This window comes from Misgurnus anguillicaudatus, chromosome 21 (assembly GCF_027580225.2).
Source record: "Misgurnus anguillicaudatus chromosome 21, ASM2758022v2, whole genome shotgun sequence".
In the NCBI taxonomy this organism is placed as follows: Eukaryota; Metazoa; Chordata; class Actinopteri; order Cypriniformes; family Cobitidae; genus Misgurnus; species Misgurnus anguillicaudatus.
The window spans coordinates 29,126,277-29,270,455 of NC_073357.2; the positions used below are offsets into that span (position 1 = coordinate 29,126,277).

The following is a 144,179-nucleotide window of genomic DNA, read 5'->3' on the forward strand; positions in this document are numbered from 1 at the left end:
ACCTCCATACTGTGGAGATGGTGAACTAGCTGGACCAGGCTGATACATGACCGGCTGATCTGGAACTGAATGATACCCGACTTGGAATCCAGGTGGTGGGGCAGCCTGCCCAGGTTCTCCATAGCCTCCCATGGGATAAGGGGGCATGTACTGTCCTCCTTGCTGGGGCATAGGATATGGAGGTTGGTTTGGTGATGGATAGCCTGATAAATAAAATGCAATAAGTGAGCAATCTTTCTATAGTCAAATAATAAGCAATGTCATTAGAAGAATAAACCATATTATACTACACTCTTAAGAAAGGATGTGTTAATTTTCTGACACTTTTTGTGTTATGCTGCTTGTGTTAAAAGTAACACAAAAAGTGTTGTTTTAATAATAACAGAGATGTGTGGATTCTGGGACAATGCATTTAGTGTGTTGTCCCTAAAATAACATTGATGTGTTGTTTTTAACACATCTGTTCTAAGAGTGTCGCTGATTTTGCATACATCATAATACAGTAGCTTAAGATTGTAGCTTTAAGTCAGAGCTTTAGATACTCTGTGGTTTATTTACATAGCTATTTGTCCATTTATTATGAGTTAGCCTTTTGAACTTCAAATCAGTGTCTGATGAAATTTGTTAATCAAATGCATCAAGCTCTTCCGCAAACTATCCCACGCCATTAAAATTCCTTCACCATGCTTCATCAGGGGGATGGGATGCAGTGTATTGTGAACTAATTGTAACTCATACATAATTTTGTATTACAAAAGCTTTTTATATACATTACTGATAGTGTTAACAGTAGTTATCTCTATAGAAAAACATGGAGTGCAATTCTGGTTAAATGTTTAACACTTTCTCTATTTCACAGGCACTAGCTTTCCGAAGACTTTTTTGGAGAGCTTTTCTGGGAAAAAGTAAATCAGCATCTGTGAGATGTCACAAATCCATTCCATCCCTGGAGACTCAACTCATCAGTGTAATAGTGTACACACACTCTTTAAATATAATACATTTCTTACATTTATAAAGCACTTTTTTGTGCACTCCATTCAAAGCACTTTACATATGAGGTGAATCCTCTTATTACCACGAACATGCGGTCTTGTTGCCTTGCTGAAACTGCAATGACAGCCAGCGTTTGCGCACAAAGGCATCCCCAGAGAAGAAATAAATACAGAGAGCTTTAGTGATAATAAATTAAATATTAAAAAGCGACTAATATATTGATAGAAATGCAATCAAATGTTGTTAAAAGCTAAAGCTAAAACTCTTTGGAAGACATTTTCAATCTGAGTGCCCGACCCTGCTTGATCAATTAGGTTTTTTCATAGACACAAACACACAGCACTGTGGGATATCAAAGACAGTGAATGATGCATCTATGCTGCTTAAAAAAAAAAATCTATCAAAGGATGGTATCTCAGGATATAAGAAGTGACGTCCCTCGCGGGAAAGCTGCAGTCTTGCTCAACTTTTAAATAAATAATGCTACAACCTGAACGGATGCTCGCGATTGTGTTAGGGGCGGGGCCATGCTCTGTGGCTCCAGTGCATCATCGCGTTTTAGCCCCACCCAAATAATCATGAATACAGAAATGGACAGTATAGAGACAGAGCGCAGCGCGTCATAACCTGAAAACCACGCCCACCGGGGGGAAAACAATCCAACCGTCTCCATTGACTTTGTATTGAGAGAGGCCGCCTCCTTGTCATTTCTGGCTTATAACAAAAAACAGAATAATGCCTTAAAGCTGCTGTGTGACAATATGTACAGCTAACAAGCCAAAGAACCCAGAAATAAGTTTTTATAAGCTGTCGAGCTCAAAAAACGAGCGTTTACAGACAGAAAAGTGCATGTGCACGTGCAGAGAGCTGCGCTCTGTCCGAACTCCGAAGGCAGATCTATGCATTTCAAGGAGTTGTAGCAATACATCCCTCGTGTTTAAAATATAAATCGCGTTCCGCTGGATGGATGTTTTTAAAGGCACTTCTGAGAGGTTTATTTTCCCCTGCTTGGCAAGCCGACCGGACGTGACATGGGACGTGGCATCATCGACAATCCCATTTTTTTATTCGAAGTTCAAGGTTGTAACTTAATTTCGATCGATTTCGATTTAAAATCGAAATCGTGACACCCTTAGTCTCTATATCCTCAACCATACTGGCACATTCAGCCATAATTATATTTCCAAGACGAGACAACCAGACACAAGGGAGACATGGTCTATTCAGTACTGATAGCCATTAGGCAAAGAGAATAGTGCTTTTCTTTGGGAGCAGGCTGAAGATATTTCTGTATATTAGCACAAAGGTCATTACAAGAGACTTCTGTTGTGGGAAGAGAGTCCCAGTGATAGGTAAATCTATCTATCAGCTTATATGAAAAATAAAACAAAATAATAAAAAATCTCCCTGTTATGCATTATCATTAACATACACTGTAAAAAATACTTTGCAGCCTTAAAATTTTTTGTCAAATCAACTCAGATTTACAAGTCATGTCAACAGAGATGAGTTGTTACAACTTATAAAATATAGTTGAGAAAAGTCAACTTAATTTTATAAGTTATAACAACTCACCTGTAGTTATAACAACTCATCTCTAGTCAAGATAAATAATAGTAAGTTGAAATGACTTGTAAATCCGAGTTGATTCAACAAAAAATTTTAAGGCAGCAAAGTATTTTTTACAGTGTATGAAATGACGGATAATAATTGATGGTAGAATGCTTACATTTGAAAAAGTCTAACGCAACCTCTGGTGTGTTTGTGTGCATGTGCAAAGCTGGGTAGTAATGGATTACATGTAATCTGGATCACGTAATCAGATTCCAAAAATCAAGTGCTTGTAATTAGATTCAACTACATTTTAAAATACTCGTAATCAGACTACTGTTACTTTTTTATGGATTACATGATTACATATTATTCACACTATGGCAGTATGATGTTCACAATTTTATAAATCTCCTATTTTTTACATTTTTCATAATAAAAGACCTACCGATTATATACGTCCGTGATTATTCTGTAAAAATAGCGCTACAGATGGTACACAAACGGTTAATAAATCTCGTTCTCTGCAACAAGTCCCGCCTCCGTAACTCAAGTCGCTAATAGGATTGGCTGCCTTTGCCTTTCTTGAGTCCCACCTCTTTAACCCATGTTGCTTTCTGATTGGCTTTGTCTTTACTCGCTGTCTGGTGTAGGCTGCATTTGGAATTATGAACAAGAAATGAACACAGCGACGGAGACAAGTGAAGTCAATTAGAAGCGTGCACTTCCTGGGGGTCGAGCGTACTGCGCAGACTCAAACTGAGCTTGATGACGTAGATGTCACGTGAGCAACTTGTCTGACAATTGAAAGTCTTCTAATAGCCATGCCAAAAGACATCTGAATCACCCACCGAATCTTGCAGGGACGGCGAGCGTGAACAGGAGCAAGTTTTGGTAAGCATTCGGATTAATAATATCCCTTGACTTTATGCCTCCACGTCCACCCGAATGCCTCATATACAGTAAAAGATTGCCTACAAGCTTCTCCTCCTGTCCATATGGTAATTTCTCTACTGTTATGACAGGTTATGACGCAGTCGTAAGCCTATTTTTAAAGGGGCCATGGCACAAGACTTTTTTAAGATGTCAAATAAATCTTTGGGGTCCCCAGAGTACATATGTGAAGTTTTAGCTCAAAATACCATATAAATAATTTATTATAACATGTTAAAATTGCCACTTTGTAGGTGTGTGCAAAAATGTGCCGTTTTGGGTGTGTCCTAAAAAATGGAAATGAGCTGTTGAAATTCAAACACTGATCACAATGATGGTGGTTTGTTGCAATTAAAACCCAATTGTACTTTTCTCTGCACTAAATGGCAGTGCTTTGGTTGGATAGTGCAGATTTAGGGGCGGTATTATTATAATAAGAGCTCCTTATGACATCATAAGGAGACCCAAATTTCAACGACCTATTTTTTCATGTGCTTGTAGAGAATGGTTTACCAAAACTAAGTTAATGGGTTGATCTTTTTTCACATTTTCTAGGTTGATAGAAGCATTGGGGACCCAATCATAGCACTTAAACGTGGAAAAAGTCAGATTTTCATACCATGGCCCCTTTAAAAAACTGCTTCTACAGGGCCATAACGTAAGATACATGGTAATGGAGCCTTTTATACATTTTCGTGTTTCTTTAGAAATAATGGAGTCTTTAAATGCCTCAGATGTAAAGTTATTCGTTGTCAAAGTGACGCCAAAATGAATGGAAGTCAATGGAATGCTAACAGCAGGTGGGGGTCCGCTAAACAATGACGACGGGGAGAGCTTAAAAGAAATATGAAACCCTGCCCCCCTGATTATGAAGGGCCTAAGCTTTTCGGGATTTTAGCTAAGCATTATGATATTCATCACCTGATAAATGGCTATTTATAGTCCTGCATTATCACAGTTTAAGTTTGTTTGCACCCCCCCCCCCCAATTTTTTTTTAGCACCAGCCGCCACTGCTGCTATCACCTCACTCAAAGGATTACAAGCCCTTTTGAAACTGACTGACAGAGTCATGCTTTGGAAAAATGACTTACAAGTAAACATAAACCAGAAGTTATTGTTGGTGTGTTTTACTCACTCCCTTTCTCATAAAAGGGCTGATAGGTTCAGTATGGGAGTATTTTAAAGTTAAATGTCATCTGAGTGATCTGAGTCCTAATACATCCCCTCCCATAGTTGTCATAGTTCTTTATCTAAGATCATTAAATATGAGGTGCATATGGTCAGCTCAGCTGTATTCATAGTTTTGGGTGGTAAAAGACAAAATCTTTAGTAAAGACAAGATGACAGATCTTTGACCAGATCTGTAGTAAAACATTGGCATAATGTAACACAAGACGCTATAATTGCACATCCTGTGGAAATCAATGAAAGTGAAACAATAACACCCTGTCTTTATTTCCTGTTGAACTATAGGGAAAGTTTATATTTCACCAAAAGACACACCATTAAAACCATTTTCCATTAAAACATACAATATATCATACTGTAAATTAAATCTAATTCATATATTAATAGACTATTACTGCAGGAAATGTAGAGCATGCAATTTGTGTGAATCGTACATCTTTGTATCTGTTGCAACACATCTAAAAACACAAACATCCAATGTTTTTGTTCAAGGAAATGTAAAGAATAGCGTTACCTGGTCCAGACATGTTGAAGCAAGAATGTGTTTTTATGGCCTCCTCTCAGTCCGGAGCGAGTCACTATGTGGGCGAAGAAAATGTTAAGAGATTTTGTAAGTAGAAACAGGTTAAACAGGACCGAAAGAGATAAAGTCCAGTTTTAAATAAAAATCAGTGTACATTAAAACGCTAACGAACACGCAAAACCAACTGGAAAACGGTTTAAAACAGATCTCAATGAAATCGGTGAACAATGTGCGTGCCAAGCCACCGTAACTTGTTTAGTATGAAAACATACTGAAACGATGAAGGCGTGACGTCACACAAGTGGGTGTGGCGACGGCTATATGGATTTTAGTGTTTCATACGATAGTCAAGGACAATGTCACATTACAACGTGCAAACGTGAGAATAAATAGACGAAGACAGAAAATAAGAAATGTACAGTTTTCAACATCGTGCAATTTCAACAAGCGTGCACAAAAATGATTAAATTAATACACACATAATACAATTTTGCGATATCAAAATACATCTAAATAATACTATTTTGATGGCTGCTATTACTGGAAGGTAGTTATCTTTTAGATAAAAGGATTATTGCATATTTAGTGATTCTGGACTCAGGCACTATACAGTTCTGTAACAAATTAATTGCCAACAGATATAACACTAAATGCTGCAAATAACCATTTGATTTGCATAGCCGTAACCTATAAAAGCAACGCAAATACATAAAGAAAACTCAATTTATCTCAGATCCTCAGGCTTGAACTGCAACACAAACAAGCCTCAAGGAAGAAAAAAACACAAAGCAATTCCTTGTTGTTGATCCAACTATTAGGATATTGAAAACGAGAAAGTTTTAGATAGGCCCACCGACCTTTATACTTTCGCTTTACACTTCCGATTGTAAAGTAAATGTTAAATGTTTGAGTATACGCCCAAGCAAGAAGCGATCGTTTACTTTATAAAAATCTCCTCCCATTTTCTCTGACGCATTTGCTGTAGCCACAAGACTCCTATTAAGCAACAATGGGTTAAAAAGGGAAATGTTGAATTGCAAAACTTTTTGTAATAAACAGGAATCTGAACAATTATTTTCCATCTGTATGTAGCCCCCTGCGTATACCCTGCACTACACCACTGATTGTATACGTATTTTTGCTTTAATCTTTGGCTTCTTGAGCTGGTTCATGAGGACTGTTCCATAAAACAAGATTATGAAATAAGCCAGGCTTATTTTGTAAAGTCAGACTTATTGTCAGTCGATTCGGTTCCATTAAGCAAACTTGAAACAGTTAGAACTTAGTCCCTATGGGAACTTATGCTTGGAAACTAGCCTGGTCTGGGGCAGGCTAACTGTCAAGTCTCAGTTGTTGCTTAAAGACTTCCACTAAAACTGAAATGTAAGTGCCATGGTATTAGACTCTCTGACATTTTATTTGACTTTATAAATCACTATCAATGAACTTGTATACTAAACTAAACACAATTTGATACAATAATAATTAATACAATATAGACATGTGTTTAATTATATGGTATGTGATAGGCTTCTCAAATAGTTAAACTTATGTTAAAAATAAATTACAATCTTACCCCATTTTATGATAGCCACAGCACTACTTCTAATTCTAACAATTATATTGTTAAAGGTGCAGTGTGTAATTTTTAGAAGGACCTCTTGACAGAAATGCAAAATAATATACAAAACTATATTATCAGGGGTGTATAAAGACCTTTTAATTATGAACCATTATGTTTTTATTACCTTAGAATGAGACGTTTTATCTACATACACAGAGGGTCCCCTTACGTGGAAGTCGCCATTTTGTGCCGCCATGTTTCTACAGAAGCCCTTAATGGACAAACTTTTTTACTAAGTCAATTACATGTTTTTCCGGTGGCGGCTACCGTAGCTACTTATGCGTTTCAAAAGCGAGGGGTGAGCGGTGGACTGAGTCGTTTGTTGCAATTCGCAACCTCACCACTGAATGCCGCTAAAATTTACAAACTGCAGCTTTAAAGAAGTGACAAAAGAAGTTATATCTAAATCCATATAATTGCAGTGTACTGACCTACAATTAAAAATAAATTCTGATTGTCTGTAAGTTTAAATATACAACACACACAAGTCAAGTACGGTCATTTGTTTTATTTTTATGCTTGTGGTGCAGTTAAGTATTGTCCCTTCAGTCAAGGCAAGTTATTTTAAAGATATATAGCCTTCTTGTATCTTTCTCCAGTTGTTAAATTTCCAGTTCCAACTTTTTCATATTTAAAATGCAGCATTTGTTCAACGTCTTTATGTTGTCTGCATTCTGTAGGAACAGAAAGTGTAATTATTTGATGTTACTTTTGCAGTAATTTAGCAGTAATTTTGGCATTTTGTATTTAGTATCAGTGTCCTGCAAACAATAATTGTTGGGAAATTCACACGATGAGCACTTCACCACACCAGTAGGGCTTTCGACATGTGCTTATACCTCAGTGCTCATACCTCTCTTCAACTGATCCCCACCTTGAAACCATTCATAAAAATGTATCTATCAACACTTTACCACAGAGAATAAACTAGTGGTTTAAAATCTCTCATACTCCAAGAGTTTAAGATGATGAATTGTGGCCCTATAACACAGACATAATTTGCCATCACTATAAAATAGAAATGTTTCGTATAACATGTCATGCCATAGTGATTGGTCAAGAACATGTTTAACATATCAACCTTTTACACAGTCATTCCTTGTACTACTGTAAATGACGTGAATTCAGATGCTGTCCACCCACCAGTCTTTCAGTGACCACTTGATTTTTTTAATAAGGCAAACAGTTGATGTGCAGAATTGAAGTTGTGGTGCTGATCTCTTCTCAGTGCCAGTCAACTTCAGTCTTCTTTGCCAACTAACATCATGAAATTAGACATTTCTAACAGATGATTCTGCTTAAATGCTTATGTAGACTACTTACAATTATGAACAATATCTTTATATTTATGTTTACTGTTACCTGTTACTTTTTTGTCCACTCAAGTTGCTGCTTTTTTAATGTGCCCCCAGATAAAAACTGTTAAATTGAAAGTACTTTTTTAAACCATTCCTCCATATAGGTATTGCATAAATGTTATTCTAATAACTTACAGGTTTTCTTTTTAAAATCTATGTTATGTTTAAAGAGTACAGTACATGGAGAATACAGGAAAGTAGCAAAAGGAGAGACAAAAAACATCACAAGACGGGAATCGAACTCAGGTCCCTGTGCTGTTGAACTATTTGAGAGCACTGACCACTAGACTATTAGTCTGGTAGGAAGGGGGGGGGGGGGGGGTCACCTGCACCCAAAAGGTATATTTTTAAACCTAGTTTTTTGTAATCCTAAGGTGTCTAGTAAAGGAATTTTTATGTTCCCCAAGCAAATTATTGCCCCATATGTTATTTTTTGTTGTACCATCTTTTGTGGCCATGTTTGATATTCGGCTGTGGAAAATTAAAATGTAAACCTACATAGAATCTGTACAATACAACCTACAGACACAATCCACCACATTTTCTCTTCGTCTTTGCATAAGGAATTGATAGATATGAGGATTGTCATGATTAGATGATGTATGATGCATTAAAACTCAAATAAACGCAAAAAACTCCTCCCCCTGCTAAAAAAAAAACAATAGACACCATCACATAAATGCTATTGGTTTTATTGGGAATTTTATTGGTTCTATTGGTATATGGCCCAAAACACACTACAGTGTATTGGTCTTTGTTGGTCTCTAATGGTATGTATTGGTTCTGGTTCTAATGGCATATGGCCCAAAACACACTACAGTGTAGTGGCTTTAATGGTAAAAGCTAGGTTCCTATTGGTATTTCAATGAAAACCATTAGAATTTTCTGTAATGGTTTTATGGTTTTTTCAGCAGGGCCCCTATGAACCTGTAACGGACTGCTCTGAGACTTGAAGGGTTGAGGATCCAAGTGCAGGTTTTATTAAGGGGTAAATCCACAAACATAAATCCACGAGACAGGCAAAAGGTCATACACATGTAGGCAGTCCAATGACAAGCAAACAAAACAGACAAGGGCAAAACAATAACAGGATAATCCAATGAACAGGCAGAGATCGAAACCAGAATGACCAGAGTAATCAGAGTGAAATATAAATTCTCGGAATTGCAGTAATCAGCTAACAAGACTTCGCAATGAGAGCGACAGTGAACAGGGATTAAGTAGTGCAGATAAAAATGAGAAACAGGTGAGGCAGAAATGAGTGATGAACAGAAGGTGTGATAGTAATGAGCTATAGCATATATTTGTGGGAAATGCAGTCTAGGACAAAGTAGTGTTCGGGGAATGGCTCCCTCTGGTGGCGATTAGGAAGCAGAGCAGGAGTCCATTCATGATAGGACTCTATTGATATATGTTTTCACGTTTGTATTTTTACAGTCTTTAGGATGTCTAAGATGCAAATGTTAATGATCCCTACTTGAAATATTGTCACATGTTGGTCCAAATGAACATCTTCCATAATGAGGAGTTACTATTCAAACCATTAACAGAAAACCACTCATATAGTCAAATATGTGTGTATATATAGGCTATAACAAATCTCCATTAGAATAAACTGAAATAGAAAAAGGTGATTCTAATCAAAGGTCAAAAGGTCAAGGGCAATGAAGTCTATTCATCATACAGCAGGTCTTCATAATCAATCTCTTGCTCCTCGTCTTCTTCACCATCTCCATCCATCTCCTCGACTGTTTCCTCCAGCAAGCCAGTGAGTGAAGTGGGGAGGATAGGTCCACAAGACCGCACTGGTTCCAGGGTACCCTCTTCAGTCTTTTCCCAGCTTTGGCCAGGATCATGGGGCTTGGGACACCAGAATATCTGTGGGGCTGCTCTCTTGTAGATGGCCAAACGGTGGTTGACACGGTTGATGTGTGGGACAGGGTTGTCTCTGGAGGAGCTGGGACAGATCCACCTTGGATCTGGTGGCAAGCGTCTCATCCTCTCCAATAATTTTTTCAACATGATGCTGCGCACATTGTTCACAGAATTTTTTGCGAGCCTGGCCATACATTAGACATGCTCGATGTCCTCCACCACATCTGGCTCCACAGACCACTGATCACCAAGTTTTCTGAGGACATAAATACTTATAGTATTACAAAGTCACAATGCATCAATACCTATGTTTTGCATTAATTGCCATTACATGCTACAGAGTATCTGACTTAAAAAAAACTCACTTGAAGGCTGCATGGTACTTTGGATAACTTTGGATAGCTTTTTCAGAGGCCCAACCTTGCCTCTAAAGGTACTTTTAACGTATTCCTCTGTGAAGACATATAGGCAGAGTATTGTTGTACAGTAATCTGCCCCCTTACATTCTGCCAGTTCGCCGACATTTAGGATCCGCCTGTGCTTTCCGATCCCAATGTCGACATAGATGGTCGGCGGGACGGATTGGGTGTGGTGTAGGAGGATGAAGAAAATGTATGTGTCTGGAGTCCTCACCACAGCCACCTTGTGCCCAAGTTGAGCGACATACTGCAGGTACAGAACAACCCGGGTGTCAGTCTCTTCCTGGGTTGACTCCAGCTGAGGTATCTCACATGGTCTTTTGATTTGACACTATCAACTCTCTTGGATTTCTTTGTAGCAGGATTAAACTTTCTTTTCCCCTAATGTCTAAAAGGCAGCTTCAAACTTGGTAGAGAAGTATATTTTCAGACTCACCATCAATATCACCCTTCTCTTTGATTAGCATGCATCAATTTTAATTTCCCAGATTATCATCAATCATTTTCCGTTTCCCAGATTGTCATCAACGTTGGCTGTTAGTAGAGAAGCTGGGAAGATGGGCCGGCACTGATACAGTGTGGCCCTGGATTTCTCCAAACAGCTTTTTTTGTATTTTGGGCTTGCTAATTCCAGACTTTCTGATGGCCTTTAGAGTTTATAGATGGCCTTCAACCACACCTATTGCTTTAAGTTTCAAATTGATTCAAATCTAAATAAAAAAAAACTTTTAAAGTGGAATATGTTTATCAGACACCTAAAGCATTATAAATATATACCAGTTTAAAAAAAGACATTTATCATTACATAATGTACAGTTAAGACATTATGTAAATGTTCTTTTTTGCTTTTTTGGAAATACAGACAGGCAACCAATTGTAACAGCAAATCAAGGAGAGGTAGCAAGTGCTAGTAAAAGGGAAATTATTAATCAAAGTCAGACACACGAGTCACACAAAAACAGGATAACAGATGAGTGAGGCAAAGTCTGATGGCGATCTGGGAAGTAACAATGTCCGATGGTGAGCCAGGAAGTGACGATGAGAAGAGCGGGACACAGAAACTGAGATGAGCATTCCGTGGGGTTGAGTGGAATAATCCATGGAGTGAAGAGTGGATGGGATTCCAGAGACATAAACGATCCAGCGACAAGAAAAGCACAGAGAACAGAAACAAGAGACCAGGCATACACAGGAGACTGCAAACAATGCTCTGACAAACACAAGACAAAAGACAGGGCAATAAATAGGGATCAGGTAATGAGTAGCAGCTGTTGTAGATGAACAATGAACAGAGATGCCCACATGAAAACAATCAATGCTGACTAGAGGTGAGACTAGTTGGCTGAAATTGCAAATAAAACGTCAAAAAAAAATTTGCCGAACCCCAGAAACCGCTGTAGGTCCTTACGGGAATCTGGACTTGGCCAATCTATCACAGCCTTAACCTTGTCAGGATCCATACTTATTCCCTCAGATGAGACGATGTACCCTAGGAAGGGAACAGACTGTGCATGAAATACACATTTCTCCGCCTTGACAAAAAGCCCATTCTCTAGTAATCTCTGGAGCACTCGTCTGACGTGTTGCACGTGTTCCTGGAGAGACGAAGAAAAAAATCTATATGTCATCCAGGTAAACATATATGAACTGATCTACCATGTCTCTCAACACGTCATTAACGAGTGCTTGGAAAACCCTTGGCGAGTTGGAGAGGCCGAACGGCATTACCAAGTATTCAAAGTGCCCTCTAGAGGTGTTAAAAGTGGTTTTCCACTCTTCCCCCTTCCTGATGCGAACCAAATGATAAGCGTTAAGTAAATCCAGTTTTGTGAAGAAGGATGCTTCCTGTAACCTTTCGAAGGTCGAAGACACCAACGGCAAAGGAAACGTATTCTTTACCGTGATGATGTTTAACTCTTGGTAATCAATACAAGGTCGCAGAGAACCATCCTTCTTACCAACAAAAAAGAATCCCACCCCCGCTGGTGATGATGAAGGGCGGAGGAACCTAGATGCTAGAGAGTAAAGAGAGTAAAGCTTGCCCTTAGGCGGGGACTTATAGGAAACTGACTCTATGGCACAGTCATAGGGACGATGTGGATGGAGAGAAGCAGCGTAGGACTTACTGAACACTTCCTTCAGGTCCAGGTACTCCGCGGGCACGTTTGACAAAACCGTTGTCTCCTCCTGAAAAACAGAAACAGACACAGCAGGACAAGCAGAAACCCGACAAGACTCATGAAAACATTCACCCCATGAGGTGATGTGTCGGAACCCCAATCCACTCGTGGGTTGTGTCTAACCAGCCAGGGGTGACCTAAGACGATGGGTGCCACAGGAGAGTCCATGAGGAGGAATGGAAGGGTTTTGGTGTGGTTGCCAGAGGTGAGGCGAGTAATAGGTCCTGTGGGGTGGGTAATGTAGGGCAGTCTCTGGCCATTGAGTGTGCTGACAGTGATCTGGTGTGAAAGGGGAGTAATAGAGAGTCTCAGGTGTTGTGCAAGGGTGGTGTCCATTAAGTTACCTTCGGCTCCTGAGTCCAGAAGGGCGTGACAGGTGTGAGTGTCGTTGGCCCACCTCAGTTTCACCGGAAGGACAGTTGATGATGTTTTGAGTCACAGTTTGCTTACAGGTGCGCACATTCTGCTGTCAAGTTTTTCTTTATAGATCACCAACATTTGCGTGGGAAGTGGCGTACGCACGTTTTTAGTCCCGTACGCACGCTTTATAAATGAGGCCCCTGATTTTTACCAGACATCTTACATATGTACCTGTGCTATCTGGGACAACTTCTTATCCCACTTATGCATATCTCAAAAGACACAAGGTCAATATCTATACGAGAGGCATTTAAACACCCAGCTGAAAATAGAGTGGTGTCTGTCACATGCTAAATTTGTCTATCTCCTATGTGCCCTAACATAGCTTAAAAAGAATTCAAGGTTCAAGTCACTGCACAGCTGTTTGCACCTCACTGTCTGATGGCTAAATCTTTAATGACGTTTAGATTTGGGCTACAACAACAAATTTACTTACTATATAACAGCATTACATCACATTTGTGCATTTTGCTTTTTACAATGCATTATGTGCATTCCCTGGAAAAAATCTAACGGATACTCTTGGTTTTAGAATACTTCAGTGTTTAATGATGCTGTTCTTGATGTCAGAATGGTAGTTGTGAGTAGTAAGTATTAAAGTATTAAAAAGTATTAAAACGCATAAAAATTAAGCTATAGCAATATTATACTCACCACATTTCACTGCACACATTTATAGTAATTTAAGAATAGAAAAAAATTCTTGTGACATGGCCTCTTTAAAGGGGTCATATATTATGAGATTTTTTTAAGATGTAAAATAAGTATTCAGTGTCCCCAGAGTGAGTATGTGAAGTTTAAGCTTAAAATACCATATAGATAATTTATTATAGCATGTTTAAATTGACACTTTGTAAAAATGTGCCGTTTTGGCTGTGTCCTTTAAAATGCAAATGAGCTGATGAACTGATTGCAATGATGGTGGTTTGTTTCAATTAAAACTCAGTTGTGCTGTAAATTATTTTCTCTCTCTCTCTTTTTCTCTGCACTAAATGGCTGTGCCGTGGTTGAATACTGCAGATTAAGGGGCGGTATTATTTTAATTGGCCTTGCAACCTACCAAAATCTGAACGACCTAATTTTTCACATGCTTGCAAAGAATGTCTTACCCAAACAAAGTTACTGGGTTGTTGTTTTTTCATATTTTCTAAGTTGATAGAAGCACTGGGGACCCAATTATACTTAAACATGGAAAAAGTCAGATTTTAACAATATGACCCCTTTAAGTACAGTAGGTAAACAGGTTGGACAAGTGCATCTAGATGACTGCCTCAGCATTTGTTGGATATCCTAAACAACAACATAAGTACTATACACTGTAAAAAATTATGTCAAATCAACATATTTTTATGTTACTTTAATAAACAATTTTAACTTCTTTTTATAAGTTATGTCAACTTATCGCAAGTCAAAACATAAAAAAGTAGGTTGAATTGAGTAGCAAGACCAAGTTGTTTTAACTTCATGATGGATTTTATTGTGTAATTTTGTGGAAAATGTGTGTGCAAGTTGTAGTCTCAAACCAATAGATGACTTCTTATGCAGATATAATGGGAAATGCGTTTTCCTGATTTTGTTTTAACAAAAAAAAACTAAGAATACAGATAATTGTTTAATCATTTATTTATTTTTCTTTTTTTTCTCTTTCTTTCTGAACAGTGTACATATTTTTATCTATTACTGAAAATTTTCACATGGCAATATAAGTAGTATAGGCTCTACACATGCATGCTATTGACTTTATTCTAGACACGGCTGTAATACATCCAATATAACAATAGAATGTCTGTATATTTATAACATTACACTGATATTATATACTATAAGAAAAAACACAAAAACAGACATACATAACATTTATAAAAATGGCTTAAGTGCGTAGATAAGGACATATTATATCCACTTCAAATCAAGATATTGAAGTAGTTGGAATATCTGTGTATTATTGCAATGCACGCCTGCACCAGTAAGATATAAACTTTATAGGCTGATGAAGAGTTGTCATTCATTCTTCAATTGACTTATTATGTTAATTAAGTGTAAAATCACCAGTTGAACGAGTTAAAAACTGCAATACTGTAACAGATCATTTATAATATGCCTGGCTACCCACTCCTAAAGATATAAGTTCTTAACTGGCTGTTTGTCAGTGTGGAAGATCCTATAACATCCATGAAACATCAGAAAGGTTCTTCATAGTGAAAAAAGGCTCTTAGGCAGTTAAGTAGAAACTGCTTTGGTGATACACTAAATGTACTTCATATTGTCTAAAAAACATCTGATATCGATTTCATCTTGGTAGAAACTAGCAAAACAGTAATACACTATATCAGTATATCATAACTTAAAAATATAAGAATAATGGTTCTTCTATGGCATCTCTGCAAAAATCGATTTTGGGATTATTTGGCAGTGTGTGTACTGTATAAAAAGGAAAACCTTGTATCTAAATAACTGCAGTGTTATGTGTTCAAGCCTATGAAGAAAATTACAGATTTGCTTCCATGACGTGTTAACTGACTTTAACGTTACTTCTGGATAGGTACTGTAAATAATTTTCAGCCTGTGATGTATAAACAAACTGATTTCTTTGCCTCATCCACACAAAACATTCACATTATTTTACAGGTAAACATGATCACTACATAACATAATCCTAAATACCTAGACACTTGTATAAGGTTGTATGTGACATTTATATAGCAAGAAAAAAATGAAGGAACAAAAACACTAGACAAACAAATGTCAGCTGCTTCTGTATCAGTGATTTGTATTTTTCTATGCCATGATTGTTTAAAAGGCACCCAGTCAACAGGCACTTATGGTACGATGTCTAGCATTGTAAATTTTGCAATACAAAATGACCATGAACATTCCTTTGACTGGAGCGCCAGCTGTATGTAGTTTTTAGTTTGATTTCCTTCCTAAGTTACTAATTGGAAACATGCTTAAGAAAACACAGTATTGCGCTGTTTGGAGTTTCCAACTTGTTCAAAGAACATGAAATCCTATGAGAGAAAAAAAACAAAGACTGATGAGTCAGTGCAGATACATAGTAGAAAAGACTGTTCTAGTGTATCTGATTTGTGGCACATTAAAGTAAACATTTAAAGGGCATGGAATGTGTTTGTGAAATTTCAGCTAAAAAATACCCCACATATCATTTGTTATAACATTTCCAAAATGCTTATTGGTAAAATTAACCAGTCACTACGTGTCCGTGGGCGGGGCTTTATCAGTGTGACATCACATTAACAAGAGTATCAAAACGGCAAGCATTTTCATCCATTTAAACAGCTCTAAATGGAGTTCCTTGAGTTTTCTAAACTACTTTACAAGCAACGTATTGTTACACAGTTGAAATCACACATAATAGTTTAAAAATTGTAAAAGAGTTGAAGTGTGCTATTAACTGAATACTTACAATAAGGAAAGCGGCACCCATAAGTACAGCCTTCATCTTCACATCCAAGTCTAAAGGAAACTTGATGCCAAAGTTATCAGCGTCAGTGAAGGCCTCCTTTAACAGTCCGCTCCACTGCTTACTGATTCGGCCAATAGACTGCCCACCGTCCTTGCCTTTTAGCTAAATAAAGCAATAAAACCTATAGCTTGTCCATTTTTGAGTGTATGCATAACTTGATACAATATAAATATTTAGAATATTTTTCTGTATGACACGTCTGAAAGTCGTGTGCTCTTAGTTAAAAAAAAGTTACCTCAAAGTTCACGTCACCACAGCAGTTACAGGCCAAGCAGGGCCCATCGAGCTTCATCAATGTCTCCTTGTTTGCTCCCTGAATTGAGAATTTTGGGTAGCACGGGTGCCAGTCCTGTTTTACATATCCTATGGTCGTTCCTGGAGGCGCCTGCACCTCGAGCTGAAGGTGAAATGTTTACATAAGTCTTAGTGACGGGAGAATAGACAGAGGCGTTTTTTTTAGTAAGGGCATCTTTAGCTCTTTTCTATTTATATGCTTAACAAATCTATAATGTCTAGTGATGCACACATTGCCTTCTGAGCCAACTGATGTATGTACATAAACAGCGTAATTGTAGCTATTAAGTAAAGACTATAAGACTCCATTACCTCCCTATACTATAAGACTTTATTTTCTTCTTTTATCTTTACATTAGCATTGATAATTGATATGACATGTCGTTATACCTCTTGCAGGCAGCAGGGGCACCAACAGGTGGCACAGCGATAAGGTCGGATGAGCCGTATGACCTCTCTGTCAGAATTATCTTTGATCTTCATGTCAAAGCTGCGCAGTGCACCACAGCAGTTACGCGTGCAGCAGTCATTTTTCTCTTTGGCAGAGTAGATCTTCTGGCCGAGGCTGTTCTTGACCTCATATTTGTTATTGGTCTCAAAGCTAATCAATGCTGTCGAGGAAAGAGAAATATGTAGAAAAGTTTGATTACATTTTCTAATGTAACTTGTTTAATATATAAGAAAGGTTCACTAACTGTGATCGTCAACAAAATACTTTTAGACGGTTTCAATGCTCCCATACATTTTTAGTGTTTATATACTTATAAATATCAACACAATACTCATACTGGGAGTCTCAAAGATTATGCCCTATAAACAAAGTCCTCAACTTAAGTAAATTTTGACAACTGTAATCCTTAAAAAATGGCTGAAATCTTCATTTCTGCTACACTGGTTACTGGTAATTTTGATCAGTGTTTTCCACAAAATAAATGTTTTTGTTAAAGTGCCTTGGTTATATTGTAAAACACACTAATAGAATATTGACATATTCTCTCATTTTGTAATCTCTACTATACAATATATTGTTGTCTTGCTTTATTTAAACCAGGTGTAATGAATAATCATCAATGATAAAACCATTTTGCAGGATAAACGTCTAGCAGACGTACCCAGCATTTTTAGAATGAAGGAGGCAAGTTGCACTATTTATTGAGATGATTGTTGTTTGTCATTTAATTCAAACATTGATATGTGCATTAATATTATACTTAGGTAAAGCTAAAGATTTGTCAAGCTGTATTTTGTTTTGAATAACTAGAACATTTCTACAATGTTTACATTTGGTTTTCTATCTAAATAATTTTAATACCTACTAAAACATAATTGTTTGTATTTACTTAATGTAAATACTTGCATATACCTATTTTCTTAATGTGTCACATTTCATTTAGAGCTCTAATAAACAATGTAAAGGTAAATCCTTTCTCTTTGTGTTGAACTTACACATTTACATTTCATTTACATTTGAAGAGTTTCGTTGCAAAACGAGATAACCACCGTTTTTTTAATTGTTCAGAAATCTAGTTTTTTTGGTTGTGCATTCCAATTAATTTCAATGAAACAGCAGTTGGTTTGTTTTGATTTAAACCTTCATAACTTAAAGAATACAGCTAAGTAGCACCATAAAACAAAATAATAACATGATAACATTATAATAAACATGTTTTGACAAAAATGTTAAAAACTGGATTTATCTCGTTTTGCAACGAAACTCTTCATTTATTCATTTAGCTGACGCTTTTATCCAAAGGGACTTACAATTGCTATATATGTCAGAGGTTGCACGCCTCTGGAGCAAGTTAGCAACTAGGGGTTAAGTGTCTTGCTCAGGGACACAATGGTGTGTCTCAGTGGTTTCGAACCCAGGTGTCTCACACCAAAGGCGTGTGTCTTATTCACTGTGCCATCACCATCCTAAACCTAAAAACGAATAAAGTCTGACCTTCTAATAACTCCACTTTCTGGTGAATAAGGATCTGATCAATCTGAAACACACAGAGAATATGAAGTAAATAAAAAAAAACGTATATACAAGTTCAGTAGCACAATAAGAGCGAGGGTGAGGTAAGCTCACCTGAGTGAGGTACTCCAGACCAGGTGGCACTCCAGCGGGCACTGACACAGGTGCAGGTGCAGGAGCTGAAGAAAGTCGCGAAAAAGATCATCAGTCAGCAATAAACATATTGCATTGCCTTTACAGTACAAAACTTTTTAAAAGTGCTATGAAATCCACAAATTAGCATACTAGTTTAAATGACTATCTGCCAATTTAATTTAAGCGGCACACATGAGCTAAAGTTAAAACTAATAATTATAGTGTTATCTGGAATACTCATTTCTAATTGGTCAGTTGCCATTTCAAGTCAATATTATATTTACATGTGGCAAGTAGTTGTGTAATATGTGGGCTAGTGAGATATAATTCAAATGATTCAAAGGCCCGTCGTTAATTATTGTTTAAATAAACCCAGGCAGTTTAAACAGGACATAGGCTATATTTTAAGAACACTATCCCTTAAAATATATATTTTTTAAATATTTTATTAAAGTTTAGTTTATTTATTTATTAAGCACATTTAAAAACAGTGCTTAAAACTAAAAAGCTGTTCAAATTATATAAAACAAACCATTAAATAAAGTGGTTCTTTATAGGATTTAAACAAAGTGATTAAGGAGGAAGAAGAAAGTGCAGGAAAATGAAGCCTAGGCACAGAAAATGAGAAAGTCTGGTCACCTTTGGCTTCAAAAAATGAACGAGAGACTAAAAGCAGTAATTGACGCAGCACATAGGCTAAGTGGACAAAAAGCTTTTAAAACTAATAGGAAAATGTTTAAGTCAATGGCAGCCAGAGAAGATGCAACCGAAGGAGTAATGTGCTCACGTTTACTGATACGATTCAGTAGTCTGTCTGCCACATTTGACATCATTTACAAATAATCTGGAGCAGTTTAATGCAATACCAGACAGAGGGAATAACAGTAGTAGTCCACCTTTGATGTTATAATGCATAAATAATCTTCTTTAAAAGACTCTTGATTTTAGTAATAGACCCAACACACGATCTAAAAAAAACACCAAGGTTTGTCATCCAGTTACACATATTGGTAAACATGGAACTTAAATGATTAACAATGCCAGTGATTAAATCTAGTGGAACAACGATTATTTTAGTTTTATCACTATTTAGCTGTAAGAAGAAATAAAGGAAACTCAAACAGATCTCACATTGAGCTGCTGTTGTTACAATACAATATTCATATATGCGCACACTAATAAAAAATCTATTTTTCTCTATATGTTTACCTCCATACTGTTGAGGTTGTGAACTAGCTGGACCAGGCTGATACATGACCGGCTGATCTGGAACTGAATGATACCCTACTTGAAATCCAGGTGGTGGGGCAGCCTGCCCAGGGTCTCCATAGCCTCCCATGGGATAAGGGGTCATGGAATATGAAGGTTGGTTTGGCGATGGATAGCCTGATAAGTAAAATGCAAAAAGTGAGAAATCTTTCTTTAATCAAATAATAAGAATGTCATAAGAAGTATAAACCATAATATACTACACTCTTACGAAAGGATGTGTTAATTTTCTGACACTTTTTTTGTGTGTTATGCTTGTAACACATTATGTGTCATTTTAACAAATTATGTGTCATTTTGTGTTAAAAGTAACACAAAAAGTGTTGTTTTAACAGAGATGTGTGGATTCTGGGACAATGCATTTAGTGTGTTGTCCTTAAAATAACATTGATGTGTTGTTTTTAACACATCTGTTCTAAGAGTGTCGCTGATTTTGCATACATCATAGTAGCTTTAGATTGTAAGTCAGAGCTTTAGATACTCTGTGGTTTATTTAAATAGGTATTTGTCTATTTATTATGAGTTAGCCTTTTGTACTTCAAATCAGAGTTGTCTGATGAAATTTGTTAATCAAATGCATCAAGCTCTTCCGCAAAGTAGTCCACGCCATTAAAATTCCTCCACCATGCCTCACCAGGGGGATGGCATGCAGTGTATTGTGAACTAATTGTAACTCATACATAATTTTGTATTACAAAAGCTTTTTATATGCATTACTGTTGGTGTTAACATTAGTTATCTCCATCCACACTATTCCTACGCCCCATGACGCTTTGCGCGAATTATGGGTGCGACTTCCGGCGCGTACTGTCACTGAACCAAAGCCGGCGTTTTCCATGATGATTACGGTCATAATTTTAAGCCAGTGTAAGGATGAAATTAAGAAGTGTCCTGATACATCATATGAAGATATATTTAATAGTTTCATGTTCTTCCCGGGGGTGACGGGTCTTCAATGTGCAAATATAAAAGCACAGAGTAATACCAGCATCACCAGTGGGACAGTCAGTCAAGTGTTTAATAAATGGAATATACAAAGACTTCTTATTTTTAACCTTTTCAGGTGATGGTTTAAAATGTCACAACTGTCCCTCTGGTGTAAGTTTTTTTAAACTGAAATTTTTAATGGACTTGTTTGAGTTTTTATGGCGACACATCAAGCTTCACGCGATCCGACAGCAGCAGTAACTTGCTTCTCATTCAACACATTGTAAGTTATTTAAACAACCCATAATAAACATATTAAACTACTATTACATGTTTTCAGTATTGTTTTCGTTTTATGGAAATATTATTATGCAGTTGATAAGACAAGAGCTTATGAAATTATTTGCTTAAAAAAATCATTTAAAACATAACACATCATGACTATTATAAAAAATAACTAATAAGCAGTTAATGTAATCTCATTTTTGTAATAATATATAGTAGCAGAATAAATAAATCAGCATATTTATCAGCATAATATGTTGTTTTTGAATACTTATTGTATTTATTGTTCACTGTCAGTTTCTATGAAAAGTTTAACTGGATGGATGTGTGGATAATAGATGCACGTGCGCCACATACACGTTCAGTTCTTGTGTGTGTATTGTAGTTAAAACAAATGTTTTGTAGGGATTTACTGCGTTTGTATCATCTATTATGGCAACCCCTATCTGCACAAATTATGCCGGTCTTCCTGGATTTCATAATAAGCATTAAAATGTCAGTCAAAACGGCAGACTCGTATCCCTCGCAATAGGACTACTATTAGCTGTAGTGGCTCACCGGAAGTTTTACCCATCTGAGCTCAAAGATGGCGTCGCCCGCATTTACGTCAGGAATAGTGTGGATAGAAAATCATGGAGTGCAATTCTGGTTAAATGTTTAAAACTAAATCAGCATCGAAGGCATCCCCAGAAAAGAAATAAATACGTTTAGGGCGTTTAGTGATAATAAACTAAATATAAAAAAGTGACTTATATCTTGATAGAAATGCAATCAAACGTTGTTAAAAGTTTAAACTAAAACTCTTTGGAAGACATTTTCCATTTGAGTGCGTGACACTGCTTGACCAATCACGTTTCCCATACACATGTTTCCTGGAAACGGTGTGCAACGATGTGCAACAGGTTTTAGATGCGTTTTCTCTTGTTTGGTGGGTGTGTCAGAAATGTCGGCCCAATCAGCGGCAAGATGTATATAAACCACGCGGTAGTAAAGAGACAGCTCGCTCAATGGGTTCAAGATGGAATGTTGTCTTTCATTCTGGATGCCAAGGTCAGTGACTGTAACATCGAGGGTATTTTACAGTATTAAACACACATTTATAACGATTTCATCAGGCTTCAGAAACATTTAAAAAATAACACAAAGAATGGCCTCTCAACTACCGTAGTTGTAACTCTTGCGTCATCACAACAGGGTGTTCAATGCATCACCGTTTCTGTGTAATAAACGTTGTGCAACGTTTTGTCGGGGCTGAACCTATTTTTTTACGGTCTATGGGCTGAACGCAGCCATGAACTTAAAATGCACAATGATGGGACTGACATGTTATGCAAAAACGTCAGTTTGGAGCCAGCCTAGGGGATGCGCAGAAGGAATCGTCCGTGGAGCCGCGGTATCAAACTTCCGCCCAAAACGCTCGTCTTGCGCCCAATTCAGTCACGCCCCTTGAACGTCTCTTTTGACTGGCTTGCTAAAATAAGGTAAGTTAAATACAACTCATTTGGTCAGTGTGAAATAACACAGAAATCGAAAATTAATAGTTAGTTGTATCTTCAATCCTCCTCAAAGCTCCGACAGTCAACTCAGAAAAGCACAAATGTTAATCATAAGACACACCCCCATTTCTATAGCGTAAAATTACTAGCTAAAAAGAAACTTATCACAAAAATTAATAATTGAACATATATCAGCGTGATGATAACTACCTTAAAAAACCAAAACCATTTTATTGGAAGTGAAATTATTTTCATTTCGGCCCGAGTGAGAGGGGGGGTTAATGACTTGTACTGCAGCCAGCCACCAGGGGGCGATCAAAGAGCCAGCAGCAGCTTCACTTTTCAGGATGTGTGAGGCACACCCGGTCACACAACAGAAAAACGTGTTATATTAACCACAAAGCCAAAAACACAAAAATGTGGAAAAACGGTTCAAAGCCTTTCAAACATTTATGATGAGTTTAGAAACAATTATCTGAAATGACGTATAAATATAGACAGTATATCCTCAACCATAATGGCACATTCAGTCATAATTATATTTTCAAGATGAGACAACCAGACACATGGGACACATGGTCTATTCAGCACTCATAGCCATTAGGCAAAGAGAATAGTGCTTTTCTTTGGGAGCATGCTGAAGACATTTATGTATATCAGCATAAAAGGTTATTACAACAGATTTGTGGATATTCTGTTGTGGGGAGAGAGTCTCAGTGCTAGGTAAATTTATCTATCAGCTTATTTGAAAAATAAAACAAAATCACAAAAACCTACAAAATAAATAAATGTCCCTGTTGTTAAGCATGAATGTGATCAATCAAAGAACCAAGTATCTGCGCTCTTTAGAAGAATTATTCAAGAGACACTCGACTCATACCACATGTAGGATTATTTTCACTAATGTGCTGTGGTTTATTCATGATACCTTCCTGCTGAAGTTATAAAGCTTACTAATGAACGATGCATGTATGCAATGTTTGAGGAAAGGGAAAAGCACATTCCAACATCCATCATCTTCTGTCCTTTCATTCACTGGGTGCTTTCACGTGATGTCTGAGTTGCGCAGCAAACCAGATGAACTCACATTGCATCTACATGCCGGATCGTTTCTAATTTGATTTTCAAGGCCTACCACATACAATTTAAAGCTGCTTCCATTATGCTAACTCAATGTTCTGGTTACATGCCTGTACTTTCATTAAAAAATGTCGCTTTTTATTTTGATAATTTTTCACCCATGCATGCAGACATTTATCACTAACACTACATCTGTATTCGACAATACTGACACCCGGTATCCACTGTTTTGTATCATCCACAAGAAGGGTTCCCAAAGTTTTAATTTCACGACTTACATGAATAGGTATAATCTATCCTGGCGGGACCCACCAACATATTTTAAAAGAAAATATGAGGGGTAAATACATTTATTTTCTTTTACAATTGATTAGTTTTTATTTTCCTTGGCATTTTATTAATGAAATGTATACATTTTCATTAGTTGGACTGTTTTTGTGTCATTCACTGCTATAGCCAAGCGACTTTGTGCAAACCACCTTATATAAACCAAAATACATTCTGTATAGATTATGCTTTCTCAGAAATATGAAATAATATGGTTTCAAAAGGCTTTTGAAATATAACAGACAAGTAGACATTAAAATATATGCCCCAGAAACATATAGAAGGGGAAAGCAAAACACCTCAGCCATAAGGACAGAGTATCTGTATGGTAGTGGCTTTTGCAGTTTAATAACCTTTAGTATACAAGATCGTCCTGCAATACCAGTTTTCTTTTCTATTTAAATAAACATTACTGGTATCACCTCACTCTGAAAGACAAAGGATTACAAATCCTTTTGAAACTGACTGACAGAGTCATGCTTCGGATACATGACTTACACGTGAACATAAATCAGAGGTTGGTGTTAGGTTATTTCACTCACTCCCTTTCCCTTTCTTAAAATGGCTGATAGGTTCAGTCAGTATGGGAGTATTTTAAAGTTAAAGGTCATCTGAGTCCTAATCAGAGGCGGACACTACTTGAGTATTTTAAGTAAAATTTCCAAGCATCTGTGAGTGTTTAACTTTACTTTACTAAAAAATGTTCACTACATTCTAAAGCATACTAATACTGTGTATTCCTTTTATATTGCATATTAAAATTGATTTAATATCTAATTACAAAAAAATTGTGTACTTAACTTTTCTTGAGTAAAAGTACAAAAGTAATTTTTACTTAAGTAAAAAAAATACTAGATGTTTATTGTACTTAAATATTAAATATAAACCAAAAACTTGAAATTATGAAATGTAGTGAACTAAAAATTATGATAATATGCTTTGGAATGTATGTGGAAAAACACTGATAAAATATGAATACTTAACAATTTACTTTTATGTAGAAAGTAAAAATACTCAAGTAGTGTCCGCCTCTGGTCCTAATACATCCCCTCCCAAAGTAGTCAGTTCTTTATCTATTATCATTAAGTGTGAGGCGTATAATAGTCCGCTGTATTTAAAGTTTTGGGCGGTAAAGAAAAAATCTTTAGTAAAGACAAGATGACAGATCTTTGACCAGATTTGTAGTAAAACATTGGCATAATGTAAAACAAGATGCTATAATTGAACATCCTGTGGAAATCAGTGAAAGTGAAACACTAACACCCTGTCTTTATTTCCTGCTTTCCTTTCCTGTTGTTCTCTAGGGAACGTTAATATATATTTCACCAAAAGACACACCATTAAAACCATTAAAAACCATTGGACATTAAAACAAACATTATATCATAATGTAAATTAAATCTAATTCAAACATTAATAGACTATTACTGCAGGAAATGTAGAGCATGCAATCTACATCTTTGTATATATCTGTTGCACCACATCTAACACACAAAATACACAAATATCCTATTTTTTTTGTTCAAGAAAATGTAAAGAATAGCGTTACCTGGTCCAGACATGTTGAAGCAAGAATGTGTTTTTATGGCCTCCTCTCAGTCCGGAGCGAGTCACTATTTGGGCGAAGAAAATATAGAGAGATTGTTTTTGTAAGTAGAAACAGGTTAAACAGGTCCGAAAGAGATAAAGTCCAGTTTTAAATAAAAATCAGTGTACATTTAAACGCGAATGAACACGCAAAACCAACTAGAAAACTGTTTAAAACAGATCTCAATGAAATCGGTGAACAATGTGCGTGCCAAGCCACGGTAACTTGTTTAGAATGAAAACATACAGAAACGATAAAGGCGCGACGTCACACAAGTGGGTGTGGCGACGGCTTTGCATGTGTTTCATACGATAGTCAAGGACAATGTCACATGACAACATGCAAACGTGAGAAAAAAATAGACGAAGAAAGATAACAAGAAATGTACAGTTTTCAACATCTTGCAATTTCAACAAGCGTGCACAAAAATGATTAAATAAACAAACTTGACTTTACAAAGGATTATTGCATATTTAGTGACCTTAGGCACGATAACAGTTCTGTAACAAATTATATTGCCTACAGATATACAGCGCTAACCATTTGTTTTGCATAGCCGTGACTTCTAAAAACAAAGCATTATAATAAATAAAGAAAACTCACATTTATTTCAGATCCTCAGGCTTGACTGCAACACAAACAAGCCTCAAGGAAAAAATCCACAAAGCAATTGTTGTTGATCTGACTATTAGGATATTGAAAACGAGAACGTTTAAGACCCACCTACCTTTTTTCCGATTGTAAAATAAATGTTAACTGTTTGTCATTGATAACGCCCAAGCAAGAAGCAATCGTTTACTTTATGAAATTAATCCCCTCCCCTTTTCTGACGCATTTGCTGTATCCACAAGACTTCTATTAAGCACAATGGGTTAAAAAAATGGAAATTTTGCATTACTATTTTTTGTAATAAACAGGAAACAGTTGTTTTCATCTGAATGTACCCCACACATAAAAAGGGCATATTCTATTGTACATTTATGTATTTAAGGGTGCAGTGTGAAATTTTTAGAAGGATCTCTTGACAGAAATGCAAAATAATATACAAAACTATATTATCAGGGGTGTATAAAGACCTTTTTATAATGAACCGTTATGCTTTTATTACCTTAGAATGAGACGTTTTTATCTACTTACACAGGCGACTTCCCTTACATGGAAGTCGCCATTTTGTGACGCCCATGTTTCTACAGAAGCCCTTAGCGGACAAACTTTTTTTACTAAGTTGTCTCCGTCAATTACATGTTTTTTCAGTTGCAGGTACCATAGCTTCTCTATGCGTTTTCAAAACGAGGGGTGAGCAGTGGAGTGAGCCATTGGTTGCAATTTGCAACCTCACCTCTGGATGCCGCAAAAATTTACACACTGCACCTTTAATATCTGGTTTCTTGAGCTGATTCATATATGAATGCTTGCATACCGAGAGCAAAGCGTGAAAACCATATAACGCCCAAAGCGCCAGAAATAGCATCAGCTACAACCTCAGAGTTAAATAGGCTGTGTAAAAGGTGTTTACCCAAAATAATTAATAGATGTATGTAGATTAATTAATGGGTTAAAGTAATAATGTAGCCCAGTAATTCAGTGGTTTTCAATTCCAGTCCTTGGGCCCCCCCTCCCAGAATGTTTTAGATGTATCCTTATATGAAACACCTGATTTCATTTATCAGGCTCCTTTATTAACACACTAACGAGCTGATAAACTGAATCAGGTGTTTTATATATGGAGACATCTTAATTGTTCTGGGAGGGGGGGCCGAGGACTGGAATTGAAAACCACTGCACTAAACCAACAACTGGTTTCACATCCCTATAACGTAGTGTAACTTGTGTTCATAAGATTTCGTAATGTTTTTAATGCTTAAAGAAATTTGTGGATTTATATCACATACGGCATGCATTTTGTTAACCCTACAGCAGTTGTTTTTCAACCAGGGGTCCACAGAGTTACCTCAACAAATTTCCAAGGGAGCCTCAATATGACTTTTCTTAACTATTAATTGGTTATTACTAACTTACATCTGTCATGCCAAGCTCTAGAAGATTCTTTTGGGTAGAAATAGTGTAAGTGGAGGGTCTTTTTAATATTGTTGTGGGCAATAATATGGAGGGGTGGAAGTGAACTGCCCTGCAGGTTGTTTATCTCTCGACAGGTGGCACCACTGAGCAGTATTGAGTAAAATAAATGTTTCGCTAGGTTGAGCTGTTTGTTTATCATCATTACTCTCATTATAAACCCAGTGTTTGGAAAATAAAGAGATGTGGTTTCTATATATATCTATCATAACAGGATAATAGGATATACCCCATAAAACTTGTCAGGAACATGTTCAGTATCTGGTAGGCTATACTGATGCACGTAGCTACAGTGCACTACATTAGTATTGGGACAATAAAGTTTGCAAAGTTGCTCTTTTTGCAAAAAATAGACAAAAGTACAAAATGTTACATTTTATTTTTCACCTGTTTTAACAAATAATTGACCAACTTAATAGTAGAACACGTTTGGATTTTAATACTTCTATCTAATGTGAGCATATTGAGACTATTATCTCACAACCGTATTAAGTGATGAACTGTCCTGATGCATTATTAGTTTACACACTAAAAAAGAATAATATACGTTTGATTTATTGCTTCTACAGTCTGAGTCTAGCATTTGGTTACAAAACACACAAGTCAGCATGTAAGGTTGTTGTTCTTTGTTTGATAAAGCATGTATGTATATTAGGGCTGGGCACAGATTAATCTAGAGATTAATCTCATACAAAATAAAAGGAAATTTTTGCACATATGAGTTTGTGCTGTATGTAATTAATGATTATGTATATATAAATACACACGCATTTATGTATGTATTGTATGTACATGTGCATTTATTTATATTTGTATAAATTCTATATTATATATAAATAAAAAAACTGTATATAAATAAAACATTTCTTAAATGTATATATATGTATGTGTGTGTTTAAATATACATAATATTTACACACAGCACAAACGCATGAAAAAAATACTTTTATTTTGATTAATCTAGATTAATCTAAGCCCAGCCCTAATACATATACATAATTAAATGTACTAAAATGCCTAATATTTTGCATCATATTTATTGTACAAATTTCTTATCTCCCCAGCAAACAGAGCAATTTTTTATTTACTTTTCCAGTACTTGAGGGCACTGTACTGTAGATATGTTATGTCCATCATTAGAATGAGTACAGTTAGTGCATCAAAACATTATAAAATTCTAAAAATTAAGACATTAAGACAGCAGTGTCAGTTTAGACAGTTATTCAATTAAATTTCATTTAAATAACACTTTTCACAATTGTTTAATTGTTCCAAAGCAACATGTACATTAATAAAAGCAAGAGAAAACTGAGGACAACAAGAGAGTAAACCAGTACTAATGTAATGTATAGAAGAAAGTTTAAGTTAATGTCAGCGGTTGAAGAAATTCCTAGGAAAAAACCTTTAGGGCAGTGGACTCCAACATCGTGCCCGTTCCTCGCACGGAGTCTGTGAATTGCCCGTCAAAGCACTTTCTATTAATAGCCTCAATTTTAATTTTATTTTATGATTTTTTTATATTAGCTTGGCTTCTTTTGTATGTTAACATTTTAAACAATGATAAAACATATCAACAAGTAAAGTAAAATAAAAGTAACAAGTTAAACAAATAAGTTGAGTAGACTATTTAATAGAAGTAGCTCCAGATTGTTTTATCCATTGTGGTAGCAGGTTGGAGACCGCTGCTTTATAGGGAAAAAAAGACCTTGGGAGAAAAACCATGGAGAGGGAGCCAGACATAGCTCATCCTAAGATATATTAAATAATATTTATTCAATTTTATGGGAATTAAACACTTTAAAAAATTTAGGAAAGGTTAAAGGAAGCAGTGGATAGGCTTAGATGATCCAGTAAACATACTATATATTAAGTACTAAAAAATACTATATATTAAATACTATATATTAGTTATGGAAGTCTGATACCACTCCACACAAAGCAAATATAAACAGTCATTCACAACAGTTTGAAATGAATAACTTTTAAATCTGTTTGATTGTTGGTAGCAATTGTTGTTAAATTAAACAACTTTGAATTGAATAAACTGCCTAAGACACATTTAATGTTAACATTAAATTTAACCTAAATGGTGGATTTTCCATGTGCAACATCTAATTCAACCGTAGAAAACTTGGGTTCCAATGACGTATAATATCTTGACTCGTGCTTTTAGTTTATGTATTACCAAAGTCACTAATGTTCTGGGTATTTTTATTGCCACATGCATTTTACCAGTAAAAACTACTTCATATTGCATGTTTGCCTACAGCATCCACCCTCAATACACACTGAAAAAAATAAAGAGCATAAATATAAAAAAAAAACATAAAATATTTTGCAATGCAAATATTGACTTAGGCTACATACAAAGAAGTTAAACCGCAGTGCAGAAACTAACTCATGCAGAGAGTGTTTGAGTGTTTTGTTTTATTGCAGTAAATATAAAGGTGTCATAACACACAGATTCACCAAGACCTTGGACAAAATGAAACAATACTTTCTACATGCTGTGCAGATGTTTAAGTCTTACGTAATTTTCTTGATCCCCATGCTTTTACTAAAACTATTAATTAGTACACTATAAAAAATGTAATCAGCTTGAAATTACAATTGATTTCAACACTGAAAAAAAATATATATAAAACTTTTGTTTAAATGTAGCTTAAATAAATTGATTGCAACCACTTACCTTAAAAAATTGATTAAATTCAACGAATAAATATAAAATATAAAAATATATTGCTATAAATATAAAAATAAAGTTGAAATAACTTTATAACTTATAGCAACTCCTCACTTGTCAAGAAAGTTGAAATCATTTGTAATGTTAACCATAAAAATGTAAGTGCGACAAGATTTTTTTGTTTTTACAGTTTTTCACACACAAATTGAATTAACAAATCATTTCAACTTACTTGACTAATAAGGAGTCCCTATAAATGGAAAAAAAAAGGAATGATTACAATGTACTGAACAACACTTATAACACAACCCACTATGACAGTTTAAAGGTTTATGAATATGAGAGTGAATATAGTTGCACAGAAAAGCATATACGGCATATGTGCTGGCACTGAACTCTTTGGCATTGTTCTAAATTTGGATCTTCGGTCCATTCAATGTACTTATAGGGAAGACAACAGAGGGTGGAGATTGAAAAGATGATCAAATACCCATTTTACACTAATTAGAGTAATCAGTGACTATTTGTTCACTGCCTGTGCTGACAGACATCTGGGCGGCCTCCGCCGGCCCCGTTTAGTAAGGGCAGTTTATTTTCACCATGGGTTGTCTATCAACAGCTCTAAGTCTGGTGGCCCCAGTTGCCTGAAATAGCAATAATTAGGATAGGGAGGGAAAAGAGGAAGAGAGAAAACGTGTCAAACCGCTGGTAGGCCATCCACAGAGGCCTCTCCTTTTCATTCTTACTTGTTTGTGTGTGTGTTTCCTCTGTTAATACTACAACCATCCCCAAGGTACAGAGAACTAGAGAAAGTAAGTTCTGGTGTACGTGGAAGGGAAAACCAGTGTTTTGAAACTGTGAAATTAAGCGAGACCTGTTTATACCTAAAAAGGCCACACAGGTTTGTCCCCAAAAGACTGAACATTCAGCATGTGTATAAAACACTGTAAACAAGCTGCATTAAAATCAGATCATCAGCAGAAATTTTAATAATTGGGTGTTTACACAACATTGTCCACTTATGAGTTAAAATACACTATACATATGAAGAGACTTACCATGGTAAGAGTTTCCATATTTTATACTAACAATGTTGAATAGTAAAAAATAAATGGAATAAAAAATTAAAATGGAAAATTACTTTTTAAATACAGTTTAATATTGTTTTAATTTGATTAAACTCAATTGCCACTGCAAAAAATGACTTGTTTTCAGTAAAAATATATAAAAATTAACGTATAATCTTGATGAGCAAAATGACCCCGTCTAGTTTTAGACAAAAAAATATAAACTTTAAGTAAATTAGTGCTTAAACAAGCAAAAAATCTGCCAATAGAAAAAGAAAAATTTTCTTAAAAAATAAGTTTACTTTTTCATAAACACTTAATTCAAGAATTTTTTTATTCTATTGGCAGATTTTTTTGCTTGTTTTAAGCACAAATTCCCTTAAATTTTATATTTTTTGTCCAAAAACTAGACTTATTTTCCTAGGTCATTTTGCTCATCAAAATACATCTTAATTTAAGAATTTTTATTGAAAACAAGACAAAAATACTAAGAAAGTTTTTTTTTTTGCAGTGTGGTAGAGTACGGTGCTTGCACCAGTGTTCATATACATCACAAATGTATAGCTTGAATGCACTGCAAGTCACTTTAAACATATAACTCTTACCAAATGCATACATGTATTTTCTTATCAGATATGACTCTAAGATGTAACCTTTCAAAGCAATCCATTGTAAAGCTGTTACCCTTTTGAACTAGAACATTTTATCAACAAAACAACACAACCAAAAGATGATACTTTAATCATGTTCCAATCTGTTAGGAGGGTGGGTGAAGTCATGTTAGACACACACACACACACACACACACACACACCCTTTATCCATGATCTCAGTTATCCTATATAAACCCACCCCAGGTCCAGGTCTACAAATACCCAAAACTGACATGCCCCTTGCCATAAGACGACAGCAAGGCAACATACACACTTGGGAAGGAAACTTAAACAACTGAAGAACATCTTAACTATTTGATTCACCGGGAAGGTTATTAAGGTAAACATTTGCTTTGTAACGTTTATTGAACAATTCTTTATTGAAACCAAAGGTTTTTAATATAAATATTACAGTAGAAATTTAAAAATGTAAGGAGTTGCATACAGCTGCATTAAATGTTATCTGATGCTGTACCCACAGATGATGTGCTCCAGGTGTTTGCTACTTGTTCTGGCTGTATATTTTTTGATGGATGAGCTGTATGCCTTCCTGATACCTGACAGACTAAGAGTGAAGAGGGTAAATTTTGTAATATTGATACGCTTCATTTTGTCTTTACATTTTGTTGATGTGATATTGCTTAATGTCACTCCTCAAACACTGTCACATATAAAAATCAAACTCATTGTTTTCTGCCATTTCTAATGTCCAGAGCCATCACAGGTCGGATCAGGAGATGTCACCGTACATTTATGAGCTCTCCGATCTGGTAGACTTGTTCCCGGGAAACGAGGGGGAAATGACTCGGGACTGGGATCCCAACCCGGCTCAGCCACCTGCTTTCTTTCCCCCTTTGGAACGAATGAACGTGCAACCACCAAACAGCAATCGACACCAAAACAAAAAAGATAAGCGGTAAGTACATTTACTTTCATGCAATTCATACAATAAAACTTTGTTTTAATAAAATGTTATATTTAACTTTTAAAATGTCTTTTCACATGTTATTAGTCTTTTATAATCATGTCATTGAGCCAAAATACATTCATGTAATCTCTACATTTCTACCTGACTATAGGAGGAGAATCACTGTTCCTCTGGACCCCATTGGCAGCACCCACTTATCTAGCAGGAACAGAAAGGTATAAAATGCAAGTTTTATTAACTGCTGACATTTACAGTGGATTGGATTTAATCAAACTGGTTGCAAAACATCTCAAAATCAACTTTCTTCCTCCAGGAGGAACCTGAAGAGCTAAAAGAATATGATGCGAAATGATCAAGTCCACCACCTACTTAATAATGACAATTTATTATAAAGATCTGCTCCTTTTTCACATTCTGTTTGTGTTTTATTAAGTCATTGTTTGTTTCTATCAACTCATTGTATGTCATTATAAACTGTGACTTATTTATTTGTATTTATATTTTGGAAATATAAGCTTAATAGCACCCTCTAGCAGGGTGAGATTTGACAAGACACTGTAGTTGTGTTGCTACAAAATAAAATGTACATGGAAAACTTGTGCAATCTTCAATTGATTTTAATAAAAAAAAAAAACTGTGATGCACCTCATCTAAAGTGACCAATCATTTAAAGAACATTTGAAGCCCAATAAAGAAAACTTTTATTTCTACAGGTAGTTAAAGAAAACAATATCAGATGCAAAAAAATATACCATTTGCTTTGCTTTTCTCTTCACTTTCACATATGTACACTTTTCGAAATCTGTGATATTTACAGAATGAAACATTTAGCAAGAGAGATCTGGCTTTTGGGGACTTCCAATCTCTGCTGCCGTACAAACAAACCACAAAGAAAAACTCAAACAATAGTTTCCAAACTAATTCAAATGAAAGAGATTGTAGCATGAGTTATCTTTCAGTTTCCAGAGTTTACAACACTTCTTGAAAGCAATAATTACAACCACTCCATTTGGGGACCAGGCACAGCTTATAAATCCAGCCTTCACTTGAGCATCTTACAACCGAAAGGAAAATCTGAAATCTTCTCAAGGTCAACTTAAAACATCCAAAAAATTTCAGAATATATAGTGCAAGTAATTTAAGACTGCTTCTCGGACAATGCGAATTAATATTCAGTACATTACCAGTAGATTCAGAAAAAAAATTCAACAGTTACAACTGAATAGATTCTCTGCTCAAATGCAACACGTAGTTGAGAGCCATAAAAGTTTTTATATTTTAATTGAGGATCTAATGTATATGATCGGTAGTGATTTTCCACATTACAAGTTAAAACCTCAATTATAACGGTGTATTAGACATATTGTCTTTCTATACTTGCATATAGTGAATAGCATTCAAACGTATGTTTACCTTCAGACAAAAACATGTGAAAATGAAAAATGGTTAACTAGACAGTCCACTAAGAAATAAAGCATTCTTTAATTTCTACTAGTAATGCAATGAGGTCAACAGTATTTTCCTCATTGCCAATCTAGCGATACAGCGAATGCCAAGCGACCCAAACTATTCGGCTGACTAAATAGCAAAAAAGTATTTTCTCAGACAACTTTAAAATGTTTTCACACTGCCAACATGTTTGCTGCATTTATAAAGCATGCATGCCTTTCACTCTATATGATCAAATAGCAACCAGCTTAATCATAAACGCTATTGTTTGTTAAACTTTATTCAGTCTTTTTACTTATTTGGCAAAACATCTTAAATGCTTTTTTATGCTATTTTCAGCCAAATGGTTTCAGTTGCCGAACATTCGGTGCATCCCTACACAATTTTTTTTTAAATATCCTTTTATAATTTTCAACATCTATTATAGCTGAAGACTTTTATTTGAAATAGAATTAAATAAACAATTAGTTTTAATCTCCATAAAATGGCTGTGTTACCTTGAATATTTTCCACAGTTGGAAAACAGTGTGATTTTTCAGCATCAGATCTAATTATAACATCACTGAAACTTGGATTTCTGACTAATGAATCATCAAATTTGAGCCAGAGAGAACAGAGACTTATCAACTCTGGAGTTACGTGACCAATTGAATTCACTTGAGATTTCTTAGTGGACTCTCCCTACATTGGTGATCACAAAACATTTAAGCAGTTGGTAATTCTAAGAGCAGGGAATCAAATAGTTGTAAAAGCTGCAAAAAAAAACATAAAAATGGAAACCAAAATTGCTCTGGAAACAAACAAAAAAACTAGAGAATCGGGAACATTCAAACCTTCCTCTAAGTGTCTTTTTTATGACCCGACCGTCGAGTGTCTCTGCATTTGTGGCAGTTAAATATGTCGGGCACATTGGATTTTTTAATTTTGGCGCAAGAGAGATGCACCCAGATACTGCACTGACTACATTCAATCATGGGCCGTCCTGCAAAAGGTTTACCGCAGTAACAGGTGATTAAGTCCCACGAATCATCACCTGTAAAAGAAGAGAGTTTGTGTTAAGACTAATTGGCATATTTGAACAATTAATGAAGACAAACAAATCAGGCTTTGTTTTATGTGGTACGGTAGATTGAATATGATCAGACCAACTCTATAAATAATCAGAAAAGAAGAGGTAGCTTTTAGGATTAATTTTAAATGAGAGTCTGGAGGTGTTGCATGCTTCACCTCACTAATCTAAATTTAAACTATAACATATTAAAGGGACACTCCATTTTTTTTTTGGGAAAATATGCTCATTTTTCAGCTCCCCTAGAGTTAAACATTTGATTTTTACCATATTGGAATCCATTCAGCTGATCTCCGTGTGTGCCGGCACTTTTAGCATAGCTTAGCATAATCCATTGAATCTGATTAGACCATTAGCATCGCGCCAAAAAAACAACCAAAGAGTTTCGATATTTTTTCTTTTTAAGACTTGACTCTTCTGTAGTTACATCGTGTACTAAGACCGACAAAAAATTAAAAGTTGTGATTTTCTTGGCAGATATGGCTAGGAACTATACTCTCAAACTGGTGTAATAATCAAGGACTACAAGAGGCGCAATGATATCACGCAGCGCTTGAAAATAGTCCCCTGCTATTGAAAGTAACCAAGGGGACTATTTTTGGGCAGTCCGCAATATCACTACGCCTGCTGCATCTATGTTACAGCAGCAAAGTCCTTGATTATTACGTCAGAATAAGAGTATAGTTGCTAGCCATATCTGCCTAGAAAATCGCAACGTTTAATTTTGTGTCGGTATAAGTACACAATGTAACTACAGAAGAGTCAAGCTCCAAACAGGAAAAATACCGAAACTCTTTGGTTATTTTTTAGCGCGATGCTAATGGTCTAATCCGATTCAATAAATTATGCTAAGCTATGCTAAAAGTGGTACCGCCAGACCAGGAGATCAGCTGAATGGATTCCCAAACGGTAAAAATCAAAATGTTTAACTCTAGGAGAGCTGGAAAATGAGCATATTTTCAAAAAAAAGGGATGGTCCTTTTAAATTATAACCATTTGTGCATTATAAATCCTGCACACTTAATCAAAATCTCATTTGTCTATGCCAAGACACTCACCTGACTCCACCATAATGTCTTCATCCGCTATCCAAGTCTCTCCTTCACTGGAGCTCATATCAGCCTCTCTGGTGGCCTCCTCCTCCTTCTCTACTTTCACCAGTGTCGTACCCGGGGCCTGTAGCCTGCGCTCTCCCCAGCCCAAGTGCTCGTCTCCGCGGCCGAGACCGGTCTCAGAGTCTGTCTCGCTGTGGGCCGAGCTCTTAAGCTTCTTATGGGCTTTGGACTGTTTGGGGTTTTTACTGCGTTTGATCCTTGCACGTTTCTCCCCACCGCTGCTGCTGCTGTCGCCAGTACCTGAACCTAAAGAATGGCGCTTGAGTTTTTTGTCCTTTTTGCGTTCTGCTTTGCTGGCCGCCTCGCCCTCATAGAAAGAGTCTTTTAAACACATCTTGTCAATCAGGTTACTGTCAGAAGATAATCGACGCATGCTCTTGTTGCTCTTATTGGCACGAGCCTTACGAACAAAAGTGTGAATGGTATGCATGTCTGAAGACCCGTGACTCCAGCTGGCGCCAACGGTAGAACTTGTGCCACCTAAAACGCTGTTTTCACCTGAAGCACCAGAGCTGTTTGGAGAATTGGAGGATCCTGGTGACCATGGTCTTTCCTGTGGACAGAGGCAGACACGTAAAATTACTATAGATAGATCTGACATCGAACAATAAAGCCACTACTGACATTAAAGGCGGGGTGCATGATTTTTTAAAAAAAATCTTTGGAAAAGAGAGTCGGGACGAGTACCAAAGCACACTTGTAGCCAATCAGCAGAAGGGGCGTGTCTATCAAAAGAAGGTCCAGATTCTATTGGAGTAGGAACGTGTTTGTTTAGGTGATTTCAAATATCAACATTGGCTTTCAGAGATCATGCACCCCGCCTTTAAGGAATATAAATCGATTAAAACCCACCCTGGTTTATTTAGTACTAGTTATAATCATATTTAAGAAAATATAGGAGCAAATTGATCATTCTTTCCTCCTTTGGTGATGGGATGTAACCTGCATATGCAAGGACAAAACTGCAAAATTTGTTGAAGTCCTCCACTGTCCTCTTTTTTCTCTCTGACGGCAGACATGAACATCCTGAATTAGTATTATGACAAACACTGCCATCTATAGGGTGAACATTTTATTTCCTTATTTGACTTACCAGAGCCTCGGCTTTACACTTCAGTAATGAATCTAAAAAGCAGAGGAAAAACAATAGTTGGTTAACAAATTATTTCATTACTAGTTTGAGAAAATGTGCACTTTGAATCTGTCGTACTGAAAGTGCGTTCTCCTGTCGAAGATAAGCTAACTCGCTAACTGTACTGTGCAACTCCTTTACGACGCGGACTACTGCGATAATAACGTTAATTCAAAGGGTTACAAAGGTACAATTTTACATTCAAATCACTCACACCAGACTAACTGTAAAATGTTTCCCAAACCGACTTTTTATGGGGATCATTTTTCAAATAATTAAATGACAAAAGCCGGTTGCTAAAGACGACAGGACACTGTAACACACAGCATGTGGCTTTAAGCTTTATTCACGGCGTCGAAACATACTGCTGACTTCAATTGCTTGAAAACTCGCACCAAACCTGTTTTGGGTCACTACGTTCACAAAATCGACGACCAACCGATTGAAGAAGCGTTACATATGCAGATATTCGACAGTTTTGTCAGCGTATTTGCGACGGCGTAATTAGCATGTAACAAAGAGTTACAGCCGTAGGCAAAACAAGGACCCGATTAAAAACAGCTGCTTTATATGCCATTAAACTACAGGACATTTAAACTATTAAAGGACAGTCGAACATTAAGTTACTTATTGTTGTGTAAAGGTGTAACGCAGGCTAAAGAGGTCAATAGCAGCAACTCAAATATACGCTTTGGGTAAAGACAAAATGCGCAACGCTGCGTAACTGGTATTTAATTAATTACAAACTATTAAATCACAGGAGCCGAAAGCATTTTGGGAAACATAAATGTATTTACGCAAATCGTTAGTTATTCCCAACAAAATTACTATTAATAAAGTCCATTTGCAGCACCTGGAATGATTTTCATCTATTGCACAAGATAGCAACTCTGCTAATCTATGCGCGTACTTCATCCATCTAACGTACTAAAGATAATCGGCAAACAACAGCTATCAATTTATGATCGCCGCCATTGCAGATTACAAAGTTAGTGGCTACAAATTAGATTTCCTAAAGATATGTGTCTGCTGACCCAAACATAATGTAACAGTTACTGTAGCATGAGAGCTGCTAGCAGGCTAGCTGACTGCTAAAACTGAACCGATGGTGGGTGTTGCCAATCACAAGTTAAAAGTTAAATATTTTACTTTAGTTTTTTTAGGGATTCCCTTACCTTGGTGTTCGGACATTATTCCAAGCATTGTCGAATAGTAAACTCGATCCACTTCACTTGGATGACACCGAGCAGCGTCAATCTTCGCCCGGCTTGGGCGCAGCAAGCTTCGGTTGGCTAGGCACAGTCTAGGTAACTGGCCATTACAATCATTGAAACGACGGTTTTACTACGTTTTCACTGCGTTTAAGTCATTTACGAACTGCCTCAAATGAAGTTCGCGAGATTTGACGCCTCTGGAAAGATTAATTAACTTAATTCTGCCCAGCGTATAGCGTTGTGAAAATAATCCAGCTGGTAGTTTCAATTACATGACGGAACACCGAGTAAAGAAGATCCAACGATGAAACCATAAATCTAGCATGTTTGCAACGAAATTTTGTTAGATAAACTGTATAGTTACATTATTATCCTTTGTCGACGTACGTGGAAAACGACCAAACGTATGCGTGTCGCCTCCGGCGGCGCGCCTCGCAAGTCGATGTCAACTGACTCCAGTAGCTCCCTTGTGGTCGGATTGCAGTACCGATGTGTAGTCTCATCGCTAAAGGTACATGGGATATGTAGTTCAACGAAAGATATTTGAGGACACAACGGCGTTGACGTCAATGACGAATATACACCATATCCCATAATTCCTTTCATTGAACGTTCGTCTGCTTTGTATGTGGGAAATTGAGTTTATCTGTTTTGAGTATTCGCTGTATCTCAAGCATGTTGAATGGGTTTAAATGAATAACGTTGCGTTTCTAAGCTTTCTTTTACATGTTTGCTTTCACAGTTTATTAAATAAATAAATACAACTGTTTTGCAGACTTCGCTTTTATTAGTTAAATTTTAATTGCCAGTGACCTCTTCATTGAAGAAGCAGATCGTCTTAGCAGCTCTATGCAATGAAGAAAATTAGCGTCCTATCGGGGGCGCTCTACTGCTCAGAAAGCCAGATGCTTTTTATTACAACACTTTTAATTATAATAACAATAATAATGATGCGCCTCAAACGCACGTGATTGAATGTTTTTATCTACGACGAAAAAAAAATTATAAGTGCACGTGTGAATCATACATAATAAAGTGTTTTAAAAAGCAACGCTGTATAAAACCAAGACGATTGATTGACATATATCTTTTGACTCCAGAATAAACCAACTCAATATACAGTAATTGAAAATATTGTGAAAATGTCTCATTGTAAGGTGTTATTCTGAGCCATTGAGCGCCCCCTTTAGGAAAAAGCGTGTCATATCTTAGAGTCAAACGTCACTCTATTGGTTTAAATTCTTTGACCAAACCCCCCTTAACAACGAAATCTGTTACTGCCTCGACGACAGTTTCCACCTTGAATGAATCACGGTGTACTGTGGACTGACTTGACAAAGCCTCTGGTAACGCAAACATAAAGATCACACAAAAGACAACAAAAAAATTCTAGAAGATATGTCCGAGAAGGACCCTAAATCATCTCAGGACCTGACTGTTGTGGTGAGTGCTTGATTTCCACCGTTGTACCATTCTAGAAAATGCAACCACTTTAAATCGCTCTTACTTTAGTTACCCTAAAGTAATAACCTGGAAAATAATGTACTTTTTTGAAGCAAGTGTGTAACTGCGAAGTGTTTGATGTGGTTGTAACTCGTTACGCTTTCTGTCTTGAATGTGTATTAAATGATCATACTTTTATGTATTGTCTTTCTTTGTAAAGCGATGGATGAATTACATGTATATGTAATGTAACACATGCATGCCAAAAAAAGATTTGCTGCATTTTAATAAGAGCTGGTGTGATTTCATGATGTTCAGAGGGTTCCCTTGTTACTATGGTTGCAGTTCCACGCGTGGGCAGGGAGCGTGCCCTCAAACTGCTGTTTGCACTTCCGCGTGGGAAGCCCACACAAAACCCACGCGCGATATTTCAGATATAGCTATGTTAAGTGATGCTCATTCATATTTTTCTTCACTAGTTTTAGTTAAATAATTGTATTCTGTTCATTTTAGGTACAGAGCTTACTGCAGCAGATGCAGGACAAGTTTCAGACCATGTCAGACCAGATTATTGGAAGAAATATCCTTCTGCATGTTTGCTTTTATTTTAAACACATTTGTGATATCAGTAATAATAAATGAGTGGAATAAGCTGTGTTTACTAGAATGCTCATGTGCTTATATATAGTTCAAATATTAATTGTACATAAATTGGAAATAAATTGTAGAGAAGTTTATTTTGAAACAGACAATTTCACTAGAGTTTCTTCTTAATCCACACACTTGATGAGATGAGCACACGAATCGATGACCTGGAAAAGAACATCTCCGACCTCATGACTCAGGCAGGTGTGGAGGATATTGACGAAGAGCTTAAAGTCACTGAGAACTCTGGTACAGCTTAAACCCAATGGTCAACACTATGGTAAATGTGGTAGTATTGCATCTTTGAAGATGTCTTTGTCCCAGAATACATTCTAGTTTCTAGGTGCATGTTTCTGCGGATAATTTTGTTGTTACACATTACTTAAAGTTAGCCTATATATCTTGGATAACTAAGTTTTATGGTTAAGAATAAAGTTGGATAGGTTAAGCATGACAATTAAGAGTTTTAGGATAACTAAACTTACACATTCATCCAAAAGAACAAAATTATGCATCATACCCTTACAGGGAAAAGTCACTGGGGCAGTACCTTTTCAAAAAGCACACATTTGTACCTAAAGAGTGAATATTGGTACATAAATGATTAGGACCTTTTAAAAGGGTACCATCCCAGTGACAGCTTTTGTACCTTTTCCTAAATGTCTAGCTAACTTTTATGTTACAAAATAGAGTTACATTTATGTTGTAAACTGCAAAATTCGTATTAAAACAGAAATACCATTTCTTAGGGTTAATTAATCTTGTCATTAACTGAAGGAACTCTTTAAATTGTACTTCTTAATAGCAGGTTAAATGGCTCAAAATGCTTTTCCCAAATATCCACTTATAAAGCAGTTAGCCACCTACTGTTAATGTTTCATGTTCATCTTCTAATTTTAACTGACTTTTCTTCTTCAGACTGCCAAGGAACACATTGATGACCTTCTACTGCAGTGTCAAGATTTACATTTCTTTTCTTAGGAAATTAAATTAAATAACAAGGTGCTTGCATATGTGGTCTATCCAAATAGACTTTTATGCATATTTAACAAATCCATTAACGGTCATGAGGTCAAGTATCTGTTCACACTGAGATATCACACTGTTCTTTTGTATTACTGCATGTAATTTGCTTATTATTAAAGCTCTTTTACAAATGTCTCTTTCTCTCTGTCTAATTTCAGTTAGAGACAACAGCAAAATTTGTAAAAAATACAGCCTTGTGTGATCCATAAGCAAATCTAAGTGATTCATAGATCTGTAAGTCTTTAGGCAATGTGCAATTAATTTAATCCTTATTCAGATTTATTTATCACGACTTCTGTTACTCATCATTGCATCTGGCTTTATTAAATATACCTGTACTAGATATAGGCACTATCTTTTAAATATACTGTTTTTCAGCATATAAAAGGGATATATCATGAAAATCAGACTTTTTTCATGTTCAACTCTCTCCTCGTCATTGACGAGTTATCTCATCAATTAAGAAAAAATAAACGTTTGCATAAAAAAGTGTTCATGTTCCTGATGAATTTTTTATGTTAATCTGCAATACTGCGATTATCCACTATGTACCCAATTTATGAAAAAAACTAAAGCCAAAACGTTATTTACTCTATGTTTTGATAATCGTTGTGAAAAAAGCAATTGTGAAAACCCAGCTAAAGTACTGTTTTCTACATAAGATCATCGTAAAGAACATTCTGTAAAAATATAACCTTGATATCTTTAATATTGACTGAGTAAGGCCATGTCAAAGATTGAAATAAATGTGAATCAAACTTTGATGCTCCTAATCTCATAATTTGATGAGACTTTTGTCTGAATTTCACAGACAGGGTCTCCAGCATGGAGACTACCTTTCACAGTTGTTCAGTTTAAGTGTGTGTGAGTTGAACATTAGATATCTTAGAAGTGTGAATGCACAATGGTTTTCCACTTATTGTTTAAAATGTTGAAATTTGAAATGTGGTTGTGACAACAATAAAGCATATTATTACTATTTGAAACCTATTCTTACCAGGGAGGCAACACACAGAGTTTTAGCTGTTGTCTATTCAGAATAAGGTCACTTTTCACTGATGTTCTCGTTTGTAGATTTTTTTGTTTGTGTTCCTTGGCCTGTTCTCAGTGGAAATATCGTTGGATGCCAGGACATGTAATGGAACTGGCCTTCTAGTATTATAAACTTAGGCCAGTATTAATTAAAGTTAAATTTTACCAAAAACACATGTTATAAATCACTGGATTAAATGCTTGACAAAAAAAAGCAAATAATCAAGTCAGATTAAAATAAGTGGAATTTATTATCCTCTACATATCTGCCAAGCTTTGGACTGACCATTTATAAAAATCATCTTCAATAGATTATTGGATATTAATATCTATTCTCAATACACAAAGTCATAAATAGACAAGTAATCATCCTCCCCCCAAAATATACGGTTTAATTTAGGGATAACACATGCCACACTACTATCTCTATATTATCACATTATCACTGCTGCTACTGAGTTGAAGGAAAGTTATTAGATTATAATTCATTTATGAGGACAATCAAGTTTGCAATGATACTTTATTCTATTCTATTACAATCTATATCTACTATATATTAATAATTATTTTTTTCTGTGGTTTATTTTCAAGTAAACATTCAATATATAACATTCAAAGATGACTTATTTTAATTTACCCTTGGTAGATTTTACATTTAACTTAACTTAGAAAAATTTAGGGAGAAGTAGGTGTATATTTAAAAAATGTTCAGAAATTGTCCCGTTTTCCAACACATCATATTTTTATTGTATTTTGAAATATAATAAAATTAATTTGTGAAAGTTACTTTTATGATTTATTCTATGTTGCTCTTATCAGATGTCATTAGGTAATTTGTACATTTTTCAATACTTTACTACTTCTTAAATTGTATTTTTGACTATGTTACACAAAGACACCTTAGATAGAAAATTACGGAATGTTAATCGTGGCAGAGATTATTAAATGCAAAATCATATCGATATTACAGAAAGACAAACCATCAGTCATATCCACTTGGTGGAGCTATTTTGTTATTAAACATTTTTGTTATCATACAGACTTTCTCTGTCATTCTGTTCACGATGAGTGATAATCACAGGCATAGTTATTTGAACTTTAATATAAAATCCAGAATGAAAAATGATTATTTTCTATTTTGTTCTATTTTTTGCTCTTCCAAACTTGGAAGGAATTATGTGAGGCATTGTGTGATGTCTGGTGTTTTTTCTGGAACAAACTCATTCCCAATAAATGTTGAAATGTGTTTATATGCATATGTGGAGCACATTTTACTTTGTGCAAGAATAAGGATAATATTTGTACTTTATAGAAGTTAGATTCTTTTCTCTGTCTCTATGCCCAAAGTATCAACACACTGTACCAGCCATAGAGGTAATTTTATCTCTCAACAGGGGGTAAACATTCCCTCTGGACTGTAACATGAGGTAGAACATTTTCTTACTTTCAGAGTAAAAAATTCAAGAAGGATATTGCCTTTACATTTATTATAACCACACAAAGAATAGACATTTTGCACTTGTACTTTATACTAACATTTATAACATTTGCATTGCTACAGTCATACTTTATACTTACATTTTTACTTTTAAGAAGACATCTCTATTATTGTTATGTCTGTTGTTTCAATGGTTTAACTTTTGAATTAAAGCCACCGTTTGAGTTAAATTATAAGATTTATTTTTTTAAGTAGCTGGAGAAATAAAAATAACATAAACATGAAGAGCGTGGAGGTTTTACATCAAATGCATTAAATTGTAATGGTTTGCATTGTTAAAAATGCTTTTCGATAGTACATTAGCTTATGTTTTGTTAACAAAGCTAAGAGATAAATATTTGTGTATTATGTTTATTATGTTTAGGTGTTTTTAACACACATATAAAAATGTATAGCTTGAATATAAGTCATCTTGGATAAAAGTGTCTGCCAAATGTGTAAATGTAAAACACTTTGATGATGTCTAAAAACGTAATAATTTGATTAGAAATAACAAAATAACAAGCAGGAACTGTATTTTTATTAGGTTTATAATGGCAGTAAATAAACAAATGTACCTTTGAATTTACTTGTTTGTTAATTTCATGTAAAGACTCCTAATGATGGTACTTTCAGTCTCCTGCTGATGAGGCAGACCTTTGTCCTCCCCTCTGCCCACAACTGCACAGCAAGAGTTGTTGTTACCATGGAGATTTTTTGGATTTCTTATTGCCATTAACCTAAAACACATTACTCATTAAATTGTTCACAAGTACAGGAAAGTTAAGGGGAATACACACAGTTGCAGGAAAAAGAAAGCTAGGCTACCATATTTCTTCTTTTTTTATTATTGGGTCTCCAGTGCTTCTTTCAACGTAGAAAAAGTGAAAATGCACATCCAGTAACTTAGTTTGGTAAAGCATTATCTGCAAACATGTGAAAAAATAAGTCATTAAAATTGGCTCCCCTGTGATGTCAGAAGGGGATAATACGGCACCTTAATCTGCACCATCCACTGCTATTTAGTGCAGAGATCAACCCATTTGCATTTAAAAGGACACACCCAAAACGACACAATTTTGCTCACACCTACAAAGTGGCAATTTTAATATGCTATTATAAATTATCTGGTATTTTGAGATATAACTTCACATATACCTACTATGGGGACGCCAGAGATTTATTTAACATAAAAATAAAATAGGAAAACAAATTTTAGTTAAAAATTTTCACTTCTGAAATGTCATAGTACTTCCTTTATTAATGTTATTATCTGTAAGATTGCATTAAAAATCTCTTTCTCTCCGGATATTCTTTGTTCTCTCATTTATGCTTTGCAATTTAGCTGTCTACTTTTATTAACTGTGGTTCACTTTCCTCTTCTGTGGCAGGATGGTTCTTCCCTTTTGACGACATTTACATGTCAGGCCATCATTATGATCCATTAGTAGTGTCATGGGAAGCATAGAATAACAGGGGAGTGTCTGAGCCTTATCCTCTTTGGGAATTCACAATTACTACCCTGGAGGTCATATCTTCAGCGTATATAGCAATATAATCAGTTGTATTACTTAGTATTTCATTTTTATTTTGTATCAGGTTAACCATTAACCATATTATTTGTGAGTTACCATTAATTAAAAGTACAAGGCGTAAAAGCAAAAATATATTTATTTTTTGACTCTGCTTGTTATACTTCTACCACTAAACACTAAAAAGGCAAACACAAACAAGCTAATTGAATTTTACATATATTATGCATTTGCTTTATTAATAAATGCAAATTAACTCATGAATGAAACTGCTTTAATAGACATCTATTTAGACTTGAGTGTTACATTCTTTTTTCCATTGCTTATCAAATGCATAAATCTAAATAAATGTCAACCGTGTGGTGTAATGCTGCATGTTTTAAGGACAAATGAAAATATTTACAGACTCTATTGTTGATCAATAACTTCTGAGGTTTTCAGTCAAATTCTTACATTTATTTTACAAATTAAAGCACGTTTGATTTGATTCTCAGAAATAAATTCAGTTTATGCTCTCACAATAAGATAGAAACTAACCATAAAATACAAAGCAGATGCTTCAGCAATCTTACCCAAAATAATTTGGGTGCTTTATTAGGGGAGCCTAAGCTATGTCACAAGGGGAATGGCATATTTCATAAACAATTCAACGTTTAAGCAAAGGGTCTGTTTTCGTTGGTTTAATTAAAAAAAAAAACATTATAAAAATGATCATAAATGATAATTATTACAAATCCTAGCATCATATTTTTGTAATAGGGTCAACACAATTAAACATCATTGGCTATTAAATGAAAATGAACAAATCTGCCCCCCATACTGAGTAAGAACCATATTTAAAACCCACTATTTCTTTTAACGAGAATCACAGCATATCATTCAACAAATGTATTTATTGAATACTTAAAACCGAGAAGTTTCAGGTAATCACCTACAATACTTACGGTATTCCCCCACCGCACGAGTATTAATCTATTTGAGTCTTTACGGTAAACGCAATAGCTCGTGTGGGCTTGAGCGCAAACTGTAAACGCGAGACATCAAAGCAACGGACAACGCATCGTGGTTCTACTCGTATAAGGTAACACTCATAACAATTTCTCTCCAAGTAATAATTATATTTTGTCAAGGCAAGCAATATAGTATATTGATCGTTAGTTTTAAACAAAGGATGTGATTTTATTTTGGTGTTAGGAAGAACCTTTAAAAGCCAAGGAATGTGCTGGATCAGTTTCTTGTTTACTGGTTCGTTGGTGAGATTATGAAAACTATGGGGAAGCATCTTTTACGGCAGTTATATACTTATTATTAGTATTATTATTAAGACATTATTATTATAAAGTGGTTTGCTGTAGTGCGATGTTTGTTGGCATTGAAAAGCGAGCGCGAAAACATCAACTCGTCTTTCAGTCTTCAAAACTCAGTATGGTCCGTGCCATCTGTCAAAATGGACGAGTACTGACTTTTGTCAGTTTTTTACTCTTGAGGACAAGCATTTTGCATTTTTAACAGACAACGGTGACTGCAAAACTGAGTAAAAGTGATGGATAAAATCCTGTCACCCAACTACGACATACGTCGGTCTCATTGAATGTGTGTGACGTTTAAATCATAATGTAGTCATCATCAGGCATTAAAGAGACACGGACATATTTACATTTTCCGTTTAAATGTTTTCTTTTTTTGCGTCAGTGACAGTGTAAGGTTGTTGTTTTTAGATTCCTAGGAAACACACAGACATCCTTATCTATACAAGAATGCACTTTGTAAGTGGCTTTGGATGAGACTTCTGCCAAATGCATACATGTAAATGAATGGTGACTAATATCTGCTTCTTTTATTCTTATTAATGGAATGGGCAGTTCATATTTTGAATGACAAATGTTATTTACTAGTAATAATGTAGTCCTTTCTGAGAAACGTATGCTTCAGGAAGTTACTTTTGATTGAGTTTCTCAATAAAGTGTTATCTGGTAGGCTACTACAAACAGACATTGTACAAAATGATTGGCAAAAAGTTAGGACTTAGTGGCTTTTAAAATAGTTGAAAGTAAGTGTGTGTTACATTCAAATTAATAAATCTGTCATGAATGCATTCATTTAAAAAAGGAAAACATCTGTGGACTTAAACAAATGTGCAGGGAGGAGATTGGAGGTTGACATGTTGTATTACTGTATAACTGTACATGGCTGGAGCGGGTATGTGTTTTTATTCTGGACGTTTTGTGTAAACACTTTGGTCAACTTTAGTCGTTTTAAATAGTGGTATATAAATATTCTTCTCAGAATAACAAACATTTTAACCAGTTTTTCTTATATTGTCATTTTAACCATATAGCAGTACATGCCACAGATGCTTTCTTTGCTACCTTAAAGCATTTGAAATTGAATGCCGAGTACATACATCCAAAAATGATAGTAGGCCTATTTCGGTAAGTAAGTATAGTCATTAAGGTATTGTGGTAAAAAAAAGAGTGGTGTTTTTTTAGTTGTTTAGTTGCCTACCACCCGTATGTCATTATTCAAAAGATTTAAAACTATCCATGCGTCAGCCAAAACTTTTAAATAAAGTTGAAATAACTAATTTGAATTCCCCTTTAATATCTTAATCAGTGGCTTACCTTGCTACCTGATACATTAACTTCTAAAATGTTACAGTAATGTCGCACCATATGGAGCATTAGATGAAATGCACTGAATTGGGTCAGTCCTATCAGCTACACCAGGCTTTCACGCCACTCTACGTTCCCAATCACCGGAGTGCTAATCAGGCACACCTGATTTCCATCACCTCATCATGCCGGCTCCGAGCATTAGCACTCTGGTCTCCCTAATGGATACAGTCTCACACACAAGATCTCCTTGTGTTACTTCAAGTGATCGCTGTCTCCATATTTGCATTCCGAGCCAGGCTTCTTACCCATTTAAAGTTTGAGAGTAGTTCGAAATCATTTCGGCTCCAAGTCCTCTAGTCATTTGCTTTATTGGATAAAACTGTGAATGAACGCCAACTTTCCTGAGGGAAACTTCAGAGGAAACCAGCTACCAGATGGTTCGATTAGTCTTTCGCTCCTATACCAAGGTTGGACACTTTGCTTGTCAGGATTGCTACGGACCTCCACCAGAGTTTCCTCTGGCTTCGCCCTGCTCAGGCATAATTCACCATCTTTGTGGTATCACATATTGGACTGTGCGAGACTCACCGGTGGTGCACCATCTCCATCTCACCTATGACTTATACCAGCTCTAAGAAATGTCTTTATAGCATCCTCTCTTTTCAGTACCTGGTAAAAGGAAACCAATATCATTACTCTCCTCCATGTCATTAACCCTCAAGCGTTATCATGGACATTTGTCTCTTCTCTTTTCTTGTTGGCTGTGTTAATTTTTGTTATTTTGTTTAAATGTTTTTCAAACTAGTTATACAAAATTGTTACACTTTGATGCGAAAAACATGCATGTCCCTGTTGAAACCTATTAAATTTTCAAGTTTTGAAAAGTCTGCCGCTTTAGTTTGTTGCCATTTTTCCCATGTACTACTGAAAATACTGCTTCTGCGGTATCATAGTGTACTGCAGGAAAACTGAATGCTGCTGAAATTGTGTGTTCTAGATGTGCTTGCATACATGTACTAAAAAATAAGTTGAGTGTGTGCACATTTTGAAAGCCATTATACTGTACCGCAAATTACAAATCCCCACAACTTTTTTCTTATATTTTATTATTTGCGTTTTTCATGAGAAAATGTGGTGTAATCTGGCATTGTGTAAATCTATTTAAGGGTTGAAAATGAGTTCTGATCAGGACTGGTTCTGGCTTAAAAACTGAACTTCTTGAAGGTGGGGAAAATACTTTTGACAGTTTGTTGACATGGACATTGTTGTCATGGTAAAAAAATCTGAAACTGCTCAAAAATGAATGTTATTATGTCCAATACTGTAATATAAAGATTTTTCATAAAGAAACAACAGTGGTATCCAAATGTAAACAAACTGCATTTAAAGGTGGGGTGCATGATCTCTGAAAACCAATGTTGGCATTTGAATTCATATAAACAAACTTCCCCCTACTCCGATAGAATCTGGACCTTCTTGTGATAGACCCGCCCCACACATACGCAACCCAGTCAACGATGTCGGTTAGTAGACATGCTCCTTACTGCTGATTGGCTACAAGTGTGTTTTGGTACTCGGCCCGACTCCCTTTTACAAAGTGTTTTTCAAAAAGCATTCACCTTGCCTTTAAAGGTAAACATTTGTTAGAATCTTTGGTAGATATCAGTACTCATTTTGGTTAAAAAAAGTCAATGAATGTGGGGAAATATGAATATATATATATTTTCCTAGCTGTTTTAGGGCATTAACATTTTTGTTCATTTTGAACCTAATTGTGAGTTTATTTTTTTATTTTGATTGATGCACAAGTTATGGTCGATCTCTCTACTTACCTGGGTTGTGCATCAATAAATACACATGGTTAATTGTTGTCCTTGTATCATTACAAATACTGTCTTTTTTAAAGTGCTTTACATTTACTCATATTTTCTCTGCTTCAGATCTCTGTTTGTGCAAGGTGGAATGTGTATGTGAGTTTTTCCTTGGAAGACATTGGACTATATGTTCTAAGAGCTGGATTTTGAATTCCGTGTCAATTTCATCTGACCACTAAGTAAGTAGTTTACAGGATGAACTATATTTGTTTCTATGTTTTCATTCAATAATTGATTGTACAGTGGGATGTTTATTGTTAGTAATGTGATGTAAAAACCTGTGATCTCAAAAATGCATTACCGGTACTCACATTTGTCATATTTGGAAGAATGATAATGACTGACAGCATCAGTCACCAATCACTTTTATTGTATTAAAAAAAACAGTGTTGACATTCTTCAAAATATGTTTTTTGTAAATACAGGTTTAAAATGAAACACGGTGGCACACAGGTTTCCATGTATAGTTTTGCTTCTTTAAAAAATAAAAGGACAAAAAACACATTGACATCTCAGTGGGTAGCACAGGCAGTTTCTTAATCAGAAGGCTGCAGCCTCTAAAGGTCGCATTTGTAGGCTGCATACATCATAAAGACATTATTATTTCAGAATAATAACAATTATAAAGTTGACAATTATTCTTAGTTAATCAAAATTTGTAACCAGGCTTGATAATGTATGTATCCTGCATACTGTATGTGACCTCCGGAGACTGCAACCTTCCGATTGAGAAAGAGTTTGCATGTTTTTTTTCCGATTGTGGAGTTTGCATGTTCTCGCTGTGTCAGGGTGGGTTTACTCACTCCGAGTACTCCTGTTTCCTCCCACAGGCCAAAACATGCAGGTTAGGTGATTGGAGATGCCAAATAGCCCCACAGTATGGATTAACTTGTGTTGATAAACTTCTGCATAGATTAAAGCTGCAGTCCGTAACCCTGGCCTCTCTATCGCCATCTCTGATAGAAATATGAAATTGCAGTTATTTGCAGAGTAATGCTCTGTGCTTGAGTTGTGCTTTGCCCCGCTGCTCTGCACAGATGAATGTGATGTCTGTGATCACAGCGTCAGAGCGGTTCTGTCATTATGCATCAACATGGCAAAACAACATGAGCATCTGCAAATGACCAAAGTATATCTGCTAAATGATAATGCAAGTGTTTCAACAGATGCCTTACTGGTTCAGAGGAAAAGCTCAGCTGATATTAACATTTGTTTTAGCACAAGCTCGCAGTTTAAGCTTTCACTGTTTTAACAGATGATTCCCTAGATGTATGAACGTAATAAACTGACATATTTACATGCTGTTCTCCAGATTATCAACTTTTGAAGCTTTACAGATGACATGTTTTAACTCTAAGCAACTGTTTTCTAAACTAGCTACACAATCCTATACGGAGCACATGCGATTAAGAGTCCGGTTCCTGTTTTCTCTTTACAAAAAAAAACAAATTACTTTTTCAGACTTTTTCAGACAACTCAAATTATAAATTATTATTATTGGAGGAATGGTAAGGAGACTGTTTTAAACACAGATTTTTTCCTTACATATTTAATAAATTATTTTTGTTTATTTTTAGCGGATGGCCACTTTAACCAGTTCTCCACATTAATATAGCAATAGATGCTGGAATGGCGTGAAGAATGAATGAATGAATGAATGATTAAGTAAAAACACCCTAAAAATACCTAAAAGTATTTTTTACTCTTACCGTGGGTTCACACCAGCCATGTTTGAGGCGTCAAATTCGCGTCTACCGCGTCTAGTTTGCAGCTTGAACATTTTGAGTTTACTCGCTTCATTCACGCGTGATAGCCGCGTGAGAAATTCTAGTCATCGAGACATTCACGCGGAAGTTCGCGTCATGGGAGGGGCTTCGGTGACTCCGCTCGCTTCCTGTAATCACGTCACTATTAGAGCAAGCTCCTGAATGGTTAACGCGGCACGTTTTTCCACCACAGTTAAAATTTTTCAACTCGCGCGTTTCCCGTGGCACCGCTCAATTTGCGCCATTTGCACGAACTAGATGCGCGAATGAGGCGGAATCGCGTCTACCACACCACACATTCGCGCCACGAGACCTCCAGACGCGCGTCTTTACATCGACTTAACATTGAAATCATTCGCACTTGACGCCTCTACCGCGGCTGGTTTGAACGCAGCAATACAGTATATTTTAATTTGTCTAAGGCCTAACAATAACTTTATTTTAGGAACAGATCAAAATTGATAATAATTATTTGCTAAAGGTCTTGCCGATAACCGATGAATTGATCGCTAGTTTTTAAAATGGATACTGGATAAAAACCAAACATAACACTCAAAGTGAAACAGTGCCGGAATTTATTATAAAACAACACTGAACCATGAAAATGTGCTAAATGAAATTAATGTTTAAATAAAAATGTAAAAATTGAAGTAAATACTTCTGTAAAATACTCACACTGGTAACATCGAAATTACAAAAGTGTATATAATATGTGCACTATTAAAACGGATGTGTTAAAAACAACACAATCAGTGTTAATTATGAGACAACACACTGAATGCAGTCCCAAAATACACACATCTCTGTGTTATTATTGGAATGACGCATTTTGTTTTCTCTTGTTATTAACTTAAAATATGCAGCTTAGCCAGCTAAATCATGGACTAAAGTAACCAGCTGGATAGATGGTAATAATCATGTTAAACATTTGGGTTGGATTTATCTGTGTGTATTTTTGTGTTACTGTTTGAGGTACTAATATCCGTATACTGCAATATCTGTACTAATTGCCTTCTGTCAGCCTTGACGACAAACTTGGGTTCCTGCTGTTGTTTCTATGCTAATACAGCATCTAGTCAGCAAATTAATTTTAAAGTAATGATATGAAGCAACAGACGCAATTCAGAACAACTATTTGTATGGATCAGTGCCGTTCGGCAAAACCGATTAATCAGTCTATGTCTAGTTTTTAATGTTGTTTCTAAATTAGTATAAAATTGTTCCCAGTTTTCATAAGCAAACATTGAGCTTGTGTTTTGTAGAAGGTTGTCATTTTTCCGACTCTCATAATAGCTTGAGGTGTATTTAGTGTATAATACACATGGTTTATGTATGGGAGCAGTGGTACTGGTATAATAAATATGATTCAGCTAGCACAGAGAAGTTCAGGCTTTCTAACAGTGTTTGTAACAGAGAATTTATTGTTATAATATTTGAAAAGGTTTTGTGCTACACTTCCCCGTAGTTCAGTTAAATCCAATTCAGTCCACGAGTAAACACATTTTGTCATTCATTCGGCTGTGCAGACAACGTCTGCTTAGGAGCAGTTTGGTTAGGTTGTGCCGGTTTGGTAATGCAAGCTTTTGTCATGCACAATAGTTTTTTTCTTACTTCAACAAGAAAAATGCTCGTACCCTTAAAGTCACAGTCTGGAGTCCTGGATACAATCATGACCTTTAAAAAAGTGTCAGATTGAGGGCTTTCATAAAGCCTCTTCAGTCTGTCTTTTTTTGCTGAAAAAATGAGCACTTATGTATGAGGCTCTAGAAATGAGTCATTAGGAAGATGCATGCTGCGTTCAATGATGTGAAACATTTAACACTTCTGATTGTGCTAATGGCTCCATGTCAGTCGAATGGCCGGAGCATAAGTACATCACAGCCAGAAAAGGGTCAGGGGCAAATTTTTAATGGGACAGGTTTTACATTAAGACTGACATTTAACATTATGTCATGTATTTAATAATGATTTGTAGAGCCTTTGGTGAATTTTGTCTTTTTCACCATAATACAACCCCAAAACAGAAAAGGTTGGGACACAGTGGAAATTGTGCGTGGAAAAGGAATGGACTAGTTTGCAGGTCTCATGGACTTGTATTTTATTCACAGTGGAATATAGATAACAAATCAAATGTTGAAAGTAGGATATTTTGGGATGTCATGCCAAATATTGGCTCATTTTGGATTTTATGAGAGCTACACATTCCAAAACAAGTTGGGACAGATAGAAGCTGGAAAAGTTAAATGCACATATAAGGAACAGCTGGAGGAGGACCAATGTTTAGGAATAGGAATGTCGTCCCATTCTTGTCTAATACAGGCTTCTAGTTGCTCAACGGTCTTAGGTATTCTTTGTCGCATCTTCCTCTTTATGATGCACCAAATCTTTTCTATGGGTGAAAGATCTGGACTGCAGGCTGGCCATTTCAGTACTCAGATCCTTCTTCTACGCAGTCTTGATGTTGTAATTGATGCAGTATGTGGTCTGGCATTGTCATGTTGGAAAATGCAAGGTCTTCCCTGAAAGAGACGACGTCTGAATGGGATCATATGTATCTAGAACTTGGATAAACCTTTCAGCATTGATGGTGCCTTTCCAGATGTGTAAGCTGCCCATGTCACACGTACTCATGCAACCCCATACCATCAGAGATGCAGGCTTCTGAAAAGAGCGCTAACAACTTGGGTTGTCATTGTCCTCTTTAGTCCAGATGAAATGGCATCCCAGTTTTTCAAAAAGAACTTCAAATTTTAATTCGTTGGACCACAAAACAGGTTTCCACTTTGCCAAAGTCCATTTTAAATGAGCCTTGCCCAGAGAAAACGCCTGTGCTTCTGGATCATGTTTAGATATGGCTTCTTTTTTGACCTATAGAGTTTTAGCTGGCAACGGCGAATGACACGGTGGATTGTGTTCACTGACAATGTTTTCTGGAAGTATTCCTGAGCCCATGTTGTGATTTCCATTACAATAGCATTCCTGTATGTGATGCAGTGCTGTCTACGGGCCCGAAGATCACGGGCATCCGGTATGGTTTTCCGGCCTTGACCCTTACGCACAGAGATTGTTCCAGATTCTCAGAATCTTTGGATGATATTATGCACTGTAGATGATGATAACTTCAATCTCATTGCAATTTTTCTCTGAGAAACTCAGAAAACTATTTTTCGCTGCAGCATTGGGGGAATTGGTGATTCTCTGCCCATCTTGACTTCTGACAGACACTGCCACTCTGAGAGGCTCTTTTTATACCCAATCATGTTGCCAATTGACCTAATAAGTTGCAAATTGGTCTTTTAACTGTTCCTTATATGTACATTTAAATTTTCTGGCCTCTTATTGCTACCTGTCCCAACTTTTTTTGGAATGTGTAGCTCTCATGAAATCCAAAATGAGCCAATATTTGGCATGACATTTCAAAATATCTTACTTTCAACATTTGATATGTTATCTATATTCTACTGTGAATAAAATATAAGTTTATGAGATTTGTAAATTATTCCATTTCTTTTTTTCTCACAATTTCTACAGTGTCCTAACTTTTTCTGTTTTGGGGTTGTAAAAAAGAACAGATTGTGGCTTTATTAGAGACTGAATTGTTGTTTTAGGGATACGTTTCAAAGTTGTTTCCTGTGTGTTAGTTTAGATGCATTTAATTCTCTGCATGTGTAAAATTAGAAATGGTTTCATAAACTTTTATGGTTTTAAAGATTCACACCTACCCTTAAAGGGGACAGAGAATGAAAAACCATTTTTACCTTGTCTTTGTTGAATAATGGTAGTCTACCCACATTCACAAACATACAAAAAGTGCTAAACATGCTAAACATCTCAGTCTCATAGAAATTCCTCTTTTAGAAATGTCAGCCAGAAAACAGCCCAATCTGAAAAACTGATGCTTATGACATCACAGGCATCTAACTGCCCATCCACTTTAAAATAATTGGCTACATTTTTTGAGTGGCAGCAAAGTCAGCCAATCAGTAATGAGATTACAAGTTAAGCCAGTAGGGGAAGCCAAATAGGTGCAAAACCACTTGTTTAAAATCCCCCACCCTAATAGAGCTATCTGAAAGAGGTTTTTAGGAAGCTTCTAAGGCATTACAGACCCAAACAAAAAATTTTTTGTCTACATGTCACATCACAGAACAAGGATAAATACTCCGTTCAACCATTCTATGTCACCTTTAACCTAACACCTTCTCAATCATATAAAACACAACACGCAAGTAAAAGTATAATCACTATTTACACAATTAATCCTGGCAGTTTAAATTAAAAAGTCAAATCCTATTACATGCTTTTATTGCAAAATTATACCCCAATATATTCAGTTGTTTTTTGAACCTAAAACACATTGCATTAAACCAAATAAGTTTTTTAAGGTAAATAGGGCTTTTTAAGGTAAACAATAACTGAAATGTTTTAAAATATGTTTCAGCTCTCACACAGACTTATGTTTACAAGCTTTTTTTAGTGCAGAAGGTAAATGATAAATATAAAGACTTGCTGTGAAAAATTGCATTACTAATTTTGTCTGTCTTTAGGGACTTTACATGCAGGTGTATTCTGGATGTCCTGCGGTACACATGGACAATCTATTCAATTCTTTTTACTTTGTGGCCGTTGCTTGTGGTTTCACAAATGTTACCTGCATTTTCTTAATGTCAGTGTCGGTTTATCTGTCTCGATAAACACAGTGTGGCCCAGAGGGGTTGATGAGCCAATGAGTGTCATTGAAAGGCTAATTGCAGTCAGCATAATACATTAGGCATTAAACACTGCAAACACTTGACATTATGTTGATTTTCTTCACAAACATTTTTCTTGAGATAAATAAAGTAGCCTATCTATCTTTTCATCAATAGCCAATTTCTATTGACATGGAATGTTGAGTACCACTTTACCAGGCGCAATGAGATAACAAAACAGTCCTTTGTGAAACGAGTGCACGATGTCTCTTGCCTTTAAAATATAAACCAAATTGATTTTTCCCCACGCATGGCCATGGTAAGAACATCTTCAACTCTTATAGTGTTCACCACAGATGACAGGACAGCAGTAAAAGGGTTTCTCATCCTCCAGCCTAATTATCTCTGGGCATCCTTGTTAGATAACACTTTGGCAAAGAGGAGATAAATATTTGGCTGTACTAAAGTATTTTAAATTCATAGGCTGGGAATACTGCCAACAATCTGTATTCTACATTTTAATTGAATCTTAAAATAATAAACAATGGCAATAAAATGGCAATAGAAACACATCAAACGTTAAATTGCAAAGTAAAATAGAAATTACTGTATTTTACACCTCAAGGAATAACAGTAAAATTTTACTTCATTAAAAAACACTACAAAAAGAGACGCATCGGATAATATACAGAAACCCGTTTGAAAGGTATTTGAAATGAAGTTTTTTCGCATAAATGTTTCTTGAAAAAGCTTACCAAGTGTTTTGAAGAATGAAAATCAATGTCTGTTTGGCCGAAGCAGATGACACGGGAATAATCAACGCCAAACATGTCGGTGCATACAGCTGCCAGATTTGTATGATTAAGGAAATCAATGATTTTAACTGGAGTTTTGCCTTCAAAATCAGTCTGTTTGACTCCATGTTAAGCTGGAAGATGCTGTATTTGGGAATTTTTCCCGGTATGTTTGGAACTGCTGAGGGTCGATCCAATCAAATGTTGTGGAAACGCTGACGTTATTGTAAGCCTTCTAAATGGCCCTGACGACGCCAACTTGAAATCTGATTGGTAATACAATGATTTCATTGCCATTAAGCAAAAGGGGCCCACACTGCTCGTTCTGAAGGCCTAGGCAGATTTCTTTGACCTGGCAACAAGTGATCTCAGCTGCTGGCTTAAATATGATTGGATAAATCGTAAATGTGGACTACTGAAAGCCTCGCAACCAACAGAAAAGCTATGAAATCAAGATAATAGACTATTATGGGATTCATTTAATACACATTCATGGAAAAATGCTTTAAAATGTAAATCAGTGATTCATATAGTATTGACAGCAGAGAAGGCTTTGCTGGTCCTGAAGCTTTGTTTATACTCGCACTTTTGTCCGCTTATGGCGCGGGCTTCTCAACAAATGGATTAGCCATTTATAGTTGACGCGCTCACTGTTGCACTATTCTTTGAAACAACAGGGGGCGACGCGAGCTATCGAGTCAAAAACAAACAAAGAAGAAAATAGAAGTCGTCGTTAGCTGGAACAACCCTGGTGCTAGTAACATCATAGCTTGATATATATGAGAACATGAATAAAACGTGAATCTCTTAAATATGTCTTTATTAAACATTTATAATTTCATTAAAGTTTGTATTTTTCCTCATCCAGTGGTACATTTACTACAAAAATAAGCCAATAGTTCTCAATCATATTTAAAGAATTAATGTTTTAAATGATAAGGTTGCCATACTTTACTTTAAGAGTTTCAGATAAATAGTATGCATTCTTGTGCATGGATTGATTCACGAGATACTTCACAGGCTTGCCTGTTCGACTAGAATCCCCTCGAGGTTGGTCATTTTCGGATGCGGAGCCGCGTGCAAAAGTTACAAAAATTGCCGTGTACACCCACTGCGCACGATCGCCAACTCCAAGTTGACTTTATTTTTGCCGTGCGCACCAACTTGCTCATGCAGACGCGTTGAGTATAATCAAAGCTTAATGGTCGTTTTGGTTTACTTGGAAAAGCTTATTTCAAATGGATTTTACATAAAGTACATATACTGAAAATAAAGACATTAACTGCTTCCACACAAAAAGTTTTTTGGTAAATTCCTGGTAAATTGTACGAACAGGACCATTTTTTAAAATAGTGGTAAATCGGTCCTGCCAATTTACCAGTAAGAGAAGTTGTAAGATTACCAGTAATTTACTGGTATGATGCTATGTGTGAACCAAAAATAGGATTACTGGTATAAGCTTATTACGCGTTTACCTCCCGTGCTGTTTACGGACGTTTCTCATCACATGCCACGCGTAAAGTGCTAAATTGTCCAAATCTCTTTACTAGAGTTGTTTAAAACGTACTATTTTACTATCCGTCTGCCAATTTGCCCACAACTGTTGCACACTTTCTGTAAAGCCTTATGTTTAGACATTAATATCTAATGTTTTCGATGCAAATTGGGACTGTTTTCCGTACAGTTTAGTTTGAAGTCATCTAATTCAACATTGTTTGGTCAGAAGCAACTGTGCATGATTGTCAGCGTTTGCCACTGAAGTGTTAACAACAAAAATATGGTCTGCCGGAATAAAGTCATAACCCACCATTGTTTACAATACAACAATGACCTTGCTGCATGGTGGTTTAGGAAACATCCGCTCTCTGACAAAGTGTACCGGTATTTTGGCACTGATGTGTTAATATCTTTTTACTGGTAAAAAGACGTAACATTGTTGTGTGTATACATAGCACATTTTTGTATTTACTGGTAAAGTAATTCTGGTACATTTATGGCAGTTTACCCAACTTATAGGCTGTTGTTAATCACTTAACAAGCTTATTTAAAGTCCTCCTGTAGTCAATAATTTTATTACTTAAAACTCATCTTTGAGCATCATATAGCATATGTAAATGTTTTTCCTGTGACAGTAATTACTTCATGCTTTAAAATGTCTAGACTAACTTTACACGTTAGCCTCATTTATGGCACTTTTCCATTGGATAGTATGGCCTGGTATGGTTTGGTACAGCTGACTTTTGGGGGGTTTTCCACTGTTTACAGTTCCTAGTAACTGATACTTTGTTTATTACTCCACTGCAATTGTTTCTATTCAGCATGCATATCTATGGCTCAAACTTCTGATCCACTCGTTGAAATGTGATGATGAAATTGGTTACATGTTTTGGAAACCGACGCAATCTTTGTAAAACTCCAATTTTATGATGAAAATAGTCAGCAATGATATTAAATGATGAATTTACACATTATTTTTCTTGAAGCTTATTACACGGCTCTCTGAAATGCTTGATTCTGATTGGTCAGTTGAGACATTTGCAGGTTTGTTCTTTTCAAATAATAACCGCTCCAAAGTAATAACGCATAGCCGGTACTACTTGTACGATTAAAATCGCTCCGCGCCAATAAAGATTACTGTTTGGCGCCATCTTGTGACAAACACTGGACAACCACAATTAAGAATGGAAAATTTAGACATTAATTTTAACATGTACGGAAAAAACAAAACATTTAAACAGTGGATAGAAGAACGAACAACGACAAGACACAGAGAGCTTACTGAGACTGAACTTGACAAAATAGAGCATGACAGCTACGAAGCCATCACACAAAAAATACAGAATGGGCATTAAAACTTCTCAAAGACTGGCTGAAAGAGAAAAAAATGGAGACAGACAAGTATGAAGCAGAGGATCTTAATAAGGTATTACGATCATTTTATGCATCTGTGCAAAGTTTCGCGGAAGGGTAAAAATATTAATTTAAAACAAATATGCCAATAAAATGTTTCAAATTCATATTCATGTCCAGTTTTTTTTCTTATGTGGCAAGTAGCCGTGTAATAAGCGGGATAATGTAGAGGCAGCCGGTAGTTATCGGGAAATAAGCCTCTTCAGTGTGATACAAGATCACACTGTCGGGGCTTATTTCCCGATAACTACCGGCTGCCTCTACATTATCCCTTACATATCAAACACCGGATTTTCTCAATATTGAACGATAAACCACAGGGGGACTTTAATACAAAATAAAGTTTGTAATATGTTTGAAAATAAACACATAAACACAGAAAATCACTTTTCTCTAACCTAATGATTATGTAACTATTTTTTTAGGAGTTACAGTAGTAACCTTTTGAGGGAAGAACAACACAAGACTAGCTAAAGAGTCAAGAGTAGTTATAAAAAATACTACTGATCATGAATACACTGTGGTACATGGTTAGCCTGGATCCTGTAAAAAAGCAGGTTTCTGAGCAGTTTACCTAATTTTGGTCTTTGGATACTCTAGGCAATGCAAGTAAATGGTTTAGTTTGTTATTGCACTGTGCTGTCAAAGAAGCAGTGTGTGGGAGGCAAATTTCCATTGGGAAAATTAAATTATTGCTGGGAGGTAGCTAAAAATTCTGCTTTGGTCTTTACAGCCTTTTATCCTCAAGCAGCATAAAACACGGCAGTTTGTCTGTAAATGATTTGCTTTTTGCTTAAAATGTGAGGGTATGCAGCTCTGTTTTACTTCACCGGGATTGTCCTGCTCATTCACATTATTTCCACTGAGGTGATTCAGAGCAGGTTTCAGACTGACACACAGCAGGCAGAGCTTTCATTTACATGCCACCTGTCAAAAATTGCTGTGATATTTCTGTGCGTGTTATTACGTTAAGCAGTTGATGTTTGATGTGAAGTTATAAATGAATACATGCTGGTGGGGTTGAGTAATAAGTCCAAAAGGAATTCAACACAAAGTGTTTTGTAAATAACGTAACCATGCTGTAGTAAAAAAAATATATATAAAATGAATGTTTCACATTATGTAATACATGAGTTACTTTGGTCTCAAAACATTAATAGCTTATTGCAAGCCACATTTAAAGGTCCGGTTCTTTCCGTGGTTTTGAAGCTTTGATTGTGTTTACAGTGCGCAATATAACGTGTTCATGTTTCACGTGTAAAAAACAGTGATATTTTTCACACAATTTACTTGTCTGTATAGCGCTGTTTTCACTGTCCTCAATACGGTCAGATGTCTTACTTGTTCTATGAAGTCCTTCCTTCAGAAATACGTGTCGAGTTCTGATTGTGTAGTTTGTTAAGTGTGTTGTGATTCGATAGCAGCTTAGCTTGCCATTAGCTTAGCTGGCGACTGACATATTCCTGTGGGTGGAGTTTAGTCAAAAAACTGTATACTGACGTCATTAAAGCAGGAAGTAGAAGGCTGTAGTCCAAACCGGGTGTTCGCTGTAGGCTTTGAAAGGGGAATTCTGTTAAAGAAAATATATCGCCTGGCAGTGAACTTTTGAGTTTTATCATTTTACGCTATTATTTATGCTATTATAGCAACACAACACACAGTAAAACCCCATTCACACAAAGCTTTGGTCCCAGAAAATACCCATAAAATTGACAGACAAGCTTCTGTGTGAACGCAAACACGTCCCATAAATCTTCTGGGATCGTTGCCGGAAAGAGGACCTAGTAAGATACACGGAAAACCCTCTGTGTGAACAAGAAGCCGAAACAATGCCGTAATTGGCTTGTCGTAGTGAGGACGCGCGCATCATCACAACAAAAGTTATGGTTCAGCTCTTTAAAACGAGAGATTTACATATCAACATTCACAACGAGAAATGTCGCAAACTAGAAGCAGTTATCAGGAAATGATAAATGAGATGCATAAACAACATGTGCGTTCTCAATACGGCACGCGCTTGTCATGGCAACATGAAGTTGGTTCAACTCTTTAAAATGAGGGATTTATATGGAAGTAAAACAGTGCCGTTGGATTTTGAATTCTAATTCTTAGCACTGAATTTTTTTACATCGAATTTTTAACACTGAATTTTATTTTGCATCTAAATCAGACTTTGAATTTTAAAAGCCATTGAATTTCTAGCACTGTTTTTTTTGCCTATGACATTTTTTTCAATGTTTTAAAAAAAATTCAGTGAGAAAAAAATGTCAATGTCTAAAAAAATTCAGTGTAAAAAAACTCAATGTCTCAAAAGATTCAGTGCAGAAACATTCAATGTTTCAAAAGACTCGGTGCAAAAAATTCAATGTCTCAGAAAATTCAGTGCAAAATAATTCAACGTCTCAAAAAATTCAGTGCAAAAACACTCAGAGTCAACATACGGGGAAGCAAGGAGAAGCAATCGATCCCTGCATCAAATCACCCAACACTCAGCCAATCATTCACGCTCCACCGGTCATGCGACGCTGAAACGGGAAGTCGGCGAAGTTCAGGCAAAGGGTTTATTTGCATTAACATAGTACGAAATCTCACATTTTTCACATCTGGCAGATCGTATCATCAGTATATTAGGACATTTATCAACATCAAAGTGGCTTCTGTATCTGGATGTGTGATCGATCCTGTGCGGGGAGACACGCTGGATGAATAGCTTTCAATCACAAATGGCTACAACTGGCTTTAACCATATGATTTAGGGTTGTCGCGGTAACCGCACTCCCGTATTGTACAGTTCTACTGAGAAGCAAACAGCAGAAAATAACTAGCAACCCCAACAACCTAAGCTTTATATTTTAAGCTTTAAAGGTTTTATCTTTGTTTATCTGCAGCGTCCGCACCGCGGACTTTAGCTGAACTTGACTTTCACCCACATGCTTTTTATTAACAACAAAATCCACTGTTTTAGTCTGCCTTTTAACGGGCTTTAGGCTCTGTCTGAACTTATACGTTTTTGTTCTGTAGCCTACTTTGTTCACTTACATATTTCTATATCACCCATAAACTGTTGTTACCTATGTTTCCTGATAAGTCTAATATGATTTAAATAAAAGAGCTAACAATTTCCTAAATTTCCTGTTCATGTCTCCCTCTAGTCTAGTGCGTAAGAAGTGAAGTAATGTAATTTACAAACACATTTAGGTATAAGTAACTTTTTGCATAACCAACACTGAACAAATGTATTTGGTCAATGTTATTATGGTTTGTACGTGTTTAACCCAGTCTCCTGAGGTTGCGTATAAATAACACGAAGTGTAAAACTCGTGCAAATTCCACTTTGGCGTGCATATGATACGCAAGTCATTCCCATTCACTTAAACGGGGCATCTTTTTTTGTCGTTTTATTTATTGGTTTCTCAATTTTTTTCTGTTTTTAAACCATTTTCGCTTGGGTTTAGGTTTAGATTTTAGATTTGCTTAATGAGGTTATTTAATATACAGGTTTCTCCATGTTTTTGTCCATATTTAAGCCATGGTCGCTTGGAGTTGGTGTTAGAGTTGGGGTTTGGGTTAGGATGTCATTTTTATATAAAAAAAATTGTTGTAACCCTAAACCCAAGCGAAAATGGTAAAAAATAGCAAAAAAAATTAGAAACCAATAAATAAAACGACAAAAAAGATGCCCAGTTTAAGTGAATGGGAAGGACTTGCGTATCATATGCACGCCAAAGTTAGTGCTATTTCAGGAGACTGGTGCTGAGTCCCAATTCGCATACTATCCGTCCTAAATAGTATTCGAAACTAGAATTAGTACGTCCCAAAACGTAGTATGTTGAAATGAGTATCCCAAAGATACCCGGATGGTCTACTATTTCCGGTTAGATTTCGAAGTGCAGATCGATCCACACTCTAACGGCTAATATTGCCCACAAACCATTGCGTGCGGGAGGGAGGAGCTTTGTGGTGATGTAAATATGGCAGCCAGACGCAGCAGCGGAGATGCGCCCTCAGCTTTTAAGTGTAAGAATTCAAATGTTTAACCCTAATTAAAGTTATCTTTCATTGTGTCGTAATATTCGGTTGATGTTGTGAAAATAAAGTACCATGGGTGTAGTACTGTGTCATGCATGTGTCTTTTTTATGTATTTCTTTTTATGTTTCTGTCTTAGATTTATACCTTACTATAAACCCTTATGACAAATAAACACCTTTTACTACACTAATCATAGTTTAACCACACTGACTTATTTGTAGTAATACTGTGGCTGTACAAATGTTAACTTTATTAAGAAATATGGTTACTAAACTTTTACTATAGTAAAAGCATGGTTAATTTTCATCGCGGTATTTTTGATTTGCATACATAAGTATAAAATAAGCATAAAATACGTTAAACAATACTTTAACTATTTTGACTTTAAAATAAGTAGCTTTCGTTACACACATTGTTGCACATGAACATCATAACCAGCCGTCTCACAAACGACCTGCGTTTGGTGTGCGTAACTAGGCAACCACGCTGTCGTTCACGTTGCATGACGTCATCGAAGTACGTCCCAGAACGTGCATACTCTTTTGCTACACACTCAAAAGTACGTACATTTTCCTCACAAAAACAGTACATACTTTTAGGTCGTAGTATAAGTAGGCGAATTGGGACTCAGCATGGGTGACTAGCGCAACATTCACGTAATGACCCTTGATATGTCGCCATGGAAACTCAAACATTAAAACATTCATTAAATTCTGCTACTAATTATTAATCTCTACAGGAATAGTTGGAACATAATAAACATGTCCCTGAATAACTTAAAAATACAGGCAGTGTTAAAATGCTTTTGCATATCGATTTATTTCAAGACTTTCAAGCTTAGCTAGCATTGCTCCACAAATATGAATTTATAGAATACATAGGATTTAAATTGCATTTCTTTATCTAACTTTTGCGAGTTTGTCCATGGTTTATATTGTTGTAGTTTTATATTGATTAAATTAAACAAATGATTGGTTTGCTTTTTTTAAATAAATCTAAGGATCTTTAGATGTATTTATGTAATAAGGCAGGTAAAATGTTTTCCATTTATTCGTTTTTGTTAAACCTTCTCCTAATATAAGCGAGTCATTTTAGTAATTTGTTGTTGTTCTGTTTTAATAAAAAATAATAATAAACAAATACTAAGCATTCGTAGTAATGGAAAAATATGTCTTTCATTTATTTGTGTTAGAACGCAGATACCATCCGTCGAATTAGTTTTATTAATAAACAAGCTGTTTAGCGAGTTTGTCATTGTACTATTTTATTGGTTTTAAGTTTTTCGTTCATAATAATAATAAAGAAACATTTAAAAAAAACTATTGAAATTCAAGAAATGGAAATATTTAATAATCTGACTTTAAAAGCAAAAGTAATCTAGTACAGATGAACGTCTTTGCCAAATATAGGCTATTTCCTATAAAATATGCGGTTTGTTTAATTCAGAAGGTGAAAAAATCCTTACCTGCATTTCCATAATAATACAAATACAACACATCTATGTAAGAACCTAAATCTCCGTGTTATTTTTACATTATGACTTAAAAGAACAATTTGGAAAATGAGTTCCCTTTCAGTCGGTCACTACGACGTCACGTCGTGACCGACGAATTGGGAACCGCTTCGCGGGTGACCTATCTACTTCGAGAACTATCAAAAACGCCAATGAACTTGGCATGCAGGTATTTGCATAATGCCGGCGCCGCCCCGCCAGGTGCGTATATAAGGCGCAGGTGCATAATACCAAATCAGCTTTATTGCTTCGAAGCCGGCAGACATCTGCTCTCGAGAAGCTGTTAACTGATCTTCGTAGATCCTGTTCTGTGTGGGAAGAAAATATCTCAGCTTGCTGAAGTTGGTTGGGCAAAGACACCTCAGCGGAGGCTCGCAATGTTTTTTCCACCCTTTCTCTCTCTCTCTGTCTCTTTAATTTAGGACTTGAGTTCGAGTGAGTGCGTTTGCCTCTCCCTGTGTGTTTCACCAGCTCGCACAAAAGAGTGATTTCCCTAAAAGAGCAGCACGTTTGAGCTTTGTGTCTTTTTAAAGACAGCCACTCATTCGTGTCACGGTCGGGGTCGTCTTTTTAAAGATGGATTTCCGTCCGTGCTCCGTTTCTGGATGCGGTGTGTTCATCGCCCCCCAGGATGGCCACAAGCGTTGTCTCTCGTGTCTGGGGCTCCAGCACGCAGAGGCAGCGTTGCGTGATAGCTCATGCCCCGTCTGCGAGGGCATGACTATAGCGGATTTGCGGAGACGGGTGTCGTTCCTCCGGCAACGGCCCCCGCCTTCCCAGTCTGGTGCTGCTAAGGGCGCAGCTACCAGATTGGCGAAGGATGACCTCCGTATAACGGTGCTGGGTCGGTCTGCTGGTTCGTCCAGTAGCTCCCAGCGCCCTGATCCGTTGCCAGCGGAGGTCCCGATGGAGACGAGCGGCCCGTGTTCTACGGTGTCCTCGCGCTCTGTCGAGCCTCCACCTGACGCGATGTCCACCGTAACGTCGGAGGGGGGGTTGTCAGCCTCGGACGTCGATCCGGATCCGCTCCCGCCTTCGGGCCAGGTTGCGGCTTCTGCGTTCGACCCTGAGATGGCAGCCATGCTCGCTCGGGCGGCGGAGGCGGTCGGCTTGGAGTGGACTAAACCTCCCCCACCTGAACCGTCCCGCCTCGATGATTGGTTCTTCGGGGGTGCCAGGGCTTCTCAGTCCTCGCCCCCGGTGCCTTTCTTCCCCGAGGTGCATGAAGAGCTGACGCGGTCGTGGAAAACCCCGTTTTCCGCCCGGAACCGACCGTATCAGCCTTCACCTCTCACCTCTCTCGAGGGTGGAGATGCCAAGGGGTACACTGGTATCCCGTCAGTGGAGCGCCCGGTCGCGATGCAGTTGTGTCCGGCCGGTGTCGCTTCCTCCTGGCGGGACCAGCCTACTCTCCCCTCACGGGCCTGTAAGCAGTCTTCGGCGCTGTCCGGTGCTGCTTACAAGGCTTGTGGGGAGGCAGCCTCTGCCCTGCATGCCATGGCATTGCTGCAGGTTCATCAGGCTAAGGCTCTGAGGGATCTGCACGCGGGAGGTCACGACTCGGCGGAGTTCTCTGAACTACGTGCGGCTACAGATCTGGCGCTTCGTGCGACCAAGGTCACCGCATGCGCCGTCGGGCGTGCGATGTCTACCCTGGTAGTCCAGGAACGCCATCTCTGGCTGTGTCTGGCGGACATGAAGGACGCTGATAAAACCCGGCTCCTGAATGCTCCGGTTTCCCAGACCGGCCTGTTCGGCGAGACGGTCGAGGAGTTTGCGCAGCAATTCTCCGCGGCCAAGAAGCAGACTGAGGCCATCGCTCAGATCATGCCACGTCGGAAGCGTCCTGCGCCTGCCCCATCCACGTCGGCGCCTCAGCCTGCTCCTCGCCGAGGGTGTCCTGCGGCGGCCGCCTCCGTTCCTCCCCGGGGCTCTTCTAAGAAGCGAGGAACCGGTCGTCAGCAGCCCGCCCCGCCCGCTCAGCCCGCTTCAAAGGGTGGTAAAAGAAGATCAAAGCGGCCCTGAGACGGGCGACCTAGAGATGGAGGGGATCGCTCTTCGGGAGATGGTGAAGGCACCACTCCCCCCACCGGAGGAGGGCCGGTTGGGGAATCTTTTGTTTCATTTTTCTGTTCCGCCGACTTTTCAGTCGGCACCCACAAATCCACAAAAAGAGCGAATTCCACTTCCATCTCTAGGTCTTCAGATGAGCTCCGGAGATACGAGAGGGCTCATAACCCCCCCTCGTTCTCCGACTCATCAGAGGAGAACGAGAGCGACGCACGGGCTCATAACCCCACCGCGCTCTCAGCCGGTAGGAGACAGCTACGGGCTCATAACCCATCGTCTCCCTCCTCCTTCGCCAGAGGGTGCATCGAGTGGTGTGAGGTGTCTTCAGCAGAGCCTCCCTTACTCAACCACCCAGCAACGGACTCAGGTGAGTGTTATCACACACAACACTGCTGTCGGTGCGGCCGTTACGCACACACCGGCGATCACCTCCGTTGCGCCCGCCGCGGGTACACCGATCGTGCCTTTAGTCCCTCTCGCACGGTATCTGGGGGCGTGGGAACAGCTTCCCAGCCCGTCGCGTTGGCTTTTACGCACGATTCGTCTCGGCTATGCGATCCAATTTGCCCGGCGTCCCCCCAAATTCTCCGGCGTTCGTTTCACTACGGTGAGAGCTGCCGATGCGCACGTCCTCCGTGCGGAGATCGCTGTCTTATTGGCGAAAGACGCGATCCAGCCGGTCCCTCCAGCCGAGATGAGGTCGGGGTTTTACAGCCCTTACTTTATTGTACCCAAGAAAAGCGGCGGCTTGCGACCGATCTTGGACCTGCGTTCGCTGAACCGTGCACTTCACAGAATGCCGTTCAAAATGCTGACGCCCAAACGCATATTTCCATGCATTCGTCCAAACGATTGGTTCGCATCTATCGACCTGAAGGACGCGTACTTTCACGTATCGATTCTCCCCCGACACAGGCCGTTTCTCCGCTTTGCGTTCGAGGGGCGAGCATACCAGTACAAAGTCCTCCCATTCGGGCTCTCTCTGTCGCCCCGTGTATTCACCAAAGTAGTGGAGGGGGCTTTAAAACCCCTGAGAGAGAGAGGTGTGCGCATTCTCGCGTATCTGGACGATTGGCTAATAATAGCTCAAACACGTCAGACGCTGTGCGATCACAGAGATTTAACTTTAAAACACCTCGCTCGTTTGGGTCTTCGGGTCAACTGGGAAAAGAGCAAGCTTTGCCCCGTGCAGAGAATCTCTTTTCTCGGTCTGGAACTGGACTCGATCGATTTGACAGCTCGTCTAACAGAAGCGCGTGTACAGTCGATTCTGACTTGCCTGAATACATTCAAGAGCAAGAGCGCGGTCCCGCTGAAACAATTTCAGAAGCTTTTGGGGCATATGGCAGCAGCCGCAGCTGTAACTCCGCTCGGACTGCTTCATATGCGACCGCTTCAGCATTGGCTTCACGATCGAGTCCCGAGGAGAGCGTGGCTGCGCGGCATTCACCGTGTTATCATTACACCTGCGTGTCGTCGCACTTTCACTCCGTGGTCAGACCGTGCGTTTCTCCGAGCCGGTGTGCCTCTGAGACCGGTCTCCAGGCACGCGATAGTATGCACAGATGCGTCAGACACAGGGTGGGGGGCCACGTACGATGGGCTTGCGGCTTCGGGGGTCTGGACGACACCCCAGCTGCATTGGCACATAAACTGCCGGGAAATGTGGGCTGTATATCTTGCGCTCGTCCGTTTCAGCAACGAGTTACGGGGCAAAGATGTATTAGTTCGAACAGACAACACTGCAACCGTGGCGTACATCAATCGTCAAGGCGGTTTACGCTCGCGTCACCTGTCGCATCTCGCCCGTCACCTCCTCACATGGAGTCAGAAGAATTTGAGGTCTCTTCGTGCCATTTACATCCCGGGCACGCTCAATGTAGAGGCGGATGCGCTCTCTCGGGCTGCGCGTCCCGGCGAATGGCGACTCCACCCCATTGCGGTTCAGCAAATTTGGAGACGTTTCGGCAAAGCGCATATAGATCTGTTTGCTTCCCCAGAGACGACCCATTGTCGCCTGTTCTATTCACTAGCCGACGACTCACTCGGCGTGGATGCATTGGCACACAGCTGGCCGCGAAACATGCACAAATAGGCGTTCCCTCCGGTGAGCCTCATTGCGCAAACCTTATGCAAAATCCGGGAGGACGAGGAGAGCGTGCTGTTGGTGGCACCGTATTGGACAACCAGGAGTTGGTTTCCAGAACTCTCTCTCCTCGCGACAGCCCCTCCGTGGAAGATTCCCCTGAGGAAGGACCTTCTTTCTCAACAAGAGGGCACATTATGGCACCCGCGCCCCGACCTGTGGAACCTCCATGTGTGGTCTCTGGACGGGGCACGGAGGATATGAGTGATTTACCGCAAGAGGTATCTAACACTTTTGCTGCTGCGCGAGCGCCGTCTACGAGACAGGCTTACGCGCTTAAATGGAACCTGTTTGTCGACTGGTGTTCTTCCCGAAGTGAAAACCCCCGAGAATGCCCGATTAGTGTTGTGCTTTTATATCTCCAGCGTCGTTTGGAGAATGGGCTGTCACCATCCACTATTAAAGTCGATATCGCTGCGATATCAGCTCACCATTCACCCGTAAACGGTAGAACAGTGGGTCAGCACGACCTAGTCATTAGATTTCTCAGAGGCGCTCGAAGACTGAATCCTTCGCGTCCCCCCTCTATTCCTCCTTGGGACCTGTCCTTGGTGCTGAAATCACTCCAGGAAGCCCCATTTGAGCCTCTGCATAGTGTGAGTGTTAAGTTTCTTACAATGAAAACTTTAACTCTCCTTGCTTTGGCTTCTGTTAAGAGGATAGGGGATATTCATGCATTTTCGGTCGATGAATCGTGCCTTCAGTTCGGGCCGGCTGCATCCAGCGTAACTCTGAGACCCCGGCCCGGCTTTGTGCCCAAAGTTCCCACCACTCCTTTTAGAGATCAAGTGGTGAATCTCCAAGCACTGCCTTTGGAGGAGGCAGAACCAGCCATGGCTTTGTTATGCCCTGTTCGTGCACTACGTGTGTATATAGACAGGACGCAAAGTTTTTTGTTTGTTACGGTGGTCAGCAGAAAGGAAAAGCTGTCACCAAGCAGAGGATGTCCCATTGGATTGTGGATACTATAGCCCTTGCATATCAAAAGCAGAATGTGCCTTGTCCATTTAATTTACGTGCCCACTCTACACGCAGTGTGGCATCATCTTGGGCACTGGCTCGCGGTTCCTCGCTAACAGATATTTGTAGAGCTGCAGGCTGGGCGACACCTAATACGTTCACAAGGTTCTATAGTGTTCGTGTCGAACTGGTTTCCACTCGGGTTCTTTCTACTAACTAGTTAAGAATGCCGAGGGTCGGCTCGTGTGTCGGCTTGGAGCCTCTATTTTGGTGCTGTACATTTGCACCATTATGGAAGGCAATCGGGGCAAAAACGTCTAAAAAACTGTTTTTGCCTCTCCTCCACCGCCCTGATAGCTGGTGTTGCGGAGCATCCGCTGTCAACCTATCACTGATGTATTCTCTGTAAACCTGTGTAGGCTAGGCGTCCACATTTGTCCCCTACGTGGGGTTCATTTGTGTGTATAGTCCGTGGGGTTCTAATCCTCCACGTTTTTCCTTAGCAGAGCCTGCTCTGCACCTCTCAACATACCATGTATTGTTCAGAGACTTTATTTGAGCAACCTGTCGGTTGTTTCATATATTTTTATGTCATCCATTTAACCTTCTTAGGGGATGGCTTCCGCAGTGTTCTAGCTCCGCTCAGTTTAGACGCTTCTCCCAGTTCGCTGCTTCACTATCGTGGGTTAAGGAACAGGTAGTGACCGGCCTTCTGCATTTCGCCTTAGGTTCCGCCCCTTATGTGGAGGGCGGAGGGCTTTTGCAGGCACTGGAAGGGTTCAGCTGCAGTGGCGTTTTGGTAGGGATTCCCAATTCGTCGGTCACGACGTGACGTCGTAGTGACCGACTGAAAGGGAACGTCTCGGTTACGTATGTAACCCTCGTTCCCTGAAGGAAGGGAACGGAGACGTCACGTCCCGTCGCCACAGTTTGCTGTTCCATTGCTGTTCAGGCCGGGCACTGTTGCTCGGCTTCTCAGCAATAATATAGCTGATTTGGTATTATGCACCTGCGCCTTATATACGCACCTGGCGGGGCGGCGCCGGCATTATGCAAATACCTGCATGCCAAGTTCATTGGCGTTTTTGATAGTTCTCGAAGTAGATAGGTCACCCGCGAAGCGGTTCCCAATTCGTCGGTCACGACGTGACGTCTCCGTTCCCTTCCTTCAGGGAACGAGGGTTACATACGTAACCGAGACGATCAGAAGCGCGTGAATCCGCAATACACTTGCTTTGAAGACAGATTATTTTGCCAGAGAAAGATATGGTAACATTTCTTCAGAAGAATTGCTGAAACCTATTAATTTACTGATGTTTTTATTAGTACTCCAGCTGTTTTATCGGCCTTTGAGATGGGACGTGGCAGTCAAATTCATGCTGAAAGCGGGGTGAATTCCAAATGGCGTTAGCGCCCTTGAAGGGCACTTCAGGAAGGGGATGTCACACAGTCGATCCAAATAAAGAGAAACTGATGTGCGTATTTCATTGCTCTATTCCCCAAGTGTATTTGAATTGACCACACTATGAGACAATTGTGCAACTTTCTCTAGAGTTTATACATCAAGTGTGTTCTGATCTTCGAAGGGAATAGGGATAATAATATTCTATTGGAATACGCCCTTTATCTTTTTGCGGCAGTCGCGTAGGCTTTAACCAATCATTGAACTGATTATTAACCACAAATCATAGAACATTTTACTGACCCTAGTGTTAAAAAGATTGCGGGAAAATGTCTTGGAATTTCTATTAATTCACACATTAAAAATCTCATACTACATATAATTAAGAAATTAAGAACACAGGGCTTTACATAAAATAATAACTAGTAAAAATTGTATATTTTAACGAGTTGTGTATAATGTGTGAATAATATAGATTTAATGGTTTAATATTTTATTACTGGTGGCCATCTAATTTATACTTATCTGTTTTATATATTACGAGTAACACTAGGGGGCAACAGCGACAAGCTAAATGCCTTATAAGAAAGTCACACTGCTTCACAATGCTGCTATGTGTTTCATTGTGTTTGTTAAGTAATACGAGTGATGTATCCTCGAAAATCATGTATAATTATATTAAAATTTAATGTGTACTATAAATACAATTAAATATGAATTTAGTGTGTTTCTGTTATGCTTCACTGTTACAAATAACCGCGTTGGCGATCTTTTTTGTGATTTTAATATAGTAAAAGTGTAGGAATTATGTTTTTAGCAGATTGACATGAATCACGTGACCGCGCGGCGGCAAGATCAAAGCGTTTCGTAACTCTATTATTATACGACTCTGCATATGGTTAAAGCCAGTTGTAGCCATTTGTGATTGACAGCTATTCATCCAGCGCGTCTCCCCGCACGGGATCGATCACACATCCAGATACAGAAGCCACTTTGATGCTGATAAATGTAAACGGGCAGTGTCCTGATATACTGATGATACGATCTGCCAGATGTGAAAAATGTGAGATTTCGTACTATGTTAATGCAAAAAAAACCTTTGCCTGAACTTCACCGACTTCCCGTTTCAGCGTCACATGACCAATGGAGCGTAAATGATTGGCTGAATGTTGAATGATTTGATACAGGGATCGATTGCTTCTCCTTGCTTCCCCGGATGTTGACTCTGAATATTTTTACACTGAATTTTTTGAGACGTTGAATTATTTTGCACTGAATTTTCTGAGACATTGAATTTTTTACACCGAATCTTTTGAAACATTGAATGTTTCTACACTGAATCTTTTGAGACATTGAATTTTTTTACACTGAATTTTTTTAGACATTGAATTTTTTTTCTCACTGAATTTTTTTTAAAAGATTGAAAAAAATGTCATAGGCAAAAAAACAGTGCTAGAAATTCGATGGCTTTTAAAATTCAAAGTCTGATTTAGATGCAAAATAAAATTCAGTGTTAAAAATTCGATGTAAAAAAATTCAGTGCTAAGAATTAGAATTCAAAATCCAACGGCACTGTTTTACTTCCATAGATTTACAACATTCAATACGAGAAATGTCAGCAAACTGGACTGAAGCAGATATCAGGTAAGGGGTTTTAAATGCATATTAACAATCGCGATGAGAAATGTCTGAAAACTGGATTAAAGCAGAGATCAGGGAGCTTGTCAAATATGCAATCTGAAGCTGAGATCATTCACCAGCATAGAACGGCGCGTCACACGCTCCTTTATAGTTTTATCATAAACAAAAATGCACGCGAATGGTTTCTGGAGAGAGAGAGAAATAATAAACAATATGCAAACTTCAGACGCTGCAGATAGTGCAGGACTTTAAACAGGTCACGTGTCTTTCCGGGACCTTGCAGATGCCGGCAATTCATGGCAGTTTGAATTAACAAAATCCAGGATGCATTTTCCGTGTATTTTTCAGAATGTCTGTGTGAAAAGGGCTTAATTGGGGTTTAAAAATGGGATCAGAAAGAACGTGACCTTTAAAGCTTGTGTGACACATATAAACAAAATGTAACATATCAGTTAATGTTGTGATATTGTGTGTTCCAGATGTAATTGGTGTAAATGAAAGCTGGCTTTTTACAGCTGAAATTTTTTTACAGCAAAATCTTTACTGACTGGCACATTTCTTCAGACACAAACATGTCTGTTCCTGCTTAAATCAACAGTATTTGGGCCTTGTTATTAAGAATAGTAAAAAATGTCATCAGCTTTAAATAGCCCATTTTTGTTTAAAGTCCACCTAACATTCTATCGAAGGTCTTTCTTTAAGACATCTGTTTTTAGACAGGTCTGAAGATCCAGCGGAAGACATCAAGCAGTGCTTTTCAAATCGTTTTGACAGTTCTGATAGCTTTACGCATCACACTTTCCAAGTATCCTTAGTTCTGCCAGCCACTAAATTCTACTCTGAAGTAAAGGCGTTGCGTCATCATAATGAGAAAATACTGCTTTGTCTAACAGGGACCGAAATAAAATCAACATGATTTACTATGTGCGCAAAGTCCTGTGCTGCCTGAAACTTATGCATTCATGTTTCAGTGGCCTACTTACACATTTTAAAATGTTTTACTAATTCAGGACAGCTTTTCATCAGTTTCATTTTTTTTAAAATCTCTCCTTGCACCTGCCTCATTTTAATAAACCTTTATGTCCCAATTGTGTGTTTGGGGTGAAATATTTAATCTGTCAGGTCCTAATTCATGTAATATGCATGACTGTAAATCCCACCCAGATCTACAGTGACCTTTCTCATCTGCTGAGTTTGCGAATATGTTGCCATGGCAAGAGAAATTGTGTGTGTGAGGGAGGCTTTACAGATGTGAAGCTAATCTCTTATACAGTAATTTGGGTCGGAGCTTGGAAATATATATGTTGTGAAGGGTTCCTCACATTCACAGCCGTCTATTTTTGAAACCTCTTCTGTCTTGCATGACTGCAATGTTTTCGTAAGCAGCAGGAAGCAGCTACTGAATAGATTACTGCCAAACTGTTTGCTTAGGGTCAAGAGGTCTCTGTCACAAGAAGGTTACTGAGCAACAGGCCAAGGAAATTACCTTTGTATCAGCTACATGCTTTGTCGTTACTGCGTAGTACAAGACTTTAAGGTCTATTTTGATGTATTGGTATCGTTTTGGTCACAAATGTTTGCAGTGTTTCACTATGTCCTGGTAAAGGTTAATAATAACCAAATATACAGTTTTCCTCTGTTGTGATCTTAGAGATGGACCACTCCAAGTACACTTAAGTTAAAGGCAGTGTATCTGATTTTGAAAAATGCTAACGGTAGCCTACTAGCACTGAAATCACTATCCCACCCTCAATTCATATCGCCATCCAAAGCCACGCCTCCTCCAAAACACGTGAACATGCACAGACCAGACGTCCACGGTAGAGGTCTTCACGGGTCCACTTGGATCCGAAAACCTGAGGTCCAACCCGAGACCTGATCGGGTCTAAAAATTTCACATGTGCCCCGGACACGGGTCGGGTACGATAATAGAGGCATCGGGTCTCGGGTAATTTAAAATGAATGTGTTTTTGCTGAACGGACCCGAGAAGACCCGAACTGTCTTGTGTGTGCGTGTCAATGTCCTTTTCAAACCTCTCTTCTGTTTGCCAAGAGCACTTGCAACATTGTGTGGCTGGCGGTAGGTTAATTTTCGTTGAGACAGACATGTCAGTCAATCTTAAATGTACATTTTAGCGGTTGCTTTGGTGTCATCGTCAGATAACAAAATAAGACAAAGAAGCAGCTCGCCAAATTGGTTGCGAGGCCACCAGAGTTTCTTTCTGTCTGACTGCTGCGTGTGGGTGTGCAGAATGCAGTGGTGTTTACATTCGGGTCCAGTCGGGTTAAAAAAAGTTGCCACTAGTTCGGGTCGGACTCGGGTCTAATTTTCTCTGGTTTGATTCGGGTCGGGTCTTTTTAAAAAAAAAATATTTATGCACGTTGGGTTATTTATGCCCGTCGGGTAATTCGGGTCGTTTCGAGTCGGGTACATTTCTTTGGACCCGAGAAGACCTCTAGTCCACGGTCCACATCCCACGTCTTATTCACCAGTGAGAAAACTTTGCGGTACACACTAAATAACATTACCAAAAAAATTAAAACTCTTTTAAATCAGAATTAGTTAAAGCACGTTTTCGGTAGACATGGTAGTATATCGTAGACGTTTGTAGACGTAGTAGTATATTGTTAAGCTAATTCGTAAAGGAACACAAACTTCATAAGCAACAGAATGTTTTATCAAAGTAGAATCCATCTAAATACAATCATATCGCGTACTTACCTTACCAAAAGAAACACGACCCTTTCAGACCCTTTGCCTCCCGCAGCTGTTTGCATCTCCTGGTAAAGCAGTAAAGTTAGCGATGTTCAGGTTTTTGTTCTCTGAGACGGTTTTTGTCATTGTTGTTTCATAGAAATTATTTCGTTTTGTGGTTACTGTGCAGGTTGTCAATTCAGCAGGAAAGTTTGCCATTCTCCCTCTGTTTGCAGACGGGAGGTGAGCGCACGTGAATGCGCTGATGACGTATGCGTCTGTGTGAACAGGTTGCGCAGTGGCATGCAAAACACGTTCACAGATGAGGGGCAAAAATGGCATGCCTCCAATTATTGCGTTCGGTCCGAGTTCAATGATCTGTTAAAAATTTTTTGGTCCTACGCCTTTCAGATGATATATATTTATAAAAATACATTTAAACAACTTAACATAGTGATTGCTATCAGGATGTGAGGAGACTTTTAACCAGTATAACTAAAAATGTTTCTGCTTTAACCTCAGCCAATCAAAACAAGATTACTGTCAACAAACACATTCGTTTGGCTTATAGGTAAAACAGGAATTCTGTTGTCATGTTTATATGTAGATCTCATCAATTTTACTGTACAGTGTGTTCCACAAATAGCAAACATCATACATTGCTTTTGTCATCAGTTACTCATCCTACTGTTGTTTTCTTTCTGCCATGAAACATTTGTCTGGTCTGAAAAGGTCAAAAAAGCTGTTGTGGAGGGGAAGAGTATTAGTGGTTATGGGTTCACAATCCTCATTTTTTTGTATAAATAAAAGCAGTCTCATACGGGTTGGGGACATAATGCATGTGAGAAATTTTTTATTATTTTCTGTCAATACTGGATTATTATTAATATTTAAACTTGACGTCTGACTGTCAGGGATCTGTCACAAGTTAGATCTGAAGATCAGAGTCTGGTTTATGCATCATAAATGCCCTGGAGATGCCTGAGTGATGGTTGCTTCTTATTATAAATATAACAGCAATGGCACATTACTGACATATTTTTAAGAGTTCAGATGCAAAACCCTCTAAGTGCGTCTAACATGTTTTCTTGTAAATTAGCATTTTTTAAACCATGTTTAGGCTCAGTAATTTCAATTTACAGGCAAAAAATTGGTTATTTGTCAGTAATTAAAATGCCTTATTTTCACAAATGTCACTGTAGCCATTTCATTGGTATTCAACAAATTTTACTGTCAATTTTACTTTCACTGCAAAACCCTCTATGTGCATGCATGCTTTTTAGCAAAAGCCCTTCTAAAAAGTAACTTTTTTTGGACATAGTAAACGTTTGCAACATTACGGCCCCTCGTCGCTTCATTTCATTATCAGCGAAAGCTTTGCTAATGTGTCATAAATTTTTGAATAAATAATATGTTATTTTAAGTATGTGAAATATGTTTTAGAGGTTGGTGGAACAGTTTGTTTTCTATGTTATTATACACCAACAAAATCTACAGCCAAAATATAAAATGAAAATGAATATCTACTTAAATTTTTAAAACTAATAACTCTCCCTTGTGATAAGTGCCAGCATGTAAGATGTTTTTAAATGTTAATACATATACTGTTTCACTGATACAGTGGAGTGATATTAAGTCAAAGTGTATTGAAAAAAAATGTCTGTGCAGTAGTATAGAGTAAGAACAGGTTAAAGTGCATGTGGGAGTATTCTAAAGAGCCTGGTAATGGATAGAGGAGAGGGCATCTTCAAATTGGTTATAGGTTAAGATGTAGCAGATTGTATTGGTCATGGGGAAAAGAAGATCTGCACAATTAATCGTTTAAATATCCCATGGATTTAAAGATCCTTGTCATCTGTGCTTGAGATACTTTAAGCTACCTGTCATGCACAATGTATGCACAGGCACATTGCTATGATGTCACATCAATAATAGCAAACATCAGGCAATACTGAGAATCTTATAAAAAGTAAAGAGTAGTAGTAAAAAGTAGAATATAGACATAAAGTAGGTCTGGCATTATACTTATATATATATATATATATATATATATATATATATATATATATATATATATATATTACTTATTAATATTTTGTACAATGAATCTAATAAAAATTATGTTATGTTTTAGTTTTTAATTGTTTTATTATACATTCCAACTAATTTTTAAAGCAAAGAACATTTTATCACAATCTCTAGTATATTACGTCATTTTGTTAAGTAGCTTAATTTTTAATGAGAATATTTTTGTAAGAAAATTCTAAGCAACAACATTGTGATTCTTTGTTGGTCAGAAATTGTGTTGCTTCAGAGGGAAGTTGAGGATTAAGATAAGAAAACTAAAAGCCTGAGGATTAAAGTATGATTTTCTGGAAATCCTCGGTCTCAGACTCAGGGTTTGACAATATGGATAGGCTGATGGCCCGGGGCCAGCATGAGCGATGCTTGGGCAGGGTCAGTGCAGCACATTTTTTAACCCCTTGCCAATTTAAATTTTCAAACAAATCTGCATGACCAACAAGAATATGCGCTGTTTGTGTATGCGCACATCCAAAGGGCACACATGGAGAGACGCATCTCAAGGCTTCGATTATCTCAAAGTGCAGCGATTATCCTGGTAAATCCTGGTAGTCAGTAATGTCTTATGTAAATATTAACAATGAAATAAAATGCATATGTAAGAGTATATTGGATCTATACATTAGGTCCTAAAGCGACAGCACACCAATAAAACCTTTCATAGTGTTACCGTGGGTTCACACCAGCCGCGTTTAAAGTGTCAAATTCACGTGAACCGCGCCTAGTTTGCCGCTTGAACAGTTTTAGTTTACTCACTTCAATCGTGAAATTTGAATCATCAAGACATTCCACGGCAATTCGCGTCATGGGAGGGGCTTCTGCGATTCCACTTGCTTCCTGTAATCACGTCACTACTAGAGCAAGCTCTTAATTGGTTAACGCGGCACATTTTTCCGCCAAAGCTCACATATTTCAACTCGCGCGTTTGCCGGGGCAACGCTCAATTCGCGCCATTCGCACGAACTAGCCACACAAATGAGGCGGAATCGTGTCTACCGCGCCGCGCTAAACGCCTCATTCGCGCCGCGAGACCTCAATATGCGCGGCAACTCGTCTTCACATTGACTTAAGATTGAAATCACTCGCTTGATCCCTCTACCGCGGCTGGTGGTCTCACAGCATTAGTGTAGAATAGATTAATTAAACAACAACGAACAAAGAAAAAATTACCCACTGTTCTGGACTGATTCACTTTTTTATAAGGATTAATTTATAGTTAATTTAAACAGTGAATATTATGTAAGGAATAATTGGCCATTAAATTAACCAAGGTGGCAATGGGGCACGTCTCGAAGCGTAGAGCTGTTACGCCACGGGTGTGCATTATTTCCAAATAATTCAAATGACCCGTGTCAATTATTCCACTTATAGACAGTTTCAGCAGTAACCACAAGGGATAGTTTAAATTCTGTCATCATTTACTCATACTCATGTTGTTCTAAACCTGTATGATTTTTTTTCTGATGAACACAAAAGAAAATATTTTGAGAAATGATGGTAAACACACAGCAGATACTTACCATTGACTTCCATAGTAGGAAAAAATATTTTGGAAGTATTGTGATAAATGATGAAGAAAATATTTTGATAAATGATGGTAAGCACACAGTTGACGGTACACATTAAATTCCATCATATTTTTTTATTCCTACTATGGAAGTCAATGGGCACTATCTGCTGTGTGTTTACCATCATTTCTTAAAATATCTTCTTTTGTGTTCATCAGAAAAAAATCATACAGGTTTAGAACAACATGAGGATGAGTAAATGATGACAGAATTTGTATTTTAAAGTGAACTATCCCTTTAAGACATTTGACAGGTTAGGTGTGCGTTTTACAGAAAAATAATGCACACCCTGGTAACATTTCTCAACCAATAAGAATTAAGCATTCAACAGGCCCATGTTATAAGCAGTATTATTTTTTAATAAATTAATATTTGATTGCTTTAAATTAAAATTTTGAACCTAAAAACTACTGTGAGATTTGAAAATGATTTAATTTCTATGTTTGTTCTGCCATATTTTTTTGTGCTATGGCTCATAATTTGATTATTTGTTGTGATTTTATTACTGACTAAAATGTATGTGGTTGGCTATAGTAGCTTTTGGTGTTTTGGTGTGCCGCTGTTTTTTTTTTTTTGGACTAGAGTAAAACTTCATTAGGTTGTTTGATGTCATACAGTATGTTGTCTTGTAGCTTTTGTCTGAAAAATGTCATTCAGTGATTGTCTTTACCATTTACTGGAGATGCTTGTATCTTGGTAGATGCTGACCATAGTACTCAATAGGCTGTCTATAGACAGTTTCAGCAGTAACAACATAAACAAGCGGCTGTCACGGTCCGCACGTAACTTCTGGTAAACTTCGCTTAGAATAAATAACAACAAAGTTCTTTAAACGTAGTTTATTTATATAACAAGCAAAAAAACAACACATAGATTACCTAGGAAACCAAAACATTTGTTATTTTCGACGAGGCATTTGTTCAAGAGATCAGTTTAGCAACTAGTCAGGCATTAAAAAAACGAAACCGGAAGTAAGGTTCGGATCCAGAAGTGTATCACGTGTGTCCGATGAAACCGTCTATAGGAGCTGGCGTGATAAGAGTGGCATGCTGGATGCCGAAACTTTTGTATGAAATGTAACCATTGCTGTGCCTCCTTTACCAAATTGAGAAATGTTTAGAGATGATTTGAAGTCTTGGTGATGTAAACATTGAAAACATGTGCATCCTTTCTCTTCTCCTTTTCATCTCTTTTTGTTTTGTCTGTCTTCAAGGGAAGGTAAACAAATTGCTAGGTCAGCCACCTCCATCCTCCCGCCTGATTTAACATTCTAGTGTTCTTGTCAGCACACTAGATTATTCTTTACTGAAATAGGTTGCCATTGGAGTGAGTAAACACAAATTGTAACTATGGCTAATGGAAAATTAAGATGTTTGGCTTCTGCACACTTCACAGACCTCCTTTGAACACAAAGTCAATAAAACTGAGGAATATGATGCCCAACATTTGAATAAAGGGCACGTCATTAATAACAGCCAGCCTCAGATAGCTGATTAATGATTAGAGAGGCTTGATCCCTGAATATATTTTTGATCATATGAAAGGTGCAAAGTTTGTGTGTTACCAGGCAACAGAAACAACTTGACGTTTGCTGTGCAGATAATGATGTGGGATTAAAGAACAACTAAATGAGCTGTATTGAGTGATTGGCTGAGAAGAAAAACAATGGAGCAGACGTTTAGATTTTGGATATGTAATGGTTTTGTATGGATGTTGAAGGAGGAGAGTTGTCAGGTTGTCTTGCTAAAATTTTTAAAAATAATGGCTATAAAATGAACAGGTGGTGAGGTTTAGATGTAATGTGTAATGTCTAAGAGTAGCTTGGATTGTGACACTAAATCAGCAGTGCTGCAAACACCATACAATTTACTTATCTTTATAGTGCTGTTTTCATTGTCGTAAAAACAGGCTGATGTCTTCCTTGTTCTATGAGGTCACTCCTTCAGAAATACGTAATGAGTTCTGATTGTGTATTTTGTGAGTTGTGATTCACTAGCAGCTTAGCTTGCCGTTAGCTTAGCTTGCCGTTAGCTTAGCTGGCGACTGACGTATTCTGTGGTTTGTGTTCAAATAAATAAAAGGGACAACACAAAGTTTGGTGTTCCAAAAATAAATAGACACAACATGTGTTGTTTTAATACATCTTTTTTAAGAGTGTACCATTTACAGTAGGTGCAGGGGTGTATACATTTGGTACCAATATGTACCTCTGTCTGGGGTACTAATATGCACTTTTTGGTGCAAAGATGTATATTTCCAAAAGGTACTGCCCCAGTGACAGTTAGGGGACACTTTTTGACCATTTCTTCTGACAGTGTACAGGGTTTCCTGCAGAAAATTTGTTAGTTAAGGTGGTAGGGTTGGGCGGGTAGGCGGAGCCGGGGGCATGGCAATCAAAGGGGTGGGCCGTATGCGTCATTATGAAAATATTTTTATTTAGAACACTCAAGGAAACTTAATTTTGAAGAAACTATGATAGAAAATGAACACATACTAGATTATTAATGAATTAAATGTTTTAACAGATACCTCTAACGGGAATAGCTGCATGATGAAGTGAAACTAAAGGGTTAATAAACACAAACTAAAGCAGATTTTGTAGAACGTCTGGCGAACGATGATACATAGCACGAAGATTGTAAAAAATTTATTATTTCCCACTATTAAATACATTATCTTAAAGGACTGTAACTACTGTAGCATGTAAATAATGCACATAAAATAACGTGAGCACGAGCGCTCAACAATGCGCTCAACAATTATATCTAATCAACAGGCACGTGCAACCTATCTAGCAGGTTGATCAAACAACAAAATCACCAGCTAACTTACTTTAAATTTGCAAGAATTATAGACTAATACAATAACAGGCCTAAACAAACCCAAAACATAAGTCCATTTACAGTTCTCACGGACACGTGTTTTATCAACTGGCCACCTCCAGACAGTGACTGAGCATTTCGACCGTGTGGCGCGTGCACGCTCGCTCGCATTGTGAAGCGCGTCAGCGCTATTCTCCAATATGTTTTATCAACTGGCTATTTATCATCCAGACAGTGACAGACCACTCTCATTTCGGCCGCGTGGCGCACGTGCCTGCTCGCGGTATGAATCACGTCCGAGCTATTCTCCGAGATGCACTTGACAGCCTTTTGTGCAGCTAAATTTTTTTTTTTTGGACGACTAGCTAGGCCGGTAGGGTTTCCCAGCTTAGGTGGGCCACCCGAACTGCAAAGTGCTGCGGGAAACTCTGGTGTATTATTTAGTACAGTCTTAGTTGGAACTTTGAAGGGTTCTTATATTAGGATGAAGTTACTGAGCATTTCGAATGAGGGTATGACTATTTTCCAAGAAGTCTGTTCAGCTACAGTCAGTACATTTATAGCCTGTATGTATTAGTTTTTTCAGCAGTTGGTTAAATGCATCAGGAAATGTGTGGTCTATGAGTGATCTTGCGCTGCTTTGCTTTGGTTCATCGGTTAATCATGTAAGCAACAAACAGGCTGGTGTCTCGAAAAGTCGAACAGCCGCTGTCTGGTCTGTGCTTTCTGTTCTTATTATATCCAGGATTAAAGAGTCGAGATCCACATGAAGCAGTCGCCTACAAGAATCTAACGCTATTCATTAACACCAAGCTAATCAATTAGATTAAACAGGCCTCGGGTTGTTCAATAAACACTCTGCACAAAATATCAGAGACACCGGTCCTGTCTCCCTCTTTGATGCAGAAGTCTGCCGTCTTTGGACCTCTGTAGAACACTGGAAATCCGAGAAATAGCTATGGTGCATTAATTATTTAACTAACTTTTTATCATTTTTTGAGTAATGTTTGTTTTTTTGCTGTCAGACAGGGCCCACATGATGCATAAAAATAATCCAATATATGAATCTGGCATAACTGAACTTTATGGTTACAAACTTCTTTTCACAATATGCTGATTTGTGGAAAAATCTCAAAATTCTGTGACATTTATTTAAAGGACAAGTTCGGTATTTTACACTTAAAGCCCTGTTTTCAGATTGTTTATGGTGAAATAAAACGCTTTTGACTGAATTTTCGACATATGCGGCTGCCCTGAGATTTTTCGCTTGTTTGCGTTTCACCTCACAGTTCTACAATGGGTTTAATGGTGCACTGGAACAATCCTTCCTAAAATGCATTAAACTTTCATTTACAAAGAGGTGAAATTCACCGAGTGGTCAGGGGTGTTCACTGATATGCTCACACAAAAAATCGCTGCAAAAGATGCTTTCCAACAGTTGTTTTAGCATTCGTTGTTAACTTGTGGACCTATTTTTCCAAACACCTCACACCCGTACATTCTTCCGCTTAGAGCTTGAATAATAGACAATCCAGCCCAGATGGTGGAGCTAATCCGCCATTGCCAATTGCAAGAATAGAAACAAAGCCACAAGAATAGAAACCACTCGGTGAGTTTCACGTCTTTGTAAACGAAAGTTTAATGCATTTTAGGAAGGATTGTTCCAGTGCACCATTAAACCCATTGTAAAGGTGGGAGGTGAAACACAAACACGCGAAAATTCTCGGGGCAGCCGTATATGTCGAAATTTCATCATAAACAATCTGAAAACAGGGCTTTAAGTGTAAAATACCGAACTTGTCCTTTAAACATTAAGAATGTGTTAAACGGAGAGCACCTACTCTTATTGATAACACAAAAAGGAAACGCTATTAAGCCAAATATTTAAAATTTGTGAATGTAGCTTCACCACATTACAATTCTATGCACCTGGTATTAACCTTGATCACTTGGTGTAGCTTTCTCCAGATATATCACCTGCCTTTGCTGCCCTCTTAGAAATTTGATTTTTTTTGCTAGCGTATCTAAATCAGACGAACACAATTTCCTCTGTGTGTGCATGTGTGAGAAAACAGGAACTCAGCATATTTATACATTCATATATTCCTTCCTTCTTGTTTCATTTAGCCTGCATAAAGTCATAGCTTTAATTTATACATAAAATTATCTTAAAATATTGGTATTAAACAAAGCAACAGGTAATGGTTACGCCCTGCATGTGTATATGTATAGCTCTACATCATTTGAATACTGGGTACAAACAGTTCTGAGATGCATTTTTTTCTCAGTCCCTCTGACAGCTCACTGAAGTGCCTTCTGCATACTGCTGCTGTCATGGCTTCCACACCTCCTCCTCTCATGAAGAAACACAGTCAGACTGATCTTGTGAGTCGCCTCAAGTCCCGCAAGGTCCTGGGTGTCGGTGGGGAGGATGACGACGGGGAAGTGCACAGGTCAAAGGTATTGATGCACTCACCTGCAGCGGTGTTAATTAATGCCATTCATCGACACTCTAAAAATGGTTGGGTTATTTTTAAGCCATGTTGGGTAAATATTACACAGAACTGGGTTAAAATTGATCCATCTGCTGGGTTATTATATCCCATGGTTGCATAACAACAACCCAACATTGAGTCATTTTTAACCCAGCACGTGTTCTGTCCAATATTTACTGTACCCATTATGAGTTAAAAATAGCCAAGGCATTTTAAAAGTGAAGCATTTCATTACATTATTCATGTATCCTTTGGGCAGTATTTCCCAAAAAAGATATATATTCTACCTTTTAAAGATTGAATTTTTATAATTTCAGAGTGACTGTCAGGGCCCAATTCTAGTGACAGCTCTAGTTACAGCCGAAGCACTTGTGCAAAAGCTGACAGCAGCACCAGATCTGCATAGGGAAAAATGTCACCCCAGAATACTGAAGTTTAGAGTCAGACATGGGTTTTACACTGGTTGATTATTTATGTATTAGTTGTCATTAAGGAAAGAATTCAGTTTTTTATTTTAATTAGACACTTCACTCTTTTAAACCTGTCATCCAAATACACATATTTAAATCTTAAGTCATATATTTGATAGCCTATGCCATTTTCAACATTTTGTACAATACACCTTTGTGCCAAATGTTGTTAAAGGCTTTATATAAAGCACCAGGCTTAGCTTGACGGCGAATGTGACTTTCGTTTACTTTACAGCCATAACATGATTTAATACTTGAAGGTACCATTAAAATGAGGGGCAGTGAGTCATAAAAATGTTTGACCAAGAAGCTAAAAATTAATTTGGTCAATGTTTAGATGTACTAGCACATGCAGTATATTAAAAGTTAACACACATGAGGTACAGTAAAAGCCACAAACCTTCTGATTCTTGATTTCATGGGTAATCCAAATGCTCTAAACACACACACACATAAATATTTATTACATAAATATGAAGAGTTTTGTTGCAAAACGAGATAACTCAGTTTTTAACATTTTTGTCAAAACATGTTTATTATTATGTTTAGGGATGTCCCGATCCGATCACGTGATCGGAAATCGGCCCCGATCACGTGGTTTCAGACTCGATCGGAATCGGACGTTACCTCCCGATCAGGACTCGGATACATATGCAGGGTTTAAAATCCATTACGGTCTCGCTCTGCTCCACGCCAGTGTACGTGCTTCGCTCACTGAAAAAAATGATTAATTGAATTTAATCAATTTTTTAAGGTAAGTGGTTGCAATCAATTTATTTAAGCTACATTTAAACAAAAGTTTTATATTTTACTTTACGTTACTAATCTTTTTTGTTTAAATGTAGCTTAAATAAATTGATTGCAACCACTTACCTTAAAAAAATTGATTAAATTCAATGAATCATTTTTTTCAGTGCTGGTGCGTGTGAACTGAACTGAGAGAATAGGCTTGTTCGACTTCATGCAGCGCCATAAGAACTGGCAGCCAGATGACGTCAAAGTTCCGTGAGAGCGATTTAAAAGCAAACTCATATGATTTTGTGGATCACTCTCGCTGTAGTTTGACGTCACCCGGCTGTCGATTGTTGCGGCGCCGCATGAAGTCGAACAAGCCTATTGACGTGCTTTCATTCATAGGCTTCACACTCGTGCGTGCAAGGAACCCACGACAAAATTTAAACTCATTTAAACTACGCTTTGATCGTTTTTGTCACTATGTGCTCAGATTTGATTATACAGATTAATTACGACCTAACTATAGGTATTTTATAACTAACTGCTGACCAGCTTAGGGAATCTCTATGGCTGATTTATAAGATATATTGCTGAATCAGTATGTTGTTTTTCTTGTTAATTGAGTCTTTTTGGGTATCTATCTTATGCCTAGAATTAGTCAAGGAGGTGGATTCTTATAACTTCCTTCAAAGTTCGATCAATTGTGCATAATGACATGTGCAACAAATGCATATAGGGTGTCAGACTCATAGATTTGCATAATTTAAAGTTCAGGTTTTAAAGCTGGGTCAACATGTGGCACAGCTTTAAAACTGAAACTTATAAAATCCTATCAGAGGTCCAAAATGTCATTGAAACACACCAGTGGCTTTGCTGTCATCAGGATTAAACATGTTACCCCTCGAACCCCCCCTCCCAACAGAGCCTCCCCACAAAACAAATCCCAATTTAACCCCTGTACATATACTATATATATTCTCATTATTTTTTAACACATCTGTAGTTATGCGCGGGCACAGAGTTAGACTCTTTTGACTAGACACAGAAACAGCAATGCGTGCGGCATGACATAAGGAACATCCTGGTTCTGTTTTTTCGCTCTTATTTATTCTTTTTTTATGTATTATAGAAGTATCGGATCGGGACTCGGTATCGGCAGATACTCAAAATCAAATGACTCGGACTCGAGAGCAAAAAAACCTGATCGGGACATCCCTAATAATGTTATCATGTTATTATTTTGTTTTATGGTGCTACTTAGCTGTATTTTTAAATTATGAAGGTTTCAATCAAAACAAACCAACTGCATGTAACGTGTGTGTGCTTTAACTCTTTTCCCGCCATTGACGAGATATCTCGTCAATCAAGTGAAAACGCTTCCCCGCCAATGACGAGTATTTCCGTCTTTCCGCAATACCGCTATTATCCACTAGGTCCGCAACTTTTTAAAACTGGAAGTATTGCCCTATGGCAACTGCTGCATGTCCGTGTCTGTTTTAAAGATCGCTCTGAATTAGATCTCTATGAAAAGCCTGCATAAAAATGGAATTATCTCTGCTTTTTGCTCAAAATGTGGTGTTTTTGCACAAACTTACCCATATTCAAAAGCTGATTACAAAAGAACTACTGAAGGTAGGATGAAACGGTTTTTTTTTTTTTTTTGAAAGCAGAGGGTCTGTTCTTTCATTTGGTACATTGTATGTTTATATATTTGAAGAAGAACATTTTCTGGAAGACATTACACTTTTGTGAAAATCATGAAAAGCGCTTGCGCTGGCTGGCAACTTTTTTTAAAAACGCTGGCGGTGAAAGAGTTAAAGAAAGTGAAGGAGAGTAGAATCCATATGCAAAAGAGGTTTAATAAAGTAAATCCCAAAAGGGCCAGCAAACACACCCAATAAGGGCAATCCACAAACATAATCCAAAACAGGCAAATGGTCAGGGCAGGCCGAGAACAATCAATATCCAAATATCAGGCTAAGGTCAAAAACAGGCAGACAGAAACCAGGATACAGGTACAGACAGGCTAGACAAACTGAACAGGCTAAATAATAATCAGCAGTGTGTGAACAGAATCGAAGTGGCTTTATACAAAACAAACAGGAAGTCGGAAGTGAGACATGACATGATATCAAAATAAAAGTCAGAACAGAACAGGGTATCAAAATAAAAGTACAACACACAAAACACAACAGAAAACGACAAAACCCTTACACTACAGTTGAATTGATATTAATTGGAATGCACAACCAAAAAACGAAATTTCTGGAAAATAAAAAAAACGGAGTTATCTCGTTTTGCAACGAAACTCTTCATATATTTTTTTCTTAAAATAATACATGTATGTGTGTGTATTCATAGAAAGTTTCAGCAGTAACAGCATAAACATGCGTCTGTCGTGGTCCGCACGTAACTTCTGGTAAACTCCGCTAAGAATAAATAACAACAAAGTTCTGAAACATAGTTTATTTATATAACAAGCAAAAAACAACACATAGATTACCTAGGAAACCAAAACATTTGTTATTTTCAACGTGGCATTTGTTCAAGAGATCAGTTTAGCAACTAGTCAGACCATTAAAAAAACAAAACCATAAAGTTCGGATCCAGACGTGTATCGTGTCAGCGCACGTGAGTCCGATGAAACCGCCTATATATACTTAATTATTATACACAGTACACACACATATATTATGTAAACAAAAACTTTTTTTCTGCAAACGATTAGTCCCGATTAATCGTGAGGCGGCACTAAAATGGTTTTGATTGTTTGTTTTATATTTTTGCTTCCAATTCCCTTTTTGATTTTTTTCTATTTGAAGATATACCATATATGTAAAGCTAAATGCCAATAGGCTTTATGCCCGGCTGCTCTACTTCCTGAACTTCAGCCAGCTCCTTGTTTCCTGTCTGCCATTATTGGACAAACTGATTAATCCGGGTGTGTCTGATTATTGTTGTTGTGACTACTGAGATTAATCAGTTTGTCCAATAATGGCAGACAGGAAACAAGGAGCTGGCTGAAGTTCAGGAAGTAGTGCAACTGGGCATAAAGCCTATTGCATCAAAACGAGCTGAGAATAGATCAGAATATACTGTACTAAACATAATGCACACACAGAGCTCTCGTCCAATACATGAAATGTGCATGGATGTCAGACTAACACGGTAAACACAAATTTATAGTGCATTTGGTGCACACCTGCTGGTGGTTGAATAGATGAGTTATGGCATCCACCCCTCGCACTCATCCTGCCTGCAGTCACATCACACCACCATGAATAACCCACAATGAGAGCTAACTGGCACTACCTTGGTCTTTAACCACGCGGTTCGTGCTCAACGCTGCTCAAACCGACTCACGCCACTGCGCTCGTGACACTTTGAGGTACTTCACGTGAAACATGGATGGCACTCAGACACAGCTGCCCTCTCTGCTGCACATCAAACAAGGTGTAGGGTCACAGAGAAAGATAAAAACATCCATTAAAGGGGCAGTCTGCCCATTCAACATTGATGTCTCATTCAGCTCTGTGATTGGTGGAGCTGTATGCATCAGTTCAGCTTCATATATATCGTCGCTGCCCGATGAAACTCACGTATGTCCAAAACGGTTACTTTTCAGGAAGTGAAAAAAACACCGTATATCAAAAGCAGTTGAATGTAGCGTTGTCATACTTGGTACGGCATATTTACATGTAACCATATTCTTGCCAGTGAAATGATATAATCCACATTTGACAAAAATTGAGTTTAAATGGACATGCGTGCATATTTTACAGTAACTGTGATCGATACGCGTTCTTCCGATCATTAAATAGAATGGCCAAGTCGCGTTTCGTATTGACAGATGAATACGCTCAGTTTATTAAATAACATACGTCTTGGTTAAATACGCTTACTTTATTTAATATTAATTATAAGTGTATTAAATGTCTCTTGCAAGCTATGAAGGGACAATGAATCAATACACTGACAAAGTCCCTGCAACACCAGCTCAACCGAACAATGCCAGAGCACCACAACGTAGAAAACAGCAGCGCGTTTAATAAATGATTACAATGAATTTCATTACATATGTACAAGAAAACACACCATCAGCATACAACGCAACATATGTGACCCTGGACCACAAAACCTTAAGCATCGCTTGATTTTTCAGAACATTTTAACCAAATGCTTTCACAAAGTGGTGGGGAAATCCCCAGCGTATAACACCAATGCTAGACAGATACTTTGTTTGCACAGTCCTACCGTAATTAAGTAACTCATAGATGTTAGTCTGGCGTCCGGGGGAAACGTTTACCTCGAAGGAAAGTCATTGTCATGTTTATTCGGCTATATCCAGTGCTGAGCTTCGATGAAACTTTACGAGACCGGCGAGATGCTTCACAGGCGGAAGATATGCGGCGTGATTGACAGCTTTGACACCAAACGGGTACGTGAAAATCAGATGACATGATTTCACAAGTTTTCATTGGCTATTTAGGTATGTGACGCATACTGTATATCGAAATGAACCTGGACATTCAATCATTCAAGTCGAAAAATCTCAAAATCGGCAAAATGAACATACGTGAGTTTCATCGGACAGCGACGATATACTTTTTAGGGTAATAAATCAGCATTGGGTGAGAGTGGTAGAGATCATGGGTTTATTTTGCAATCTTTATTAAATGTGTACCTTAAAGTCAATTTGGATAAAACGGTCTTCTGAATGCATTAATGTAAATGAATGATACAATTTCAAGTGTGTGCTACATCAAAACACTAATTTGTGGTGGGCAAATGGTTTTGTTTTTCCATTAGTTGTAAAAGACTTGCACTCGCCCCACGACATTGATTTTGTCCAAATACATCATGCCCTACATTATCATCTGATGTACTCCATTTGATTTCTCCATTAACTCGTCACTCAAATAAGCTATTAGCACGGTTTCTGTGGTCAAACAAACATACTGTGTTGCATCTATGATTACAGGTCTTATGAGAAAACTCCCTCATGAGTACTCCCTGTTCCCAGAAGCTGTTGAGATGTGTTAACCCCCCCCCCCCAAACAAGCAGAGCGAGGTGTCGATTGAATGGAGCGCTCCCATAGCACTAGACATGCTTTTGTTTCCCCGTACCGAATGTATACTGTCTGAACACTGCAGTCATTCTTTTCATTATAAGCTGCTGCTCTTTACTGGACAGTGAATACAGCATCATTTCTATATTGAGGTCTTCGAACGGCAAAGTATTTGGCACACTGCCTCCTCGATATAATCTGAATGAATGGAAGTAAATTAATTATAGCGTAGTTATTAAAATTAGCTAAACAGATTTAAGAACAACTAATGTCAGCTTGACTTGGCATTCGTTTAATTGTTAAGCAATTACTGTACTGCATGTGTTGCTGAGAGGGTCGCACACGCCCCCATTCAAACACACACTGTGAAGCACATCAAGTGTCTCTAAGGAGAAGTGCATATTTTTTCTTATTTACATTTGCATTTGGTTTTTATTCCAAGTGTCTTACAGCGCATACATTTCTTTCTTCAGTATGCATGTTCCTTGGGATCTAACCTATGTCCTTGTGTTGCTAACACAATGCTTTACCAGAAATAGAAATAAGTTTCTTAAAGGAAGGTCACTGGAAAACAACAAATGCCTTTTTGCTAGCATTGATTAGGACCACATTCTCCAGATTAGAGCCGTCACTTCTCAATGCAGTCTTCGGCTTGCCTTATAATATGACCTTTCCTCAAGCTTTCAGCACCGAAGTCTCCCATCAGCAAAGGATCAGGTTTTCATCAACTGTAAATTACCCACCGCGCGCAGAAGCTTTTAGTGAAGCATGGTGGAGAGGGATAGATCCAGCTTACTTAGGATGGTAGAAGGAGAGAGACTGAATCTTTAATGGCCATTAGGATGTGCTGATTTTTTACCCCTGGAAGTCAAATCAAATTCATCATTCATGGATGGAAATGGAAAGAGGAAGACGACATTATTGTGCTAATCTCTTATAGTGGACATCAAAGAAATATCTTAATTGCATTAGTAATGCACGTACCTATTACTTTGTTACAAATTTACATGTTTTTGATGAACGAAACATCTTAGACTCTTACTGATTTACTCTTGCGTCTTTGCTACGCTCGCCCACCTTGGTTACTGTTGTTAGGTCTGACAGGTTTTCCTATTTGCTCCAAAGAAAAAAATATAACGCCAACTGTTTTATAGCATCTGGATTAACAGTGTATTTATAGATAAATATTTATATCAAATGCATATGACAGAATATTACAGATGACAGCTATTGCCAAGGTGGGATTGGCCAGTAATGTATTTAAGATGGGCCTTAACTAAATAAAAAAAGAACACATTTGTTAACTCACAGGAACTCGGCTCTGTAAAAGGTCAGCCAAGGAAAAAAGCGAGTTTTGCTAGACTCAAAATCATCCTTGTTTTACATACGATATTTTTTAAGTAGCATAGGGATTGTTAGGAACACCTGTTAAATTTCTCATTAATGCAATTATCTAATTAACCAATCACATGGCAGTTGCTTCAATGCATTTAGGGGTGTGGTCCTGGTCAAGACAATCTCCTGAACCTCAAACTGAATGTCAGAATGGGAAAGAAAGGTGATTTAAGCAATTTTCAGACAGGCCGGTCTGAGTATTTCACAATCTGCTCAGTTACTGGGATTTTCACGCAAAACCATTTCTAGGGTTTACAAAGAATGGTTTAAAAAGGGAAAAACATCCAGTATGCGGCAGTCCTGTGGGGGAAAATGCCTTGTTGATGCTAGAGGTCAAAGGAGAATGGGCCGACTGATTCAAGCTGATAGAAGAGTAACTTTGACTGAAATAACCACTCGTTACAACCGAGGTATGCAGCAAAGCATTTGTGAAGCCACAACACGCACAACCTTGAGGAGGATGGGCTACAACAGCAGAAGACCCCACTGGGTACCACTCATCTCCACTACAAATAGGTTAGAAAAGGCTACAATTTGCACAAGCTTACAAAAGACTGGAAAAATGTTGCCTGGTCTGATGAGTCTCGATTTCTGTTGAGACATTCAGATGGTAGAGTCAGAATTTGGCGTAAACAGAATGAGAACATGGATCCATCATGCCTTGTTACCATTGTGCAGGCTGATGGTGGTGGTGTAATGGTTGGGGGATGTTTTCTTGGCACACTTTAGGCCCCTTAGTGCCCCTTATTTGGCATAGTTTAAATTCCACGGCCTACCTGAGCATTGTTTCTGACCATGTCCATCCCTTATGACCACCATGTACTCATCCTCTGATGGCTACTTCCAGCAGGATAATGCACCATGTCACAAAGCTCGAATCATTTCAAATTGGTTTCTTGAACATGACAATGAGTTCACTGTACTAATCCGTTTTATCCTGTTATAAGGACATTACTAAAATAACTCCAAATGTGTTAGTCTGTAAGATGATGGACATATGTATCTTGCATTGCTTGAGGGTAGTAAATCATGGGGTAATTTTGAAATTTGGCTTGAGTATCCTTTTAATGTGGTAAAATCCCAAAACACAATATTCCACATACACATCTCTTTATTTCCTTCTGTCTGGTGAGCCTGTGCTCCCCTGAGGTCTGCAGTTTGATTTGACAGGGCTGAATAGGAACACAATGCCGTCGTTGTGAAACCAACCTACTGACTGTCAGAACGGGCGTATTAGATCAGCACAACTCAAACTTTCCTATCACTCTCTCCAGATGCAACATAAAATAAAACAGTGTCTTTCTGTATGGTCTGTTTTAGTCCTGGCAGGCAAATTTGATAATCCTTTTTTGGACTCGAAATGAAATGCTTTCCTCAATTTTATATTTTCAGACCATGGGTCTACATTTTATTGCACCACCTAGCTCATAATTTTGTAAAATGTTTACAGTTGGACATTATAAGGCATCTTATATCTTAAATTAAGTTTCCATTAATTAAACTTAAGCATTATTAAAATATTAATTAAATGATTTAGTTTACACTTTTTTTACGGTGCCCTTGTTACAGTAATAAGTACTGAGTAATAATGATTAACAATATGTACTTATGGTTTGGTTTAGGATTAGTTGCATGATTATGCAAAACCGTTATTACTACAACAATTACATGTAATGTGTAACGAAGACATCGTAAAATAAAATTTTACCTGATTTCATAAAAAAAAGATCAAATGATTGCCCAGTGATGAACTGGCCATCTATGAAGGGCCTAACCTGGCTGTGGCCGAAAATGATGCTGATATAGTGGGTTTATAGAAAAAATAAAATGTTCAATGCAAATATTCATAATTCCCTTTGTTTTGCAGATCAGTCAGATGTTGGGTAATGAGATGAAGTTTGCTTTACGTGAGCCCCTTGGCCTTCGGTAAGACTTCCATTCAGACTTTTAGTCTCTTCACGTCTAAACATTGACTTCAGTCCTGCAGGGTTTAGTGTGTGGCGCATTTGTTTTACTAGAGGCCAGCCGGTTTGATGTGTAATGTTTTTAGTTCTTTGCTTTCAGGCTTTGGCTCCTCATCTCTGCAGTGCTGTTTACATCTACATCTCTAATGGTGAGCATTACTGGTGCTGTATCCATCGTCTAATAGCTTACTCATGCCTTAAAAAGGTAGTAATAAACTAAGTTTTGTGTCTAGCATCAACAGGTAGGACTGGATATAATGGCTCTGTCTCTCAATCTAGTGAACTGCGTTGCTTTCTTGTGCCTACATGGTCAGCTAAGCGGAATAGAAACTTTTCTGACCAAATGACCATTTAGGAACGGTCCACATATGCAGCATCAAGCCCTTAAACATATAATGCTACTCAAGCAAACCCAATGGGATACTTATAGTTGATTTAAATAACATCTAGGCCTGTCGTGATAATGACTATATTGACTTATTGCACGATAAGTGAACATGACATCTGTAGTTTTTGTTTTTTTTGAAAGAAAGATAAAGAGAGAGAGAGAGAGAGACGTGTGTTTTTTTACTGTCTGTCTACTGTCTGTCTTGGTAAAGTGTCAGGCGCAGCTCAGGGTCCACACATAGAGAGAAAGAGCGGACAGTGACAGGCGAAGAGAGCATTACTCAAGCTGAAATTTCGTGTTTTCCTGGTGAATATGTGAAGAGTTTGTTTCCTAAACGCAATAAATCCATTTTCACTAATTTCTGTAAAAATGTGTTTTCTATACCAAGAAAGTGACAAGATGAAAACCACAATTTTCTGTTACAAACTTTCACATAGCATCTTTAGGTTATAAAAACATAAAAATTAATTTGATTTTCAAAGATTTATTATACAAACTGATTATTTTTTCCACAAAATGCCATAAATCCATGAACCAAGTTTTTTTTCAAAATGCTATAAATCTATTGAATCAATATATAAATGTGCATTCATCTTTGCCATGTTATATTCATTTAGTTGACTAGTGGTGTACACTGATTAAAAAAATAAACATTGATGGTATTAATCAAAACACTTATTTTGTCATATTAAGAACACTGTCATTGCTGCTGTTATACTTTTATATATACGTTTGTCGCATTTTGGGGAAAAAGGGAGAAAAGATAACATAATAACACAGCGGAAATTGGATTTTGCTTAAAATTAAGAATTAACTTTTTAATAGTGACCTGATACAATACTGATTTTGGCGCTAACTCTTTTTTTAACTGCTATTTATCGAGTTTTGGAACTCTTCATATACATTTTTAAAGAATAAATTTTACTGGAATTGGTTTCAAAGCTTCAACCCGCATCTTCGAACACTGAACAATGACTATCAGCTGTTTCACATTTAAATGCATATTTTATTATATTTATTTATGTTTTAAATATTTAGATAATTTTTTCTTCCATTCCAATTTCATATTAATATTTCATATTTTTCATCTTAATATTTTTTAAAAAATGTATCTTCTTAGTAAGGATGTACTTGCATTATTATGCTATTTTATTGTCATATATAATCAGCAGTGGCGGCCGGTGACTTCTTTTTTCGAGGGCGCACGATGCGAAGTTTGTCACAGAATGTATGAAGCCCGTCATGTGTGTGGTTCGTTATTTCAAAATATGTGTTCTGTGCATCGAGTGATCCTGTGTGGTGTGTGCATCACGTGTCTTGTCAAAATAAGTGCCTGCTGCAGACGCGTCTAAAGGGTTTATGATAAAAGAGATGACTGCGTTTGCCAGATACTCGCATAATCTCATGTGTAATCAGAGTTTAGTGTTAAGGGAGTGTCTTGCGTGTATTTTGTGAACGTGAGCATCACTTTTATCATAAATGGTTTTGAGGCGTGTGCAGCAGGCACTTTTTTTGACATAACACGTGATGCACATGGTTCACATGACGCAACAAACACATATTTTGAAAACATGAGCAAAACACATGACACTCCGAACACATATTTTGGATTTGCGCCCCTCGAAAGAGCAGTCACGAGCCGCCACTGATAATCAGTAAAATAAATTGGTCTTAAAAAGACTATTGACTATCGCAAAGTATTTCTGGGACAATTAACCGACTTATGAAAAGTAGCTATTATGACAGGCCTAATAATATCACTAACATCTCGCTTGGTTAAAGACGGAGTCCACAATGTTTGAAAGCCAATGTTGATATTTGAAATCACCTAAACAAACACGCCCCTACCCCAATAGAATCTGGACCTTCTGTTGATAGACCCGCCCCACACAAACGCAACCCCGCAAGGATGTCGGTTAGTAGACATGCTCCTTACTGCTGATTGGCTATAAGTGTGTTTCGGCAGTCGGCCCGTCTCCTTTTCCAAAGTGTTTTTCAAACATCGTGGACTCCGCCTTTAACAATGGGATACACTGACATTTAAAAAAAAATGTTTTGGAAAGAGGGACTTCTTAGATACAAGAACTAAACAGAGTTGGTCAGATAGACTGGGAAGAGAGGTGCTGCAATAATGTAAAAAATATTTTAAAAAATCAAGACTTTTTACATAAGCATAATAGGTACACTTTAACCATCTCTCTTTAAAGCTTCAATATTCATACAGTAGTTACAGTTTATGCCCTTTCTTTCTGTGTTGCAGGCCCTGGCCTTCCCCAACCAACTTTATGAGATCATATTTGAGCTCACCACCACCAGAATCTCCATCAGACTTTATGGAGGATCTCTGCTGTGTATGTTCCATTTCATTCTATAAATGTTTGATTATGTCGACACATATACTACGTGGACACCATAAATGGACAACCCTTTCAGTTAGTGCTTTTGGTAATTTGGTGAAATCAAATTTTCAGTGTACAGCTCACCCATTTAACTTTGTTCCATCTACAGTAGCAAGAACAACAGGTCTTCCACAAAGTGGAAAGAAACAAGCTCACATTACTGAAGTGCAGAGCATTAAAGCATAAAACTGGGTGTGCCTCATAGAAAAGTGAAGCTACTGCTGGGTCTTTGATCGCCCCCTGCTGATCACACCAAACGCGTTTTAAATGCTTGGAAACGCAAGGCACGACGCACTGCGTTGGAATGCGTATTTTGCAGCGATTTTTGTGTGAGCATATCAGTGAACACCCCTGACCACTCGGTGAGTTTCACGTATTTGTACACGAAAGTTTAATGCATTTTAGGAAGGATTGTTCCAGTGCACCTATAAACCCATTGTAGAGGTGGGAGGTAATACAACAAACACCTGCAAATTCTCGGGCCAGCATCATATGTCTAAATTTCAGTCAAAAACGTTCTATTTCATCATAAACAATCAGGGCTTTAGGTGTAAAATACCGAACTTGTCCTTTAATGTTAGTGCTCATGATTTCAGACCTCAAGAAAATTAAAGAACGCACATCAGTCTTAAATGGGTGCTCGACCAAAAACCAAGTAAGAGGATTAAATGTAAAGTCGGCACACCAAAGCTCCAAACATCAACATTTATTTAAAAGACTTTGCGTGCCGTGTGACGTTTCGAGCATGCTGGCCTTTTTGAACTTTCGTCTACATCAAAAATATTTGAAACATTAAACTTTGATGATCCTCAAAATGGATTTCACCGGCAAGGTCATTTCTGTGCACTTTTTCCGTTTTTTTTTTAGGCATATTTCCATTTCGTCTCAATTTATGCGTAGCAGCTGTATAATGTAAACCTGCTTGTGAAAGTCTGTCTCCTACTCAAAGGAAACATTCATGATGAGCTTTTACACTGGCAGATTAGCGTATGATTTTAAGGGTTATGAATATTTTATGCCTTTGATTTAAAATATGGATGACTTCATATCATTCCATTAAGCCATATATAGGGCAGTGCTTTCAGACTGCTGGACAGTTCGACTGTTGTATAACTGATAATGACCCCCCGTTGGTCCCGTGTTGCTTCACAACAGTAACACATGCCGGGCGCACGCCGTGCTTTAGGTTACAGGCGGCTGTAGGAGGTCCTGTAATATACAGAGATTGCAGGGGTGGCTATTTTTGTGAAAATAATATCTCTTCTCTCACCGTGCACTTATTTAATTATGAATAGCAGCTCATTTGTCTTCTCTCTTTCTATCATGCCCGCCTATAATTCAGCACAGAAAAGATTTTTCTTCCTTGTTTGTTTAGAATAATCCCTGGCCAATGGGGAAAATGAGGTATTAAGCCAATGTGATTACATGTATTATCTCACAGCAACGCAGCACAACCCTGTTGTTCTGTGTGTGTACGTCATGTTAGGATAAAATTTTTGTCTGTTTTGTATTTAAACCCTTCACTGAGCTCCAGTAGTCCTTTTAATACACTATGACACCTGGTTTGGCACACAAATAATTCATACCCCTGTGGTGCTGCAAGGTGTGAATGTTCTTCTGTCAGATCGATGGCCAGTTCAATGGTGGGAATTACTCAAGCAAGGCTGAAAATGTAGTGCTGGCAGATGGTACTTGGCAGGGTTGGAGAAAGATGTTACCCATATCCGCAGTGTGGGAAGAGATCAGAGACTCTCCATGCATTTCTCCGAACTGAATCTGAACCCACGGCAGAATCCTCCTCCAGGCTTTGGATAGATTTCAAGCTGTAAATTCAGAGTGCTTATAGGGGAGGAGATTCACCGTTATGAATATTTAATGTGCCTCCTTTAATGTACCTGCCTGATTTAGGATGACCTCAGGCTTGACCGAGTGTTTCTTCTTCTCGACAGGTATTTCATTAATACTGTGGAATGGTTTGTACACAGCAGAAAAGGTCATCATTCAGTGGACGCTCCTCACAGAAGCATGTTACTTCGGGGTACAGTTTCTAGGTGAGGGAAAAAATTATTCTATTCATTATTAAAGGTGTGGTGCATGATTTCTGAAAGCCAATGTTGATATCTGAAATCACCTAAATAAACACGCCCCTACCCCAATAGAATCTGGACCTTCTTTTGATAGACCCGCCCCACACATACACAGCCCAGGCAATGATGTTGGTTAGTAGACACGCCCCTTACTGCTGATTGGCTACAAGTGTGTTTTGGTACTCGGCCCGACTCCCTTTTCCAAAGTGTTTTTCAAAAATCACGCACCCTGCCTTTAAGACAAATCTACACGCCAGGAAAATTGATTTAGGCCACTTCAAGAAAGTCTGGAGTTGAATTTTTCATAAGGCTGTGCTGCCCTCTTATGGCAACAGTCTAATACAAGATAAAGATGTCACACCATACATGCTACAGACTGCTACTTTTGAGTTTGTTGTACTTGTCATCGCGCTGTCATTGCGGGACTCACATGCTCTCGCGTCAGTCTCCAATCACGCCAGAAAAGATCACTAGATTTGTCCTAGTCACTTTTTGTAAATAAAATCCCTAAAAGGGGTTTAGAAAGTTGCTACATCTAGTGACAATGTCACCAAGTTGGCAACACTGCACTGCACTTCCCGGACTGTGCAAGTGTTTGTGTATGAACTCTGCCTGCCTCTGGTTAGCTAACTATGGAAATTAAGCCAATCAACATCGGTTATGTGGTTGTCACACCCCCTCTAACACACACACACCAATCATCATCAGGTATGTGTCTCTCAGCCCCCAACACACACACACACACTAGGAAAACATTGCCTGTCTGGATGAGAGAACCTACTCTGGTGAAAAATCACTTTAGTGAGATTAATTATAGTAATGCACAGCATTTATTGTCAGTAACGCTAACGGCGTTATAACGGGGGAAACAGTAATTTATTTGATTACTCGTTACTGAAAAAAATAACGCCGTTAGTAACGACATTTATTTCTAACGCCGTTATTATCATCACTGGTATCCAAGGTTTTAATCCAGTTTTAATCCAAATTTTCCCGCTGCGCTGATGTGCATGTGCGTCTGTTAGACTTGTGCGATATGTTAAACATCTTCCTATGTTTGTTTTACATCATCAATGTCTCAATGTTTTTTTATATTAAATAGAAAAATATATAAAGATGGAGAAGCCTAAATAGCCTAAGGCCCGGCCCGTGTATTAGTTGTGATGTTAAAATTGGCTCAAAGGTCGTAAAAAGGTCAGCCCATGTTGGGCTTGGGCTAAAATGCAGGGTGAATTAGAGGCCACATTCACTACAATACCATTACTTTTTCCTTTTATGGAAGTCAATGGGGCTTCAGATCGGTTTGGTTACAAACATTCCTTTAAATATCTTCCCTCATGTATATCAGAACAAAGAAATTTATATAGGTTTGTAACAACATGAAAGTGAGTAAATGATAACAGAATTTTAATTTTTAGGTGAACTATCCCTTTAAGGCACTATCTTTTAAAGGCTGCCTAAGTGAAATGTATGCCGATCTCCTGCTACTTTTTACCATATTTGGATACTATATCTTTACCATGTTAAAGGTTCTATAAATCTTGTTTATTTCATCTTAAAAATGCCCAACCATTATTTTTTTTTATCATTGCTTACACTAACACTACATTGTGTTTCCATAAGAGGGCAGCACTTCATTGTTTTAATACATACTGTGCCATACTATATGTACTAAAGTTCTCCCATTTACTCACCCTCATGCCATCACTTATGCATATCTTATGTATACTTCAGTTTAACACAAACAAATGTTTTATGAAAATGAAAAATAAAATAATGTTATCTTCTTATATGGGGATTAAAATGGTGATTGTCCAAAAAGCACATACGTCCATTATTTAAGTATTTCAAGCCATACTGTACATTCAAATATGACAGCACATCGGTAAATCTCACTGGTTCTTACGTTGCTTGTAATGAAACATGCATATGACAACAATTGCTTGATCATTTTGAGCACTAGGCTATATAAGATGATAACATTTTTTATTTTATTTTTATTTACCCTTTATTTTACCAGGTGATGTCCCATTGAGATATTCAAATCTCTTTTGCAAGGGAGCCCTGGAGATTATTTACATTAAACATGACAGAAGTTTAATGTAAAATTTTTCTTTTGAGTTTAAAGAAAGGAAGTCATATACATCTGGCATGGCATGAGTGAATGAGAAAACTTTTATTTTGGGCTAAACTACTCTTTTAAATTTATTTGAAAAGATGAATTCATTCTGTGTGTATTTAAGACCTCTGCTTTGTCTATTTTGCCAAATGACTCTTTAATGTATACATTTGTATGTTTTTTCTAGTGACATCCATCACCCTGTTGGAGATGGGAACTCTGTCCAACAGTGCAGTTGTCTTGCTTCTTGGTGAATCCTTCTTCTTCCTCATCACCTTGAATTACTATCATCACCTCGGTCGTCGCACCAAAAAGATCTGAGTGAGGTTGATGAGTCTGCGTTCAGTGATCAGACAGAATCTCATGTTAGATGGGTGGTTTGGCAGGCACCACAGAGGTCTTTGAATACAGTAGCTATCCACTTCCAGGACCAAATGAATTTATACTTCCCTCTTTCTATGTGGACAGTTTCAGTTTGATGTAAGTACGATCTCAGTGTATAGACGACAACATCAACAAACGTAACTTCCGGTAGACTTCCACAAAGAATCAATAACAACCTAGTCTCTGCTAGTGTAGATTATTTCTGATAACAAGCGAAATAAATTAACTTAGTTCAAATAGCTAAAGCGTATAGACGGTTTCATCGGACGCACGTGTGCTAATGTGATACACGTCTGGATCCGAATTTTACTTCCGGTTACGTTTTTTTAATGGTCTGACTAGTTGCGAAACTGATCTCTTGAACAAATGCCTCGTCGAAAATAACAAATGTTTTGGTTACTTGGTAATCTATGTGTCGTTTTTTTGCTTGTTATATAAATAAACTACGTTTAAAGAACTTTGTTGTTATTTATTCTTAGCGGAGTTTACCGGAAGTTATGTGCGGACCGCGACAGCCGCTTGTTTATGTTGTTACTGCTGAAACCGTCTATAAGCTACTACACTAAGCTAATGTTACTGTATAAAATGTATGTGTACAATGTTAACTACAGATTCTTGCCTTGCTGCCAAATTGATTCATACTCCCATGATCCATGCTCGAATCTGCTTTCATCTTTAGGAAGCCAAAGCTTTTTTATTTTTTGCTCCAAAGGTCAGTTTAGCCACTAGACATACCAATAAACAAACACAGACCGAAAGTTAAATTCAGAGCGAGGCGCAACACATGTGCGTCTGATGAATTAAATGTGAAGGGACCAATGATTTTAGATTTTACATTGAGTTTACCAAAGTGGCTAATTTAATGACAAATTTCTGAGACTGTACAGTATAGTGTGATTTAAAAGACACATATTTATGACACATTCATGTACAGTTGTGTTAAAAAAAATAGCAGAATACTAATAAAAGTGAAAAAAGTGCAGTAATGTTATAAATATAATTTATTTCCTTATTTTAAATTTATTGAAAACATTACACATTCAATTCCAAATCAAAGCATTAACAAAATGTTGTCTGTCTTGTTCTGTTAAAGCAAAGAAAACAAAGAAAACTAAGCTGCGCAACATTTTTCTCTGTAGAAACTTAAAACTGAACAAATGTCTTAAGAATTGAATTACTTATTTAGTTGCATAAGCATTGTTGTTGATAACTGCTGCAACCATCTTCTGGCACCTAAAACAGGTATTTCAGCCTAGTATCCACGGTTCTTGTCAATTTTTAGGTTTTGTTTCAGAAACTGCATTTTGAATGTCACCCCACAAGTTTTCAGTGGTGTAAAGATCAGAGGATTGAGCTGGCCAATCCATAACCTTAATCCTTTTTGCATTGAACCAAGATTTTGCCCTCTTGCTTGTGTCCATCCCAATACCATGATGCAATTGTGGCTTGAATTTAGTACCCGGGCCCCCTGATTTTACTCTCATCAGGCCACAAAATATAAAAAAAAAATTTCTTTGGGCCAGTTGATGTGATTCTGCACATGGCTTTTTTCAACAATGTTGCTTCACGAGGGCTTCTTGCAAACAGATGTCTTCAGTACTTACAGATCATTTTAGATCATCTTTGACCTTTCTAAAGGTGATGAAATGCTGAATCTCTGCAATCCTGACTATTCTTTGATCTGTGAAAGTTGCTCGTTTTCTTCCATGCGCTTTGGGGTTTTGTTGCCATTTTAAAGCATTTGGGATCATTTTAGCTGAGCATCCTAAACTTTGCTGAATTTCTTTATGTTTTCCCCTCTCAAATCAACTTTTTAATCAAATTGCATTGTTTCTCTGAGCAATGACGGAATGGTCCATTTTACATAGAAATATTACTACTACTTATAACAGTGGTTTATTAGGATAATGATGTTGCACTGCTATTTTTTTGAAAACAACTGTATGTCTGAAATGTTTTTAATAAGGAATACATTTTAGGAAGGTGGCTGTTTACATCATTTTGAAAAAGAGTTTGATGAACTTATGGTATTATAATTTATGTTAAGAAAATATGATTTTCTTTATTTATAGCAGACACAAAGATGGCACAGCTAAGTACAACAATATGACAGAAAAGCAACCAGTAAGACAAAACAGTAAATAACAATAGGCGTGAAGTGTTGCATATGACAAATATAGGATATACCAAAAATCTATTTAAATGCAGAATTAATAAATATAGACAGTTCAGGTTGTAAACTTCCAGAGTTATAAAGATTGATAAAGATCACATAATTAAGATTTTGCTGTTTTTTAAGTAAGGCACACATCAGTGTTTGTTGTGACATTGTATGTATGTAGTATTAAAATGCTTAATATTACTTTTAAAGGTTATATAATCTGTACCTTGTTAAACAACGTTTTGTACTGTTCTTTCAAGTCATTTATTGTGTCTTAAAATTCTAATTCTGTATGGATTTAAACCATGTAATTCTACCCCTACAATACCGTTTCAGGCATAAATGGTCTCCGGGTTTTCATGATAATTAATATGCATGTTAATGACATTATAAGTTTAGCTGTATTTATTAATGGAATAGTTCACTTCAAATTGAAATTCTGTCATCATTCACACACCCTAATTTCTAAATAAATAAAAAAAACTTAAAAGTAGTGCATGTGACCTGTGGGCTTTATTTAAAGACCTCGTAAGCCAGTTGTTATAATAATGTATTCCCTCTTTTATATATAGTGACAAATCTCAGTCTTTACCAAATGTGACAGAATTTTCATTTTTGGGTGGGCTTTTCATTTTACAGCTGTCATTATGCACATCAAATAGATTTCTAATTTATACTGTATGTCACAGGATGTAGATTATGTCTATAGTCATTCTCGCATGAACACAGTAGCTCTAAAATGTAGCACTTTCATGAATATATAAACTGTCATTGAATGAGATGGTCATTAGGGGCAATTTTGTTCAACTGTGTTAATTTAAAAAGTGTTCATTTAATATCTATAGTTAAATTTTTTTTTTGATTATGCACACAACGTCTGAGCTCAAATCTGCTACTGCTAGGTATAGATTACTAATTTTTTGTATATTAATGTAAAGTAAATTAATTTGGCTAGAGTCATGCTAAATATGCTTCCATTTTGAACTGTCATTTGAAAAGACAGATAGATAAGATTGTTGTTAGATCTCAGCCACTGCTGTAAGTGAAGGATGCTGGTAATGCTACAAATGTTGTCAAAATAACACTTCAATCCAGTAAACACAAATGGTGTTGTATCACTGGAAAATGACTGGACCTCATAAATATTTGATTAGAAATTATTTCAAATATTTTGTTTATTGGTGACCATAAAAACAACTGCACTTAGACAGTACAGTGCATATAATATGTTTATGCTCTGATTTGCTCATTTCAGCAGTTTATTTATTGTGCTTTAGAAAGAAAGTACTGTTTGTTTATATTACACATCTGTGTTTTTTTAATATATGAGCTGTTTATTATTATTCAGTTGATTAGCCAGACAATGGATCGTGATTTCATATTGACATTAAAGCACAGTTTATACACATGACCTGTTATATTTTGCTTTGTAAATATTTGATTTTTGAATTTGTTTTATTTTGAAGAAAGATAATCATAATGCCAGTTGCCGAATCTTTTAGGCTTCATTAAAAGTTTTTTTATGTTTAAGAAACTGTACACACACGTATGAAATGCCTCTTGTTTACTTTTTGTAGAGAAACAGTGATTGTGCTTAATGAATAAATCTATAACGTTTTTCAAATGGAAATGTGTTCTCTAAATTTATTTTTTTTACATCCTTAAGGAGTCATGATTCTGTTTTCTAATGGCCCTTACGAAAATTAACCATGGTTTTACAGTTAAAACTTCTTAGGTTACATATGTAAGCCTGGTTCCCTCAGAAGGGAAAGAGATGCTGCTTCGCCTTAGCAATGCTTTGGGAATGCCTCAAATAAACAAATAATGAGATAATGATGGAATGCAGCGCAGGCCATGAGTATAAGAGGGCATCCCAAACAAGCACACTCGCTTACCAAGTGCTGAAGCAAGTGCCTAAAGGGATGCAGGGAGACGCAGCATCTCGTTCCCTTAGGAAACCAGGGTTCCATACGTAACCTGAAACGTTCCCTTTCAAGGGAACTGGAGCTGCTTCACCATAGCAACGCTTTGGGGAGCAAGATGCCCACACTACCATACTACCAAATTCTTGTAGCATGTATAAACTGTACACAGTCAAGGCAATAGTACTTGGGACCCTAAGGAGGGATCTCGGTCTAGGTTATAAAACCTGACAAATGTGAAAGGGGAGGACCACCCAGCCGCATCACATATGTCCTGGAGCAAAGCCCCTGACCCTAAGGCATTAGAGGCAGCCATACCCTGGGTAGAGTGGGCCGTCACATTAACAGGTGAGGGTATGCCACAAAGTTTATAAGTATCCACTATCCATCTGCTCAAATTTTGCTTGGTTGCCGGGAAACCTTTCCTGGGTTAACCAAAGCGACTTCGACTTCCTCCACTGAGCAGTCCTGTGATCATATGTATCCAGTGCTGGCACAGGAGATACCAAATTCAGCTTTCCCTGGTCCGCATTCCTAAACGGGATAGGACAAAATGCAAAATGCCACGGCACATTGTTCAATACCTTAGGCACATATCCCAGCTTTGGGTACAGAAAGGCCTTCGCCATCCCTGGGGCAAATTTAAGACATGTAGGAGGGCCTGAAGGTCTTTCACTCGCTTTAGGGATGTAATAGGAACACTGTCTAAAAGATAGAAGCCTGTGTGGCACAGCGTCAAGTGGCTCAAACTGAGACCCTGAGAGCTCTTCCAGCACGACAGCCAGGTCCCATGTTGGCAGCCGTGCAGCTAACAGGCTGCGGGTGCCACGAAGAAAGTGAACCACCAGCGGGCGTCTACCCACTGATGAGCCTTTCAAAGATGTATGCAGAAACTGCTGCCACATAAACCTTAAGGGTTTCACCTGCAGAAACCTCAGCACGACATCATCAGGGCAGCTGACTGGGTCTGTCAGGTGAGCTGAACACCAAGAGGTGAAAATTCTCCACTTCTCCATTTAAGGGGATAAAGCTTCCTCATGGAGGGAGCTCTGGAGTTAAGTAGGGTCACAACCTCAGTAACTGGCCCAGGTTTATCATTTTTGTAGCTGCTATGATTGCATCGATAAGTGCAGGCGAAAGTGCACCTGCATCATCGTAGAATTCCAAACCACCCTTAGATCCACCCCTGGTTCTCTGTACAAGAGAAAGCACACCCTTCTTGGCATTTAGCCGCAGCCCCAACCCTGTCATTGGAGCAAGGACAATATTTCAATGTTGAACCGCCATCTGTTCTAACTCCCCCTGAATGAGCCAATCATCTATATAATTCAGAATGTGAATGCCCTTCATGTGCAGGGGAGCCAAGGCTGCATCTCCACATTTTGTGAATGTACGAGGTGATAATGCCAGGCCGAAAGGAAGAATCCAATATTGGTATGCTGTGCCCTGAAACACAAACCTCAGGAACTTCCAGTGTTGAGAAAGGATGGAGATGTAAAAATGTGCAACACTGCGAGCAGCACACCAGAAAATCGAAACCATGCACAAGTCCAATTTTGACACATTTGTCAGACATTTCCATGCTGTGATGTAATGTACTAAGGGAACCGGTCATTTGAGACTGGTCTCTGGTGTGATTAGAGTACTTTGTGTGATGGAGACCATCCTGAGCTGGCGCCATGAGACGCAGAGGGCACCGAGACACGACGGCCAACGTGAACTGAGGTGCACTCCCTTTCGCCTCGACAGGTACACCCAGCCCTGAAGTTAGGATCGCCTTTTTGCCGAAGCCTTCTTCGCCTAAATGACTTTTTCAATGACCATTTTTGGTTGGGAGTGGCGTCCGGTCCCCCGTACCCTCTGAGGGGGAGCATGAACCCCCACACTTCTGTCTGTCTCTGTACAAGTGGCTACAAGATGGCTAGGGCTGCTCCCACTTGGCAGCCCCATGGACGCGGTCTCAACAGGGAAGGTACCTCCTGAATGCCACAACCTGCTTTGCATCTCCTGGAACCTATCGACAACTGTGTTTATGGCATTGCCGAAAAGACCTGAGGCAGCAATCGAGGCATCCGCCTGACTCACCGCTGTAAATGCCTTGCAAACCATGGCTGGAGATGAGATGACAGGACTTGTTAGGCAGCATGGGGGCCTTGAGGGAGCCGTGAGGGACATGAGCCCGGGCACTCTCTCGAGGAGCGCCAGGCAGGGTGTAGTGCGTGCACAGGAAGTCGCTCACAGTCCACATAGCCAGGTCCCTCGAGTGTGCTGCGCCCCCCAGACACATTACACATAGTTTATGGGTATCCTTGTCTATAAGATAACGGCGACAGGGAGGAACACATAATCTAAACTTTTTTGACATGCTTTAGTTGTGTAAAACACATACACATAGTCACAAGCGAGACACAAAAAGTGAGTGTGCTTGTTTGGTATGCCCTCTCATACAGTACTCCTGGTCCGTGTGGCATTCCGCTCATTATCTCATTATTAGTGTATTTCATACCTGTGCTGCAGATCAGTCACGCCAAGACGTTTTCCAAAGTATTGCTATGGGGACACAGCTGGAGTTTCCTCAAAAGGGAACCAAGGTTTTTAAAAACCATAGTTAAACCATGGTTAGTGTAGTAAAACCATGATTTTGCTAATAGTAATCAATACACCAAAAAACATGGTTACTACACTGCCCTACAAAGCCAAAGCACAGTAACTATGCATTTGGTCAGAATTGAGTTAATGGTTAAAATAGGCTTTGTGAGATCTGTTGTGTCTTGTGACAAAGTCTCCTGGTTCAATTTTGTCCCATTTCAGAGAAACGTGTGTGCCAAAATTGCAGTAACATGTTGGACTGGCTGGTGTAAAAAAACTTTAAGGGCATTTTTCTCAGTTTCAGTGTTTGCGTAGTTACTCTACTTAGCCTTTGTAGAGCAGTACACTTTTACCACAAAAACATGGTTAATTTTCATAAAGGGAATGCTAAAGCTGTTGAAAGTTCCAGAAGCAGTCACAGTGAGACATCATATATCTATATTATTGGTCTTAAAGGGGCCATGGCATGTAAATCTGACTTTTTCCATGTGTAAGTGCTATGATTGGGTCCCCGGTGCTTCTATCAACCTAGAAAATATGAAAAAGATCAACCCAGTAACTTAGTTTTGGTAAACCGTTCTCTACAAGCACATGAAAAAATAGGTCTTTGAAATTCGTCTCTCCTTATGATGTCATAAGGAGCTCTTATTATAATAATACCACCCCTTAATCTGCACTATCCAACCACAGCACTGCCATTTAGTGCAGAGAAAAGCACAATTGAGTTTTAATTGCAACAAACCACCATCATTGTGATCATGTTTTTGAATTTCATCCGCTCATTTGCATTTTAAAGGACACACCCAAAATGGCACATATTTGCTCACACCTAGAAAGTGGCAATTTTAACATGCTTTAATAAATTATTTATATGGTATTTTGAGCTAAAACTTCACATATGTGCTCTGGGGACACCACAGATTTATTTGACATCTTAAAAAAGTATTGTGCCATGGCCCCTTTAAAACCTTATCCGGTAACATTGGAAAGCTAACCCATACAAAAACCTGAAATATAGACATGTATAAATGCTTGTGTTGAAATCAATTTTAATATATCAGATTTCTGCGTGGGTATCATAGTGTTACAAATACAGTAAGTTACGCTTTATTGGAAGGTCCCTGTCTATGGTAATGATAGAAGGGTCTGCGAGAATCAAATCACCCAGATATGGTCACGTGCTATAAATATACTGTGGGAATGCTTATTTCGCTTTCAATATTACCCAATGATGATTGAGTGATGTAGTTTTAATGCAGGTAGATTCACTGGGTATTTCCCTCTTAAAATAGTAATAACCACAAGGTGGAGACTGAGAGTGACTTTATACCACAGCTCCCGTCCTCTTGCTGGCATTAGCCTCATTAACGCTGGAGCAGACGCACAGCTGACATCTATTGTACTTTTCACATTTTCCCATCGCGATAATACACGTGAGTATGCTTTTAAAACATCACATTTGATGTTCGGAATGCATTCATATTTGATGCTTATGGATTTGCGTGTATTTGCCATAACTGAATCTAGAAAACTTACGAATGAAGTAAAACGCTTGATGAAGAAAGTGCTCGTCAGTTGAGAAAATAGTGTCTGCATCTCCGCTTTTGTTTTTAAGTGTTTTAAAAGCTGATAAGTTAATGTACTGTTAATGCGTTTGGTGTGTAATTTACTCTGTAATAGGTTTCTCTTTCAGTGGTTTATTGCGCTGATGTGGCGCGCGCACAATACAGTAACCGAACAGATCAGTTCAACTTTTATCTTGCAGCTGTCCTTACTTTCTGTTCCTTCAGCTTTGAAAAACTAAGCACAAAGTTGTCCCAGTGACTGATAGTGCTGTTCATATTCATCGTTATGATTTCACTTTCATTTTATAATAATTTTATCTTGTAGAAAAATCAGCCAGGATTGTTTACATGCTCATACGTAATATGTTGGCTTCATCTCAATGATCCATTACATGCACAAAAGAAAAACGTATGTGTTCTCGTTTTCCTTAAAAACTTTAAGGACCTCTGTCTGTGAGTTTAGTTTAATGCACTGCTCATGAACTGTAATATGAGATCTGTTGTATGTAGGTCAGCTCGGTTTACAACTCCATGTGATTTGGCACATGTTTTTGAGTTTTGGGGTTTGATGGGGTGGCTGCCCTACTGGAGTTTGTACGTTTTTGAAGTTACAAAATAAGGGTATTTTTGTGACTTATGTGCTAATTTTATTTACACTATCAATTATGTAATAATGTTATCATAGTCATCATAAGTTGTTTTTTTTTAATACAGTGGCACCTTACCTAACTTTCAAGTATTTTAAAATGTAAGTGTTTCAGGTTCATACTTTTCTCTCTTTATTTTTTTCGAAGTAGCAGATGGCAAATATATACACATCCAGTTTGCCTGCATTCCATTAAGAGGTGATATTTTAAACAGGCGCATCTGGCCCTCCCTGTTGCAAAAAGCGTACTTTTTTTTTAAAGCCGTGCTCATGAATCTTCTCCACAGAGCTACTAAAATTAGACGACTTTTAATAACTTCTCTGTGCCGCTTTAGTAGCCCACTTTAACTTGACTGGTGGCATCAAGTTGGTCTTTGTGTTCAGGTGGAGAGATTAACCGTGCTAATGAATGTCTGCCTTGTTTCTGGCCGAACTGTGTGGACTGACAAGGCTGTTGGCTAATGTGGGCTTCCCCTTATTTGCGGTTTCACTTTTCTGAATGTTGTGAGCCAGCGGCGTAGAGTGAGACAGTTTATTCTCTCGAGAGGACACTCTGCACCCCTTCATGGCCGCTGCTTGACGGTTGCCATAGCAACCCGTTTGACATGTTCAAGTGTAAATGGATTGTAGTGTGAATTACAAAGAGCGTAAAGTTGATTGAATAGCCGATGACGTGTCGGCTCTAAACTTGCTGCATTATTTAAAGCACACATGCTTGCTTGATGTTTGCGTCTTTTATTTAAATACTGCTTCCATTACAGTTGCGCACTTCTTTGGATTTTAAGGTTCCCATGTTACTCACTGGTTTGCCGGGCTCCCAAGTGTGTGGAGTTTCTCCCTTTGTTGGATTTGAAAAGCATGGCTAAAGGCTGCCATTGTCATGGTGGGAAATCAAAGCTGGCCCTATCTCTGTGAAATATGGGGGATGGTGGATGAAAAGCGGGGTGTGAACTAGAACCTTGGTGTATGTTGGGTAGATGCGCTGAATGCTGATGAACTTTATGAGTGCTGAGGCTGTCTCTCTTTTGAATGGATCCTTCTGATTAGTTTAAGATACTCTCCAAATACTTCACAATACAAGATGTAGTTGTTTTTCTGTGGATAATTGTGTTTAATGACTTTATCTTATTCTATTGTATGTTTTTTGATATGTTGATGTATTTTGGTACTGGCTGGGCTATGGTCTTATATAAAGTAAAGACAATAAAGTATAATTTATAAGTAACTTATAAGTTACTTAAAGTTATAAGTAACATTTTGGGTAAAGCATTTTCAGAATTGACAGAGATAAAAGATGCAACAGAATGTTAGGGGAGACCGAGGCTGGTTGTCTCACGGGTTGGTTGTCACACTGCTTATTCCAGACATACTACATGGTGCTGTGGTACAATTTTGATATCAATTTGTTAGCCTTTAATAGCTTACTCATTTGCACTTGTAATTGTGCTGAGCAGCCACAAAACATTGAGGTTAGGAGACATTTTTTTTATTTTTATGAGTCAGAGTAAATTTTCATGTTGGTGTTGTTTTTGTGTTGAGATCTTGTAGGATATTAGTCATTCAAAAACAAAACACTCATTAAAAAAAGTAAAAGTATAAAAAAGTAGTAGCTTTATTTTGAGTCATCTTTTAGTTATCAAGTTAAAGCCGTGTGGCAGCTAGCTTAGCATGTTTGTCCATAGATATGTACACTAGATGTCACCTTGGCTACGGCAATTCATTGGACCGAATGCGTCAAACAGAGCCGCCATCTTGAAACAGGGAAATCCCGCATCAGCGTCATTGTAAGCAATGGTGTAACAGAAATAAAATCACCATAAATTGTCATGAACGCGATTTTCTTGGTTTTCTTTTGGTTTGTTTCAACAGTCAGACATGTATTTAGCATTTAGTACAGGAAAAAATAAAAGTTTTGATTTTATGAAAATGTACTTTTTATAACTGTAATGCATAGTGCTAGTAGCCCTTTCATCCATGCGCAGCACAAAAGTCCAGCATCGTTCATGAATTCGAAGTATAGGCGGAGATAGCAGCTTTAACTAGATACTTCTTTTGACAAGACCCCTGTTCTAAGATGGCGGCGGTTTTGACGCATGCTCAGAGCCCCAAGGCGACATCTAGTGTATATATCTATGATGTTTGTCAAGAAGTCAGTTGCGGATGGTTGTCTCATAGCTTGCGGGGTTGGTTGTCACATGTGAGTATTGGACATGTAGACCTTTTAAGACTGGTCTGTTTGTTTGTTTTTGTTTGCTGTTAAAATAAAATAAATAAAGCATTAAATAAAGAGGTTTTAACACTAAAAAATATTTCATTTTATTTCCCAACACAGTAGACAATTCAAGTAACTGATCACCAACTTTAATTCCATTGTTTAAACATAATGGGCATTAATGACAACTATTATAGGGGTGGTATTCATATTAAAACTTATTTGCAGTTTCTAGCTTAAAAAAACTAAAATGTTAAACATTATCTTTTCAGATCCCAATTTATCACTGAAATCCTATTGAACCACTATAGGGACAACCAGCCCCCGTGTCTTTGATGGTTAATTACTTCCTGTTACAATACATTCTAAAAGTAAAAAGTATACACATTTAAAGCCAAGACCCCAAGTTTTCATTTCATGTAGGAATTACTGCTGAAAGATTTTTTAAGACGAACAGTTCATGCATGAGTAAAAATTGTGGCAACCAACCCCGGTCTCCCCTACCGATAAACCCCTGTAGATATATTGTCAGTCAGCCCCTGTGGTAATGTTCTGGTCTGATTAAAATTTTAGTAAGTGCATTGTGACACACTTTTTATCAGCGTGGTAGAGGTTGGATAAGTTACACGTGCTGGCACTCACGTTATGTAGACATAATATCTGTGACCCTCTTATGTAGTACATCAGCTCAATACTGACCCTGATTAGAAGCACACAACTCTTCTCTTATCAAGGCCGAATTTGTTTATGCAATCTTTTTGTTTGTTTTGTCTTAATTTGTGTAATGTATAAGTAGTACACGATTAACCAGCATTGGGTGTAACTAGTTACTAAGGTAATTAGTTTCTGTAATTTAATTACTTTCCCTTGAAAAAGTAAAGTAAGGGATTATTTTTAATTTTCCAGTAATTTAATTACAGTTACTTCTGATATAATTAAACTAAATACTGTGTATAGACGGTTTCATCGGACGCACGTGCGGTGACGCGATACGCGTCTGGTCCAACCTTTACTTCCGGTTTCAGTTTTTTAATGGTCTGACTTTTTGCTAAACTGAACTCAAATAACAAATGTACTTTGTTGTCTTTATCCTCAGCGGAGTTTTCCGGAAATTACGTGTTGACCACGGACGCCGCTTGTTTATGTCGTTACTGCCAAAACCGTCTTTAGACTGTAGACCAATTATTTATACTACAATAGTGGATGTAACATCAAAATTTAAAGTCTGAGGTTAAAATGCATGTTTTTTATGTACTGTATCCTTTTCACTTTAAATACTTTGTTGAGTTATGCTGGGTACACACCAAACTATTTTTTACATCTTGTAAGATTTTCAAAATGTGATGGACCACAAACATGAGGATAAAAAATCCTAGATTTAACCGTTTTGCACCTATAGAGTGTGGTCTGCCATGATGTGTCAAATACAGCACACCACACACTAACAGATTTTCAACCAGAGTTGAAAAAGAAAAGGGTTTGGTTGAAGTCACGGAGACAGCGGGAACATGGTCTGTACAAGTTCACTTTCCATCAACTTCACTTTCCATCAACTTCACTTTGTGCTACGCCATGACTGCTTCTGTCTTCCATTGTCTCGCTTTCTGGTTGGATATTGTTTTGTTTCACGTGATAATTTCAAGAGCGTGCGCGCGTTTGTCCTCGGGGTTCCCCCCACACATCAGGAGTTCTGATCGTAAATATTAAACATGTTCAATATTTAGAATTCGTAATCGGGGCACCTCAGACGTTTTTCGATCAAGTTCAGTCACTCTTAACTGGGGCTGTCACAATTCTCCAAATCCTTGATTCGGTTACATTTTCGATTTTAAGGTCACGATTCGATTCTCGATTTTTACTTCTTTTTTTGAGAGCACAAAAAATGCTAAGTCGTTTTTAGACTAGACTTTTATGATATATAATATCTGACCTTGAACCCGAAGATGCCCTGCCATGTTAGTTGTGCTGCCAGTAGAAGAATATGGTACACGCACATACCTGATAAAATGAAACTTCCTGTCAGATGAACATTCCTGTCAGTACTCCGCACCTTGTCATTTAAACGCGAGCGGGGGTAATGATGAGTTTATATGGAAGCAAACTAATATTATGCCGGAGTCCGCTGCTTGTGTTGTAAGTAAACATGCTGCACAGTTTTTTGTACATGCATATGTTAGAGCTTTCTCTGAATGTTCAGCGCAATTGATGAAACAAGATTGTGCAACTTTTACACGCTTCAAAATGAAACTGCGGAGATCAGCCGCTTTAGTTTTATCAATGAAAGGCTAAAAATAGGTCTGTTCACTGTGTGTTCGCGCCAGGAATCAGAAAAGACGTAAAACATTGTGTTCAGTACCTCAGATTAGATAAATGGGTGGAGAGAAGGCTGGTCTCCTGTGGCTGTTCGAACACATTCAACCACATGTGCGTTTACACTACAAAAGCTTGCAAGCTTTGTGACCCAACGTGACATGGGGGCATGGCAAATTTTTAATTCGAAGTTTGAGGTTGTGACTTAATTTCGATCGATTTCGATTTAAAATCGCGACACTCTTACTTTTAACACACCAAATTGGCACATATTTGCTCACACCTACAAAGTGGCAATTTTAACATGCTATAATAAATTATCTATATGGTATTTTGAGCTAAAACTTCACATACGTACCCAAAGATTTATTTTACATCTTAAAAAAGTCTTGTGAAATATCCACTTTAAAAAGCAGTAATTTGAACTATTTGGAGGCAACAGAAGTTAATGGTGAGAATTGACCTTAAAAAATTAGAACCAGAATAATTGATGTACCTTTATGGGGCGCCAGGGGTGGTTTCCTGGACAGGGATTAGACTAGTCCTAGACTAAAATAAATGCAAGAGCTGTCCAAACTGAAAACAACTTTAAGACATATCTTAAAATACATCAGTGCCCTTTGTTTTGCCTTAAAATTCACAAACGTAATGTTTTTAGTAGGCAAGTTTGTTAAAACTACATATTACCCAATTAAACTAAGGCCTAGTCCTGGTCCGGGAAACCACCCCTTTATAAATCATTTGAGCCATTTTAAGCCTATCTTTGTATTATTGACTTAATATGCTTTAGAAAGTAATTAGTAATAAGTTATTAAATACTTTTTGAAGAGAGTAATTTGTACAGTAATCTAATTAGTAATTAATAACCTTTTTTGAGTAACTTACCAAACACTGGTGATAACACACAGTGTTAGAGGTATAAATGAGTCCTTGTTTGACAGTGTAGTGGAAGAAGGAAGTGCAGGAAATTTCATTTCATGGGCTTTTGTCTCATGGGACCTATCAAGGTTTAAATAATAAAATAAATTTACGGTCTCTCATGGCAGAAAGATATGAGAGATTTTTAATTGGACTGGTCGGCCTGTGCTTAGCAGCACTATAAAATTATATCTCCAAAACTATATTAAAAGTAGCAAGTGAAATATGTTTGTAATGTTATTCGTATCAGTTTCTTTTGTCTACTAAGGTTGGTTCCTAACAGCTTAAAACAAGTTCATCTGATTTGGCAACTTCTAATTAAAATTTTTTGAGATTTTCTAAAATGTTTTGGTCTAATTACACTGCAGGCAGACATCCGGATTTTAAACAATGTTGCCTCTCTTTTATTATTGATATGCACGCCATGCAGTGCATGGTTTAAAGTTGTTCAATAGAGTTACACAAAAAGTGTTTTGCTGCTAATGTGGTCTGCATTTTTGTATGCACGAACCCTTTGGACAAAGTAAAAGTTCAGTGGTTTCAGTTTTAGTGGTTTATGCCTATAGCTCTGTATAACGGTACCACTTTACAATAAGGTGTATTTTTTTAAAGGGCAGCTATTATGCTCATTATTACAATATGTAATATAAGCCTCAGGTGTTATATCATGTCCAAAATGGCCCTATTTGGGTGGAAGCGAAAATCATATCTGTACCTTTAAATGCAAATGAGCTACTGTCATCACTCCCTTCCCAAAAGAGAAAACGAGTGCTTTCAGTCAAATTTGATTTGATTTCTGGGAAGACAATGTGAGACTATAGTATCTCACTATTGAGTAGGGCTGTCACAATGATGAAATTTGGCTTACGGTTAATTGTTTAATGAATTATGACAATTAATTGCCTGTTTATTGCTTTGACATTTTTTGTTTATGAAATAATTTGCACAGATTGTTGTGATTATTTAAATGAAATCTTTTGCAAGGTTTATCTGGCAGTAAATATTTATACACATTAAACACATTTTTAAAAGTAATTTGATACTGTCTCGTTTATACAGGTGCTACAGCTCCCCCTTGTGTTTTTTAGAGAGATGTGCAATCATCGCGGTGATCTGAAATCATTGCGATGATGTCAGTCAATTGCGATGAGACGATTATTTAATCATTGTGACAGCCCTACTATTGAGATATGGCAGATCGCGTACAACTAGTAATAAATGACTGTCAGTCAGAGGCTGTGGGTGGGGCTTTATCAGTGTGACATCACATTAACAAGAGAATCGAAACATCATGTCTAATGAGACTGCTTTAGTTAAATGGAAATTAAAAAGAAGCAGTGGGTGTTTTTTTATTGTAGGGTGGTTGTGTTTGCACACACTGCCACACATTTATGTCCAAACACCTTGTAAAGTGGATTTTGCATAATATTTGCCCTTTAACATTAGTAAATGCATTAGCTAACATGCACTAACAATGAGCGATACAGTTTTTCAGCTTTTATGAATGCTTATGTTAGTTAATGCCAATGCACGTTCGTTCATTGTGCAGTAATGTTATCAGTTACAACTTTTGATCTTAAACATTTCTAAGTATATCCTGAAATTAACATGAACTAAGATTAAAATACAACCTTATTGTGTTGTTACCTGTATAAGATTTAACTAGAATTGTGTTTTTTTACATGTTGTATCTCTTAAAGTGTGTGCTCTTGACTGTTAGGATCAAAGTCCATGTATTCATTTGCACTGTAAGAAAACTTTAAATGCACTCTTGTGTTTGCTTACTCTCCAGCAATAGTGTAGCTGTGTTATCCATTTGCCACCAAATCGGCCTTGTGTTTTTGTTTTGCATGCTTATCATTACGTACATTTTTGTTTTGCCCATTTAAGGGCGTTGTGCCAGCTAAACTGTGCCATTCTGCGTACTGACAGCCCTCCAGTTGTAGAAAGCTTTTATCTAACCTATTAATGGCAGCTAAAATGTGGGTCATCATCCAACAGTGTGATAGCATCCATGATGACACAGTCCAGAGAGGAGTATTGACCTATCCTGTGGAATGTAGTGTGGTTTACTTCATAGGTCTTTCTTATGAAAACAGCGGGATGTGATTGAAAGCAGTAGAATGCTGTAATAAATATTTTACCTCTGAGTTTAGTATGTGTAATGGTAACTGTGTATTACACTGTAGCTTGCATTACTAATCCACCGTACACTTTTGATCAAGTATTTTAAGGAAATTAAGTGGAGCTGTGTTATTATAATCTATGCATTCCATTTGTGAATCTCACTGATTCAATCATCATTATCATTTCAAATCTTATCTAATCAATGTTTTTATTTGTGTAAGTCTGTATCATTCTATAAGATTATCGATTGTTTTTTATTGTGATTTTATATGTCTCTTACAGATTTTTGTTCTCATTTCTATGTAAAGCACTTTGAATTACTTAGTTTTGTGTATGAAATGTCCTATACAAATAAACGTGCTTTGCTTTGTTTTAGGATTCTACAGAGTCAGAAAAATGGGTAAAGGATGCATCACCGCCACCAAGTACTTCCTCTTTCTCTTCAACTTAATCTTCTTTGTAAGTCTCATTTAATTTGCTTTTAAGAACAAGTTATGGTTCATTTAGTTCAATGTTTTATGTCGACTGTGAATCACATTTAATCTTTGTTATCATTACTAATGTAAACAGCAGAGCTATAGTATAGACAAACTATTCTTCACAGGTTTCTCATATGTCTCAAGATTTGATTTACCTCTCCCTTCAGTTCTCCTCTGTTTTTAAAAAAAAATAATTTATACCTTCAGCTCTTTTATAGCCCATGTCCTAGTTTTCTTAACACGTACAAAACCGATATTCTGAGCCTGTGATATCCAAACCTTTCTATAAATAAGTCAACGCAGTTTAATGTTTTCCAGACAAAGCCACATGTGTTTCAGCTATTTTATAGCAGTCTTACATTTGTCTCGTACAAGAATGCACTTTTAATTACCATCCAGATGAAGTGTTTGCCATTTGTTACCCCAGCAGTTGACTTTTCTCAGTTTAAGAAACTGACTGCACTCCCTTTTTCTCATTGGTGTTGTTCCATGTAGGAAAAAATCAGTGCTGATCCAAGTTTATTCTGTTCACGCAGGCCTGTGTGATCGGGTTCAAACAGTACAGAAAGAGCTGAAAGATTGATTTTATTCACAATATAATTTACACATTTCATAAATAGTCTAGTTTTATTATATATATATATATATATATATATATATATATATAATATACGGTAAAGTCTAAATCCTTGGTGTTTCAAAAAAAAGTTTGGAGACTTGACATAAAGTATGCACTCTTGTAAACAGACTCGAAAGTGAAAGCCCGAAGCGAATGAAAAACATAGGCTACATAACAGCACAGTGGGCAAATTAATATCTTTTTTATTTAGTTTGACATGTTTTGTGTATACAGTGAGGAAAATAAGTATTTGAACACCCTGCTATTTTGCAAGTTCTCCCACTTAGAAATCATGGAGGGGTCTGAACTTGTCATCGTAGGTGCATGTCCACTGTGAAACACATAATCTAAAAAAAATCCAGAAAGCACAATATATGATTTTTTGAACTATTCATTTGTATGATACAGCTGCAAATAAGTATTTGAACGCCTGTCTATTAGCTAGAATTCTGACCCTCAAAGACCTGTTAGTCTACCTTTAAAATGTCCACCTCCACTCCATTTATTGTCCTAAATTAGATGCATCTGTTTAAGGTCATTAGCTGCATAAAGACACCTGTCCACCCCAATCAGTAAGAATCCAACTACTAACATGGCCAAGACCAAAGAGATGTCCAAATACACTAGAGACAAAATTGTACACCTCCACAAGGCTGGAAAAGGCTACAGGACAATTGCCAAGCAGCTTGGTGAAAAAGGTCCACTGTTGGAGCAATCATTAAAAAATGGAAGAAGCTAAACATGACTGTCAATCTCCCTTGAACTGGGGCTCCATGCAAGATCTCACCTCGTGGGGTCTCAATGATCCTCAGAAAGGTTAGAAATCAGCCCAGAACTACACGGGAGGAGCCTGAAAAGGTTACTGTTGGTAATACACTAAGACGTGATGGTTTGAAATCATGCATGGCACGGAAGGTTCCCCTGCTTAAACCAGCACATGTCCAGGCCCTTCATAAGTTTGCCAATGACCATTTGGATGATTCCAGAGGAGTCGTGGGATAAAATAATGTGGTAAGATGAGAACAAAATAGAACTTTTTGGTCATTTTCCACTAAACCTGTTTGGAGGAAGAAGAATGATGAGTACCATCCCAAGAACACCATCCCTACTGTGAAGCATGGGGGGGTAGCATCATGCTTTGGGGGTGTTTTTCTGCACATGGGACAGGGTGGCTACAATGTATTAAGGAGAGGATGACCGGGGCCATGTATTGGGAGATTTTGGGGAACAACCTCCTTCCCTCAGTTAGAGCATTGAAGATGGGTCGAGGCTGGGTCTTCCAACATGACAATGACCTGAAGCACACAGCCATGATAACCATGGAGTGGCTCTGTAAGAAGCATTTCAAGGTTCTGGCGTGGCCTAGCCAGTCTCCACACCTAAACCCAATAGACAATCTTTGAAGGGAGCTCAAACTCCGTGTTTCTCAGCGACAGGCCAGAAACCTGACTGATCTAGAGAAGATCTGTGTGGAGGAGTGGGACAAAATCCCTCCTGCAGTGTGTGCAAACCTGCTGAAAAACTACAGGAAATGTTTGACCTCTGTAATTGCAAACAAAAGCTACTGTACCAAATATTAACATTGACTTTCTCAGGTGTTCAAATACTTAATTGCAGCTGTATCACACAAATAAATGGTCAAAAAAAACATACACTGTGATTTCTGGATTTTTTTAGATTATGTCTCTCACAGTGGACATGCACCTACCATGACAATTTCAGACCCCTCCATGATTTCCAAGTGGGAGAACCTGCAAAACAGCAGGGTGTTCAAATACTTATTTTCCTCACAGTATATAGAGCTAGAATTATTAAATGGATTTGCAAAACGTAACAGTTCAGACCTACACGGCTGGACAATATCGTACTAGACGGTATGGTCAAGCAAACTGTGAAATGTTTTGATAGCACCACAGTGTTTACACGGCAAACTATTTGGTGCTGCTAACGGGGCAGAAATTGCAGCGATCACACTTACAGGAGTTGAACATATGACAACAACAACAAGAAAGAAGGATCACGCTATGCCATGGATTGTATACACAGAGGGGGGAAATAGATTGAGACAACAGCAGTTTTGCAGATTATAGTGCAGCGGCGTTGGCTAGGACAGTAAGCCGTACACCCCAGCGTGTGAAATGAGAATAAATGGGAGCTCTTCCGAATGGTTTTAGCAAAGTCCGTGGTGAACTCATGCTACATCCGCCGAGCTCCCCCTACCCTCCTGTGCTGCCACGCAGAGACACGGCTCAATCAGTCCCAGATGTTAGCAGAGAGCAAAGGAGAAAGAATTTGGAAGCCCATCAGGGAACAGTTCAGAGCTTTCTACATGCCAGAAACACACACACACACACACACACACACACACACACACACACACACACACAACAGCGTTTTTACTCCTACATACAGTGTTTCCATTTTTAGCTCTGTCCAAGAGATTTGGAGTGAACAAGTTGCAGCTTATAAATTGAAATGTGGGGTCCCTGTTTTCCCTCTTGTTTGCTTGCTTGATTGATTCTCATCCACGCTTTTCTACAGATCCTTGGATCTACGATTATGGGATTTGGACTGTGGATCCTCCTAGACAATCAGAGCTTCATCGCAGTGTTGCGTAAGCATCTTTACCTGTATTCATAAAATGTCTGATATCAAAATTACATTTAAGGGTGACTTTTAGAAGGATCTCTTGACAGAAATGCAATATAATTGTCAGATATGTGTTATCAGTGGTGTATAAAGACCTTAGGTTAATGAACTGTATTGTTTTTATTACCTTAAAATTAGCTTTTTTATCTACATACACCGCGGGTCTCCTTACATGGAAGTTGCCGTCATGTTTCTACAGCAGCCCTAAAATGGACAAATTGTTATACAGAGTGCGTTATGTTCGTACGTTGTCTTGGATGATGATTTGTTTGTCCTGTGGCAGCTACTGTAGCTTCTTATTGCGTTTCGAAATTGAGGTTTGTAGCAATTCGCAATCTCACCACTAGATGCCACTTAAAAACCCACATTAAACCTTTAAGCCATTTACAGGAATGTTTTGAAAAATGACACTCTTAAGGGGGTCGCACACCGGCCACGCAGCTCAGCTCAGCGCCGCGTAGAGCCGTTCTAAAAAAATCGAACACATTGCTTTCTATGAGTATACACCGCCCAGCTTTGACTCAGGAAGTTGCTCAAATCCCTGTCGCGCCACACAGCGCCACTTACGTAGTTTAACATTAAATAACTTCATATTTGTCCCAAATCATTAACAATTAACATTGGCTGCTAACGTATATTTAGCATTTTAAAGTAGACCCAACTAACGAAGCTCGCGCTACTTATTATGCACTTCCAGTTTACGATACCTCAGAGTTGTCCTAGACGCGACACGGCGCGACGCTGAGCTGCGTGGCCGGTGTGCGACCCCCTTTAATAACTAAATGTACTTTTTTAGCATTTGTCTCTAGGATGGTTTAAATTGCACTTGCATTCATCTTTAAAGGCTTTTTGACACCCCCATACATGAGCTTCTCACTAAGTTGTTAGGTTGTAATAAAATGGGACAACAGTAGTAGTATTGTTTTGGAATAGTGAGAACTTGTATGACACATAGTTTTTATTTTTTTAAGCCGTTTTGGATAAAGGCGTCTGCTAAATGCCTAAAAATGTAAAAATCCATAGATAAAGGAAAGAAGAGTTTGTCTTATGCTCTCATTATTGAACTCTTCTATTAACTTTTCAATAAAACCTACCGGGCTTGTGAGTCAGTTTTGCAGACCCACTTTTACAGCGCCATCTGTCTCTAGTTTGCTTTTGTTTCATGAGCGCCGTTAGTCTTAAAATGCATGATTCAGGCTTTTGGACGAGTATCCGTGATGGGTTCTGCATTTGTCATCACCCTTCCCATGCATGCACACACAACTTCTCGCATCTGATCTTTTTTCCATCCCAGAGGCCATTGCAGGCAGCTCTGGGTCACTGGGTCTGTGTCTTACAGATGCGGCCAAGTGGGCCAGAGCTACACGCTCACAGTTGGCCCCAGATCATCTATTGAGTTCAAGGCTCAGTGTAACCATCCAAGGCCTGTAAGCTCGAGCCAGGCAGGGCCTGTGTGTGACATGGGACGTCTGAGGCAGTCTGCAGGTGCTCCCTCGCTGCCACACAGGGCTCTTTTAGCAGCTCACTCATTTGAATGCATCACGTCACTGCGCGGATCAGACCTCATTTCGTATTAGTCATTGGAAAGCACAAATTAGCCCTGGTTATATATATATATATTATATAAAATGCTCCTTTATCTTTTGTTTTCATTTCAAATTGTGCTTATGTAAAGTGCACTGACAGTCCTTAGATTTACAGAACAGTACTGCTTTTAACTTTTTTTTTCTGGAAAGCATTTGCAAAAATGCAACCCGTCTGACCCGAGACATGAACCCTTTCTGAGGGACTGTGCCATAAAACAGTTTGTGTTACCAAAGAACCGCATGCGTTTGATGGATCGCGCAGAGCGGATTTTGATTTAGGAAAGCCCAGCCTCACACCAATGCACGATACCAACAGCCGTGAATCTGTCAACCTCTCGTATTCCTTCCTTTGCATGCCGTATTTCATCCGACTGACACATTCCTGCAGCGAACATTGGCTGTTTCTCGGGACTCCGGCCATGCGTATAATGTAGAGCCCTTTTCTCCATTATTAAAAAAGAGGTTGTAGCACATCATTGTTTTTCCAATCCAGATGCCAATGGCCTTCACTGACTCACTAATCCCTGAAGGGTTTTCCTGTTTCCGTTAGACACCATTAGACACTTCAACAGCATGGGGTGAACTGAGATTTACAGTACTAAAGTCAAAAACCCTAAAGCAGACACATGCCGTATTCCTGTTTTTACATGGTTAAGTCCATTTTGGGGAGATCAGCATATTAGAAACGGGATATTTGAGTTGTTTTTTCTTCTCAGCCAAATGCTTTGCCACTTTAACCACTGTGCTCAGTAAAGTTCAAAGGCATTTTTCACTTTACATTCATGTTTTTGGCAGACGCTGATATGCAGTGCAACTTACAGCTGTACTTTTTCAGCATGCGTGTTCCCTGGGAATAAAAACTGTGACTTTTGCACTGCTCTATCAACGCAATGCTTTACCAACTGAGCTACAGGAACACTTTTTTATTATTTGGATGTTGTTTTTGTAGTTGTTATGGGGACAGGCACAAAAAAGATCCTTGTCTCAATATTTCCACCTAAAAAAAATCTAGTTTACTCATAGTCAAACATTCAGATTAACTAAATGCTGTGCCTCTTATTCACAAATTTTCCATACAATAAACGGCACTGCTGAAAATCAAAGACTCATGTTTCGTGAAATAGAGATTTTTTTTAGCTGTCTGTGATCAAAGGTGTAAAAACATCTGCTCCCTTTCAGTTCCCAAACATACACTGCAGGCGTCTCTGTCTTAATCAGTAAAAGCAAAATTCAGGTTTGACTGCGCAGTTTATGGAAGACACGTTTGGTGAGCAGGGTTTCCCGCAGAAAATTAAGTTAAGGTGGTAGGGTTGAATAAAACTGAATTTTGAAGAAACTATGACAGAAAATGAACACATACTAGATTATTTATTAATTAAATGTTTTTTTACCTCTAACGGGAATAGCTTGTGATGAAGTCAAACTAAAGTGTTAATAAACACAAACTAAAGCAGATGTTGTAGAACGTCTGGGGAACGATGATAGATAGCGCAAAAATTTTAAAAACGCATTAATTACATCATCTTGAACAACATTTATATCGAATCAACAGGCACGTGAAACCTAGCTAGCAGGTTGCTCAAACAACAAAATCACCAGCTAACTTACTTTAAATTTGCAAGAAAACTATAGACAAATACAATAACAGGCTTATATAAACCCAAAACATAAGCCCACTTACAGTTCTCACTGACACATGTTTTATCAACTGGCTATCCTCCAGACATGACGGACAACGTCTTTATCGAATTTTTCGCTTGCTCACTCGCGGTGTGAAGCACATCCGCGCTATTCTCTGAGATGTTTTAGCAACTGGCTAGTTATCCTGGCTAGTTAGTAATCTGACAGGGAAATGAAAGGAAAAAATGTTTTTATGGGAGTGTATATTGTATTGAAACTATTCTTTCTTTTCCATTGGATAACAGGTGTGCTTAATCATGTAGCATAGGTTTCTTCATTGTGTTAGTTAGGTGCCTTATTGCATGCCGTGTAGAAATGTATGCTGAGCTATAATAGGACAAAAAAAGAGGTTTCGGCTCCTTCCCCTTAATTTCTTTACATGCTAATCAATGTTTTAATTAGATTTTTTTGCTTCTCTGTACATGAATGTTTAAACTGTTACTGTCTTTTTATTTCGGCCACGTCTTTCTCATTTCGGCCGTGTGCCGCAGGTGCCCGCTCGCGGTGTGAAACGCTATTTCTTCGAGATGCACTTGACGGCCTTTTTTGCAGCAATTGTTTTTTTTAAATGACCTAGTTAAGGCTGTAGGGTTTCCCAGCTTAGGCGGGCCACCCGAACTGAAAAGTGCTGTGGTGTACAAACATGACCCTGACTGTGAAAACCCAGCTAGTCAGCTTTGTTTTTTTTATTGTATTTTTCGGCCTATAAGTTGCACTGTTTTCATAGCACTTTTTCCTGGAACTTCTAGTTAGGTGTGACTATACATCAAAATTATTTCATATGAACCAAGAGAAACCAGTATTGTCTACAGCCGCGAGAGTCCGCTCTATGCTGCTTCTGTATTTATGTAATTCAATGGATTCAGTGATGCGGAATGACTTTATGAACTTGATTTGGCTTATCGCGTTAATTTAGCCTATTCAGCCTCGTATGTTCTGTATGCTATTGTGTATCGTGTAAATAACTGTTAATATTACTTTAACATGTACGGACACCTATTCAGCCTGTTCTGTGCTATTGTTTAGTTGAATAACTTGCCTTTTCAGATTAAATGTCTGTTCTTCGGCTTAGATTTTGTGAAATAATTTCTAAATAAATGTGACGTATAGTCCAGTGCGACTTACATATGTTTTTCCTCTTCAAAACGCATTTTTGACTGATGCGACTTATAGTCTGGACAATACGGTACATAAAATCATCCTATATACTTAATTTAAAATATAACCTTAATATCTTTAATATGAACTATGTAAGTTCATACCAAAGATTGAAATCATAGTGAAATCAATTCTTCTAATCTCATAATAAGATCACGAGACACTGGCCTGGATTTCACAGGCAGTGTCACACATATGAACTCACTGTGTTACTGTAATAATCAGGGTTGAGGGAGGTCATCATCAGACAAGACTCAGTCTCAGTTCTCAGTCTGATGATTTCCCTGATGATAAGACCTTGGTTTCGTAATGATGATTACATCATGTCACGTGACTCACAGTCACACAATCACTCAGACAGCCCCACATGGCTCCACACCACACTGTGGTATTGTTTGCCTGGCTGTCTGTGCTGATGTTGTTTTTGCCGGGAACCCATTGAGGTATTTTCAAGCTGGACATTATTACAGAGGCTTCTTAGTCTGATGGTATGCATGAGTCTGACTGAAGCAGGACCAGAACACAGTATGTGATCTCTTCTTTGGTTAAGTTACAGAGCATCACAACCGAAGTGAAGATCGCGAGGAAAGCCTGCCAAACACAACTCAGTATTACACAAATCTTCTTTAATCATAGACAGACACTATATTTAATGGCTTTGAGCGTTCGATTGAGAAAATACCTAGTAAACATGTTATTTAAAAAAATGTATTGTGTGTTTGTGGGTGATTCTCACAAAATCCAGATTTAGAAGGTGTCCAGCATCAGATTTTATAAAAAGCCCTTCAAGCCAATTTTTTTGCACATATAAGATTAAGGTCTGAAATTACGTTAACCATTATTTTTAGAGAATTTAAAAGATATTTCCTATAGAATTATTTAATTTTTTTAGATTATCATTATAAAAAATATCATTACCACAATATGATATTACATTAAATATATGCATTTACAAACTCATGTTTCGGTAATGAGAACTAAAAAGTTGTCTAGGTACAATGACAAACAAAATTTCAAGTTTTATCTGGAGAGAAAAAATAAGAACTGCTTACCTGGTAGCCATCTTGAGTGTCACAATCAATTATGTCCCTTCCAACATTTTTTTTTGTTTTGAAAATGTTAGTTCATTGAGGGCTTAAACAATGATTGAAAATTGTTGCGGAGGATGAGAAAATTGGTTTTCGACACATTTATATTCCTTTTTCCTTATATATATATATATATATATATATATATATATATATATATATATATATATATATATATATATATATATATATATATATATATATATATATATATATATATATAAGGGCCTGTTTACATGAGAACGCTCAAGGGTGAAAATGTAAAAATATTTTATCGGATGTGCCTTTCGTTTACATGGTGACAGCGTTTTTGAGGCTTGGAGTGCATACTACATTGAATATCACGCACTTTTGCATCTGTAAACCCAGAAATTGTCTTTACTTAAACAATCAAGTAAACATCACTTAATATTTTCTGTTTTGAACCCAAAGCTTAAAAAGTTTTGTTGATTTAACTTTTAAGCTCACAAATTTCTAGTAATGTCAACTAATCCGGATGTTAAGAGTGCAGGAATATTGGAAGAAATTAAAACATTAAGTACATTAAACTTAAAATTAATTGTTATTTCAACCAGGCAAAATACAAATTTTTAGGGCAACGAGTTTCCATAAATTTTTTAAGTTCAATCAACCTGTATGGGCTTACAGTGATATGCACGCAGATTTCTCCCTCAAAACGCTTGTATAAACGTGGAATAAAAACTGATAACACAACGCCACTTTTGCGTTTTCTTAGCCTAACGTGCACTGAAGATTTTCATTTTTTTTGATTTTTTTAAATATAGGTATGTCAAAGAACCCAAATCCAGTCATGGACACATTGCGGTAATGAAAAATTCCCCTTAAATGTGGACAAAAACAACAAAAGTGCTTTGTATGATCTCATTTGAAATCATGTGCAAAATAGTATGGGAAGAGATGTTTGTAACTGTATGCTTCTTATTTTGATACTCTTACTTTGCATTTACTTTGTTTATCAAAATGTTAAATGACACCTCCTAAGTCTAATTTCGTGAGAATCACCCTTGTGTGTTTTTTTTTACTTATGATAACTTATAAATAGTGTTTCTGGTCCTATGTATAAAATAAGAGCAGTTTATTAAGTCATTGCTCAACAGCTAATTCATGCATATTCTTGTCACCAGGCTTACAAAAATGATGATAACATGTTTTTATTGTGTCATGAGCCATAGTGAAGTTGAGAAATTTCTTAGTTCTCTCTGGATATTCAACACAATCTCATAGCAGTTTATACGTATTTCACAAGGTAACTAATTCGTATTTATTTGTACGACCACATGACATGCATATGTTTTTGTACAATTTGCTTTCTCCCCATGAAGTTGGGGTCAGAGGTGGGGTTTCATTATTGCTTTTTTATGGTACTCGTACATTTTAATACGGAATTTTAATACGAAAATTGACCATGAAAATGTTTTTTGTGATAAAAGTGTGGAAACCATGTTTTTCGTATATTGATTACTATTGGCAAAACCATGGTTTTACTACAGTAACATGTTTTTTTTTTAACTGTAGTAAAACGATGGTCAATTTTCGTAACTTTCGTAAAATACGTACCAATTCCCGTGAGATTAGGCTGGCATATTACACTTGGATAGGAGAAAAGTATTTAAACACAAGACACACCTCACCTTTAACCTTAAACATTTGGAAATGAGATTTTGTGACCAGAATTGTTTTTATTTCTAACAGAGGATTCATCCATTGCCCTGAAGGTGGGCTCCTATATTCTGATTGGTGTGGGCTCATTCTCCATGATTCTGGGATTTCTGGGCTGTCTGGGTGCCATCTATGAGATCCGCTGTTTGCTTGGATTGGTGAGACATACACACTTAAATAAACACTGTTATGTTATTGAGTTCCTGTTTATCTTACAAAAGACTCCTGTTCCCATGCAAATCCACAAGAGGAACTTTTGTCATCTGTGTTAGCATGAGTGCAATATGGAAATTCAAACTGTACTGTGCGGTTTTCTGTCACTTGACCTGAGTGGACTGGACTGAACCAGCTGTTGCGTTTCTGTTGCACATATGCGCTGACTGTGAAATACACGTAAAGCTGACATATGTGATGGGGGTGTAATGAGTCTGTGATTTTGTCTGTTACAGTACTTCACCTGTCTGCTGCTCATCCTTCTCGCTCAAGTGGCTGCTGCCGTTCTCATCTACTTCCAACGTGATGTGTTGAGAGATTACTCCTAATGTATAAGCCATTAATTTGGCATTAGGGTGCCAGACACTCATGGGCTGCATATGCTTTGCTTCCGTGCGTTCAGCGTGTGTGTTTTATTAAAATAGTTGCGAGGTCAAATCTCCATGTGTTTTCGTTTCCGGCTAGATTGTATTGTGAAGGTTTTGTTTAAATTCCTGGAATGGCACTTAAAAAAGAGGTCAAGTGATTTGTTGGCTGCAAATGAACAGATAGTGCCCTCTATTGAACATGTCAGGAAGTACACTGAGAGCCAAATTTAGGATTGTTATTGTAGGGTAGACCTTCACCATAATGACCCATAAAGTGTCACATGATGTGAATGATAGACACAGGATGAGGACAGTACACACATTTTTTTACTTGGGTCAGCTAGTAGGACATATCAAGGTGATAGGAAGCATCTGAGCAGGATAGACTGTAATCTGGGTTAAAAGATAGATTTTGTCCTTTTTGGTTTTCTCACAAACATTTTGGACACCTGCACGGCATTAACTTCCAGTTGGAAGCTAGACATGCATAGTTGAAGATTTTCTATCAAGTACAAATGCTACAATAGATGTCCATCTTCATGGGAAAAGATAGGCTTGTCTAAGATTTGTTGCAACTTGTCTAAACACGCACAGACTGTGAATCTGAGGTCAAACACCTGAGGCTAGAAAAAATTATAATAATACACTCGAGTTTTAACTCTTGTTTCAGTTGAGGAGAGAGACGACCGGAATCGTGACCAAAATTGTGGAAAACTACCCTGGAGAGAACAAAACCACCGAGCAGGCCTGGGACTACATCCAAAGAACAGTGAATTCATTGTTAACTCACGCTTTCATTTTTACTTTTCATTTATCTCAGTTTATTATAGCATTTAAGTCTGCTTTGAGAACGTGTTTTATGTTTACATACATGTTGGAGGCTCAAGCTCTGGAATCTAAAAATACTTGTTTGGCCGAGACCGGTTGCCCTTTAGATTTTTTTTTTTTAAGGGTTTCTATGTTTCAGGACTGGTTTTAAAACAGTTTGAAACCACACTTGCCCATATTAAACAAGTCAATAACTTTTCAATGTACAGTAAATGATTCATTAATATATAAATAAATCAAACTACAAGACTTTTTTGCAAAGCGTTGGTAATTGTAAATTGCTGCAAACCTTCATGAGACAAAGGAGTGGTTTCACGGGCAGGGATTAGCGTAAGCCAGGACTGGGCCTTAGTTTAATTAGGAAATATAACTAGTTTTAACAAACATGCCTTACTTAAAGGAACAGTATGTAGGATTGTGGCCAAAACTGGTATTGCAATCACAAAACTCGTGGCTAAAACTGGTACTGCAATCACACAACTGGTGGCCAATACACAAAATGACAACATAAACATCAGTTGAGGGCTGCAACTCCACTTTTAAAATGACAACATCCTGGCCAAACCACTGTTGTCAGTGATATAAGTATTTGAAATGAAAATGATTTCTTAATGTCTAGTGACATATCAGGGCCATTTTATGATTAATTGATAGAAATTTCTTACATACTGTTCCTTTAAAACATCACTTTTGTGCATTTTGAGGCAAAAACAAAGGGCACTGATGTATTTTAAGATATGTCAAGTTGTTTTCAGTTTGTACCGCTCTTACATTTATTTTAGTCTAGGACTAGTCTAACCCCTGTCCGGGAAACCACCCCATAGAGTTTTTGTTTTGTTTATACATTTTTTTTCGGGTTAGGTGCACTCTAAAAATGCTGGGTTATTTCCCACACCGCAATGGGTCAAAGGAGACAAACCCAGCCATAGAGTTAAATCAACCCAGAACATTTTTATATTTGACCCAACAATGGGTTGAAGCAACCCATCAGCATTAGTTAAAAGGGCTATGGCACAATAATTTTTTAAGATGTCAAATAAATCTTTGGTGTCCCCAGAGCACATATGTGAAGTTTTAGCTCAAAATACCATTTAAATAATTGATTATAGCATGTTAAAATTGCCACTTCATAGGTGTGTGCAAAAATGTGCCGTTTTGGGGGTGTCCTTTAAAATGCAAATGAGCTGATGAAATTCAAACACTTGATCACAATGATGGTGGTTTGTTGCAATTGAAACTCAATTCAAATCTGCACTAATTGCCAGTGCTGTGGTTGGATAGTGGAGATTAAGGGGCGGTATTATTATAATAAGAGCTCCTTATGACATCATAAGGAGAGCCAATTTCAACGACCTATTTTTTCATGTGCTTGTAGAGAATGGTTTACCAAAACTAAGTTGATCTTGTTCACATTTTTTAGGTTGATAGAAGCACTGGGGACCCAATCATAGCACTTAAACATGGAAAAAGTCAGATTTTGATGCCAGGGCTCCTTTAAATAACAACCCAATGGGGTTGGGTTCATCTCTTTTTGACTCAGGGCTGGGTTGAAAATAACCCAGCATTTTTTTAGAGTATGGTTTAATAACTTTGTTTGAGCCAAGGATAAACGCTGTAATTCATGCCATTACTCCTTTGTGTGTCCTTAGATGCATTGCTGTGGCTGGGAAGGAAAAGCGAATTGGGAGTCAAATCATATGATAAAGAACAGTTCTCTAATTTTGTACCCATGCTCCTGCCATAATACTTCCATCCCACCTGTAAATATCTCACAAAGTGGCTTCTGTGAGGCTTCATCTGCAGACTGGCCCATCTATGACAAGGTACGGAAAAAAAACTTTGTAGATTGAATGAATGTCAGTGTTTCCCAACCCTGTTTCTGGAAGCACACCAACACTAGACGTTTTCCAACTCATTTCTATTTAAACATACCTGAATCCACTCATCTGCTCATTACCAGAGACTCATGTGAAGTGATATGGTCAGATGTTGGAGACATCCAAAATGTGCATTTTTGGTGTGCCTCCAGGAACAGGGATGGGAAATGCATCATTCCTGCAGCTCAGCTGTTAGAGCGACTATAGGTTCAGAATAGGGTTGCACAATACTGAAGGGAAAATGCAATAACTTGCTAAATGATACAATATGCAATATGATAATGCTTTAAGTAAAATCAATTTAAATTTGAAAATATGTTTCACCTACTGTTTATAATCCTCCAAGTGCTAATTTTCTCTTTGCTAAAACTTGAACTATACATAACATTAGTAAGTATTAACATGTAGTTATTGGAAACCTTTGCGATATGCAGACTGCCACATACTAGTATATGATAAACAAAATGTATACCCAAAATGCATAAATGTTATAGAGAAATATTTTTATCAACCACTAGTGACTTTTAAGCTTTTTATGATACGAGTTGAGTGATCTGGCAACAAAAATATTTTTGTGTCTTCTTCAGGGCTGTCTGGGGAACGTGGAGAGCTGGCTCTTCACAAATTATGGAGTTATTCTTGGAATTTGCCTTGGCGTGGCTGTCATCGAGGTATGTGATTTCTGCTCCACCTTAAGGCCGGGGGAATACCTTTATTTCGCGTCCGGCTCGCGCGCACACGTGTCCACGCAGCTTTCCAAGTAAACTCCCCGCGGCTATACGCGAATGGCCGCGTTCGACACTATACGCAATACAAATGATTTCTTATTCAAATTATTACTCTACCAGGTCGTCAGGGCATCACTGATTTGGCAACATTTATAATACATGAAAACATTAGGATAGGTGAAGAAAAGTAACTGATCCACCATTACTGACACAGTTTAGAACAAACAACAAGACAACAAAGAACAGGAATCAAACATTATGGTAACAAACATGCTCCACAGCTTTCTGTTTTTGGAAGAAGTAGAAATTAAAGAAGAAAAACGATAGTTTGTTTGCAAATGCTGTCTATTTCCTTTGTATGACTGTTTGTAGTGGAGTGTCCTGTCTAAATATTTTCATGCGCATGCACTGTTGTATGCGGTCTCAAATTTTGGGCATACGTGGACGTCCCTAGTATACATTCGGCTTTAGGTGACATGAACTGCTGTTAAAGGAAAACAGCACCGGTTCTTCAATATTTTACTATGTTCTTACCTCAACTTAGACTAATTAATACATACCTATCTTTTTTCAATGCGTGCATGTCATCTTTGTACAGCGCGTTGTGGATGTGTTGGCATTTGGCCTGGCCCCATTCGTTCCTTGGGTTCCGGGCAGGGATGGGTTTGGAAGCTACCAAGCACTTCCATGTTTTCCCTATTTAAAGACCTCAGCGGCAGTAACATCATCACTCAACTCATTAAGAGGGCGCTGCAAACTAAGTGCTCTTCCGCCATACAATATAGTTCTCATTTTTATCCACTTAAAAATCGTCATGTTTTATTTTGTGCCCCATATTTACTTGTGTATGTAACAGTCTTTAAATGGGGAAAACATGGAGGTGTTTGGTGGCTCCTGGGTTGATCCCTGTTTGGATCCTAAGGAATGAATGGGGCTAGGCTAAATGCTAACACATTAACGACACGCTGTGCAAAGATTAAGTGCACGCATTGAAAAAAGACAGATTTGTATTAATTTGTCTAAGTTGAGGTAAGAACATAGTAAAATAATAAAAAACAGTGGTGTTTACCTTTAAAAAACATGTCAGACTATCACAAATCATACTGTTTATTATGATTACTCCTCACTTTTCAAGTTTTCTATGGGACATAGTTGTTTATGGATCTCAATGCATTGATCCATTTATATGTTGCTTACAGCTCCTTGGTATGATTCTGTCCATGGGCCTTTGCAAGATTGTACACCAGGAGGACTACACCAAAGTGCCGAAGTACTGAGGATCCATGGACACACAGAAATGAATCCTTTCTTATTTACCTGGAAAACAGATCTTGTTTTTTTTATTACAGTACATAAAGTGTTTTCAAAGAAAAACGTATGATTTGCGAATATGAACTGCATAAGCTCACTCTTCATCAGTACCAATATGTAAATCCACTGTGATATTTAATTAGATCTTTTCAGTGTAGGTTGAATAGTCCCACTGTCTGACAGTCTAAAGGATAAAACATAAAAGCTGTCCACATCAATGAATCAAAAGCTTGTGATGAATCCTGGAGTCCCTCAGTAGTCTATTTATACAACAAGAGTCTTCACACGCAGGCTGCTCTATTTGCTTTGATGTTTACTCTGCCCAAACTATGAGCTAACAGCCTGTATAACTTCGGTTTATGCTTTATTAAAAACCACAAAGGCCTGCTTTTGTCTGATTAAGGGACTTTCTGTTACATATTAGCATGTGTTCATTTTGTGAAGTATAAAGACTGACAAAACTTGCCACTCTGTCCTTAACATAGTCACAAATAAGAAGGTTTTCTGTGATATTTCTTCATTTATGTTTGTACATCATTGCTGTTTTGGGTTTTGCTTATTTTTCATTAATGTGTATATATTTTTTAGCTTATATTAGCATGTTGGTTTTAGGTCTGTGATAAATTTGAAAAGTTTTCCCTTTTTTGTACAGAGGATGATTTTTTTGTTTTTTACTTCCTTTAATTGAGCATCTTTGTAAGAAGGTACAATTTAAAGCTGTCCCTTGATGATTTGCACCAAACAATTATTGGCGTATCCAAAGCTGACTGCAGTTTTTTACCTTTATTGAATCGATCCTAATTTAATGATTTAAGAAATGTCATTGTTTCATTAATTGTTATACAGCAAAATAAGCAGGGAAATGCTAACAGTATTTTTTTCAGTAATAGTTGATTTGCATATGTATAATGGTAAATTTATAATTGAAGGTACACACTTATTTTACCGTTTAAAAGAAAAAAATCCTATTTTTAATACAGGGAATACAGTCCAAATAATGATAAAATGACAGAAGTATTGCAACTACATGTACCTTTCTTAAGATGAATGTGTTTCAATAAAAACTCACACTTATTTTGTGCTCTTATTTGTAAATATGTCTCTGTGTTACCCAGTTTTTCACTAGGTGGCAGTAGCACATTTCCTATATACTGGCAAAATGTGGTCAACATATTACAATTTCATAAAAATGTAATGAATGTATGCGTATTACTCCATTTACACAATGCAAACTTATGAGATTACATTTTACAATGCAACTTTTTTGACACACCCTCACTTTTAAAAGAAAAGGTGCTTAAAGGCGGGGTGCATGATTTTTGAAAAACACTTTGGAAAAGGGAGTCCTCGAGCTGAGTACCAAAACACACTTGTAGCCAATCAGCAGTAAGGGGTGTGTCTACTAACCAACATCATTGCCTAGGTTTCATGTGTGGGGCGGGTCAAAGATCCAAAAAAGGTCCAGATTCTATTGGGGTATAGGGCGTGTTTGTTTAGGTGATTTCAAATATCAACATGGGCTTTCAGAGATCATGCACCCCACCTTTAAAAGATTCTTCACAGCGATGACATAAAATAACCTTTTTTTGCTCCTCAAAGAAAATTTAGTCAAAGAAGTATTTCTTTTATATATTTTTTATAATATGAAGAATGTTTTTTTACCTTAAAGAACCTTTTGTTAATCAGAAAAAGTTAAAGGTTCTTTAAAGAACCATTTAGACCGAAAAGGTTCTTCGAAGGCATCGTGAAGCACGTTTATTTCTAAGAGTGATTGGTTTAATTCACTTTTGCAGCCAGATGGTGGTCTCCTGGAGGTCTGTACTTTTCTGTGTTTCTGGGTTAAGTGTTAAATGACAGGACCCACCCATTTTTCTCCCTCAACAATAGCGGGTTCATCGCCACCTGCTCGCCCCCTTCACATCAGGCTGCTCACTAAGCTTTATCCTGTTTTTACAATACATGACTTTCAAGCATCTTGTCTACATGCCACACAAGTTTTCTTTGGCTGGCTTTGCTGCTTAAATTATTTTCACTGTACTCTGTCAAAAGCTGCATTCAAATCCTGAGGTTCACTGTGTAAAGTACCAACATTTTGCAAATGTTTTACATTCAAATGCCCCTCTCAAAATTGTTAACTTAAAACATTTGGAGATTTTAAATTAAGATGTGTTTAATAGATGGCAGTGATCTTAGACAACAGCATTACACCTGATCTCATTATACATAAGCCTATCTATAATAATAATAATAATAATAATACACCTCCAAGTGGAAAAATACTCCTTTCTCATCCTTCCTGTAACACTCCTTGTATTTATAACTGTTAAAGGATTAGTCCATTTTCTTAAACGAAAAATCCAGATAATTTTCTCACCACCATGTCATTCAAAATGTTGATGTCTTTCCTTGTTCAGTCGAGAAGAAATTGTTTTTTTGAGGAAAACATTGCAGGATTTTTCTCATTTTAATGGACATTAATGGACTCCAACACTTAACACTTAACTCAACACGTAAAATTTTTTTTTTAAAAAGTTTCAAAAGACTATAAACGATCTCAAACGAGGCATAAGGGTCTTATCTAGCAAAACGATTGTCATTTTTGACAAGAAAAATAAAAAATATAACCACAACTTTTCGTCTAGGTCCGGTCCAGCGCAACCTAACGTAAATGTGTAGTGACGTAGGGAGGTCACGTGTTACATATATAAAACGCACATTTGCGGACCATTGTAAACAATAAACTGACACAAAGACATTATCAGTTGACATGCAACAACATAGGAACGGTCCTCTTTCAACACACTTGTAAACACTGGGGTGGGGTTTCGCGTTCATCCTCTTTGACCTCTTGACGTCATGACGTATTGCGTGAGGTCACGCTGACGCTTTCAGGACCGGAGGAATATGAGAAGTTGTGGTTTAAAAGTGTATATGTGTTATTTTTCTTGTCAAAAATGACAATCGTTTTGCTAGATAAGACCCTTATGCCTCGTTTGGGATCGTTTATAGTTCTTTGAAACTGTTAAGTGTTGAGTTAAGTGTTGGTGTCCATTAAAGTCCATCAAAACGAGAAAAATCCTGGAATGCCTTCCTCAAAAAACACAACTTCTTCTCGACTGAACAAAGAAAGACATCAACATTTTGAATGACATGGTGGTGAGTAAATTATCTGGATTTTTATTTTAAGAAAATTGACTATTCCTTTAAGGCATGACATTGGAGCAGACCTGTCAGAAAGTGGTCTGGAAAATCACTTTTACTGCCAGCATGCCAAACAACAACAACAGCTGCTGCTCTTTGCCCTAATACAGAATTCATTTGTCTCATAAATGTTTACATTTACAGTATATTGGAATCCTGATTTCTGGATGGAGTTGTTTTGAAACATTTACATTCTTCAGAGACAGTCAAGATATCATGGGCTCTCGCATTTGTGGATGTAAATCTGCTGTTGTTTTACAGATGTCTCCTCTTGTTCTATATACACGATGAGAGAAAAATTATGTTAAAGACAGGACAGAACTGATTGGACAGCCATGATGATACTGTGAGAAACAGCAGCTGACAGGAAGCCACAGAGACATTCACACACAAACACACACACACACACACACACACACACACACACACACACACACACACACACACACACACACACACACACACACACACAAACACACACACACAAACTGTGACTCACTCATACACAGCTCATCTTCATTAAATGTAATCTAATTTCATGTCACAAATATGGCTGATGAGGGGAAAAGGAAGTCAACTAATAGACAAGAAATAGGAAGGTAGTCAACTCAGAATGATCAAAACAGTGTAAATGTAATTATTAATACAACATGTAATTATTAATACAACACGTGTATTGTACACATATTAGCCTCAAACAAATGTTTCTAGTTTGTGGAAGTATCATAAGGGAGTAATACAGTGCACTCTTACAAAGTCATGGTTTTTCCAGTTGTACTGTACTAAGATATTGTTAAGCTAAACCTCAATAAATCAATATGCAAAAACATATTTTTACAGTGTTTTCAAATGTGAGTGATTTATTGTAGTGACTCCAGTGGGACTACAGTTGCTTTCATAAATAGAGAAAGTGAACTGTGAGAGTAAAAAGTGAACTGACCTGAATTCTGTAGTAAGCTTCTGCTAAGTCTGGATTCATCATCTACATGTGGACATTCATCTACAATATGGACATAAAGCAACAGATCTCAAGCCAGTATATGACCCCCTTATTCCAGACCAGATGGACCATTTTCTCCTATTAAGCTTTTCTGGACCTGACATACATGAGCAATGAAACACTGCTGAGCTCGACGGAGGCATCTAGATAGTCATGGTTTGTTAGTGTAAGAGTGGATAGAGTTATGCACTAGATGAGCATTTCATTCCTAAACTGAACCTTTTTCATTTTTGTTTTATAAGATATTTTTTCATATAAATGTTCATATTCATGTACATAATGATTTAAAGGGGGCATATCGTGAATATCTGACATTTTCCATGTTTAAAGCAACACTAAATACTTATTGCTCTTTGCTCCCCCTACAGGTTAGAAGCGTAATTGTTCATTACCACTGTCGTAAATACTGCAGCATAGCTGGCTCTGATTGGATTGTAGGTCTGCCGTAAAGCAAGTTTTTGTAGTTTTCACTCGAACTACAGGACCACTACCCGGCGGTTGGAAACTTCTTTAGTGCAGTTTTGGCCGATAGAGGGCTGCAAAGCGAATGTGAAAGTGCCGTTCACCCTGTTTTGAGTGGATGAACCACTGAAACTTTTTTGGAAACGTTATTTTAAGGTAAAAAAAAACTCTAAGTGCTATGATTCGGTCCCAAGTGTTTCAATCAACCCAGTAACTTTTTTTGGTAAACCATTCTCTGAAAGCATGTGTAAAAACATGTAATTGAAATGTGGCTCACATTGTGATGTCAGAAGGGGATCTTATTATAATCAGTGGCTTGTGACTGCTCATCCGAGGAGGCGCTAATTCAAAATACGTTTTCGGATTGTCACGTGTGTGGCTCCCTTTTCCAAAATATGTGTCCTGCGTGTTGAGAGATCGTGTGTGCATCATGTGTTTTGTCAAAATAAGTGCCTGCTGCACACGCGTCAGAGACGTTTATGATAAAAGAGACGCTCACGTTCACAAAATACACGCAGGACACCCCCTGCTTGATTACGCATGAGATTATGCGAGTATCTTGAAAACGTGAGCCTCTCTTTTATCATAAACCCTTTAGACGCGTCTGCAGCAGGCACTTATTTTAACAAGACACGTGATGCACACACGATCTCTCAAAGCACAGGAAACATATTTTGAAATTACGAATCACACACATGGCGGGCTACATACATGTTGTGACAAACTTTGCATCGTGCGTTCTCAAAAAAAGAAGTCACCAGTCGCCACTTATTATAATAATACCGCCCCTTAATCTACGCTATCAACCCCTTCACTGCCATTTAGTGCAGAGATCAACTCATTTGCATTTTACAGGACACACCCAAAAATGGCACATTTTTGCTCACACTTACAAAGTGGCAGTTTTAACATGTTATAATAAATTATTTATATGGTATTTTGAGCTTAAACCTCACATATGTATTCTGAGGAGACCAAATATTTATTTTACATCTTTAAAAAGTCTTTTGAAATGTCCCCTTTTAAGTTGTTTATATTAGACACCTTATATAAATTGTATGTGTTTTTGTATGTATGAGTTACAAAAAGTGTTAAGGAAGTTTGTTAAAAGCTAAAACTGCATTTTTACTGCATTTTTTTATCCACATGATGTAGTAAAAATGCCACACATTTGGTTATCCCTTTGTGTACTTAGTGATCTCACATAGCACACATGGCTCCTCTCTGAGCTGACGGTTTTTAGACTAAATTGTCTGTTGAAGGGTTGTAATGTATTCAAGCAGATCTTTTTCTGCACTTTGCCAGCCAGAATACAGTATTTTCAGTATTTTTCCCATACCAATTACTTTAATAGTCCAATTTTCATTTGAACCCATGAGATGGGTCGGCACAATGTGTCACCATCGGCCACTACTGCCTCCATTCTACTCATGTATGAAATCAAAATGATTTCCTGTGGGAATGATCTGGTCCTAGTAAAACAGCAGTACACATCCGGCAATGAGATTAGCAACAGAGATCCAACACACGTGTCTTCGCGAAGTTACTGACATGCCATTATTAGTCTTTCTCCTCCTCTTGGCAAGAGACACACTGTGTTTCACTTGTAAAGTTTCAATAGAAATATTAAAAGCTTCAAAAGTGCTCAATTCAAAAGTCATACATTTCCATTTGAAAAACATTTATTATCAACATCAAATGATTTGAGTTACACTATCCACATTCATTTTACAGCTCTTACCAATGTGTGATTAACTGTTTGTGAATAATTTTACTCCTTTTAAGACATTTGCTGAAAAATATCTAAGACAAAGTTAGTGTGTTTCATTTGCCACATTTTAAAAAGAGAATAGAATATGTAAAAAAAATTATAATAGACATCTAATCTAATTTTAAATGTGCTGTGTATATATTTTAGTGGCATCTAGTGGTGAGATTGCATTTTTTGTTGCAATTTGCATGTGCATGTCAATAAACTATCCTTGGCACGGCTGTGTGTTCTTTCGCGTATGTTTGCCTACATGTAAAAAAACATATTATACTTCTGGCTTTTTTAGGGCTACTGTAGAAAAATGATGGCGCAAAATGGCAGCCTCCACGTAAGAGAACCCATTGTGTTTATAGATAAAGGCCCGGGCCCGGTTGCATAAAGGCCCTTAAGTGTAATTTTCCCTTAAGTTCACCCTTATGTTTACCTTAAACTTAAGGGTGTTGCAGAAATAAACCCTTACGTTTTTTCTGTTGCGTCCCCATGGCAACAATAGTATTTTATAACAGCAAACCTGGGTCGCTGTCGTGAAATGCTTAACAATTACTCTTACCTAAGAGAATCGATTAAGGGATTATACTGTATGCAAAATTTAAGGTGCTTTATGCAACCGGGCCCAGGTCCCAAATAGCGCACTTCATGTGGACTTTCGGTCTCGTGGCCTTATATTGCGCCTGCTCACTTAGCCTACGAGTGCATAGGGTGTCCCATCTGTCATTTTTACGCTACGAAGTGTGCTCATCAGTAGCCTCTTTGCACCCTTGATGTGGTCTTCGGGGAAGCCGGCACTGCAGCAGGCTTCACGCACTTTATACCAACCCAGAAGTCCTTGTGAAAGAGCAATCGGACCAATCAGACGACGGAAGGGAGGAGTTCACACTGATGGGCAACTTCTCTTCCTATTTACGGCGTGACGTTCGAGTCTGTCCCAAAATACGACTCAGGTGTGCCCTGGACTCCCGTCAAGGGTCCCTAAGGTCTGCACTACATGATGTCATCAAAGTGTGGACTCTGAGAAAGTCCATAAGTCTGGTGTGTGCCATTTAGGACAGGGTCAAAAATGACTCATTCTAAGGTGGCGTGTATACACCAAAGCTTTTTTAGGCTTCTGAAAACGGCCAGCAAACAGGTTTATTTTAGCCGACTGCCTTTCTTCAGCTGAGCGCTTTGGTTTCTGTGATACTTCTGATTTGTTTATCAGTCGTTGGTTGTTGTGATATTTGTCCCGCCCCTCCTCCATTGTGATTGGAAAGCCGTGTGAGAGCTGATATTGACGAGCTGAGCTTTGAATATTTTTTAACTCTTGGCGCTCAGCGCGGAAAAAACGCAGAGCGCCTAGAAAAAACTGCCAGCTGCTGGCTTTTTTTGAAAAATGCAGCACTTCCATTGGAAACAATAAAAAAAACATACGCCGGCCGCCAGTGTAAAAGCTTTGGTGTGAACGCCCCCAAGGTACTAATACATAACGGTTCTTTATCTAAGGTCTTTATACA

At 37.7% G+C, this 144,179-nt stretch overlaps 6 protein-coding genes and 1 long non-coding RNA gene across 14 annotated transcripts in view; 3 read left to right on the forward strand and 4 right to left on the reverse strand.

Annotated features, from left to right (window-relative positions):
* The window catches only part of LOC129441472 (phospholipid scramblase 2), a 13,591-nt gene extending 7,451 nt beyond the window's left edge, over nt 1-6,140 (reverse strand). Inside the window, exons 1-3 of one of the 4 annotated variants that reach the window (XM_073858774.1) lie at nt 5,912-6,140; nt 5,184-5,244; nt 3-203 (exon numbers count right to left, since the gene is read on the reverse strand). In XM_073858774.1, coding sequence (XP_073714875.1) covers nt 3-203; nt 5,184-5,196 — 214 coding nt within the window. In that variant the 5' untranslated portion in view covers nt 5,197-5,244; nt 5,912-6,140. Of the gene's footprint in view, nt 1-2; nt 204-5,183; nt 5,248-5,346; nt 5,460-5,911 lie in introns of those variants that run through there. The other 3 variants (XM_055201142.2, XM_055201146.2, XM_073858775.1) reach the window with 3 other exon arrangements.
* An 8,535-nt stretch (nt 6,141-14,675) lies between these two features.
* LOC129441496 (phospholipid scramblase 1) lies at nt 14,676-27,451 on the reverse strand. Of its 4 annotated transcripts, none has more exons than XM_073858776.1 (9): nt 27,433-27,451; nt 25,878-25,941; nt 20,154-20,330; nt 18,924-18,988; nt 18,792-18,834; nt 17,237-17,457; nt 16,788-16,949; nt 16,493-16,654; nt 14,676-16,076 (listed from the first exon to the last, which is right to left on the reverse strand). In XM_073858776.1, exons 2-9 carry the CDS (start codon nt 25,888-25,890, stop codon nt 16,017-16,019), a joined length of 903 nt encoding a protein of 300 aa, XP_073714877.1. In that variant the 5' UTR covers nt 25,891-25,941; nt 27,433-27,451; the 3' UTR covers nt 14,676-16,016. The 4 variants fall into 4 exon arrangements, with proteins under 4 accessions (XP_073714877.1, XP_055057137.1, XP_055057145.1 ...); XM_055201162.2 differs by lacking the exon at nt 27,433-27,451 and adding an exon at nt 26,520-26,660; XM_055201170.2 differs by lacking the exon at nt 27,433-27,451 and adding an exon at nt 26,045-26,178.
* A 5,656-nt stretch (nt 27,452-33,107) lies between these two features.
* LOC141352784 (uncharacterized) lies at nt 33,108-40,053 on the reverse strand. The gene is made up of 3 exons (XR_012359920.1): nt 39,667-40,053; nt 33,465-33,521; nt 33,108-33,247 (listed from the first exon to the last, which is right to left on the reverse strand). It is a non-coding gene; the product is annotated as an uncharacterized lncRNA (long non-coding RNA).
* On the reverse strand, nt 34,001-39,743 carry phf23b (PHD finger protein 23b). Its single transcript, XM_073858777.1, has 5 exons — nt 39,264-39,743; nt 38,050-38,081; nt 37,870-37,968; nt 36,900-37,503; nt 34,001-35,805 (listed from the first exon to the last, which is right to left on the reverse strand). Exons 1-5 carry the CDS (start codon nt 39,289-39,291, stop codon nt 35,612-35,614), a joined length of 957 nt encoding a protein of 318 aa, XP_073714878.1. The 5' UTR covers nt 39,292-39,743; the 3' UTR covers nt 34,001-35,611.
* Nucleotides 38,130-42,551, forward strand: hsbp1a (heat shock factor binding protein 1a). 2 transcript variants are annotated; one of them, XM_055201206.2, is made up of 5 exons: nt 38,130-38,275; nt 40,595-40,745; nt 41,259-41,325; nt 41,529-41,670; nt 42,309-42,551. In XM_055201206.2, exons 2-4 carry the CDS (start codon nt 40,701-40,703, stop codon nt 41,648-41,650), a joined length of 234 nt encoding a protein of 77 aa, XP_055057181.1. In that variant the 5' UTR covers nt 38,130-38,275; nt 40,595-40,700; the 3' UTR covers nt 41,651-41,670; nt 42,309-42,551. The 2 variants fall into 2 exon arrangements, with proteins under 2 accessions (XP_055057181.1, XP_073714879.1); XM_073858778.1 differs by lacking the exon at nt 38,130-38,275 and having other exon boundaries at nt 40,537-40,745.
* A 4,885-nt stretch (nt 42,552-47,436) lies between these two features.
* On the forward strand, nt 47,437-107,332 carry tp53i11a (tumor protein p53 inducible protein 11a). The gene is made up of 8 exons (XM_055201218.2): nt 47,437-47,538; nt 51,013-51,125; nt 86,325-86,496; nt 96,068-96,126; nt 96,265-96,313; nt 98,813-98,903; nt 100,901-101,002; nt 103,345-107,332. Exons 3-8 carry the CDS (start codon nt 86,371-86,373, stop codon nt 103,476-103,478), a joined length of 561 nt encoding a protein of 186 aa, XP_055057193.2. The 5' UTR covers nt 47,437-47,538; nt 51,013-51,125; nt 86,325-86,370; the 3' UTR covers nt 103,479-107,332.
* Nucleotides 107,333-111,494: 4,162 nt separating this feature from the next.
* cd82a (CD82 molecule a) lies at nt 111,495-137,329 on the forward strand. The gene is made up of 10 exons (XM_073858780.1): nt 111,495-111,646; nt 120,368-120,450; nt 123,631-123,703; nt 130,964-131,088; nt 131,380-131,451; nt 131,852-131,854; nt 132,182-132,280; nt 133,989-134,162; nt 134,804-134,887; nt 136,144-137,329. The coding sequence occupies exons 2-10, from the start codon at nt 120,388-120,390 to the stop codon at nt 136,219-136,221; spliced, it is 771 nt and encodes a 256-aa protein (XP_073714881.1). The 5' UTR covers nt 111,495-111,646; nt 120,368-120,387; the 3' UTR covers nt 136,222-137,329.
* The last annotated feature ends 6,850 nt before the right edge of the window (nt 137,330-144,179 follow it).

Coding starts and splice junctions, on each gene's coding strand:
- hsbp1a (XM_055201206.2), top strand. CDS start 40,701: ATGTCCGAGAAGGACCCTAAATCATCTCAGGACCTGACTGTTGTG. Junction 40,746..41,258: donor CTCAGGACCTGACTGTTGTG/GTGAGTGCTTGA, acceptor TGTTCATTTTAG/GTACAGAGCTTACTGCAGCA. Junction 41,326..41,528: donor AGACCAGATTATTGGAAGAA/ATATCCTTCTGC, acceptor TAATCCACACAC/TTGATGAGATGAGCACACGA.
- cd82a (XM_073858780.1), top strand. CDS start 120,388: ATGGGTAAAGGATGCATCACCGCCACCAAGTACTTCCTCTTTCTCTTC. Junction 120,451..123,630: donor TCTTCAACTTAATCTTCTTT/GTAAGTCTCATT, acceptor GCTTTTCTACAG/ATCCTTGGATCTACGATTAT. Junction 123,704..130,963: donor GAGCTTCATCGCAGTGTTGC/GTAAGCATCTTT, acceptor TATTTCTAACAG/AGGATTCATCCATTGCCCTG.
- phf23b (XM_073858777.1), bottom strand. CDS start 39,291: ATGCTTGGAATAATGTCCGAACACCAAG. Junction 38,082..39,263: donor AATAATGTCCGAACACCAAG/GTAAGGGAATCC, acceptor TCTGCTTTTTAG/ATTCATTACTGAAGTGTAAA. Junction 35,806..36,899: donor AGACATTATGGTGGAGTCAG/GTGAGTGTCTTG, acceptor CTTCTTTTACAG/GTGATGATTCGTGGGACTTA.
- tp53i11a (XM_055201218.2), top strand. CDS start 86,371: ATGGCTTCCACACCTCCTCCTCTCATGAAGAAACACAGTCAGACTGAT. Junction 86,497..96,067: donor GGGAAGTGCACAGGTCAAAG/GTATTGATGCAC, acceptor TTTGTTTTGCAG/ATCAGTCAGATGTTGGGTAA. Junction 96,314..98,812: donor TTACATCTACATCTCTAATG/GTGAGCATTACT, acceptor TCTGTGTTGCAG/GCCCTGGCCTTCCCCAACCA.
- LOC129441496 (XM_073858776.1), bottom strand. Junction 17,458..18,791: donor GAAAGTGGAGTTATTAGAAG/GTCAGACTTTAT, acceptor TTTCCTCGACAG/CATTGATTAGCTTTGAGACC. Junction 16,077..16,492: donor TGGGTGCCGCTTTCCTTATT/GTAAGTATTCAG, acceptor TTTCTCTCATAG/GATTTCATGTTCTTTGAACA.